This window comes from Trachypithecus francoisi, unplaced genomic scaffold (genome assembly GCF_009764315.1).
Source record: "Trachypithecus francoisi isolate TF-2019V2 unplaced genomic scaffold, Tfra_2.0 Contig00462_ERROPOS126671, whole genome shotgun sequence".
NCBI classification, from domain to species: domain Eukaryota; kingdom Metazoa; phylum Chordata; class Mammalia; order Primates; family Cercopithecidae; genus Trachypithecus; species Trachypithecus francoisi.
In genome coordinates, this window is record NW_022680658.1 from 1 (window position 1) to 126671 (window position 126671).

The following is a 126671-nucleotide window of genomic DNA, read 5'->3' on the forward strand; positions in this document are numbered from 1 at the left end:
TAGCCGGGCATGGTGACTCGTGCCTGTAATCCCAGTTACTCAGGAGGCTGAGAAAGGAGAATCACCTGAACCTGAGAGGCAGAGGTTGCAGTGAACCGCTGTTATGCCACTGCACTCCAGCCTGGGCAACAGAGCAAGACTCTGCCTAAAAAAGAAAAAGAAATATGCACAGGGAGAACTCTACATAAGGACTGGAGTTATACTGCCACCAGAAGCTAGAAGAGAGGCTTGAAACAGCTCCTGCCCCAGTTGCTTCAGAGGAAGTATGCCTCTGCCCTTAGATTTCTAGCCTCCAGAACAGTGAGACGATAAATTTCTGTTACTTAAGCCACTCAGCCTATATCACTCTGTGGCAGCAGCCTTAGCAAACAGATGTCATGAAGAAAATTCGCAGCTCAGGTTTACTGACTGCCTACCAGGTGCCGTTCTAAACACTCTACATCAAAAAACTCATTTAATCCTTATAAAGTCCCCTCCAGGATCTAGGTACTATCATTACACCTTTTTTTTTTTTTTCTTTTTTTTTGGAGACAGAATCTCGCTCTGTCACCCAGGCTGGAGCACAGTGGCGCGATCTCGGCTCACTGCAGGCTCTGCCTCCCAGGTTCACGCCATTCTCCTGCCTCAGCCTCCAGAGTAGCTGGGACTACAGGCGCCCGCCACCATGCCCAGCTAATTTTTTGTATTTTTAGTAGAGACAGGCTTTCACCATAGTGGCCAGGCTGGTCTCAAACTCCTGACCTCAGGCAATCCTCCCGCCTTGGCCTCCCAAAGTCCTGGGATTACACTTGTGAGCCACCACGCCCAGCCCTAAAGATCTTTTTTTTTCTTTTCATATATACACCAATGCAAATTGTTTTTTTCTCCTGTTTTTTTTCCCAAAAAACACAAAGTGTATCAAATCATACATACTGTTCTGCATGTCGCTTTTATCACTTAACTGTCTGCCTTGCAGATCTTTCCATATCATATTAAATTATGTTTTAATTCTCTTGTTTTGCTTGTCAAGAACAGTTTTTACTTAATTTCACCATAGTTCAGTCTAGCACACAAGGCACCCAGCAGCCCCTAAGAACTACCTGAGACAACTGATGATGGCTCCATGCCACACACTAAAGGCCCTGTATCTTTTCTCTCCTCCTCATTTTCATTTCACTTTTTTCTCCAACTCACTCAATTCTCCTTCCTTTCCCTATACCTCTCCCATCTCACCCACTCCTTGGCCCCTAACCCTGACAACTAGACCTAGCAACATCACTGACATTGCTTAGTCGTGGCTAGAAATATTCAGGCTTTAAAAAGGTACAGACCCCCAACATAGAGAAAAAGGGATAAATAATAATTTCCATGAGAACTTCTAATTAACGAGAGTGCCTTAAATTGAAGAGTTTTGGTCTGGAGTTATTCTTCCTTGTTACTTGCCTCCTCTCGCATTTTGATTTGTGAAGAGTGAGTAAGTATGACGCTATTTTCTATATGCATGGAAACAAGCACATACTCAGTCTAACATTTAAGCAATGCCTGACAGAACGACGGAGTTCATTCTACAATAAGATAATTGGAAACAAAATATAAAAGCTATATAAAATTAACATTTGGGCTCCAAAATATGCACTTTAATTAACCTATCATTTCTTTTTACTTAAATTAAGTAGCTCCAATCTGAAACTACATCTTAGAAATGTTTTAAGGCTATTCACCAATGAAAAAGAGGAAAGTTCCCTCTCCCTGCTTTTATTTTCCAGCCCACAAACTCTATGCTATCCTCCCCGCAAAAAGTACCTTTTTTTCTGACCAGACGAACACTGTAATTTTTAAGATTTCTAAATAATAAAAATAAGAAAACATTACCCCCCAAAAATTGGTTTACACTTAGAAGATGTTTCGCACTGAGCAAAGGATTGGTAAGGAGCATAAAACGAAGGCAGCCACGTAACTACGTTCTCAAGTAGTAACAGGTGGGAACTCACAGTATGGAGCTCATTTCCTTTCTCTAGTCCTGCCATGCCAGGGACTTCTGCTAGAACTTCTGAGGTTACTGTATTATAACTCAGGTTCAGAGACATTTAGAGGTAAAACCTTAACACTGGAAATATCTTTAAAAGTAGGGCTTTGTGTACCAAATACATTCGTTAAAACCTAGGAAACTATAAAATGAAATCCAATATATTGATCTCAATCCCCTTGCCTGCTTCCTAAGAAGGACAGAGGCCAGCAGGTCCTGGTGCTCAACACTTGCTAAGTCGATACGCTCTTACACAGGTCCTCCGATTCTTGACGGGTTCAGAACTTCTGGTTGCATTCCCCATGCAACCCCTCCAACTCTACAGGGAGAATGCTGGAAAAACTGTGTCACTTTGGCTTCCTGTATATTAATATAAGCACTCATTATCCAGCAATAGCAGCTGAAATGTAAATGAAGATGAGAACTCAGTCTACATGACCTAAGATTTCCCACAAGTCCAGATATTTAGGTTACGCAGACTGCATTATTGGCCGATTTCTCCTCTGCATTAATCTGGAAGTCCACAGAACAGATTAGCACACAACAATCTTTTTTTTTTTTTTTTTGAGACAGAGTCTCGCTCTGCCGCCCAGGCTGGAGTGCTATGGCCGGATCTCAGCTCACTGCAAGCTCCGCCTCCTGGGTTTAAGCCATTCTCCTGCCTCAGCCTCCCGAGTAGCTGGGACTACAGGCGCCCGTCACCGCGCCCGGCTAGTTTTTTGTATTTTTTAGTAGAGATGGGGTTTCACCGTGTTAGCCAGGATGGTCCCGATCTCCTGACCTCGTGATCCGCCCGTCTCGGCCTCCCAAAGTGCTGGGATCACAGGCTTGAGCCACTGCGCCCGGCCAGCACACAACAATCTTAACTAAGCTAGTATTCAACTCTGAAGGAAGGCGAAGCTGGTGGAGGGTTTCCAGGACTCCTTATCCTTCTCTGTCCTTCCTCCCATCCCCTCCTTATGTCTTTTTTGTTTTTTGTTTGTAAAATTTAAAAATATTTAATTTTTAAAATGTATTTTTAGTCACAAGAAAATCAAAGAAGCCACCCATTTAAGTCTTAAGCTCTGCCCTTTGCCTAGTCCTAATGGAGAGTTCTTTGGCCATCTATGTATAAGAGATTAGAGGAGCCAAAGAGACTGGAGAATCACCACATCAATGGGAGCTTTTTCATCTAAAGGTCATCTGTCCACACTGTCCAAATGAGGTTTACCCTGTGAAATAAACTTGGCATAAGTGCTACCTGTTGAGAAAAACAGTGTGAAATGTCACACAAAGGACTGGGGTGCAGCAGCAGGACTCTGAAAGAGTCATACGTGTAAACCAGCAGGTCTTAGAATGTTCTAATATACTATATTGCAGTTTCAGAGTAAACAAATGGTTAATGACACATCTTTTGTAACACATGAATCAGCTACTGATTTGCAACAGTGGGACACACCCTAGTACCTACGACTCTAAAGTACCTGTTTGAAAAGTGGACCTAGATGTCTGAATTGCCAACCTATCCTAAAATTGGAACAGAATTTTATAACTATGTAAGTTGCCATAATTTAAAGTTAAAAAGATCACTGCCTTTCATTATAATGGAAGTTAATTTGAGAACTTCATTAAAACCTTCACACCGATAATCAAAGAACAGTAGCAATGCAAAGTAAGGTATAGCCAATCAATCCTAGGAAGCAAACACAAGAGGCAAGAGAAATGGCAGGTAAAGGAACCGAAGAATAGCAAATTCAAGAATTACAATTCAAGAATTACAAGCATTACAAAGTTCTAAAGAAAAATGAATAAAATGAGGCTGGTAATGAAAAAATAACACATCTTACCTTAAGAGGCATCCAAATAGCATTCATAGTGTCAGGATATAAAGACAATACTCAGAAATGAGCAAGAAGTCTTAGTAATTCCCTCGGTTACCAAGTATGAGCAGGTAGGAAAATCTTTTGTTTCGATAAGGTATCTGAAAGAGAGGATTTTCATTTAGACTAAAAAATAATCAAGAAAATGCAAATAGTTTAAGCTACCTGGGCAGGGATTTTGAAGTACTATTTGCCTCATCGCACTAAAAAAGTATAGAAAATACAGTCCCCTTTAGAAAACGGCAAATGTGTGTGTGTCTCCATATATGTGTGTAGAAACACACGTTATATAAAAAGAGAAATAAATATGTAACACATATTTTAGATAATGTAAAATTGCTTATCAAACAGCCCAAATCCCAGAGACAATAAAGTTTCCAGGGTACCTCATAAACACTAAACGTGATTTGTTAACTAACCGTCTAAAAAAAGACCCTTGCCACATTTAATTATATTTAGTCAAGTAAAACCTCTCTAATCATCCCGACTGTCCCAAGATTATGCTTAAGTTTCAGAGTCAATTCCACATGAAAAGTAAAACCTATTCTTGACTGAAGTACTAGAAACAAATAAAATACCCTTCTTCCCCAGAGATCGTTAAAAGCAGACCGAGCAACTTAATTTTGAGGGTGGGAGGAAGGTAAATTTGCCTGGAGGCTGGAGGATGGACTAAATGACCTCTAGTAGGATCCTCGTTCAAGTCCTGGGCCTGAATACAATTCCAGCTTAACCAGTTACTGCTTCGCTTAAAATGGAGGCTTGTCCGCGTAGGGACAAAAATAACAGCACCCACTTCGTTAAAAACAAATGTCGAAAAGTACCCTTATTTAAATAAAAATAAAAAATAAACACCTCTGGAGTGGATGTGTTCTTGCTATGCCTTTGTCACTGAGGCTTCGAAGACTTGGCATCACTTTCCTTACTGCTCACCGGATTTTGGGGGAGGAGCGGGGGGCGGCAGTTTGACTCCTGACCCAAGTCTCAGGCAGGCTTCAAAGCCCCACCGGGGCCCGCGGAGAGGCGAGAGCCCGAGATCGCACCTCCCCCCACCGCGGACCCCAGTCCCAAACCTACCCCTCACCCCTCCGCAGTGGGGCGCCTCTTTCTGCCCCATTCCCAATGTTAGGGAGGGGAGAGCGCGGGGTGGGCTCAGGGCAGGGGCACCCGCGGCCGTTGACCGGCTCGCTTCAGGAGGGGCGCCCCGCGGGATGCGGCTTCCCTTCCTCCCCGCGTCGGTCCGTCCCACCTCGGCTCGGCCTGGCGCCGCGAGCTCCGCTCCGCGCCCCCGGCCGCGGCCCCGGCCCGCCCCCCGGGCAGCCAGGCCCCCCGGCCACTCGGTCGGCAGCCTGCGGCCCAGGCCTACGAGTGGGCGCTGGGCGGGGGTCCCCGTGCCCCACACACGCGTCCCTCTCCCCGAGCCCCGCCGCTTCCAGGGCCCTCGGCGGCGCCCGCTCCCCGGGCCCCGCTGCCCCCCGCCTCCCAGCCGGGCCGCTCCCTCGAGCTCGTCGTGTCGGGGCCGCCTCCTCTACCTCACCATCACCCCTGTCCACTCGTGCCCCCACCCCCAGGGGCACCAGTGCCAAAGACAGCTCCCCCAGCCCCGGACCTACCTGCACGGTTCAACCAAGCCTAGAAGTGGGGGGCGGGGAATCTTCCGCCCTCCTCTGGCGTTCATTGGCCCTTCAGGGGCATATCCTGAGCGCCATTGGCTGAGCGATGGTGTCCGTCAGAGAGATGGGGCGGGACAGAAGGGGGAGAGGGATGCTGGTGCCTCGGCGTCTCTGTCTCTGTGTATCTCGCTGTCTCTGTCTCTGTCTCGGCCCTTGGAAACGAGAGGCTTTTGGATGAGAGGACTAGAAGCGGGCCAGAGGTGGGAGGAATAGGAATAGGAATCCTGCCAGAGCGTCACGCCAGTTGGCCACTCTGAACCCCTTACCTAAGTCCCCTTTAGGTTCTCTTCTCCATCACCCCCAACCCCTGCCCCTCACCCCTCGAGGTTCCTTCATCCAGGAAGCGACTTGAAGAAAACTCCAGGCCGGAAGGCCATCGGGAGAGATGTTATATATGTATACAAAATATACACATATAAATATTTATATATAAACTCAACCAGATATCAGTGCACTAGGGCCTGGAAAGGAAAGGGCACACATCTCACAGACAGGGAAGGACTTGAGATAGAGCCGGCAGAAGAAGGAATCAAAAATCACTCTTAAGAGCTGGCAACAGTGGTTACCTCCTGGGAGGGGAACTGAGTGCCTAGGGAACCAGTGGGCGGAAGACATATATCTCGGCATATCCTTTGTATCCATTGATTTTTGCACCATTCATCAAGATTCCAATTTTTAAAAAATTGATTTAAAGGTTTAAATAAGGTCGCAAAACCAGGGGACAGATAAGATAGTTGGCCAGGAAAATTGGCACAACATGCAGATTTGGGGAGGAATCTTAGCTTTTAATATGTTCAGTTCCAGGTAACAGGGTTTTGTAAAACCCAGTGAAGGTGTCTCAGAGGCAACTGAAGTTACAGAACTTGAGAGAGGGTAGACAATCAGGACTAGAGACTATGTGGGGTCCTCCGCCTGAAGATAGTGGTCTATGACATGCTAAAGGATAAACTCCCAAAGCAGGGTAATAAGACACCCACAGTAAAAGGTAGGAGAACAAAAAAGAAGGTCAGTGAGGTAAAAGAAACAGAATATTAAAGAGGCATGAAAATTAAGGAAGGAAGGGTCTGTGGAAAATAGAATAATAAAACTATGAGAGGCCGGGCGCAGTGGCTCACGCCTGTAATCCCAGCACTTTGGGAGGCCGAGACGGGCGGATCACGAGGTCAGGAGATCGAGACCATCCTGACTAACATGGTGAAACCCTGTCTCTACTAAAAATACAAAAATTAGCCGGGCGCGGTGGCGGGCGCCTGTAGTCTCAGCTACACGGGAGGCTGAGGCAGGAGAATGGCACCCGGGAGGCGGAGCTTGCAGTGAGTGGAGATCGCGCCACCACACTCCAGCCTGGGCGACAGAGCGAGACTTCGTCTCAAAAAAAATAAATAAATATATAAATAAAAATAAAACTATGAGAGAGGCCGGGCGCGGTGGCTCATGCTTGTAATCTCAGCACTTTGGGAGGCCAAGGCAGGTGGATCACCTGAGGTCAGGAGTTCCAGACCAGCCTGGGCAGCATGATGAAACCCCATCTCTAATAGAAATGCAAAAAAAATTAACCAGGTGTGGTGGCACACCTCTGTAATCCCAGCTACTGGGAAGTCTGAAGTGGGAGAATTGCTTGAACTGGGAGGTGGAGGCTGCAGTGAGCCAAGATCGCGCCACTGCACTCCAGCCTGGACAAGAGAGCGAGACCCTGTTTCAAAAACATAAAAAATAGGCCGGGCGCGGTGGCTCAAGCCTGTAATCCCAGCACTTTGGGAGGCCGAGACGGGTGGATCACGAGGTCAGGAGATCGAGACCATCCTGGCTAACACGGTGAAACCCCGTCTCTACTAAAAAATACAAAAAATTAGCTGGGCGAGATGGCGGGCGCCTGTAGTCCCAGCTACTCTGGGGGCTGAGGCAGGAGAATGGCGTAAACCCGGGAGGCGGAGCTTGCAGTGAGCCGAGATCGTGCCACTGCACTCCAGCCTGGGTGACAGAGCGAGACTCCGTCTCAAAAAAAAATAAAAATAAAAATAAAAAATAAATAAAAAATAAAAACTATGACAGCCTCATAGGTCTTACCTCTTTAGGCTCTGGTAACCATGGGACAACAAGAATGAAAGCCAAGGCCGGGCAGGGTGGCTCACGCCTCTAATCCCAGCATTTTGGGAGGCCAAGGCAGGCAGATGACAAGGTCAGGAGATCAAGACCATCCTGGCCAACATGGTGAAACCACAGGCATGGTGGTGCATGTCTGTAATCCCAGCTACTCGGGAGGCTGAGGCAAGAGAATTGCTTGAACCAGGGAGTCAGAGGTTCCAGTGAGCTGAGATCAGGCCACCACACTCCAGCCTGGAGCACAGAGCAACACTCCGACTCAAAAAAAAAAAAAAAAAAGAAGAAAGAAAAAAAAGAAATATAACAAACATACACCGAAATTGAAAGAAAACCAACTATACTAAAATATGGTTTTCAAAATATTTTTATAAGTGTAATATAGCGATATATATACTTTTTATTAATGTATTAGATAATCTAATAGCAGGCCTAATGACCACTATAATTCTGAGGTCATAAATAAGCATAAGTATTATTTTATGATGCCTGCAACAACTATAATGTGGATTGATCTTAGACAATAGGCTGAGAAGTGACCAACTGTAGTATATGAAAATACCTGTGATGGGCTGGGTGCGGTGGATCACTCCTGTAATCCCAGCACTTTGGGAGCCGAGGAGGGTGGATCATGAGGTCACGAGATGGAGACCATCCTGGCTAACACGGTGAAACCCCGTCTCTACTAAAAATACAAAAAATTACCCAGGCGTGTTGGTGGGCGCCTGTAGTCCCAGCTACCCGAGGAGGCTGGGGCAGGAGAATGGGGTGAACCTGGGAGGCGGAGCTTGCAATGAGCCTAGATGGCACCACTGCACTCCAGCCTGGGGGACAGAGCGAGACTTCATCTCAAAAAAACAAAAACAAAAACAAAATACCTGTGATTTCTGTTCATGACAATGTCACAGGTAGTGCTGTTACTACTGTGCTTTGTTGTTTCCATTCATAAATGAAGGAAATGTCAATTTCCTGTTGAACTTTCACAAAAATAAAGGCAGGTTATTTTTTCTATTCCAAGTTCATGGGTTTCCTAGTCTGTGGACCACAGGTTAAGGAACCCTATCCTAGGCTGCGGCAGAAAGATGGTTTGAGCCTCAGAATTCCAAGCTGTAGTGAGCTATGACTGCAGCACTGCACTCCAGTGTGGGTGACAGGGGGAGACCTAAATAAACGACAACAACAACAAAAAGCGGGGAAGGAGAGAATTTTAAAAATTAAAGAAAAAAAAGAAGAAAGAAAAAAGAAACCCTGCCCTGAAGAAATCATCCTTCCCATCCTCCGCACATGGGCTGTGACTCTGCCTTTACCGCTCATCCCTATCTCTCTCTTCCCTTCAGCAAACTCCAAACACTCCACTTCTCAATCCTGCCTACACATGTCTGACATCCCTGGGACACAAAAAACAAGGAAATATGAGTGAGAATTGGAAGGAAGATACGTACATCTTGTCTTTCTTCAAAGTAAAAAAGAGAAAAGGCTGGGCTTATGCCTGTAATCCCACCACTTTGGCGGGCTGAGGCAGGCGGATCACTTGAGGCCAGGAGTTCAAGACCAGCCTGCGCAACTTGGCAAAACTCCGTCTCTACAACAAAATTAAAAATTAGCCAGGCCTGGGGGCTGGCGACTGTAATCTCAGCTACCAGGGAGGCTGAGGCACAAGAATCGCTTGAGCCCGGGAGGTGAAGGTTGCAGTGAGCCGAGACTGCCCCACTGCCCTCCAGCCTGGGTAATGGAGTAAGACTGTCTCAGAAAAAAAAAAAGAGAGAGAGAAAGGTTGAGGTATATTGAAGATCTAAGATGATGAGGAAAAGAAGCCCAGGATGGAGTATCATTGATTCCCAAGAAGGGAAACAAATTATAAAAAGAAAACCTTTGGCCGGGCACGATGGCTCACTCCTATAATCCTAGCACTTTGAGAGGCCAGGGCAGGTGGATCACGAGGTCAGGAGATCAAGACCATCCTGGTTAACACGGTGAAACCCTGTCTCTACTAAAAATACAAAAAAATTAGCCAGACGTGGTGGCAGGTGCCTGTAGTCCCAGCTACTCAGGAGGCTGAGGCAAGAGAATGGTGTGAACCCGGGAGGTAGAGCTTGCAGTGAGTCGAGATGGCGCCACTGCACTCCAGTCTGGGAGACACAGCGAGACTCCATCTCAAAAAAAAAAAACAAAAAAAAACAAAAAAATACAAAAATTAGCCAGTTGTGGTGGCACACACCTATAATCTCAGCTACATGGAAGGCTGAGGCAAGAGAATTGCTTGAACCCGGGAGGTGGAGGTTGCAGCGAGCCAAGATCGTGCCACTACACTCCAGCCTGAGTGACAGAGCAAGACTCTCTCTTGAAAAAAAAAGATTTTTTTTTTTTTTGGTAGAGATGGGGTTTCTGTGTCTCCCAGACTATACTCAAGCTCCCGGGCTCAAGCTGTTCTCCTGCCTCTGCCTTCAACCAGCCTCAATCCTCCAATTTTCTTATTTTGTCTATTTTTCAACACCTTTTAAATGCTACATTCTGGCCAACTGCAGTGGCTCATGCCTGTAATCCAGCACTTTGGAGACTGAGATATGAGATTGCTTGAGGCCAGGAGTTTGAGGCTTGCAGTGAGCTAGAATGGTGCCACGGCACAGTGGCTTGGGAGACAGAGCAAGACCTTGTCTCAAAAGAAAAAGAAAGAATTTCAATACTACATTCTAGGAGATTTCTTCAACCTTCAAATTTTCTTTTGAATTTTAAATTTTGGCTTTTTTTTTTTTTTTTTTTGACAGGTTCTCACTCTGTCACCCAGGTTGGAATGCAGTGGCTTAATCTCAGCTCACCACAACCTCCACCTCCTGGGTTCAAGTAATTCTCCTGCCTCAGCCTCCTGAGTAGCTGGGATTACAGGCATGGGCCACCATACCGGCTTATTTTTGTATTTTCAGTAGAGACAGGGTTTCACCATATTGGCCAGGCTGGTCTCGAACTCCTGGTCTCAAATGATCCACACGCCTCAGCCTCCGAAGGTGCTGAGATTACAGGTGTGAGCCACCACACCCAGCCTTGGCTATCATATTTCTAATTTACGATAGTTTTTCTTGTTTTCTTATTGTTCATTTTTTATAGCATCTTGTTCTTCTTTTTTTTTTTTTTTTAGATGGAGTTTCAATCTTGTTGCCCAGACTGGAATGCAATGGCGGGGATTACAGGCATGCGCCCGCTAATGTTGTATTTTTAGTAGAGACAGGGTTTCTCCATGTTGGTCAGGCTGGTCTCAAACTCCTGACCTCAGGTGATCCACCTGCCTCAGCCTCCCAAAGTGCTGGGATTACAAGCATGAGGCACCGAGCCCGGCCCATCCTGTTCGCAAATTATGGATATATATCTTCAGGTCTCGCTGAAGAAATAAAGAGGTGTATGTGTATATGTGTGTGTGTATTATTTTTATTTTTATTTTTTGAGACGGAGTCTCACTCTGCCGCCTAGGCTGGAGTGCAGTGGCGCGATCCTGGCTCACTGCAACCTCTGCTTCCCAGGTTCAACTGATCCTCCCACCTCAGTCTCCCGAGTAGCTGGGATTATAGGTGCCTGTCACCTTGCCCAGCTAATTTTTCTTTCTTTCCTTTTTATTTTTATTTTTATTTTTAGATAGAATCTCTGTAGCCCAGGCTGGAGTGCAGTGGTGTGATCTCGGCTCACTGCAAGCTCTACCTCCTGGGTTCAAGAGATTCTCCCGCCTCAGCCTCCCAAGTAGCTGGGATCACAGGCATGCGCCACCACACCCAGCTAATTTTTGTATTTTTAGTAGAGATGGGGTTTCACCATGTTGTCCAGGCTGATCTCAAACTCCTGACCTCAAATGATCCACCTTCCTCAGTCTGTAGCTAGGATTACAGGCATGCTACTACGGAGGCTGAGGCAGGGGAATGACTTGAACCGGGAGGTGGAGGTTGCAGTGAGCTGAGATCATGCCACTGCACTCCAGCCTGGTGACAGAGTAACAGAGCAAGACTCCATCTTTAAAAAAAGAATTTTCTACTTTTCAGTCTAACAAATGTTTTATGAACAAGGGCTTTGCTATGTTTTGAGTTAATTTTTGTAAGTAATATGAGGTGAGGGTTCAACGTCATTCTGTGTGTGTGGGTATCTAGTTGTCCCAGGACCATTGTTTGAAAAGATTTTTTTCTACACTTTCCCTCACTGAATTGTCTTGGCATATTTATTAAAAATCAGATGACTAGCAAAGACTTGGAATCAACCCAAATGTCCATCTGTGAAAGACTGGATTAAGAAAATGTGGCACATACACACCATGGAATACTATGCAGCCATAAAAAAGGATGAGTTTGCGTCCTTTGTAGGGACATGGATGCAGCTGGAAACCATCATTCTTAGCAAACTATCACAAGAAGAGAAAACCAAACACCGCATGTTCTCACTCATAGGTGGGAACTGAACAATGAGATCACTTGGACTCGGGAAGGGGAACATCACACACTGGGGCCTATCGTGGGGAGGGGGGAGGAGGGAGGGATTGCAATGGGGAGTTATACATGATATAAATGATGAATTGATGGGTGCTGACGAGTTGATGGGTGCAGCACACCAACATGGCATAAGTGTACATATGTGACAAACCTGCACGTTATGCACATGTACCCTAGAACTTAAAGTATAAAAAAAAAAAAAAAAGTAGCCATGTAGCTCTGCCACTTTCTAGCCATGTGCCTTTGGGCAAGTTATTTAATTTCCCCATGCCTCAGCTTCCCTATTTGTAAAATAGCCATAAAAGTGCATGACAGTATTGTTGAAAGACCTAGATGAATTAAGTTATGCATGTATCCAGCACAGGGTAAAACATTACATACTAGTGTTTGCTCCTTAGATTTGCCTCAGAAATCACCTCCTCCGGGAAGCTTTCCTTGATTCCTACTCTCCTTTCTACCAAACAAGATTGAATGTTCTCTTTTATAATCATCCACAATGTTAATTTATTTTAGTATTACCTGTTTAGATGTTTGTCTTTGCTATTACCCCCAAAAAACTCATAAAATAGAGACAGACATCTAAACACATAAGACTAAAACACGTGTATTTTTGAACACCTAACAGCTAGCATATTGGCTGCTACATAGTAGAACTCAAAAATAATTGCCGAATGAATGAATGAATGAAACGTTTACTTTATTATTGTTGTTATTATTGTATTGTTCTAACTAACCTTTACGGGTTACTTATTGTGTGCTAGGCACTGTTTTATGCACTTGATATGCATTCTATGATTTAACCTTCACGCAAATCCCGTAAGGTATGTATGATTAACCCCATTTCATGGATGAAGAAACAGATACAGAGATATTAAATAACATGTCCAGGGTCAATCACTAGTATCTATGTGAATATGAATTTAAACCAAGTAGTCTGATCCAGGAGTTCACATTCTTAGCTATTTTCTGTTGCAGCCTCCAAATGGATTTAAAGGGAAAATAAGAAATAAGGAAAGGAAGAAACAGGAATAAATGAGAGAAAGGGGGGAAAAAGAGAATAACTGGAGTACCACAGTCTTGATTGGCATCACCTGAAGCCTTATGGGATTGCCTTCACTGGCTTCCGGATTTATGTTAAATGTTTGACTTTTCAGAAAAGTCACTGCAAAAAATAGCCCTGTGAAATTTCCTTCTTCATTTGCTGTGAAAAATTACACCCATTATATTATTTGATTCTTTTCATATTATTCCCCACAACACACACACACACACACACAAACACACACATACAGAGTCACACACAGAGTTTGTTCCTAGTAAATCTGTTGTGTACCTGAAGGCACTGGCCTGCTTCCTTCTATCTGATCACCACGGTTGTCCACTTAATGGAACCACTTTGCATTGGCTGCTGTGAAACACACAGCCAGCCTTCATGCTTGGTCACAGAAATTGTATTATCCTCTGACTGGAATGTTAGTTTTTCTCTTTTGACCGTCTTTCCATCCTAAACTTTAATTCCTGTATAATTAATTGTATAATATTAGTATTTCTCTCTTCTGCCAGCAAAGTATAATTTTTTTAAAGAGTTGGGTGTCAATATACACATTGAGTTGACTATCTGTATGGGATAACCTCCACCCTTAATGATTAATGTCATTCTAGAATGGCATATTCAACCAACTCATGGTAACCATTTTAAGTAATAATAATTTAATGATATAATCTTTCGTAAATAAGGTTCAGAGGGGTTAGGACTTTGCCCCAAATCACAAAACTAATTAATGGCAAAGTCCAGGGACAAACAGAATTTTGAACTCTGTGTTGGTGCCCTGTTTTGCATATAATGACCATCAATATTGATCTTTCAAGGTAATATCAACAGAGATGGCAATGCCTCTCAAAACACATTAAAACATTAATTGTTGGAGATGAAGTGTTAGGTTTGACAGAGCGTATTATGACTAATTATAAGAAATTTATGCTCTTGTACAATCTAAAAGAGAAATGAAGAGACCTACAAAGGCTCACCCTAGAACTTTTGGTTGAATGACAAATCAGCACTCGTAATGTAAAGGAGCTATCCAAGGGCAAGGTGAGAAATCACCAAAAGAATTAGAGGTGGCCGGGTGCGGTGGCTCAAGCCTGTAATCCCAGCACTTTGGGAGGCCGAGACGCGCAGATCACAAGGTCAGGAGATCGAGATCATCCTGGCTAACATGGTGAAACCCCGTCTCTACTAAAAAAATACAAAAAAACTAGCCGGGCGAGGTGGTGGGCGCCTGTAGTCCCAGCTACTTGAGAGGCTGAGGCAGGAGAATGGCGTGAACCCGGGAGGCGGAGCTTGCAGTGAGCTGCGATCTGGCCACTGCACTCCAGCCTGGGCGACAGAGTGAGACTCCGACTCAAAAAAAAAAGAATTAGAGGTAATAGCATCCAGAACTGACATAAGGATGTGAATCGTACCCGTACCCAAAATCCAAAAGGAAATGATGTGATGTGATTTATATCACACTGGAGATATGACATCGGGGTACTAGGAAAGAAAAGGCTTCAGAAGGACAAAAAAATTAACCCTAAACACAGCCCTGGTCCAATCAAAGAAAACATAAAAGACCCAACAGAAAGAAACTGTTTTCAAGCAACTGAATAATACCACAGAATAAAGTCCACAAATATTTTTAAAAGGCAAACAAAACTAGAGAAACCAGAAAACAAGGTAAAATTCCCACTGGTTAAAAAGTCAATCAAAATTTATAAGACTTACATAGAAGCAGGAAATTACACCCCACAATGAAACAAAAAACAAACCAATTTTGAAATGAAACAGAAAATAGAATTAGCACACAAGTCCTTTAAAACAATTATGATGATATTTCATGTGATCAGAAGGCTAGAAGAAACAAACATATTAGGTAAAAATATGAAATATTTTTAAAATTTGAACTTCTGAAGATGAAAAATTACAAAGTCTAAGATGAAAAATACACTTTGAAATTTACAACACATGAAACCAAACTTACTAGCCTAAATGAAACACAGAAAAAAAAAAAAACACTAAAAAATGTAATACGTGATAATTTAAATAACTTCAAGAGGCCAAACATACTTGTAACCAGAGCCACAAAACAGGAGATAATATAGAAAAAAAAACTTTGGAAATCATGGTCAAAACCTTTCACCTGTTTGATGGAAATTACAAGCATATATAACATGGCACTCTATTAATCAACTATCAGTCACTAGAAACATGAAGAAAAGTGGCTGAGTGCAGTGGCTTATGCCTATAATCCCAGCACTTTAGGAGGCTGAGGTGGGAAAATCTCTTCAGGCCAGGAGTTTGAGACCAGTGTGGGCAACATTGCAGAACACCGTCTCTTAAAACAAATAAACAAACAAACAAACAAAAAAGCATACACACATGAAAAATGGCCTGGCCCTGTGGCTCACACCTGTAATCCCAGCACTTTGGGAGGCCGAGGCCAGCAGGTCACCTGAGGTCAGGAGTTCGAGACCAGCCTGACCAACATGGACAAACCCTGACTCTACTAAAAATACAAAATTAGATGGGCATGGTGGCGCATGCCTGTAATCCCAGCTACTTGGGAGACTGAGGCAGGAGAATTGCTTGAACCAGGGAGACGGAGATTGCGGTGAGCCGAGATTGTGCCACTGCACTCCAGCCTGGGCAACAAGAGCAAAACTCCATCTCAAAAAAAAAAAAAAAAAAAAACCACACACACAAAAATTAGCCACGGGTAGTGGCACACACCTGTGGTCCTTCCAGCTAAGGCAGGAGGAGGTTGAGGCCATAGTGAGCCGTGATTGTGACACTGCACTCCAGCCCAGGCGATAGAGTAAAAGCCCATCTCCAAAAAATAAGGTAAATCTTGACCAAAACGACTGAAATCAGATATTAAAATTCTAATGCAGCCAAAGAAAAAGATCGTATTACACACTACAAAATCAAAAGAAAGTTGAAATCATTATAATACTATCATGTAGACACAAATAAAAATTTTATCAGGAAAAAGAGCATCATTTTATATACATTAAGGGTTTAATTCATCAAGAACACACACAAATCCTAAACATTTATTTACCTATTAATAACAGGGCTTCAAAAATAAATGAAGCAAAAATGAAAGAACTGTAAGAAGAAATGAAAGAATCTACAATTATATTTTAAAATTTCAGCAAACCTCTCTATGTGATAGAACCAGGTCAGGCGTGGCGATTCACACCTGTTATCCCTGAACTTTGGGAGCCCGAGACAGGATTGCTTGAGCACAGGAGTTCAAGACCCACCTGAGCAACACAGGGAGATCCTGTCTCTACAGAAAGATTTTAAAAAACTAAGTGGGTGGGCCGGGCGTGTTGGCTGACACCTGTAATCCCAGCACTTTGGGAGCCTGAGGCAGGCGGATCACCTGAGGTCAGGAATTTGAGTCCAGCATGGCCAAAATGGTGAAACCCCGTCTCTACTAAAAATACAAAAATTAGCTGGGTGTCGTGGTGCACAACAGTAATCCTAGCTACTCAGGAAGCTGAGGTAGGAGAATCGCTTGAACCAGGAGGCGGAGGTTGCAGTGAGCAGAGGTCGTGCCATTGCACTCCAGCCTGGGCAACAGAGTGAGATTCCATCTCAAAAAAAAAAAAAAAAAAAAAAATTTGCTGGATGTGGTAGCATATGCCTATAAACCCAGCTACTGGGGAGGCTGAGGTGGGAAGATCACTTGAGCCTAGGGGGTGGAGGCTCAGTGAGCTATGATTGTGCATGTCACTGCACTCCAGCCTAGGTGACAGAGCGACATCACGTTCAAAGAAAAGGAATGATAAAAATAATAATAGGACCAGTAGACAGAGAATCAGTAAGGATACAGAAGCTTGAATAACACCATTAACCAAACTGACCTAACTATAGAATACTCTGCACAAACTACCAGAATACAAATTCTGTTTAAGTGCATTTGGAACACTTACCAAGATATACTATATTCGAACCAGAAAAACAACTCTTGGTAAATTTAAAAGGTTTCAAGTCTTAGCACGGGTTTTTTTCTTACCACTGTGTTATTGATTTAGAAATCAGTGAAAGAAAAAAAAAATCAATAGACAATCCCAATATTTGGAATCAAAACATACTTTTAAAATAACAAATGGGGCCGGGCGCGGTGGCTCAAGCCTGTAATCCCAGCACTTTGGGAGGCCGAGACGGGCGGATCACGAGGTCAGGAGATCAAGACCATCCTGGCTAACACGGTGAAACCCCGTCTCTACTAAAAAATACAAAAAAATTAGCCGGGCGAGGTGGCGAGCGCCTGTAGTCCCAGCTACTCGGGAGGCTGAGGCAGGAGAATGGCGTGAACCGGGAGGCGGAGCTTGCAGTGAGCCGAGATCGTGCCACTGCACTCCAGCCTGGGTGACAGAGCGAGACTCCGTCTCAAAAAAAAATAAAAATAAAAATAAAAATAAAAAATAAATAAAAATAAAAACTATGACAGCCTCATAGGTCTTACCTCTTTAGGCTCTGGTAACCATGGGACAACAAGAATGAAAGCCAAGGCCGGGCAGGGTGGCTCACGCCTCTAATCCCAGCATTTTGGGAGGCCAAGGCAGGCAGATGACAAGGTCAGGAGATCAAGACCATCCTGGCCAACATGGTGAAACCACAGGCATGGTGGTGCATGTCTGTAATCCCAGCTACTCGGGAGGCTGAGGCAAGAGAATTGCTTGAACCAGGGAGTCAGAGGTTCCAGTGAGCTGAGATCAGGCCACCACACTCCAGCCTGGAGCACAGAGCAACACTCCGACTCAAAAAAAAAAAAAAAAAAAAGAAAGAAAGAAAAAAAAGAAATATAACAAACATACACCGAAATTGAAAGAAAACCAACTATACTAAAATATGGTTTTCAAAATATTTTTATAAGTGTAATATAGCGATATATATACTTTTTATTAATGTATTAGATAATCTAATAGCAGGCCTAATGACCACTATAATTCTGAGGTCATAAATAAGCATAAGTATTATTTTATGATGCCTGCAACAACTATAATGTGGATTGATCTTAGACAATAGGCTGAGAAGTGACCAACTGTAGTATATGAAAATACCTGTGATGGGCTGGGTGCGGTGGATCACTCCTGTAATCCCAGCACTTTGGGAGGCCGAGGAGGGTGGATCATGAGGTCACGAGATGGAGACCATCCTGGCTAACACGGTGAAACCCCGTCTCTACTAAAAATACAAAAAATTACCCAGGCGTGTTGGTGGGCGCCTGTAGTCCCAGCTACCCGAGGAGGCTGGGGCAGGAGAATGGGGTGAACCTGGGAGGCGGAGCTTGCAATGAGCCTAGATGGCACCACTGCACTCCAGCCTGGGGGACAGAGCGAGACTTCATCTCAAAAAAACAAAAACAAAAACAAAATACCTGTGATTTCTGTTCATGACAATGTCACAGGTAGTGCTGTTACTACTGTGCTTTGTTGTTTCCATTCATAAATGAAGGAAATGTCAATTTCCTGTTGAACTTTCACAAAAATAAAGGCAGGTTATTTTTTCTATTCCAAGTTCATGGGTTTCCTAGTCTGTGGACCACAGGTTAAGGAACCCTATCCTAGGCTGCGGCAGGAAGATGGTTTGAGCCTCAGAATTCCAAGCTGTAGTGAGCTATGACTGCAGCACTGCACTCCAGTGTGGGTGACAGGGGGAGACCTAAATAAACGACAACAACAACAAAAAGCGGGGAAGGAGAGAATTTTAAAAATTAAAGAAAAAAAAGAAGAAAGAAAAAAAAGAAACCCTGCCCTGAAGAAATCATCCTTCCCATCCTCCGCACATGGGCTGTGACTCTGCCTTTACCGCTCATCCCTATCTCTCTCTTCCCTTCAGCAAACTCCAAACACTCCACTTCTCAATCCTGCCTACACATGTCTGACATCCCTGGGACACAAAAAACAAGGAAATATGAGTGAGAATTGGAAGGAAGATACGTACATCTTGTCTTTCTTCAAAGTAAAAAAGAGAAAAGGCTGGGCTTATGCCTGTAATCCCACCACTTTGGCGGGCTGAGGCAGGCGGATCACTTGAGGCCAGGAGTTCAAGACCAGCCTGCGCAACTTGGCAAAACTCCGTCTCTACAACAAAATTAAAAATTAGCCAGGCCTGGGGGCTGGCGACTGTAATCTCAGCTACCAGGGAGGCTGAGGCACAAGAATCGCTTGAGCCCGGGAGGTGAAGGTTGCAGTGAGCCGAGACTGCCCCACTGCCCTCCAGCTGGGTAATGGAGTAAGACTGTCTCAGAAAAAAAAAAAGAGAGAGAGAAAGGTTGAGGTATATTGAAGATCTAAGATGATGAGGAAAAGAAGCCCAGGATGGAGTATCATTGATTCCCAAGAAGGGAAACAAATTATAAAAAGAAAACCTTTGGCCGGGCACGATGGCTCACTCCTATAATCCTAGCACTTTGAGAGGCCAGGGCAGGTGGATCACGAGGTCAGGAGATCAAGACCATCCTGGTTAACACGGTGAAACCCTGTCTCTACTAAAAATACAAAAAAATTAGCCAGACGTGGTGGCAGGTGCCTGTAGTCCCAGCTACTCAGGAGGCTGAGGCAAGAGAATGGTGTGAACCCGGGAGGTAGAGCTTGCAGTGAGTCGAGATGGCGCCACTGCACTCCAGTCTGGGAGACACAGCGAGACTCCATCTCAAAAAAAAAAAAAAAAAAAAAAAAAACAAAAAAATACAAAAATTAGCCAGTTGTGGTGGCACACACCTATAATCTCAGCTACATGGAAGGCTGAGGCAAGAGAATTGCTTGAACCCGGGAGGTGGAGGTTGCAGCGAGCCAAGATCGTGCCACTACACTCCAGCCTGAGTGACAGAGCAAGACTCTCTCTTGAAAAAAAAAGATTTTTTTTTTTTTTTGGTAGAGATGGGGTTTCTGTGTCTCCCAGACTATACTCAAGCTCCCGGGCTCAAGCTGTTCTCCTGCCTCTGCCTTCAACCAGCCTCAATCCTCCAATTTTCTTATTTTGTCTATTTTTCAACACCTTTTAAATGCTACATTCTGGCCAACTGCAGTGGCTCATGCCTGTAATCCAGCACTTTGGGAGACTGAGATATGAGAATTGCTTGAGGCCAGGAGTTTGAGGCTTGCAGTGAGCTAGAATGGTGCCACGGCACAGTGGCTTGGGAGACAGAGCAAGACCTTGTCTCAAAAGAAAAAGAAAGAATTTCAATACTACATTCTAGGAGATTTCTTCAACCTTCAAATTTTCTTTTGAATTTTAAATTTTGGCTTTTTTTTTTTTTTTTTTTTGACAGGTTCTCACTCTGTCACCCAGGTTGGAATGCAGTGGCTTAATCTCAGCTCACCACAACCTCCACCTCCTGGGTTCAAGTAATTCTCCTGCCTCAGCCTCCTGAGTAGCTGGGATTACAGGCATGGGCCACCATACCCGGCTTATTTTTGTATTTTCAGTAGAGACAGGGTTTCACCATATTGGCCAGGCTGGTCTCGAACTCCTGGTCTCAAATGATCCACACGCCTCAGCCTCCGAAGGTGCTGAGATTACAGGTGTGAGCCACCACACCCAGCCTTGGCTATCATATTTCTAATTTACGATAGTTTTTCTTGTTTTCTTATTGTTCATTTTTTATAGCATCTTGTTCTTCTTTTTTTTTTTTTTTTAGATGGAGTTTCAATCTTGTTGCCCAGACTGGAATGCAATGGCGGGGATTACAGGCATGCGCCCGGCTAATGTTGTATTTTTAGTAGAGACAGGGTTTCTCCATGTTGGTCAGGCTGGTCTCAAACTCCTGACCTCAGGTGATCCACCTGCCTCAGCCTCCCAAAGTGCTGGGATTACAAGCATGAGGCACCGAGCCCGGCCCATCCTGTTCGCAAATTATGGATATATATCTTCAGGTCTCGCTGAAGAAATAAAGAGGTGTATGTGTATATGTGTGTGTGTATTATTTTTATTTTTATTTTTTGAGACGGAGTCTCACTCTGCCGCCTAGGCTGGAGTGCAGTGGCGCGATCCTGGCTCACTGCAACTCTGCTTCCCAGGTTCAACTGATCCTCCCACCTCAGTCTCCCGAGTAGCTGGGATTATAGGTGCCTGTCACCTTGCCCAGCTAATTTTTCTTTCTTTCCTTTTTATTTTTATTTTTATTTTTAGATAGAATCTCTGTAGCCCAGGCTGGAGTGCAGTGGTGTGATCTCGGCTCACTGCAAGCTCTACCTCCTGGGTTCAAGAGATTCTCCCGCCTCAGCCTCCCAAGTAGCTGGGATCACAGGCATGCGCCACCACACCCAGCTAATTTTTGTATTTTTAGTAGAGATGGGGTTTCACCATGTTGTCCAGGCTGATCTCAAACTCCTGACCTCAAATGATCCACCTTCCTCAGTCTGTAGCTAGGATTACAGGCATGCTACTACGGAGGCTGAGGCAGGGGAATGACTTGAACCCGGGAGGTGGAGGTTGCAGTGAGCTGAGATCATGCCACTGCACTCCAGCCTGGTGACAGAGTAACAGAGCAAGACTCCATCTTTAAAAAAAGAATTTTCTACTTTTCAGTCTAACAAATGTTTTATGAACAAGGGCTTTGCTATGTTTTGAGTTAATTTTTGTAAGTAATATGAGGTGAGGGTTCAACGTCATTCTGTTGTGTGTGGGTATCTAGTTGTCCCAGGACCATTGTTTGAAAAGATTTTTTTCTACACTTTCCCTCACTGAATTGTCTTGGCATATTTATTAAAAATCAGATGACTAGCAAAGACTTGGAATCAACCCAAATGTCCATCTGTGAAAGACTGGATTAAGAAAATGTGGCACATACACACCATGGAATACTATGCAGCCATAAAAAAGGATGAGTTTGCGTCCTTTGTAGGGACATGGATGCAGCTGGAAACCATCATTCTTAGCAAACTATCACAAGAAGAGAAAACCAAACACCGCATGTTCTCACTCATAGGTGGGAACTGAACAATGAGATCACTTGGACTCGGGAAGGGGAACATCACACACTGGGGCCTATCGTGGGGAGGGGGGAGGAGGGAGGGATTGCAATGGGGAGTTATACATGATATAAATGATGAATTGATGGGTGCTGACGAGTTGATGGGTGCAGCACACCAACATGGCATAAGTGTACATATGTGACAAACCTGCACGTTATGCACATGTACCCTAGAACTTAAAGTATAAAAAAAAAAAAAAAGTAGCCATGTAGCTCTGCCACTTTCTAGCCATGTGCCTTTGGGCAAGTTATTTAATTTCCCCATGCCTCAGCTTCCCTATTTGTAAAATAGCCATAAAAGTGCATGACAGTATTGTTGAAAGACCTAGATGAATTAAGTTATGCATGTATCCAGCACAGGGTAAAACATTACATACTAGTGTTTGCTCCTTAGATTTGCCTCAGAAATCACCTCCTCCGGGAAGCTTTCCTTGATTCCTACTCTCCTTTCTACCAAACAAGATTGAATGTTCTCTTTTATAATCATCCACAATGTTAATTTATTTTAGTATTACCTGTTTAGATGTTTGTCTTTGCTATTACCCCCAAAAAACTCATAAAATAGAGACAGACATCTAAACACATAAGACTAAAACACGTGTATTTTTGAACACCTAACAGCTAGCATATTGGCTGCTACATAGTAGAACTCAAAAATAATTGCCGAATGAATGAATGAATGAAACGTTTACTTTATTATTGTTGTTATTATTGTATTGTTCTAACTAACCTTTACGGGTTACTTATTGTGTGCTAGGCACTGTTTTATGCACTTGATATGCATTCTATGATTTAACCTTCACGCAAATCCCGTAAGGTATGTATGATTAACCCCATTTCATGGATGAAGAAACAGATACAGAGATATTAAATAACATGTCCAGGGTCAATCACTAGTATCTATGTGAATATGAATTTAAACCAAGTAGTCTGATCCAGGAGTTCACATTCTTAGCTATTTTCTGTTGCAGCCTCCAAATGGATTTAAAGGGAAAATAAGAAATAAGGAAAGGAAGAAACAGGAATAAATGAGAGAAAGGGGGGAAAAAGAGAATAACTGGAGTACCACAGTCTTGATTGGCATCACCTGAAGCCTTATGGGATTGCCTTCACTGGCTTCCGGATTTATGTTAAATGTTTGACTTTTCAGAAAAGTCACTGCAAAAAATAGCCCTGTGAAATTTCCTTCTTCATTTGCTGTGAAAAATTACACCCATTATATTATTTGATTCTTTTCATATTATTCCCCACAACACACACACACACACACAAACACACACATACAGAGTCACACACAGAGTTTGTTCCTAGTAAATCTGTTGTGTACCTGAAGGCACTGGCCTGCTTCCTTCTATCTGATCACCACGGTTGTCCACTTAATGGAACCACTTTGCATTGGCTGCTGTGAAACACACAGCCAGCCTTCATGCTTGGTCACAGAAATTGTATTATCCTCTGACTGGAATGTTAGTTTTTCTCTTTTGACCGTCTTTCCATCCTAAACTTTAATTCCTGTATAATTAATTGTATAATATTAGTATTTCTCTCTTCTGCCAGCAAAGTATAATTTTTTTAAAGAGTTGGGTGTCAATATACACATTGAGTTGACTATCTGTATGGGATAACCTCCACCCTTAATGATTAATGTCATTCTAGAATGGCATATTCAACCAACTCATGGTAACCATTTTAAGTAATAATAATTTAATGATATAATCTTTCGTAAATAAGGTTCAGAGGGGTTAGGACTTTGCCCCAAATCACAAAACTAATTAATGGCAAAGTCCAGGGACAAACAGAATTTTGAACTCTGTGTTGGTGCCCTGTTTTGCATATAATGACCATCAATATTGATCTTTCAAGGTAATATCAACAGAGATGGCAATGCCTCTCAAAACACATTAAAACATTAATTGTTGGAGATGAAGTGTTAGGTTTGACAGAGCGTATTATGACTAATTATAAGAAATTTATGCTCTTGTACAATCTAAAAGAGAAATGAAGAGACCTACAAAGGCTCACCCTAGAACTTTTGGTTGAATGACAAATCAGCACTCGTAATGTAAAGGAGCTATCCAAGGGCAAGGTGAGAAATCACCAAAAGAATTAGAGGTGGCCGGGTGCGGTGGCTCAAGCCTGTAATCCCAGCACTTTGGGAGGCCGAGACGCGCAGATCACAAGGTCAGGAGATCGAGATCATCCTGGCTAACATGGTGAAACCCCGTCTCTACTAAAAAAATACAAAAAAACTAGCCGGGCGAGGTGGTGGGCGCCTGTAGTCCCAGCTACTTGAGAGGCTGAGGCAGGAGAATGGCGTGAACCCGGGAGGCGGAGCTTGCAGTGAGCTGCGATCTGGCCACTGCACTCCAGCCTGGGCGACAGAGTGAGACTCCGACTCAAAAAAAAAGAATTAGAGGTAATAGCATCCAGAACTGACATAAGGATGTGAATCGTACCCGTACCCAAAATCCAAAAGGAAATGATGTGATGTGATTTATATCACACTGGAGATATGACATCGGGGTACTAGGAAAGAAAAGGCTTCAGAAGGACAAAAAAATTAACCCTAAACACAGCCCTGGTCCAATCAAAGAAAACATAAAAGACCCAACAGAAAGAAACTGTTTTCAAGCAACTGAATAATACCACAGAATAAAGTCCACAATATTTTTAAAAGGCAAACAAAACTAGAGAAACCAGAAAACAAGGTAAAATTCCCACTGGTTAAAAAGTCAATCAAAATTTATAAGACTTACATAGAAGCAGGAAATTACACCCCACAATGAAACAAAAAACAAACCAATTTTGAAATGAAACAGAAAATAGAATTAGCACACAAGTCCTTTAAAACAATTATGATGATATTTCATGTGATCAGAAGGCTAGAAGAAACAAACATATTAGGTAAAAATATGAAATATTTTTAAAATTTGAACTTCTGAAGATGAAAAATTACAAAGTCTAAGATGAAAAATACACTTTGAAATTTACAACACATGAAACCAAACTTACTAGCCTAAATGAAACACAGAAAAAAAAAAAAACACTAAAAAATGTAATACGTGATAATTTAAATAACTTCAAGAGGCCAAACATACTTGTAACCAGAGCCACAAAACAGGAGATAATATAGAAAAAAAAACTTTGGAAATCATGGTCAAAACCTTTCACCTGTTTGATGGAAATTACAAGCATATATAACATGGCACTCTATTAATCAACTATCAGTCACTAGAAACATGAAGAAAAGTGGCTGAGTGCAGTGGCTTATGCCTATAATCCCAGCACTTTAGGAGGCTGAGGTGGGAAAATCTCTTCAGGCCAGGAGTTTGAGACCAGTGTGGGCAACATTGCAGAACACCGTCTCTTAAAACAAATAAACAAACAAACAAACAAAAAAGCATACACACATGAAAAATGGCCTGGCCCAGTGACTCACACCTGTAATCCCAGCACTTTGGGAGGCGGAGGCGGGCAGGTCACCTGAGTTTGGGAGTTCGAGACCAGCCTGACCAACATGGACAAACCCCATCTCTACTAAAAATACAAAATTAGCTGGGCATGGTGGCACATGCCTGTAATCCCAGCCACTTGGGAAACTGAGGCAGGAGAATTGCTTGAACCCGGGAGGCAGAGATTGAGGTGAGCCGAGATTGTGCCACCACACTCCAGCCTGGGCAACAAGAGCAAAACTCCATCTCAAAAAAAAAAAAAAAGAACCACACATAAATTAGCCATGGGTAGTGGCACACACCTGTGGTCCTTGCAGCTACTCGGGAAGGCTAAGGCAGGAGAAGGTCAAGGCCATAGCGAGCCATGATCGTGCCGCTGCACTCCAGCCCAGGCAACAGAGTAAAAGCCCATCTCCAAAAAATAAGGTAAACCATGACCAAAACAACGAAAATCAGAAATTAAAATTCTAATGCGGCCAAAGAAAAAGATCTTATTACACACTACAAAATCAAAAGAAAGTTGAAATCATTATAATACTATCATGTAGACACAAATAAAAATTTTATCAGGAAAAAGAGCATCATTTTATATACATTAAGGGTTTAATTCATCAAGAACACACACAAATCCTAAACATTTATTTACCTATTAATAACAGGGCTTCAAAAATAAATGAAGCAAAAATGAAAGAACTGTAAGAAGAAATGAAAGAATCTACAATTATATTTTAAAATTTCAGCAAACCTCTCTATGTGATAGAACCAGGTCAGGCGTGGCGATTCACACCTGTTATCCCTGAACTTTGGGAGCCCGAGACAGGATTGCTTGAGCACAGGAGTTCAAGACCCACCTGAGCAACACAGGGAGATCCTGTCTCTACAGAAAGATTTTAAAAAACTAAGTGGGTGGGCCGGGCGTGTTGGCTGACACCTGTAATCCCAGCACTTTGGGAGCCTGAGGCAGGCGGATCACCTGAGGTCAGGAATTTGAGTCCAGCATGGCCAAAATGGTGAAACCCCGTCTCTACTAAAAATACAAAAATTAGCTGGGTGTCGTGGTGCACAACAGTAATCCTAGCTACTCAGGAAGCTGAGGTAGGAGAATCGCTTGAACCCAGGAGGCGGAGGTTGCAGTGAGCAGAGGTCGTGCCATTGCACTCCAGCCTGGGCAACAGAGTGAGATTCCATCTCAAAAAAAAAAAAAAAAAAAAAAAAAATTTGCTGGATGTGGTAGCATATACCTGTAGACCCAGCTACTGGGGAGGCTGAGGTGGGAGGATCACTTGAGCCCAGGAGGTGGAGGCTCAGTGAGCTATGATTGTGCATGTCACTGCACTCCAGCCTAGGTGACACAGCAACATCACGTTCAAAGAAAAGGAATGACAATAATAATAATAGGACCAGTAGACAGAAAATCAGGATACAGAAGCTTGAATAACACCATTAACCAAACTGACATAACTAACTATAGAACACTCTACACAAACTACCAGAATATACATTCTGTTCAAGTGCATTTGGAACATTTACCAACATATACCATATTCAAGCCAGAAAAACAACTCTTGGTAAATTTAAAAGGTTTCAACTCTTAGCACGGGTTTTTTTCTTACCACTGTGTTATTGATTTAGAAATCAGTGAAAGAAAAAAAAAATCAATAGACAATCCCAATATTTGGAATCAAAACATACTTTTAAAATAACAATGGGGCCGGGCGCGGTGGCTCAAGCCTGTAATCCCAGCACTTTGGGAGGCCGAGACGGGCGGATCACGAGGTCAGGAGATCAAGACCATCCTGGCTAACACGGTGAAACCCCGTCTCTACTAAAAAATACAAAAAAATTAGCCGGGCGAGGTGGCGAGCGCCTGTAGTCCCAGCTACTCGGGAGGCTGAGGCAGGAGAATGGCGTGAACCCGGGAGGCGGAGCTTGCAGTGAGCTGAGATCTGGCCACAGTACTCCAGCCTGGGCGGCAGAGCGAGACTCCGTCTCAAAAAAAAACACAAAAAAAACAAAAAAAAAACAAATGGGGACGGGAGCGGTGGTTCACGCCTGTAGTTCCAGCACTTTGGGAGGTCGAGGCAGGTGGATCACAAGGTCAGGAGTTCAAGACCAGTGTGGCCAAGATGAGGAAACCTCGTCTCTACTAAAAATACAAAAGTTAGCTGGGCATGGTAGCAGGCATCTGTAACCCTAGCTGCTCAGGAGGATGAGGCAGAGAATTGCTTGAACCCGGGAGGTGGCGATTGCAGTGAGCCAAGATCCCACGGCTGCACTCCAGCCTGAGCGACAGAGCAAGAATCTGTCTCAAAATATAAAATAAACAAATACATTAATTAAATAAAATAACCAACGGGTAAAAAAAAGACAAAAATATCAAGTATTTTTAAGACAAAGCAGTAATTGAAAGAGAAATTTATACAATTACATGACTATATTAGAAACGAAACAAATCAGTGACTTCATCTTTTCCTTAAGAAACTAGAAGAGCAAAAGAAAGATCGAGCAGAAGTCAATGAAACAGAAACAGAAAAATAGGGCACACTCGATGATATCAAAGGTTAGACTTACACTTCCGGAAGGATGGAATGGACATACTTTTCCCTATTCCTCCCACTAAGTGCAAATTTAAAAAGTGAATATTATAAACGAAACGAATATTCTCTGAAAGGTGGAGAGAAGGCGAATTAGTTTAGGATCACAAGACATAAGGCACAGTATAGCAGTAAATTCCCTGGGTATTCTTCTTGACTAATGTATCCTACTCCTGGAATGGAAGAAGTGAGTACATCAGGAACACCGATGGGCACAGACCAAAACAATCCCCAACAGGGCCGCGCGCGGTGGTTCACGCCTATAATCCCAGCACTTCGGGAGGCCGAGGCGGGTGGATCACCTGAGGTCAGGAGTTGGAGACCAGCCTGGCCAACATGGCGAAATCCCGTCTCCACTAAAAATAAAAATTAGCCAGGCGTGTTGGCCGGCGCCTATAATCCCAGCTACTCCGGAGGCTGAGGCACGAGAACCGCTTGAACTCGGGAGGCGGAGGTTGCAGTGAGCAGAGATCGCGCCGCTGCACTCCAGCCTGGGTGATAGAGAGAGACGGTCTCCAAAAAAAAAAGAAGCCCCAACAAAGGCCTTCTCTCTCCGGACCAAATGACCAGTAAAGTGGTATGTTCACCAGAAAGAACACTTTTGAAGAGCTGCTCTAATCCAGCATAACACCACAGAAAACCTAGCCCCACCCATACCAGCAATGATCGCATGGGGAATCTAGATATCCACCCTCATGAGACTGTCATGAAAACAACCCTAGATTTCCACCAGGTGGTGTCAGAGCAAATTAAGCAGGAGACTGGAACTTTCATTCCAAATGGCTAGTTAGTGAGCATCCCCTCCCCACCGTGTCAGTGGAGAAACGTGGGGAAGCCTGGGCTTCACCACCATCTGCCAATAATAAGGCATCCCTCCCTGTTCCCACTGGAGCGGTAGCAGAGAAGACCTAGGAGAGAGTCAGAACTTTCACCTACACACAGCAACAAATGAGGCCACATCCACCATGGAGATCAGGCAGGTGGGGGGCCACAACTCCCAACTCTGCAAAGAACTAAAAGGGAGGCTGGGCGCGGTGGCTCACGCCTGTAATTTCAGCACTTTGGGAGGCCGAGGCAGGGGGATCACGAGATCAGGCGATCAAGACCATCCTGGCTAACACAGTGAAACCCCATCTCTATGAAAAATACAAAGAAATTAGCTGGGCATGGCGGCGGGCGCCTGTAGTCCCAGCTACTGGAGAGGCTGAGGCAGGAGAATGGCGTGAACCCAGGAGGCGGAGCTTGCAGTGAGCGGAGATCGGGTCACTGCACTCCAGCCTGGGTGACAGAGCGAGACTCCGTCTCAAAAAAAATAAAAGGGAATTAAAGGGGAGTTTACCTCAAATGTCAACATAGACAAGGTAGAGAACCTGAACTTCATCCCCAACCTGGCTTAACAAGGTGGCACCAACACTCTGCTCCTGTTAGATCAGTGTAAGAGAACACTAGTTAAAACAGTTGTTTAAGCCACATAGTCTCATGACAACACAAAAATGTGCAGGTTTCAATCAAAAGTTATTTGTGATGCCAAAAAGATACCAAGAATTGGGAAGATTTCAAACTGAATGGAAAAAGGCAATAAACAAATGCAAACATTGATATATCTTATTTCTAATATCTCACAGATACATCAGAATTAACTGAAAAAAACCTTTTTTTGTTTGTTCGTGGTTGTTTTTTGTTTTTTGAGATGGAGTCTCACTCTGCTGCCCAAGCTGGAGTGCACTGGCATTATCTCAGCTCATCTCCCATTCTCCTGCCTCAGCCTCCTGAGTAGCAGGGATTACAGGTGCCGCCATCATGTCTGGCTAATTTTTGTGTTTTTAGTAGAGATGGGGTTTTGCCATGTTGGCCAGGCTGGCTTCAAACCCTGACCCCAGGTGACTAACCCATCTTGGCCTCCCCAAAAAAATGTTTCGGCCAGACGCGGTGGTTCATGCCTGTAATCCCATCACTTTGGGAGGCCGAGGTGGGTGAATTACCTCAGGTCAGGAGTTTGAGAACAGCCTGACCAACATGGACAGACTCCGTTTCTACTAAAATTAGCCGGTGTGGTGTCGCATGCCTGTAATCCCAGCTACTTAGGAGGCTGAGGCAGGAGAATCACTTGAACCTGGGAGGCAGAGGTTGCGGTGAGCCGAGATTGCGCCATTGCACTTCAGCCTGGGCAACAAGAGCAAAACTTTGTCTGAAAAAAAGAAGAAAAACAATTTCAGTGGAACAAATATCCAAAGAACATCAACGAACTAAAATAAACAGATATAAAACACAATAAAGAAAAATGGTTTTGGCATAGTGAATTGGGGTAGAAAAAAAAATACAACAAGAAAAATGGAATTCCAAAAATGTTCAAGTAACCCAAAAGAAAGCAGGAAAAAGAACAATCAAAAAACAAAAACTTAAATGAGGCATGGTGGCTGAGGCCTGTAATTCTAGCACTTTGGGAGGCCATGGTGGGTGAATCATCTAAGGCCGGGAATTCAAGACGAGCCTGGCCAACATGGTGAAACCCCATCTCTGCTACAAATATAAAAATTAGCTGGGCGTGGTGGCACATGCCTGTAATTCCAGCTACTTGTGAGACTGAGGCACAAGAACTGCTTGAACCCGGGAGGCAGAGGTTGCAATAGGCCAAGATTGAGCCACTACCCTCCAGCCTAGGCAAGAGTAAGACTTTGTCCCACTCCCCCCAAAAAAAGGGACTCTGACAACATCTGTAACCATGTAAATGACCCAAATATCTAAATACAGCAAATAAAAGACAAAAACTGGCCAGGTGCAGTGGCTCACGACTGTAATCCCAGCACTTTGGGAGGCCCAGGAGAGCAGATCCCTTGAGGTTCGTTATTCGAGACCAACCTGGCCAACATGGTGCAAACCTGTCTCTACTAAAAATACAAAAAAAAAAAATTTAGCCAGGCATGGTGGTAGGCACCTGTAATAGCTACTCTGGAGGCTGAGGCAGGAGAACCATTTGAACCCACTAGGTGGAGGTTGCAGTGAGCCAAGATCATACCACTGCACTCCACCCTGGGTGACAGAGCAATATTCCATCTCAAAAAAAAAGACAAAGATTGACAAACTGGATTTTAAAAACTAACCTAAAGCCAAACATGGTGGCTTATGCCTGTAATGCCAGCAATCTGGGAGGCCATGACAGGAGGGTCTCTTGAGCCCAGGAGTTCAAGACCAGGCTGGGCAACATAACAAGACCTCGTCCCTACAAATAATAAAAAAATTAGTCAGGAGTGATGGTGCGCATATGTGGTCCCAATTACTTGGGAGGCTGAGGTGGGGGAATTGTTTGAGCCCAGGAGGTCCAGGCTGCAGTAAACCACGATTGTGCCACTTCAGTCCAGCCTGAGTGACAGAGCAAGACCATGTCTCAAAAAAAAAAAAAAAAAAAAAAGGCCAGGTGCGGTGGCTCACACCTGTAATCCCAGCACTTTGGGAGGCTGAGGAAGGCAGATCACGAGGTCAAGTGTTCGAGACCAGCTGGGTCAACATAGTGAAACCCCATCTCTACTAAAAATATAAAAAAATAACCAGGCATGGTGGCGGGCGCCTGTAATCTCAGCTACTCAGGAGGCTGAGGCAGGATAATCACTTCAACCCGGGAGGCAGAGCCTGCAGTGAACCAAGATGATGCCATTGCACTCCAGCCCAGGTGACAGTGCAAGATTCCATCTCAAAAAAAAAAAAAAAAAAAAAGAAAAAAAGAAAAAGAAAGAAAAATAAATAAAACATAACCTCACACTATTTTGTGTACAAGAAATTTACTTCGAATATAACAATCTAAGCAGGTTGAAAGCAAAGAAAAAATTGAAAACGTATATGATGCACACATTAATTAAAGAAATGCTGGATGACAATATCAGAAACAGTATACTTCAGAGCAAAGAAAAAGTATTAGAGACTAAGAAGGAAATTATTTATTGAGAGAAGGGTCAATCCACCAAGAGGGCATAACATTCCTAAATGTGTATGCACCAGAAAATAAGACTACAAAATATGTGAAAGAAAACCTGATGGAACAGAATGGAGAAATGCATAAATCCACTATAGAGACTTCAATAGTTTCTATAGTTTGTGGTCTGGCTGGCCTCAGAAGTGAAGCTGCAGACCTTCAAAGTGAGTGTTATAGCTCATAGTGGACCCAGAATGAGCAGCAGCAGGATTTATTATAAAGAGCCAAATAACAAAGCTCCCACACTGCCAGAGAGCACCCAAGAGGATTGCCATTGCTGCCGCTGGCAGCCTGCTTTTATTCCTGTATCTGGCCCCACCCACATCCTGCTGATTGGTCTATTTTACAGAGAGCTGATGGACCATTTTGACAGAGTGCTGGTTGGTGCGTTCACAATCCTTTAGCTAGACACACAGTGCTAGACAGAAATGTTCTCCAGTAACGATTGTTGTATTTACAAACCCTGAGCTAGACAGAGTACTGATCAGTGTATTTACAAACCCTGAGCTAGACACAGAGTACTGACTGGTGCATTTACAATCCCTCAGCTAGACATAAAGGTTCTCCATGTCCCCACTAGACTCAGGAGCCCAGCTGGCTTCACCTAGTGGATCCTGCACTGGGGCTGCAAGCCGAGCGGCCCGCCATTCCCGCCATGCGCCTGCACTCCTCAGCCTTTGGGCGGTCCATGGGACCAAGCGGCACGGCGCAGCGGGCAACGCTCGTCTGGGAGGCTCCGGTCGCGCAGAAGCCCACGGAGGGGTGCGGGGAGGCTCGGGCATGGCAGCCAGCAGGTCCCGAGCCCCTCTGCCCCGTCGGGAGGCAGCTGAGGCCCGGCGAGAATTCAAGGGCAGCGCCCGGCCGTCCCGCACTGCGGGGACCTGGCGCGCCCTCTGCAGCTGTTGGCCCAGGTGCTAAGCCCCTCACTGCCCGGGGCCGGGTGCGGGGACAGCCAAGCCCACGCCCACAGGGAACTCACGCTGGCCCGCGAGCGCCGGGGTGCAGCCCCGGTTCCCGCCCGCACCTGTCCCTCCACACCTCCCTGCAAGCAGAGGGAGCCGGCTCTAGCCTCGGCCAGCCCAGAGAGTGTCTCCCACAGTGCAGTGGCAGGCTGAAGGGCTCTTCAAGCGCCACCAGAGTGGACGCCGAGGCCGAGGAGGCGCAGAGAGCGAGGGCTGCTAGCAGGTTGTCACCTCTCAGTCCCAGCTACTCGGGAGGCTGAGGCAGGAGAATGGCGTGAACCCGAGAGGCGGAGGTTGCAGTGAGCTGAGATTGCGCCATTGCACTCCAGCCTGAGGGACAAAGTGAGGCTCTGTCTCAAAAAAAAAAAAAAAAAAGAAAAGAAAAAAAAAAGAAAGAAAAAATAGGAAGCATGCTGAGAATGTGCGTTTAGAGGTGGTGTACATTTTCAGCATTATAAATGAATCGAGATGAGTAGCAATAGTTTTTTTGGTCCATAGATTTTTGGTATCTTAACTAGTTTTGGATCTCTTCCACTAAAGAGATTGCCTTTGGAACCTTGTTAGGAATGTAAGTACTGAAGGCAAACTGCCTGAGTTTGAATTTTGTTCTGTCCCTTGCACCCTGCCTGGGTTCAAATCCTAGCTCTGCTTAGTAAGTTCTTTTAAGGGGGTGATCTTTGAGCAAATGTCTTAGCTCCTGTTTTCCCAAGTAAATGGACACAATAGTTGCTACCTTGTAAAAGATTCACGTAATTGACCAGCATTTACCAAGTAGCATCAGTGTTTAGTTTTAGTCATTGGTGATTGTATAGTTGGACTGTGAGGCGGTGCTGGGGTGGGGGGTGTTGTGTGTGTGTGTGTGTAGCACTTAATTGCATGCGGAAAGGAAAAGATACTTTTGATGACCGAGAGGCAGCTTTTCTCTGCTTTTGTATCAAAAGGGAAGAAGGGAGTTTGGAGAGGAAAAGGAATTCTGTTCAATACTAAGCTCTCTTCTTCAAAATCAGAGGTACATAGAATGCGTAATAATTTATAGAATTTCTAGACTTCAACAATCTGATTTTTTAAAATTTATTTTTATTTTTTCAGGTCGAGACTGAGCTGGAGTTAATCTGTGGCGACATGCTGGACGTACTAGACAAACACCTCATTCCAGCAGCTAACACTGGTAAGTCCAAGGTTTTCTATTATGAAATATAGATTCTATACTAGAAAGGAAAATGTAAGATTAAAAGTTGGACTTTTTAGAATCATGACTTTCTTTTATGTAGGTTTCCAACTTTTATTTTAAGATAATTGTTTAATGTTAGAAGAATAGTTGATATTGGAATAAAAAGATGGTCAGGCTGTTACAAAAATGCATTAGCTGGCCGGGCGCAGTGGCTCACGCCTGTAATCCCAGCACTTTGAGAGGCTGAGGCCGGCGGATCACGAGGTCAGGAGATCAAGACCATCCTGGCTAACTCGGTGAAACCCCGTCTCTACTAAAAATACAAAAAAATCAGACGGGTGTGGTGGCGGGCGTCTGTAGTCCCAGCTACTCGGGAGGCTGAGGCAGGAGAATGACGTGAACCTGGGAGGCGGAACTTGCAGTGAGCAGAGATCGTGCCACTGTGCTCCAGCCTGGGTGACAGAGCAAGACTCCATCTCAAAAAAAAAAAAAAAAAAAAAAACCAAATGCATTAGCTTTTGTTTTACTTATTTATATTTTTTTGCTTCCATGAGACCTATCTCATTCTCCTCCCCAAACGGCCACACGTTGCACAGTGCTGGCTGAATGTTTCATGTAGAATCATGTTTTATTTTATGATTCATACACTTGTGGCATTTATTGGAACCACTTGCTTGTTTAATTCTAGTCTATCAAGTGATAATTTTGTTGATATTTAGAGGCTCCTCAGTTAATTTCTGTGGGATTTTTGGTTGTATTTATTAAGCAAAATAATAGGAAATATCTAAGAAAAAAAGAAACAAAGCCAATCATTCCTGACAGTGTTGAAAATTATTGAAGTACACTTGTTAGTTGTTAGTATAGAACCTACATTTCATAATAGAAAACTTGCCAGTGGTAGCTGCTGGAGTGAGGTGTTTGCCCAGTGCATCCAGAACATTGCCACAGATTAACTGTAGCTCAGTCTAAACCTGAAAAAATAAAAGCAAATTTTTAAAAATCAGATTGTTGAAGTCAAGAAATTCTGTAAATTATTACACAGTCTATGTACCTCTGATTTTGAGGCAGAGAGCTTAGTATTGAACAGAATTCGTATCCCTCTCCAAACTCCCTTCTTCCCTTTTGACACAAAAGCAGAGAAAAGCTGCCTCTCCGTTATCAAAAGTATCTTTTCCTTTCTGCATGCAATTAAGTGCTACACACACACACACACCCCCACCCCAACCCTTTCACAGTCCAAATACAGAATCACCAATGACTGAAACTGAACACTGATGCTACTTGGTAAATGCTGGTCAATTACATGAATCCTTCACAAGGTAGCAACTATTGTGTCCATTTACTTGGGAAAACAGGAGCTAAGACATTTGCTCAAAGATCACCCCCTTAAAAGAACTTACTAAGCAGAGCTAGGATTTGAACCCAGGCAGGGTGCAAGGGACAGAACAAAATTCAAACTCAGGCAGTTTGCCTTCAGTACTTACATTCCTAACAATGTTCAATAGGCAATCTCTTCAGTGGAAGAGATCCAAAAGTAGTTAAGATACCAAAAATCTATGGACCAAAGTAACTATTGCCATTCATTTCTATTCATTTATCATGCTGGTAATGTACACCACCTCTAAAGGCACATACCCAGTTTGCTTCTTTTTTTTTTTTGAGAGGGAGTCTCACTCTATTGCCCAGGCTGGAGTGCAGTGGCAGGACCTCGGCTCACTGCAAGCTCCACCTCCCGGGTTCACGCCATTCTCCTGCCTCAGCCTCCAGAATAGCTGGGACTACAGGCACCCGCCGCCATGCCCTGTTCATTTTTTGTTTTTTCAGTAGAGATGGGATTTCAATGTGTTAGCCAGGATCGTCTCAATATCCTGACCTCGTGGTCTTGGCCTTGGCCTCCCAAAGTAATGGGATTACAGGCATGAGCCACTACGGCCTGCCTTTGTTTTGTTTCCCCGTTTTTTTTTTTTTTTTTTTTTTTTTGAGATGGAGTCTTGCACTGTCGCCCAGGCTGGAGTGCAGTGGCACCATCCCCGATCACTGCAAGGTCTGCCTCCCTGGTTAAGGCTATTATCTTGCCTCAGCCTCTGTAGTAGTTGGGACTATAGGCGCCTGCCACCACGTCTGGCTAATTTTTTTTTTTTTTGTATTTTTAGTACAGACAGGGTTTCTTTTTTTTTTTTTTTTTTTTTTTTGAGACGGAGTCTCGCTCTGCCGCCCAGGCTGGAGTGCAGTGGCCGGATCTCAGCTCACTGCAAGCTCCGCCTCCCAGGTTCACGCCATTCTCCTGCCTCAGCCTCCCGAGTAGCTGGGACTACAGGTGCCCGCCACCTCGCCCGGCTAGTTTTTTTGTATTTTTTAGTAGAGACGGGGTTTCACCGTGTTAGCCAGGATGGTCTCGATCTCCTGACCTCGTGATCCGCCCATCTCGGCCTCCCAAAGTGCTGGGATTACAGGCTTGAGCCACCGCGCCCGGCCAGTACAGACAGGGTTTCACCGTGTTAGCCAGATGGTCTCAATCTCCTGACCTCATGATCTGCCTCCTTCTACCTCACAAACTGCTGGGATTACAGATGTGAGCCACCACGTCTGGCCTACTCATTGTTTTTTAAAAAGAACAGAACGTATCAGAGTGGGACACTGTCAGGGAAAGATTGATTTAATGAAGTATTTTCACATACTGTGTGTGTATATACATATACAAAATGTTTCTTATTGTAGGTTTTGCTGCAAAAACTTTGGTAGCCATTATTCTAGTGCAGCAGTTCTCAATTAGAGGTGATTTTGTCCTTCGGAGGACATTTGACAATGTTGAGAGGTACTTTTGACTGTCACAGCTTGGAGGGTGCTACTGGCATCTAGTGGGGTGCAGACTAGGATGCTGTAACCATTCTACTATGCACAGGACAGTCCCCACAACGAAGAATGATTCTGCCCAAACTATCAATAGCGCTGCTGTTGAGAAGCTGATTCTAGTGGAAGACACAGGCATGTTACACATGAAAGAGAACACGGAAGTGAATTGCAGGGCAGGTGGAAAGGGAGGTTGGTAGGGAGAGGGCAAGGTGGGGGAACCGCAGTTACTGACCCACCAGCTCTACTGGGTACTGTCCTGAGTGGGAAACTATTTGTATTATATGTATTTGTGTAAGGTATTATGTGAAATCTTTAAAATGGCACCGGAAGGGGTAGGTATTATCCCAACCTATGAATGCACAAGCTGCACCATGGCTAACATGGTGAAACCCTGTCTGTACTAAAAATAGGAAAAAAGGCCTGGCTCGGGGGCTCACACCTGTAATCCCAGCACTTTGGGAGGCTAAGGCAGGCAGATCACAAGGTCAGGAGATCGAGACCATGCTAGCTAATACGGTGAAACCCCATCTCTACTAAAAATACAAAAAACTTAGCCAGGCGTGGTGGCGGGCGCCTGTAGTCCCAGCTACTCAGGAGGCTGAGGCAGGAGAATGGTGTGAACCCAGGAGGCAGAGCTTGCAGTGAGCCGACATCATGCCACTGCACTTCAGCCTGGGCGACAAAGCGAGACTCCGTCTCAGAAAAAAAAACCAGGCCGGGTGCAGTGGCTCACGCCTGTAATCCCAGCACTTTGAGAGGCTGATGTGGATGGATCTCTTGAGGTCAGGAGTTCGAGACCAGCCTGGCCAACATGGTGAAACCCTGTCTCTACTGAAAATACAAAATAGCTGGGCGTGGTGGCATACACCTGCAATTCCAGCTACTCGGGAGGCTGAGTCAGGAGAATCACTTGAACCCAGGAGGCAGAGGTTGTAGTGAGCCAAGATCACACCACTGCATTCCAGCCTGGGCGACAGAGAGAGACTCTATCAAAAAAACAACAACAGCAAAAAAAAAAAAAAAAAAAAACTGTGATACTGGCATAAGGACAGACATATAGATCAATGGGGTGGAATAGAGGGCCCAGAAACAAACCCTCATGTCAGTGGTCAGTTGAGTTTTGAAAAGGGTGCGAAGACATGCCGGGCACAGTGGCTCACGCCAGTAATCCTAACAGCTTGGGAGGCTGAGGCAGGAGGATCACTTGTGGTCAGGAGTTTGAGCCAGCCTGGCCAACATGGCAAAACCTTGTCTTTACCAAAAATACAAAAATTATCCAGGCGTGGTGGTGCATGCCTGTAATGCTAGCTACTCGAGAAGCTGAGGCACGAGAATCACTTGAACCCGGAAGGCTGAGGTTGCAGTGAGCCGAGATCACTCCACTGTGATCCAGCCCGGGTGACAAAGTGAGACAAGAAAGAAAGAGAGAGAGAGAGAAAGAGAGAGAAGGAAGGAAGGAAAGAAGGAAGGAAACAGAGACAGAGAAAAGAAAGGAAAATGAGAGGTGCCAAGACCATGTAATGGGGAAAAAACAATCTTTTCAATAAACAGGCTGAGTCAGGAGAAACAGAGACAGAGACAGAGAAAAGAAAAGAAAAGAAAGAAAGGAAAGAGAGATATGCCAAGACCATTTAATGGGGAAAAAAATCTTTTCAATAAAGAGTGCTGAGAAAACTGAGTATATGTAAAAGAATGAAGTAGGATTCTTACCATATACCACATACAAATTTAACTCAAAATGGATCAAAAACATAAACTTGAAGTAAAATTATGAAACTCTTAGAAGAAAACAGGGGAAAACCTTGAAAACATGGGATTCAGCAGTGTTTTCTTGGATATAACATCCAAAACACAGGCAACAAAAGAAAATAGATAAATAGGCTGGGTGCGGTGGCTCACGTGTGTAATCCCAGCACTTTGGAAGGCTGAGGCAGGCGGATCATGAGGTCAGGAGATTGAGACCATCCTGGCTAACACGGTGAAACCCCGTCTCTACTAAAAATACAAAAAGTTAGCCAGGGGTGGTGGTGGGCGCCTGTAGTACCAGCTACTCGGGAGGCTGAGGCAGGAGAATGGCATGAACCCGGGAGGCAGAGCTTGCAGTGAGCTGAGATTGCACCCCTGCAGTCCAGCCTGGGCCACAGAGTGAGACTCCTTCTCAAAAAAAAAAAAAAAAAAAAAAAAAAAGATAAATTGATGGTCATCAGTTTAAGAACTTTCATCAAAGAACACCATGAAGAGAGTGAAAAGAGGCCAGGTGTGGTGGCTCATGCCTATAAATCCCAGCATTTTGGGATGCCAAGGTGGGAAGATCACTTGTGCCCAGGAGTTTGAGACTAGCCTGGGCAACACAGGGAGACCTCCATCTCTACAGAAAATTAAAAAATTAGCTGGGCATGGTGGCATCTGCCTGTAGTCCCAGCTACTTGGGAGGCTGAGGTGGGAGGACCACTTGATCTCAAGAGGTCGAGGCTGCAGTGAGCCGTGATAACACCACCGCACTCCAACATGGGTGAGAGTGAGACCCTATCTCAAAAGAAAAGACCAAAAAAAGTGTGAAAAGACAACTCACAGAATGGGAGAAAATATTTGCAAGTTGTATGTCTGATAAGGGATTAATATCCAGAACATAAAAAAAAACTCCGACAACTCAACAATTACAAAAACAAGGAAGTTGGCCGGGCGCGGTGGCTCAAGCCTGTAATCCCAGCACTTTGGGAGGCCGAGACGGGTGGATCACGAGGTCAGGAGATCGAGACCCTCCTGGCTAACACGGTGAAACCCCGTCTCTACTAAAAAATACAAAAAACTAGCCGGGCGAGGTGGCGGGCGCCTGTAGTCCCAGCTACTCGGGAGGCTGAGGCAGGAGAATGGCGTAAACCCGGGAGGCGGAGCTTGCAGTGAGCTGAGATCCGGCCACTGCACTCTAGCCTGGGCGGCAGAGTGAGACTCCGTCTCAAAAAAAAAAAAAAAAAAAAAAAAAAACAAGGAAGTCAATTCAAAAATGGGCAAAAGGCTTAGACATTTCCCCAGAGAAGACAGGCACACATGAGAAGAAACTCCACATCACTGATCACACCGGGGCGGTGGCTCATGGTGGAGGGAGGGTGGCTTGAATCCAGGAATTTGAGACCAGCTTGGGCAACATAGTGAGATCCCATCTTTACAAAAAGTAAAATAAAATTCAGCCAGGCATGGTGGTGCACACCTGTGGTCCCAGCTACTCTGGGTGGGGCGCTGAGGCAGGAGGGTCGCCTGAACCCAAGGAATTCAAGCTCGAAGTGAACTATGATTGCACCACTGCACTCCAGCCTGGGCAACAGAGCAAGATCTTGTCTCAAAGAAAAGAAAAAGAAAAAGCATGCAGTCTAAACTCAATTTTCATCCTTCTCTGTTCCCTACACATTTGCAAGATACCACACCATTATTCGCCATTAAACATGGCTATGGCTGCATAACTGTATAGCCTTCAGATGGCCATAGTGGAATTTATTCACCTTTTCTTGGTCATGTAGGTCATTTCTCTGTTTTTTTTTGTAAGTGTCTTGCTATTGGCTGTTTATTCGTCTTTGCTTTCTGAATCATTTCTGCTTCGGGTCCTGTGGCCCTGCTTTGGCTCCTGCCCCTTCTTTCCGTTGGCTGCCACCTCTCCCTCCTCCTTTCCCACTGGGCCAGGGACTTCCTGGGAAAGACACGTCTGGCTTTGTGTGCCTTGCCCATAGCCATGGTTTTACCATGTGATGTCACCACATCACTGACCTTTGACTTAAGGAGATGAGTCATAACTTGTGCTGTCATTTCTCTCCTGAGAAGCTAAACTAAGAGATACAGGAAATGTTCCTGAGCAGCCCTGGAGAGCCAAACTGAAAAGCCACTCACATTCGGGGCTGAGGCAACCGATTTTTTTTTTTTTTTTTTTTTTTTTTTGAGACAGGATTTCACTCCGTCGCCCAGGCTGGAGTAAAGTGGTGCTATCTCGGCTCACTGCAGCCTCAGCCCCCAGATTCAAGCGGTCCTCCTACCTCAGCCTCCTGAGTAGCTGGTACCACAGGTGGATGCCACCATGCCCGGCTAGTTTTTTGTATTTTTCATAGAGATGGGTTTTTGCTATGTTGCCCAGGCTGGTCTTGAACTCCTGGGCTCAACTGATCCACCTGCCTCAGTCTCCTCAAGTGCTGGGATCAAAGGTGTCCGCCACGGTGCCTGGAGGCTACCATTTTGGATCACCCATGTACTGATGGATCAGCCTAGAAAGCGTGTTATGACAGCCCAAGCGTCTGTTACAGATGACGCTTACAGACTACAGGCACCCGCCACCACGCCCGGCTAATTTTTTGTATTTTTAGTAGAGAAGGGGCTTCACCGTGTTAGCCAGGATGGTCTTGATCACCTGACCTTGTGATCCGCCCGCCTCGGCCTCCCAAAGTGCTGGGATTATAGATGTGAGCCACCGTGCCCAGCCATGGTTCCGTTTTTATGAGGTATCTACAAATGTGAAACTCACAGGAGCAGTGCATACAATAGTGGCTACCAGGGGCTGGAGGGTGGGCAAAATGAGGAGTTGTTCCATGGGTGTAAAGTTTCAGTTATGCTAGAGGAATACTTTCTAGAGATCTGCTGTACAACACAGGGCCTATGAATAACAATACTGTACATTTCAAAATCTGTTAAGTGGGTAGATCTCATGTTGTGTTGTTACCACACAAAACAAAACAAATAAAAAATAAAACCAAAACAAAAACAAATAAAACCAAAGGGACACAAGGAAACTTGGGGAGGTGTAGGGTCTGTCTATTCCCTCCATGTAGTGACAGTATCACGGGTGTTTGCAAATGTCCAGACTTACCAAATTGTACACATTAACCACGTGCAGTTCTGTGCATATCAATTATTCCTCAGTAAGATTGTTTTTTTTCTTTTCTTTTTTTTGAGACGGCATCTCGTTCTGTCTCCCAGGCTGGAGTGCAGTGGTGCCATCATAGCTCGCTGCAGCCTTGAATTCCCAGGCTCAAGTGATCCTCCCGCCTCAGCCTTCAGGGTACCTGGGACCACAGGCATATGCCACCACGTCCTGCTAATTTTTATTTTTTTATTTTTTGTAGAAATGCAACCTCAATATGTTGCCCAGGCTCTTCTTGAACTCCTGGGCTCGAATTATTCTTCTGTCTCGGCCTCTTAAAGTGCTGGGATTATAAGCGTCAGCTACCGCGCACGGCCCCTCTCCCTTTCTGTTCAGGATAAGCCAGTGGTCCCTGGGGTCCTTTCTCACCTGTATCCCAGGAGTCTTCTGGAGCTGAACCGAGGCTCTTGCACACACATCTGGGCTTGGACCCGACATCATCAGAACTGACTCTCTAGACACATGGCTTTGACTCCTTTCATAAAATGTACACGTCAGCAGCTTTCACCCATTTATTCAACAAATAGTCGTTAGCGGCCTCCTGTTCCCTCAGCTTTGGTTTAGGCCCTGGGGTTACTGGGGGTAATGGTGGGTGTGGCCCCTACTCTCAAGAAGGTTAATGGTGAGAGAAAGGAAGAAATAACTGCACGAGATGGTTTTGGTGATGAATGCCCTGAAGAACAGAAAGCAGGGAGATGTGGGAGTGCCTGGGGTTGGCGGGGCAGGCCTTACAGGGCAGTGGCACCTGGGTTGAGACCTGGAAGACAGATTGCATCAGAGCACCAAGCGGGGCTCTTTGTCACAAACAACAGGATCCCACTCTGGTTAACATAAGCAGAAAAGGAATGCACGGGAAAGGGTGTCAGGTGGTTCAGAGAATGGGCTGGAGGCCTGGAGAGTTGGGCCAGCACACAGGGGCTTCCTAAGGGAGTTGGCAGCCAGAACCTTCAGCAGAGTCATGCCGCCACCCTGCATCCTGGACGCCATTTGGGACTTGAAGGCCGGACCCTCTGGCAAGCCCCCAACAGAGGGACCTTCAACCTGGGCCTGCTGACCTGCCCTAGATTACAGGTTTGTCCTCTACTGGGCATCTTTTAGAACTGAAGATGGCTTCCAATCTCATGTACGGTGAAAGCCACAGTCTTTATAAAGTTCTACATGTAGCTGGTGCAGTGGTCCACGCCTGTAATCCCAGCACTCAGCACTTGGGGAGGCTGTGATGGGACTGCATGAGCCTAGGAATTCAAGACCAGCCTGGGCAATATAGCAAGACCCCATCTCTGCAAAATAAAAAATTAAAAGATTAACCAGGCATGATGGCACATGCCTAGTCTCAGCTACTCAGGAGGCTAAGGCAGGAGGTCAAGGCTGCAGTGAGTCATCATCATACCATTGCACTTCAGCCTGGGAGATACAATGAGAACCTGTCTCAAAAAAAAAAAAAACTTTCTACATGACTTGGGTCCGATCCTCTGCCTTCACCCCCTGTTCTTCCCTTGCCCCATCCTGCTCTGGCCACTTTGCTGTTCCTCAGTCATGCCAAGCATGGCTCTGCCTTCAGAACCTTTTCCCCAGGTGTCCCCATGGCTCCCTTCCGCCCCTCCTCCAAGTCTTAGCTCAACACTTACCTCGAGGCCTGCCTGACCTCCCTATTAAGCACAACCTCACCTGCCCACCTGGTTCCTTCATGCTCACATTTTTTTCTGCTGGTCACCTTCTAACATACCATTATTGTGTCTGCTATTCATGGATGATCTCACTGATGACTCTCTCGGGGGTCCAGGCGGGGGCTGACATTAGAGTCAATACTTCACAGCTGTTTGGTGAATGAGTCGGTAACAGCATGGCTGACTGGTCCTGGTGCAAAAAGTCTTGGAAGGCCTCAGTTTGAATCGTGCTTCTGTCATCGAATAGCTGTGTAATTCTACACAAGTGTTTTAACCTCTCTGGGCCTCAGTTTCCCCATCTGTAACTTGGGGGCCTACCTCAAATGGGTTCCTGGTGAAGAGTAACAAGACCGTATCCTAAGTTCCAGTTGCCTTTTCCTCTGTCTTTCCACCTTCCCTTCCAGCCCCTCCAAATCTCTTTTGTTAAGACAGGGTCTTACTCTGTCGCCCAGGCTGGAATGCCATGATCTGGGTTCACTGCAGCCTCTACCTCCCAGGCTCAAGTGAAACCCACCACAGCCTCCCAGAGTGCTGAGTGCTGGGATTACAGGCGTGAAACACTATACCAGCTACATGTAGAACTTTATAAAGACTGTGGCTTTCACCGTGCATGACATGGGGAGCCATCTTCAGTTCTGTAGCCGGGACTACGGGTGTGTGCCACCATGCCCGGCCAACTTGTTTTGTGTATTTTGTTTTTTTTTGTACAGATGGGGGTTTCTCATGTTGGCCAGGCTGGGCTCGAACTCCTGGTCACCAGCTATCCTCCCACCTTGACTTCCCAAAGTGCTGGGATTACAGGCGTGAGCCACCGCCCCTACCCCCTCGAAATCTGTTAAGACGAGAGTCTGGCCAAGGCAATGCAATCGAAATATGACGTTTCCATTTACTTTGGATTATATGTCATTATGAATATTAACAAGACTTAAAAAGGACACCTTCGGGTAGGTCAGACGAAGAGTATAAAAATTGCGTTCTGGGGCTGCAGTTTGAGGACGGTGTCTGCAGCCATCACATGGTAGCAAAATGGTGTTAAGCAGTGCGGCAGAGTCTGCATGGACCACAGTCAGAGTCCATGCATCGGAAGGTTCACGCAGTTTGAGAAGGAACAGGCAGGGCCGGGGCTGGGGGGCAAGCGGGCCAGGGTGCGGTTCCTCGCGCTTGCCATTAGAAGTGAGGAGTTTACCGCTTTAGGGCTGGAAGATGGGCCCTGGGAGATTGGAAAGTGCTGGCCTGGGGTGGAAACCCGGGCGGGGTTGGATGCGGCGCCTCTGGCGGCTCCTGGTTACTGACACCCGACTTTGGCATGACTTTTTTTTTTCTTTCCATCAAATTTCCTGTCTTTGTAGGCTGATGGACTAGAGGAAAGATGCCCGTTGAGGGTCAAAGGCGGAGCCTCTTTTGCAGCTTCTCAAAGCACCTTCTTTAACAGAGAGACAATCTGCACAGGGTCTAGAATGGTTCTGAAATCCTGGTGAAGGTTTCGAAACTTCCTGTGCGGGTCTCCTGCCCGAGTGCCCACGCTGCCCCTGGGGTGGCTGGCCAGTGAGCCCCGCCTGCCAGTCTGACTGTCCCCGCGTCAGCCTGGATCATCTGTCGGGACCAGCCCCATTTGCACAACCTGAGCTGTAGAGGGCCCTGGAGAGTTCGGGGTTCTTGTCCCAGCTGTGCCTGTGGAGGCCCGTTCCACCCACTGGGGCTCAGTTTCCCCATGTGCCTAATAAGGAAGTCATGCTAGGTGGGGCTTCCAGCCTCTTGCAGCTTTGCCATTCATCACTTCCGCGTCTTCAGAGAGGCTGCCAAGTCTCCTCTGAATGAGGTTCCCCAAAAAGCAAAGGTAAGAAAATACACAGAGCTTACCCAGACACCAGGCCCTTTACAAATAAACCGTTTCTTACCTTGGGCCCCCAGAAGGTCCTCATTCTAGCTTCGTGGAGAAAAGAGGAGCCTTTGCCTCAGCCCCCAGAGGCTGGGGTGGAGTGGCTGAATTTTGGGGCCAGGTTTGGCACCTCTGGGGAAGCCCAAAGTGACACGGATGGTTTCAAAGCCACCTAGAGCATAAGGTGTCAGGACAGTGACAAGACCCCAGGTCCCTATCACACACCAAAGCTCACTGAGCTTCCGCCTAGGGTCTCTGCTGAGTCTCTGACAGACCAGGAGAGAAGGAACTGGGGGTGCTGACCCCCAGAAAGTCAGAGAATGTGACAGTTGGAGGACCTGGGTTTGAGTCCTGGATCACCCCTTCCCCACCTTGGAAAACTACTCAGACTCTGGAAACCTGTTTCACTTGTAAGATGGGGACGACAATCAAACCCACCTTGCAGGGCTGTGAAGATGCCTTAAGACAAGTGCATGTAAAAGTCTTCACACACAAAGCCTTCCTAAAGATGGGGCGACAAGGTCTCATGAGCAGCAGGTGGCCAGGCAGCATGTGAGGGCTGGAGTCCTGTTTTTCCTGCAACCTGGGAAAGGGCTGATGGGCACTTGGTGGGTTTCGAATCATGACCCTGGACCTCAGGTGGTGGTGTGCTTTGTGTCTGCAGCAGAAGGTCCCAGCCTTGTACCTGTGAGTCCCACTATGGATGTTGAAGGGGTGGACAGCAGACGGGTGAGCCCCAGGCTGGCAGCTAGCAAGACCTCTCCCGTGTGAGCCCAGCACCCCAATTCCCCTGAAATGTGATGTCCAGTGCTCCAGGCTGGGGACTGTGGATCCTGGTTCCAGCTGTGTGAGGGCTGGAAGGCCCTGGGCAGGTCACCTGCTCTCTCTGGGCCTATTTCTTTTGTTTGTTTGTTTGTTTGTTTGTTTGAGATGGAGTCTGGCTCTGTCGCCCAGGCTGGAGTTCGGTGGCCGAATCTCAGCTCACTGCAAGCTCCACCTCCCAGGTTTACGCCATTCTCCTGCCTCCGCCTCCCAAGTAGCTGGGACTACAGGCGCCTGCCTCGTCGCCCGGCTAGTTTTTTGTATTCTTTAGTAGAGACGGGGTTTCACCGTATTAGCCAGGGTGGTCTCGATCTCCTGACCTTGTGATCCACCCGTCTCGGCCTCCCAAAGTGCTAGGATTACAGGCTTGAGCCACCGCGCCCGGCCAAGGGCCTATTTCTATCACATGCTGAAGAGCTGAGCACACTGGACTCTGTGGCTGTGCAACTCCTTGGTTCTCCATTTGTCCCTGAGGGCCCCTTAGTAGGCAGGGATAGTTTGAGGGCCTCAGGGCTGGGCCCCAAGACTCAGATGCTCTCAACCCCTTCCTGGAGTGCCTAACTCAGGGGAGCAGACAGGCCCAGCAGGCAGGGCCACTCTCTTGCTCAGCTCCTGGAGCTATGTTTTTTGTAGCCTGCTATTTTACTTAAGAATAGATACGAGCATTGACTATTCTAAAACATGACTTTCATGACTGTCCATTGTATCAATATATAATCACTTAACCAATTCTCTATTGAAATGGTGGTCTATACATAAAAGAAAATACCATTCAGCCCCCAAAAAGAAGGGAATATTCCATTTGCAACCACATGAATGAACCTGGAGGACATTATGCTAAGTGAAATAAGCCAGGCGTTTGTTTTCCAATTTCTGGTTGATTGACATATAACTCTTTGAATCTTATCTGGACATATGATGTGAGGCACAGATGGAATTTATGCCTTTCCAAGCCCTTAGCCAATCGTCCCTGCACCATTGATTTAATAATCAAGACATCTGGCTGGGAGTGGTGGCTCATGCCTGTAATCCCAGCCCTTTGGGAGGCCAAGGTGGGCGGATCACGAGGTCAGGAGATCGAGACCATGGTGAAACCCCGTCTCTACTAAAAAATACAAAAAAGGAGCCGGGCACGGTGGCGGGTGCCTGTAGTTCCAGCTACTCGGGAGACTGAGGCAGGAGAATGGTGTGACCCGGGAGGTGGAGCTTGCAGTGAGCTGAGATCCGGCCACTGCACTTCAGCCTGGGCGACAGAGCGAGACTCCGTCTCAAAATAATAATAATAATCATAAAATAATCAAGACATCCTCTCCCCACAGCTTTGAAATGCCTCGGTGCCCATGTACTTCATTCGTACATTCCTGTAGGTCTGTGTGTGGGCTCCCTTGTCTACTCATCCCACTGCTGTTCTATTCTCATGCTAGTCCCAAACCTCTGACTTTGTACCAGAAAGTTCAGTGACCGGATGACCAACCATGCAAGGCTGGTTCTCCTTTGGTTCCTCTACTAGATAGGGCTTGACACCCACTTTTGCTCGGGAATGTCAACTGCAGCCAGTTGTAACTGAACGTTTAGTATTGACACTGAAAACCAGCACCTTCTATTCAAGAGGGAAACACTGTTGCAATGATTGTGGAACTAGCTCTTCTTACTAACTAGAGTGCGATCCTTAAGAACACCCATCACCACAAATGTCCAAGACACTGGGAAATCTCAAGAACTCTGATGGCACCGACTTCCTGCAGTTCTGCAAAATGATCCCAAACTACTACTACTCTTTTGTTCTCGGAACTGCTTTTTGAGATTATTCTCTCTCCTCTCTCGGTGTCAAGTCGTCCGCAGTCACTTCTTGCCTCTAGCAGCTCTCCTTGTCATACTCTGTTCTGATCACCCATGGGTTGCAAACTCCAATAATTAAGTTTGGTGACAGTATTGGTGGCTGCTGTGTACTGACTGCCTCTTTGTGCCAGGCTCTGCTAGACAGTTTATTTAACCTCAAATCCTTACCACAACTCTGTTATGTAGCTATCATGATCCTTACATTTTGAGATGAGAATTTTTTAGCAGTGAATGATGATAGACTGTTTCTGAAACAAGGTGGATAGACATGTATCGGAAACTTGAGGAAGGATCCTCTGGGAAAAGCATCTCAGTAAAGCCCACAAGTCTCAGTGCACGGGAGAGAGAAGGGGAAATAAAAGTCAGGTTGCAAAGCATTATCAAGGAGTGGGGACGAAGAGGGAGTGGGAGTAGAGAAAGGCAGAGGGGTCTCTGGCGGAGCAAGATTTTGGAGAGGTAGAAAGGGAGTAGATGAAGAGTTGAAGTGGAGGCATTTGTTCAGAGGAAGGGGATATCTGTTCCTCTGAGTTATCATAAAAGGAGGAGAAGCTATATAAAGATGCAGAGAAATGTGGAGGTTGAGCAAAGCGGCTGGTCGCAGATGTTTCGTGGGAAAATAGAGAGAAGTCATTGAATAGAGCTGTTGAGCTCCTTATTGGGATGAAGCTCAGCTGCCCACAGCAGTAGCTGGCTTGAAATTGCACCCAGTATTGACTGCTTCTACTTCCCTACCTGACTTCTCTCTCCGCCAGTGTTTCCGGGGATCACCTCCCAAATAAGCTGCCTCCCTCCCTCCCTCCCTCCCTTCCTTCCTTTTTCTTTTTCTGACATAGTCTCATGCTGTTGCCTGGGCTGGAGTGCAAAGGCACAATCTTAGCTCACTGCAACCTCCACCTCCCAGGTTCAAGCAATTCTCCTAAAGCAAAACCAAAATTTTAAAAAAAAAGTTAGACCAGCTCGGTGGCTCACGCCTGTAATCCCAGAACTTTGTGAAGCCAAGGTGGGCAGATCATGGGGTCAGGAGATCGAGACCATCCTGGCTAACATGGTGAAACCCCATCTCTACAAAAAATACAAACAATTAGCCGGGCGCGGTGGTGGGCGCTTGTAGTTCCAGCTACTCAGGAGGCGGAGGCAGGAGAATGGTGTGAACCCAGGAGGCGGAGCTTTCAGTGAGCCGAGATCACACCACTGCACTCCAGCCTGGGGGACAGAGTGAGACTCCGTCTCAAAAAAAAAAAAAGGGGGGTCTGTCTTATTCACCTGTCTCCCTACCTAGCACTGGACCAGGCACATGGCAATCTCTCCCTAACATTCTGTTGAATGAATTGGGAAGGCATTAAATATCCCCATTTTACAGATCAGCAAACTGAGGCCTACAGAGGGAAAAATGACTCGCCCCAATGACACTGCTAGTCAGGGACAGGGCGGAATGGAATTAAGGATTTGGAGACTCTGTTGTCTGGTGCTGTTCCCTGCACTGCTCTGTTACTGTACAGTTACAGAAGCCGGATTCAGGAGAAATCAAAACACAAAGAGTCATTATTTTCAAGTTTGTTATTTTTTACTATGCTTGACTCTGGTCTGTGCAAACATGGTTTTCCTGATAATTCATGACCTGAGAGGAAAACCTTCACACAACTTTGCTCTCAAATGGGTCAGAAAGAGCAACTGGCACTTTGGGAGGCCAGGGCAGGTGGATCACTTGAGGTCAGGAGATCAAGACCAGCCTGGCCAACTTGGTGAAACCCCATCTCTACTAAAAATACAAAACATTAGCTGAGCATGGTAGTGGGTGCCTGTAATATCAGTTAGTCAGGAGGCTGAGGCAGGAGAATCACTTGGGCCCAGGAGGCAAAGGTTGCAGTAAGTCAAGATCGGCCCATTGCATTCCAGTCTGGCAACAGAGAGAGACTCTGTCTAAAAAAAAAGCAGAAGGAGGCTGGGCACGGTGGCTCACGCTTGTAATCCCAGCACTTTGCAAGGTCAAAGCAAGAGGATCACAAGGTCAGGAGATGGAGACTATCCTGGCTAACACGATGAAACCCCATCTCTACTAAAAATGCAAAAAATTAGCTGGGCGTGGTGGCAGGCACCTGTAGTCCCAGCTACTCGGGAGGCTGAGGCAGGAGAATGGTGTGAACCCGGGAGGCGGAGTTTGCAGTGAGCTGAGATCGCACCACTGCACTCCAGCCTGGGCGACAGAGCGAGACTCTGTGTCAAAAAACAAAACAAAACAGGAGCAACTGGGGCATTGCAGCTGAAAGCAGCCTCCGTGATCATCTAGTCCACCCAACCCACTGCCTCCTCAAGAGGGGTGGTGAGTCTTGCACAGTCACATGGGGGGCAGCTGAGCTGGACTCCCTTTATAGTGCTCCATTCATTCACAGGAAGTCAGGTGGCATCGGTGCAGGCTGAACAGCAGAACGGAGCCTGGGTATCCATAGGACAAATGCTCACGGAAGCCTCTGGCATGGCAGTCAAGCCCTGCAACCTCCAACAGGTCCCCACAGAGGCAGTGAAGCCCATGTGAGGAGGGAGGCAAAGCTCGGGGGCAGGACAGGTGGGCCTTGCCCCACGAGAAGGACCTTTCTTGTGCATGCTCTTTCCTGACTGCTGCTATGCCGTGCTCTTGACAGCTTTGTCAAGGGGAGGACAGTTACCACCCAAGTCTAGAGATTTATGGCTGAAGAAGGAACCAGGGATATCCCACCTTATTCATCCCTTTGAAAGTGGATTTTCAGGATTGATCTCTGGGCTGGGGCACTTTGCCTTATCTTCAGCAAGGACTGTCCCACCCAGTTCTCCTTTGCTGCTGACACCTGCTGGGCCCCGTGGCTGAAGAAATGAAACACGCTGAGCCTGAGACTGGGAAATGCAGGTAGATGTCCCCACGCGAGGGAGACGTGTGCGGGTCTCGCTGGTCCAGGTCGGGGGTTGAGCAGGCCCTGCTGCCTGCCCCCAGGGTTATTGCTGGGACTTGGGAGAGCACAGTTGGGCAGCTGGTAGGATTGCACCTGGTCACGGCTTCTACATAGGCCAGAGGGTATTCATTCACTCACCCCTTCATTCATCATATCCCCTAACACACGTATGCCAAAAAAGGAAAGAACCCATCACCTACCATGAGTCAGGCAGCTCCAGGCTGAGGATCCAGAGATGAGTGATATCCCAGCACTGGCCTTAAGGCACTCCTGGACTAGGGGCCAGTGAACACAGTTACAGTGCGGTGTGGTGAGGGTCTGGACAGAGGCTTGCTTGGGGCTCTGGACGAGGGTCCATCCCAGCCCACTAAGGGAGAGCAGTCAGGGAAGACTTCCTAGAGGAGGATGAAAGATGGGAACAGGCACTTTGGGAAGAGGGAATAGCCTGTCCCAAGGCGTGGAGGTGTGGATAGGCAGGCACACATGTAGTTCAGCGTGGCATGTGCAGCATGGGTCAGGGAGAGGAAGGAGGCAAGATGGGTGGCGGTGGACACAGGTCACTGAGATGCATGTGCATCCTGAGGAGCTTGGATTTTACTGTGGAGGCCACGGAGAGCCACAGAGGGGTTTCAAGGAGAATCCAGATCACACAATCAGATGTGCTGTCGTGAAGGCACTTGGGTGGCAGGTGATGAAGTGTGGATCAGAAGGAAGTGGGTGCTTGGCTGTGCATTGTTATCGCCTGGGGAGCTCTGGGAAGCACTGCTGCCTGGGTACCACCTCCAGAGGCACCCCTGAATGGACCGGGGTGTGGCCTCGGCGTCAGGAAGGGGAAACTCCCTCCCCTGTGCAGGCGAGGGCGAGCCAGTAAAGAGGGATCCCTGTTAGCAGGCACTGTAGCCTTCCAGGTATGAACTGAAGATGTGGTTTCCGTGCAGATGCAGGTGAGCAGATTCAGGAGGGAGAAACACAGCCCATACTTATGAGTTGGATGTGGATTCATAGAGAAAAGGAAAAAAAAAAAAAAGCAGTGGCAGGTCCTCAAAAGTTTACACACAGAGTAACCACATACATGATCCAGCAGCCCCACTCCCAGGTTCATGCCCAGGAGAAATGAAAGCATATGTCCACCCAAGAACATGGACACACATGTTCAGAGCAGCATTTCCTTTCCTTTCCTTTCCTTTCCTTTCCTTTTCTTCTTTTCTTGTCTTGTCTTGTCTTGTCTTTTCTTTTTTGAGTCAGGGGGACAGAGTCTGACTCTGTCGCCCAGGATGGAGTGCAGTGGTCTGATCGCGGCTCACTGCAACCTCAAGTGATTCTCCTGCCTCAGCCTCCCTAATAGCTGGGATTACAGGCACGCACCATCACGCCCAGCTAATTTTTGTGTTTCTAGTAGAGACAGGGTTTCACCATGTTGGCCAGGCTGGTCTCAAACTCCTGGCCTCAAGTGATCCGCCCACCTCATACCCCTTCTGGGATTGCAGGTGTGAGCCACTGCGCCCAGCCCAGAGCAGCATTTTTATAGTAGCCCCAAACTGGAAGTAACCCAAATGCCCGTCAACTGATACCTGGATAAACAGAATGCAGTGCCTCTATGCAATGGAATATTATTTGGCTATAATAATGAAATACTAACACAGGCAACAACATGGGTGAACCTGGAACACAGTGTGCTAAATCAAAGAAACCAGTGACAAATGTCGTATGATGCCATTGACATGAAATGTCCTGAACAGGAGAACCCGTGTCGTCAGCACATAGATGAGTGTTTGCCAGAGATGAGGAGAAATGGCGGGGGGCGGGTAGGGGGAGCTAGAGGGTGATATTTAAGGAATATGGGGTTTCTTTGAGGGTAGAGAAAATATTTGGGCCTGGCGCAATGGCTCATGCCTGTAATCCCAGCACTTTGGGAGGCCGAGGCAGGCGGATCGCCCGAGTTCAGGAGTTCGAGACCTGGCTAATATGGTGAAATCCTGTTTCTACTGAAAATACAAAAATTAGCTGGGTGTAGTTGCATGTGCCTGTAATCCCAGCTACTCAGGAGGCTGAGGCAGGAGAATCGCTTGAGCCTGGAAGGCGGAGGTTGCAGTGAGCCGAGATTACGCCAGTGCACTCCAGCCTGGGTGACAGAGCGAGAAGCTGTGAAAAAGAAAGAAAAAAAGAAAGAAAGAGAGAGAGAGAGAAAGAAAGAAAATATTCGGAGATTGTTGCAGTGATGGTTGCATAACTGTATGATATACCAAAACCCCTTGAATTGTACTTTTTAAATGGATGAATTCTATTTTATGTGAATTACATCTCAATAAAGCTGTGAAAGAGAGAGATAAGCTAGGTGCAGTGGTTCACACCTATAGTCCCAGCTACTTGGGAGGCTGAGGTGGGAAGATCGGCCGAGCCCAGGAGTTCAAGTCCAGCCTAGGCAACATAGTGAGAAGTGAGATTCCATCTCAAAAAATGAAAAAGACAGAGAAAGGGAAGACTCAAGCAAGTTTGGGTTCTGACACTTGGGTGTCAGCTAAATGGTGGTTACATAGATCAGTTACAAGATAGAGGTAAGATGAGCAAGTTGGGGACAGTATGATACTGACTTATTTACTCATTCAGCAAACATTTTTCGAGCACCAGGCAGTGGGAAATATCAGTGAACTAAACAAAAATATCCCTTTCCTGTGGCTCTCACGCTCTAGTGGGAAGAGAAAAATCATACAATAAATAAACCCATTTGTAAGGTGATCAGTGCAATGGAAAAACCTATAGCAAGCAAGAAGGATGGCATGCCGGGAAAGGCTGCAGCTTTAACAGGGGTGGGCAGGCATGGCCTTGCAGGGAAGCTGACATGTGAGCAGACACTTGAAGGCAGCAAGGGATGAACTTGGGTGACTGAGGGAAGACCATTCCAGGCAGAGGGAACGTCGGTGCAAGGCTCTGAGGCAGGCGTGTTGGAGGCACAGCGGGAGGCAGGGCAGGCAAACAAGGTGGGAAAGAGGAGAAGGGGTGGAGGAAAGGGAGAGAGGGCGATAAGAAGTCGAGGTTCAGCAGGTGGGGGAGCGGAACCCTGCAGGCCGTGTCCTCCACCCAGAGGGTGTGCATCTTACTCTGAGGGACGTGGGAGCCATGGGGGATTGTGAGCAGAGCGGTGCCATGGCCTGACCTACCAGGTAGAGTCTCCCTCTAGATCAGGATTTCTCAACCCGGCACTAGTGACACTGGGAGCAGGATCATTCCTTGTTACAGAGACTGTCCTATGCATTGTGGGATGTTCAGCAGCATCCCCTACCTCTGCCTACAAGACTCCACAAAGGACCCTCTGTCCTAGTTGTGACAAACAAAGATATCCCCAGACCCTGCCACATGTAACCTGGGGGGCAAAAGCACCCACATTTGAGAACCATGGTTCTAGGATATAAGAGTGTGTACACAGGCAGCTCAGGTTTCCACAGGCTGGATTTGAGGTGCCTGTGAGACCTGCGTGCTGAGATTCTTTTGAGCAGTCAGACAGGAGGGGTTGGAGCCCAGGAGAAAAGTCTGGGCAGCTTTGCTGTCTTCAGGCTCGGCGGCTGTTAGAAGGAATGTTGCAGAAAAAAAGAAAGCGATACGCAAAGAGTCTATTTCATTTCATTTAATTTTTTGAGCAAGGATTATGCTAAAGTCACCAGGCAAGAAACCAAGATGAGTCCACCTCACAAACACAGAAACTTCAGATCCAAGGCAGCTTGTAAGGTACAGAACGTTCTGGACTGTAGAAAAGAGAGGGTTATCCAACCTGATCAGGAGAGAAATGCCATTATCCACTGAAATATTTCTTGACTATCTCCTACATGCTAGTCAGTTTCACTCACATTGTCTCATTTAATCTTTGAAAAACTAAATAAAAGTGTGAAGTAAATATTTTCCCCTCCCTTCTTTTTAAAGATTAGAAAACAGGGGCTCAAAAGGACCCACATACTCAGACTCACCCTGTCAATGACAGAGCTGGAGTTTGAACACAGGTTGTTTAATGCCAAAGCCCAATAGTGGCTTCTGGAAGCTCCTAGAACGTGGGGCTGGAACTTCGCATTGAAGAGGTTGACAAGCAGAGTTGCAGGAAATGGGAGAGGGAAACATACCAGGCAAAGGGAACTGCTTGGGCATGGCTTCGGCAGAGAATGAGGTACACAGATTTGACGACAGGATGCTTTCTTGGAACACAGAGCTTGGTTCAGTAGAAAGAGCACGGGAAAGCCAGGATGTGGCCAGTTGAAAGGGAGGCGCTTTGACCACGTGGTGAGCCATTTTGCGTTTTACTCTGTTGGCATCAAGGAGACAAATGATGAGAACTCTGACTTCGGAAAAATGTTAAGGATCAATTTATCTTAAATATCACTTGTAGCTCTTAAGTCTGGGGGCCTGCTATTCCCCATCTTACCTAAAAGGCACAAACACACCTCTCCAAGTCAGGTATAAGACCTCCAACAATAGTTGCCTGGTCAAAAAATGCATCCTCAGAGTTGACTACTACTACAGTAAATCTGGGGCAGTTTCTGAAAACTTGTTTCCCTAAAAGTTTTCATCAAACTATATTCACTGACATGTAACGATAATCATCAACACTAAATCACATCCCAGGAGGTATCTGAGTGCAACCGTGAGGTGCTCCTTCATGTCTGAAGATGCATTTATAACAATCTGGAAAACAGTCTAGAAGATCTTCTTGGAAGTTAGACCTTCAACTTTATCTGAATTTTGATGATAAATCAAGAGCTCTTATTGTGCAGTTTCTGAGGTTCTTCAAAAGAGTGACAGTTTCTCTGTTTCCCCAGAAAAATACTACAATGTGTGGTGTGCGTGTGTGTGTGTGTGTAGGTGTACGTGCACATATGTGGGTGGGGGTGAATATGCCTATACGTGTGTGTGGATGGAGTAGGTATACATGCTGTGAGAGAGTGTGTGGATGCCGATGTATGAATGTGGGTAGGAGATTGTATGTGAGTGCATGTGAGTGTGTGTGTGGATGGAGTAGATATACATGCTGTGAGTGTGTGTGTGTGGAGTAGGTATACATGCTGTGAGTGTGTGTGTGTGGATGAAGTAGGCATACATGCTGTGAGTGTGTGTGTGTGGAGTGGGTATACATGCTGTGAGTGTGTGTGGATGGAGTGGGTATACATGCTGTGAGTGTGTGTGTGTGGATGGAGTGGGTATACATGGTGTGAGTGTGTGTGTGGATGGAGTGGGTATACATGCTGTGAGTGTGTGTGTGGGTGGAGTAGGTACACATGCTGTGAGTTTGTGTGTGGATGGAGTGGGTATACATGCTGTGAGTGTGTGTGTGTGGATGGAGTGGGTATACATGCTATGAGTGTGTGTGTGTGGATGGAGTGGGTATACATGCTGTGAGTGTGTTTGTGGAGTAGGTATACATGCTGTGAGTGTGTGTGGATGGAGTGGGTATACATGCTTGAGTGTGTGTGGAGTGGGTATACATGCTGTGAGTGTGTGTGTGGATGGAGTGGGTATACATGCTGTGAGTGTGTGTGTGGATGGAGTGGGTATACATGCTGTGAGTGTGTGTGGATGGAGTGGGTATACATGCTGTGAGTGTGTGTGGGTGGAGTGGGTATACATGCTGTGAGTGTGTGTGTGGATGGAGTGTGTATACATGCTGTGAGTGTGTGTGTGGATGGAGTGGGTGTACATGCTGTGAGTGTGTGTGTGGATGGAGTGGGTATACATGCTGTGAGTGTGTGTGTGGATGGAGTGGGTGTACATGCTGTGAGTGTGTGTGGATGGAGTAGGTATACATGCTGTGAGTGTGTGTGGATGGAGTGGGTATACATGCTGTGAGTGTGTTTGTGGAGTGGGTATACATGCTGTGAGTGTGTGTGTGGAGTGGGTATACATGCTGTGAGTGTGTGTGTGGATGGAGTGGGTGTACATGCTGTGAGTGTGTGTGTGGATGGAGTGGGTGTACATGCTGTGAGTGTGTGTGTGGATGGAGTGGGTATACATGCTGTGAGTGTGTGTGTGGATGGAGTGGGTATACACGCTGTGAGTGTGTGTGGATGGAGTAGGTATACATGCTGTGAGTGTGTGTGTGGATGGAGTGGGTATACATGCTGTGAGTGTGTGTGTGTGGATGGAGTGGGTATACATGCTGTGAGTGTGTGTGGATGGAGTGGGTATACATGCTTTGAGTGTGTGTGGAGTGGGTATACATGCTGTGAGTGTGTGTGTGGATGGAGTGGGTGTACATGCTGTGAGTGTGTTTGTGGAGTAGGTATACATGCTGTGAGTGTGTGTGTGGAGTGGGTATACATGCTGTGAGTGTGTGTGTGGATGGAGTGGGTATACATGCTGTGAGTGTGTGTGTGGATGGAGTGGGTATACATGCTGTGAGTGTGTGTGTGGATGGAGTGGGTATACATGCTGTGAGTGTGTGTGGGTGGAGTGGGTATACATGCTGTGAGTGTGTGTGTTGAGTGGGTATATTGCTGTGAGTGTGTGTGTGGATGGAGTGGGTATACATGCTGTGAGTGTGTGTGTGGATGGAGTGGGTATACATGCTGTGAGTGTGTGTGGATGGAGTGGGTATACATGCTGTGAGTGTGTGTGTGAATGGAGTGGGTATACATGCTGTGAGTGTGTGTGTGGATGGAGTGGGTATACATGCTGTGAGTGTGTGTGTGTGGGTGGAGTAGGTATACATGCTGTGAGTGTGTGTGTGGATGGAGTAGGTATACATGCTGTGAGTGTGTGTGTGGATGGAGTAGGTATACATGCTGTGAGTGTGTGTGTGGATGGAGTGGGTATACATGCTGTGAGTGTGTGTGTGGATGGAGTAGGTATACATGCTGTGAGTGTGTGTGTGGATAGAGTGGATATACATGCTGTGAGTGTGTGTGGATGCGGATATGTGAGTGTGGGTCGGAGATTGTATGTGAGTGCATGTGAGAGTGTGTGTGGATGGAGTAGGTATACATGCTGTGAGAGTGTGTGTGGATGGAGTAGGTATACATGCTGTGAGTGTGTGTGTGGATAGAGTGGGTATACATGCTGTGAGTGTGTGTGGATGCGGATATGTGAGTGTGGGTCGGAGATTGTATGTGAGTGCATGTGAGTGTGTGTGTGGATGGAGTAGGTATACATGCCTGTGTGTGGATGCAGATGTGTGAGTGTGGGTGGGAGAGTGTGTGTAAGTGCATGTGAGTGAGTGTGTGTGGTGAGTGTATGGAATGGGTTAGCCCATGCAAAGAGCATTTCGTAGCCTACTTGACAGCTTAGGAGCCACCTCCTGCAGGAAGCCTTCCTTGATCTGTCCTTTGTCCTACCCCTCGGCACCCAGATGACACCGGCTATGCAATTGCTTTATCCCTGGATGTCTGCCCCCGACTGATCTCATCCCCAAACACAGACACATGCAAGAATGTGACCCTCCCGTCCCAATACAACACTAGGACATTTTATTCCCTTTGTATTCCCAGTATCTGGTACATGGTAGGTCATAAGTAAATAATTGAATTAGATCTTGCGAAGGCCTCCAAATATCAGAATTGGTAAGCTCTAAAGTCTCTGTTTATTCTTGCAGATTCCTTCCCAGGTTTCAGCAGATCATAGAGAAAATCTTTCCAGCAAGTCCTAGTCTCAATGGGACAGTAAAGTGAAACAGGAACACCACCATCCCATACCCCTCCCCTTCAGTCAGTCCCTCCAAAATGAGCTGCCACTGCTGGGGGAACCAAAGCTAAGCTGCATTTTTTTGTTGTTGTTGTTTTGAAACAGAGTCTTGCTCTGTCACCCAGGCTGGAGTGCAGTGGCGCCATCTTGGCTCACTGCAAGCTCCGCCTCCCAGGTTCACGCCATTCTCCTGCCTCAGCCTCCAGAGTAGCTGGGACTACAGGCGCCCGTCATCACGCCTGGCTAATTTTTTTTTGTATTTTTAGTAGAGACGGGGTTTCACCATGTTAGCCAGGATGGTCTCGATCTCCTGACCTTGTGATCCACTCGCCTCAGCCTCCCAAAGTGCTGGGATTACAGGCGTGAGCCACCGTGCCTGGCCTGAACCAGTTTCTAACGAAGAAAAATGACTTGCCTTCTCAGAGCCTCACTTTCTTCATCTGTTAAGTTAGAGAGGAAAAGAAAATGTGGGATATATAAGTGTGCAAGGCCTGTCAGCAGCCAGAAGTGCAACAAATGTTGAATCCTTTCTCTGCTCAAAGGGCTGTGATGGAAATTAAAAAGCGCCTTCTCAGTAAGGCCCTCTGGGCACCCAATCTAAAATGTCAGGCCCCTCCCCCTTTTCTCCTTATTGCAGATCACTGTCTAACATTTGACTTCCTTATCTGGCTTATCATCTCTCCCTCGGTGAAGGGCCATGACATAAGGCCGAGAATCTGTGTCCGGATGGCTCGCTAATGTATCCGTGGTGCCTAGACCAGGCCTGGGACATGAATCTTTGTTGAGTGCCTGGACCGGCAGTGCTTTAGATATTATGCTATTGTGTTATCAGAATCCATTTCTTCCACACCTCTGAAGCCAGAATCATGCACACAGAGAGGGTTTAAAGCTGTTGAAAACTGGAGCCCTAGCAGCAAACAGCCCAGACTGAGGCTTTGGGGACAACAGGAGACAAAGGAATACTTGATGACTTCGTAGTGGGAGGCATTGGAGGATTAACATAGTCAAGAACTGCGAGGCAGTAAGAGGAGAGTCTTGGGCAGCCCTCAAATAGAATATTGTTCCTCCTCCTCTCTCCACCTCACCCCAGGTACAAGAGATGAATCCTGTTCCCTCATAAGCCAGCTGATTCCATGGCACAGCAGTTCATGCAGTCCCTGAAATTTATCCCAACCGCCTTCCTCATGCTCAGCTTCCAGGCTGCTCATTTCCTTGGCTTATTCACCCTGCGTCAGTTTCCAGTGTGGCCCAGTCTCCAGGATCAACACACTCAGTTTGGGATTCTCTATTCAAGCTCTGATCTTGATTTCATATTCGCCCTCTAGCGTCAGGCACTCAACACTTGGGTCAGGGGCACCCTGCAGTCTAAGCCCCTTTCCGGGGGAGAGTGGAAGAGAACGTGGGTTTAAGGTCATGTGGCTCTGGGTTCCGACCCTGAGTCCTTGAGTCACTAGGTTTTGCCATCTTGGTCACTTTACCTGACCTCAGCTTTCCTGTTTGTGAGATACAAAGAGAAATATTATACTGCAATCTTGTTGTGAGCAGTGATTCTCAAAGTTTGGTCTTTGGAACATCAATCCAATAAGATGGAAAAGGATTTGATCATCAAGTGAGTTTGGCAAATGCTCAATATCACATCCTCATCTTGGGAATTCTCAAATAACAAAAGAATGGGTTCCACTTTCGTTAACTCAGTTTTTCCAAGCACCAGAATCGTTTTTGCAAGGAATACCTGTTAGCATCCTGCAGAACCAATGTTCTGTGTAACCCACTGTGGGGAAAGCTGCTTGGGAAGATTAGAAATGCTCAACACCAGGCTCTCTGCTCAGCTCCTGGCACATGCATCATGGACACCAGGAAGCGTGAGCCCCTGTTGCATTTCTTCCTAATGTCAGGGATGTTTAGTCAAGCCTTTCTTCTACAAAAAAGCGTTTGAGGCTATTGAGACAAGTAATTTTCCCAAATATTTTTGTTGAGCCCTTTTCGTGAAAGAGAAATAACACAAACTGAAGTTAATGACATCTGTACTTTGAAGCCTCGCTCTGTCATCCAGGCTGGAGTGCAGTGACACGATCTTGGCTCACTGAAAGCACTGCCTCCGTGTTCAAGTGATTCTCCTGACTCAGCCTCCCAAGTAGCTGAGACTGCAGGCACCCCACCACCATGCCCAGTTAACTTTTATAATTTCTGAGCAGATATGGGTTTTTACCATTGTTGGCCTGGCTGGTCTTGAACTCCTTACCTCAAGTGATCCACCTGCCTTGGCCTCCCAGTGTGCTGGGATTACAGTTGTAAGCCACCATGCCCAGCCCACATCTGTACTTTTAAAGCTAAAATATGAGCACTCATGAGCCCAGCTATGAAGAACAGTCACTCTTGGATTTCTGGGAAGTGACTACTCAGACCTGCACCAACAGGAGTTAGTGAGGTTGGGTAACTTGCCCAAAGTAGCAGAGTCTCAGCTCTTTCTAGTGACAACACCATCCTACACACACAAATTAGGGTATGTCCCATCATGTAGGTTCCAGGGACATGAAATACCTTCATGTTTCATCCTTCTAAAAAAAGTCCAGCAATATGCATCCCAAAAGCCTTACAAAATCTTCCCATTTGGGAATGCCACTTCTGAAATTACTGTAAGGAAACCATCTAAAATAAAGACAGAGAGATGTGCATAAAGATATTCAGGCCAGGTGCCATGGCTCACACCTGTAATTCCAGTGCTTTGGGAGGACAAAGCAAGAAGATTGCTTGAGCTCAGCAGTTCGAGGCTGCAGTGAGCTAGGATCACATCACTGCACCCCGGCCCCAGCAACAGAGTGAGACCTGTCTGTTAAACAAACAAAAATATATTCATCACAACATGATAATAGGCAGAACCAGAAACAACCCAACATTTGGAGAATAGTTAAATGTCCAACAGCTAGAGAATGATTAAATCCATTATGAGGCTTCTGTACATTAAATATCTTACGGTCATTTAGAACCATGTTTATAAAGAATATTGAATGATATGGAACATGCTTATACTATGAGGTTAAGGAAATAAAACAGGCTACAAAAATAAAATATATGTATTATAATAACAGCTATGTTGGTGCACAGAGAGAAAAACATTTACCAATATATTAGGAGTGGTTATTTCTGAGTGCTGAGATGGTGAGCAATTTTTCATTCTACTCTATATATTTTTCTATATTTTCTTTTATTCTACATATTTTTCTGTATTTTCAAGTTTTATACAATGGTGATCAAGAAAAGGTAATTATTTATTTAAAAAGAAAAAAAAAGACCCATGAGTTATCAGAACCCAGTAGATCTAAATGGCATTACAAAGACTATTTTGTTCAGAGATATCTCCCCTATCTAAGCAGTGCCAGGTTAGGGAACGCTGCCCATCAACTTTTCCCAGATTCCAGGAACCATCTGTCCCACAGTGTCATATCTGTGTAGAACCTACAGTATTACTTAACATTTTCATAGAAATCAACTCGGTTTTTAAAATTTGAATACCTGTAATTTAAGAAAATTTTAAAATCACTCTAAATGGAAAAATAATGTCACTTGCCATTAAGGGAAAGTAATCACAAAAATAAATGCAATAAAACAAAACAATGTCATTAAATTCTAGAGTGGTAAACCTTCTGAGCTTGAGAGCTGTTTTTGCTCTGTTTAACAAAAGCAGGGGCTTAGGGAGAGTGTTTTCATGGAGGAGGGACAGATTTACAAGGGTTTGAGAGTGAACCTAGCCTAGCAACAGACCTCTCAAAGGATTCAGGAAGATTGAAAGACAATGAAAAATATTTTCTCACTAGAGATTTTGATTTGTTTTTAATGATTTGCCCATCTACCATCCAAACTGCCTAGGATACAGCAGCTGGGAAGAGTGCCATTCAACAAAGATTTGACCCCTCCCCATGAGTTGCTGAGAGTGGAGGTAACACAAGTTAGATAAATGTACTGGACTGAGTTCCTCCAGGACAGGAACTATTTCTTCGCAAGCTCAGTAGTCTCAGCACCCTGGACAGTGCCTGGCACGTGGACTTGTTTGTTGAATGAGTGAATGAATACTGGGTTGTGACAACCTTTTCCCCCAAAGTGGGGCAGGCGCCCTGAGTCACTCACATCACCCTTGGTTTTCAGCCCTCAGAGTACAGCTAGTGGAAGTTCACCAACAGCCCCACGTTCCTGGAGGTGCTGGAGGAGTTCCGGTCCCTGCAGGTGTCTGCTGGCTTCCTGGTCTCCCAGCTCCCCATTCTGAAGCCCAGGTTCTACTCCATCAGCTCCTCCCAGGATCACATGCTCATGGAGATCCACCTGACTGTGGCTGTGCTCATGTCCCACACCCAAGGAGAGCCTGGGGCAGAGGCTCTGGAGCAGTCACTCCGCTTCAGCTCCCTCATCAGTTCAAGGAGGGAGGGAACACCCACAGCCCAGAGTTGTCAACGGTAATAGGAGGTGTGTGGGAGAGATCTCTAGGAACCAGGCACTAAACCAAGCCTTTTGTGTGTATGTGATGAGTTACCATGTGGGGTAGGCACTGTGTGCATTTTACAGGTGGCACAGAAAGTCACACTGTTAGTAAGTGGAGAGCTGAGATTCGGACCTGGGTAGTCCAACTGCTGAGTCCAAGCCTTCACCACTCCACTGTCCCACTACTCTTGGGAAAATTTAATGAGATCAGACGTGGAGAGCACTCAACCCTTGGTGAGAATCCAGTGGTTCTTAGTCTTCCTGATCGTGCAGCCTGAATGCAGGGGAGATTCTGCACTGATTGCTCATTCGCTCACTGGGCTCATTCAGTGATGGTTTATTTCACACCTCCTCGTGCCTGGCACTGGGGCGGGTGTGGAAATACAACAGACATCAGCCCTGCCCTCAGGGAGCATCTAGAGCCAGTAGCGGAGAGATGGGCTTAGGAATAATTAGATAATTCTCATTGTGCAGAAGCCAAGAAGAAAGGTCAGGGTCACTGAGGGCAGCAAAGAGGGGGCGACGCTGCCATAGAGGGGGAGGCCAACATCTCATCTAGGTGGTCTCGGCTCCACCACTGGCCTCTGCCCACTGCTCTGCCCTCTGTAACTGATTGTTGCTTGGGAGGGCAAAACTGGGAGCTGCCCACACTTCCGAGCCCTCTGTCCTCTAGGAAGCACAAACACAGTTTCTAAAAACTGGCCAGAGACTGTTTGCCCTGCTAGAGAACAGCCACCCAGACCAGAGAGGAGAGGCCCACATGTCCTGTGAGAGCAAGATTCAATCCCGAGGAAAACCAGGGGGACCTCTGCAGTTGGTGGGAGGCCTCCTTCAAGTGCTGGGCCACTGTAAGGGGAACAGAACCCAGAGAGACCTCCTGGGTTTCTACAAGCCCAGGAGGGGCCACTGAGGAGGAAAGCGAGGCGCCAGAGCAGGCTGAAATGCGCAGAGCTCATCCACCACCCAGGGTTGCTGCCAGCAAGGGCCACACACAAGAGCGCACACAGCAGTGGCCACCCCGAGGGGTCACTTCATGCTGCTGTCAGTGGAGCTCAGAGGTGAGCTGCGGGTGTTCCTGGAGAAAGTCTTTGGAAGGAGCACTGGAGTAGGAGTCAGGGAACCTGAGCTGTCCACCTGATTCCACCAAGACCTGAGGGACCTTGGCCAAATCACTTTTCCTCTCCGGGACTCGGTTTCCGCATTGGCAGAAGGAGCAGCTTGCAGCCTCTCTAAGTCCCTTTCAACCTTCCTCAGCTCTGGGCTGTCAGAGGGTGGAGCTCAGAACCAGGAGGACAAACAGCTGCTCATTGAGTCCTGAGAGTGCCTGAGTGGGGGCGTCCAAGGAGGCCGTGGTGTGGGCGGAGCAGCTGGCACGGTTTGCGCATGGGCAGTGGGGAACGTTGGTCACTTTGTGTTATCTTTGCGGATGGCCAGGCTTCCGTGCACCATGGCGTCTGCAGCACATGGCTTAACAGCCTGAAGCCCCGAGACCAAGTGCCCTGCTTTATACGAAAGTAAGCACCCGTTCCGCTCTGTTCCCTGTGGGACCGCCGATCCCTGGGGTTCCGGGAGGAAAGGGGGAGATCTGGGGTTTAGGTGCTGTTTGGGATCCCTTGGCCCATAAAGAAGACACTGGGGTCACACCGCTGTGGCTGTCTCTAGCAGGGACAACGATGACAGCGGTGCTGGAGGGGCCCAGAGTCCAGTGAGCTTGGCCCTTTTTCAGAAGGACTTGGGGGAGGTGCTGGTGGCTGGACAGAGGTGAAGCAGCCTGCAGGATGTGGGAAATCAAATAGCAGCTGCTTGTCCTCTCCACCCGCTCACGACCGCCCCCCACAGGCCCAGCTCCCCAGCCATCCTGTGTGTGTGTGGGCCCGGGGTGTCTGAGGGCTGGCCCCCTCTTCTCCTGTCCTCTTCAGTGCCAGCGGCTTCCACCTCCCCGAGCACCCCTCCCATCCTTGCATCCTTGTCGGGCCTGGCACAGGCATCGCCCCCTTCCGCAGTTTCTGGCAGCAGCGGCTCCATGACTCCCAGCACAAGGGTAAGGCTGGAGGCTTCCCAGGTGGGAGGGGCACCAGGGGGCAGCGCCTGCCTGGGGGCAGAACCGCAGCCCCACAAACGGCTCCTAGACCTTTCTGGAGGGAAGGACTCCCAAGTTTGCCTCCCTGTGCGGGCCTCTGTGGGTGAGAACGGCCGCCTTCCCGTCTCAGGCATTGGAGCCAGGGCTCCTTCTCCCGGGAGTGGAGGTAACGGGAAAGTCCCTGCTTTTGACCTCTGATGGGCTGAGGGAATCCTGCATCTGTGCTTTGGGTTGTGTGACTATGGATGAGTGATCGGAATGTCCTGGGCCTCAGTTTCCTCATCTGTAAAGTAGGGACAGTGCTGTTAACTAACTGGGATACTTGTGGGAGTGAAGTGAGAATTCTAGTTCGGCTTGGAGCCTTTTCACCCTCTGGTGGCCAACATGATAACAACAGCTCGGGACTCCTGCAGGAGTGCGGGGGGAGGCCATGTGACCCTGGTGTTCCGGTGCCACTGCCCAGGTGAGGACCACTCTACCGGGAGGAGATGCTGGAGATTGCCCAGAAGGGGTGCTGCATGCGGTGAACACAGCCTACTCCCGCCTGCCTGGCAAGCTCAAGATAAATGGAGCCTCAAAACAGGTGAAGCATTACACACACAGGCTCCAGGATGAGCCCTGGGGTCCCCACAGGCCCTTCGCCTCCCTGAGCCTTCAGCTCCTGAGCTCTGAAATGCGGATACTTCACAACCATCAGGGTGATGCTGTGAAGAGCATTATGCTCTCTCTTCCAGCAGAAGCGACAAGCCCGGAGAGGTTCGGGACTAACCTAGGTCACACGCGGGTTAAGCCAAAGCCCAGCCTGCTGAAGGTCGTCAGCAGGCCCGCTGGGACACGCGACTGCCTGGGGAGAGGTGGTCCAGGCTGGCTACACTCAAACCCAGCAAAGCTAGAGGGCGGCCGATGCTTCCACCATGGCCCTCAGACAGGCTCTGCTGCCCCCAGGCCGCGTTGCCCCCTGAGCCTGGGGTGGTCAGAAGAGACTCTCAGCCCTCACACATTTGTCCCATCAGGGCACCTCCCGGGCCCAGTGCTCTGTGCCCAGTGCTGGGGCCAGTGGGCATCCTGTGTGGAGCCGGAGCAGAGAGTCCCTCACTGACTCCTGGATCTTCTCACTGGGGAGCCCGGGATCTGTACCCTGCAGGGACCTGATGGACAGTCTGCATTGAGAGGCTGACTTTTCTGGGGTGTAGGCAGAGCCCTGTGTGGGGGGACTGCCTCTATTAATGCCTCTTTGAAGCACGGCAAATTCAGAGACAGTCTGGGAGCCCCACTGGACGGTCAGCCCCTCGAGGGCAGGACTGTGTCCAGCAGTTATCTCTCTACTCCCAGCCCAGCCCCCGGGGAATCTATGCTCTTCCTCATCCTGAGCCTGGCCCCATGCAAAGTCCTGGCTGGGAGGGGACTCACTCCACAGCCCTTAGTGCCCTCTCCCCACCTCCCTGAGGCCAGCAGGCCTGCCTGCAATCCTAGTCGCCAGTGCCCAGGAACTGGACCCACTGTTTCCTCTGGTTTCAGGTCTATATTCAGGACATCCTGCAGCAGCAGCTGGCCAGCGAGGTGCTGTGTGCTCCACAAGGAGCCGGGAGACCTCTATGTTTGCGGGGATGTGTGCGCATGGCCTGGGATGTGGCCCACACCCTGAAGCAGCTGGTGGCTGCCAAGCTGAACTTGAATGAGGAGCAGGTCGAGGACTATTTCTTTCAGCTCAAGGTTTAATAATAGGGGGTGTGTGGGCTGAGGGTCCTGGCCAAGGGCACAGGCCACTGGAGCCAGGACCAGGGGTGGCCGGTAGACCCAGGGGAGTCAGGCCCAGAAAAGTTCTGGACCCCAAGAGAATCTTAGCAGTGGCTGAGATCTGAGCTGGGTGGGCTGTCAGAAGGCCCCGCTGCACATCCCGGACTGGTCGCAGCTTTGGGAAGTCGGGTGAATGGGTTCCATTTTGCCGTCTGTGGAATGGGGGCAGGAGGGTCTCCTTGGCCTCTCCCCAAACCCCCTTTCAGAAAGCATCTGTGTGGCCAAAGCAAGGCTGTGAACACAGGGGAGAGCAAGACTGCCCCCCGTCAGCCTCGTGTGAACCTCACACTTCTTATTTACACCCAGGCTGGCGTCTGCTCACCCTCATCCCTGCAGCAGGAAGGGCTTGCATTTCACTGATGAAGATAATAGTGATATTTATCAAGGGTTTCCACTGGGCCAAGTGCTTGCCAGGGATTTTCATGTGGCATTTCATTCAGTCCTGCCGAGGACTTTATGAGGGAAGCACCCTGTTTTACAGAGGGAAGGGGGCCTATGGGGTCCACAGCAGTGAGAGCCTAGAGTTCAGTCTGCCTCTCTCTGGTTCCAAAGCCTGTTATTGTCACTTCCATACTCTCCCTAAGACACATTCATACGTTCACCTACTATGTGTCAGGGATAGAGCAGTAAATGAAACGGACAAAAATTTTTTACATTCTTCTGGGGCTGACAAACCCAAAAGAAAGAGGTGTAGTGCTTCGGAGAAAAACAGCAGGAAACAGCCCAGGAAACGCTGGGGAGTGTAATTGTAAATAGGGTGGCCAGGGAAGGCAGAGCTGGAAGGCGGCGTCTGAGAATAAACCTGAGATAGCGAGGAGGAGCCCCGTGGACACTGAAGGAAACACTCGGGGCTGTTCTGGAGGGGGCAGCAGGGACAAAGGCCCGGGGGTGGGAGTTAAGCTGGCGTGCTGGAAGAACAGTGAGGAGATAACAGGCATTTCCCCAAATGGGTTGAATGGGTCGGTAGATATTTGGCATCAAAAAGGTTCCAAGGTCGAATAGCCTGGGACATGCTTAGTTAAGCCAAGGCAAGCACGTTGCTTTACTACAAGGTTTCTGGGAGGCTTCAACCTGCTGCTGTGCGTCGGGACCCTTCAAGGCTGGGAGGAAAGCAAGGACGTAGCGTTTCCCAAATGTATTTATCTCAGAGCTCACACTTCCTGGAGCATCTTGGGTCGGGGGTGAGCGCTGGACAGGACATGAGAATGCCAAGTAAAGCTTTGGAGATGGTTAGAAGGCCCGCTCCAGAGCAGGTGCTGAGTGGGGTTAGGCTCTAAACCAGATTCCAGCACAGTCTAAGTATGACAGTTGGGAAGACAGATGGCTCATGAAGGTCCATGTGACAGGGAAGCTGGGCAGCCCCAGGGGCTCATCCCAGCCTGGACTTCACACGTTGGTCTCTGTTTCCACCAAAAGAGCCAGAAGCGCTATCATGAAGATATCTTTGGTGCTGTATTTCCCTATGAGGCGAAGAAGGACGGGGCGGCAGAGCCTGGAGATGTCAGCCCTCTGACGGCCCACAGGAGGGGTTAAAGCTGCCAGCACAGAACTTAACCATGGAGCCAGCTCTGCATTATCTGAGGTCATGGGGCCTGGGGAGATGGAGGAAAGTGATATCCCCCAGCCTCACATCTTATTTTTTCACTTCGTTCCCCATCAAGGCCTTTACTTGACCTCCTACCAAGTAGCACCCTGGATTGATCAGAGCCTCCTCTCTCAAGCTGGGGCCTCCCTGGTCCCTTGGAGACGAAAGCTTCAATGACAGGCCTGGCAAGTGGGTGAAAGATGGAACCTGCTGCTGAGTGCACCACTTCGAGTGACCACCAGGAGGTGCTGTTGCACCGCTGTGTATTTAACTGCCCTGGGTACAATTGTTTAGGCCTCTGTTTAAAAAACTAACACCCTAGTCTGTTCCCAACGGCCACTTGGGCCTTCCCTGTATGATTCCTTGATGGAGATATTTATATGATGGAATTTTACTTTAATCACACTGTATGTGTGGCGGGGGGGGGGGGGTTAGGGGATGTTTTGTTGGGAATGCGGCCCTGAGTTATATAGAGTGGGGAGCTGGTGGGTGTCACAGCCTGGACAGATCCCCCACAGAAGGACACCCCAGGCAGGCCATGGCTCCTCTGAAATGGCTGCCAGCTGTGACAGCAGCAGATGGAGCTTCGTGCTGGTCCAAAGACCCGTGGTAGGGCGGAGGGCGCAGGCCTGCCTCCCACACAAAGAATCTGACATGGGGTCTGGCGAGAGTGGGAATCTCGTACGAGACCAGAGCTTCAGGGAAGGTCTTGAGGTTCTTCTTGGACACTGTCTTAGAAAGCGTTTTGCTCTAGGGCCACCTGTCTCATGCGACTTTGGCCAGTACGGATGTGGCCCCTGGGAAGGCAGGGTATCGAGGCAAGTGTGGGTCACAGCATCCTCGCCCGAGAGACTAGGGACCCTCCTGGGTTTGGAGACAGCCAGGGAAGGCTTCTCAAGAGACTGGGCCCGTTTCCCTCTCCTGGTGAGAACCAAGGAAGGAACTCAGCGGTGGCTGCTGAGGTCCTGGCAACATGTGGCTCCCAGCTGGGGTTTGGCCTGTGCATCCGGGGCTCCCTGGCCCGGGACCCTCCCTCTCCCCTCCTCCTTCTAGCAGCAGCATCTCAGGTGGCAGGAGAAGGTGCAGTGCCAACTTCAGGCTCCAGACGTGCCCTGCGTGACAGCTGTGCATCTCAGCAACACGGCCAGGAGTCCACTCCGGACCAGGGCTTCCCAGCTTTAATGTGCGTGCCTCGTCTGGAGTCCTGTGAAAACGGAGACTCTGATCTCGCAGGTTGGGCGGGGTGCAGGATGCTGCGTTTCCAACAAGCTCCTGGGTGCTGCTGGTGCCACTGCTCTGAGGACTACGCTGAGGCCTGAGGAACTGGATTCTTGCTGGGCTGAGCAGGATGTGTCGGCATCACATGGACGCAGAGCTGGGCTGCCTGGCAGTGGCCCAGTGGCTGACAGAACCCCACACATGGACACAGAACCACTTTTCCCATGCAAGCCTGAACCCCTAATGCCGGGGAGACCTACAGTGGAACACACAGCCAGACAGTGCTTCGGGTTGGCTTCTCCTGACACCCCTTCCCCAAGCCACCTCCTCCCACTGGGACGCCAGGTCTGAGGAGCCAGCTCTGGCCCTGCTGTGGCCCTCACAGGCTCTGCCCCAGCCCCTCTCCCATCTTGGGGGCATGGGGCTGTTTCCTGTTACCACCTTTCCTGTGTCCGAGACTCCTGCCCAAAAGGCTGGAGCCCCAGCCTGCTTTCTCCAACACCCTCTGGGAGGAGGTGTGAGGTCAGGACCCCCTGCCCAAAGGGAGTCCACGCTCTCCCGTCCCACTCCTCTCAGCAGCCCCCCCGCCCGATTCCACAGACTCCAAAATGCCTCCAAATGAATTAAAGAAGCCACGGTCAACCCACATGAATGTGCCAACAAGCATTTTCATTTCTTTATTTCAAGCACACTGGGAAAGGAGCCAGTCCCCTGAAGAGAACACTCCGGTCAGTTGGTGGAGGCCAGTGGATGCCATCAGGCCTGCTTTCCTGGAGGGGGTGAAGGGTTGGTGCAGGGTGCAAGGTGAGAGTGAAGTTAAAGGTCAGAGAGGAGGGGCTGAGGAGGCCACCTCCCACCAGGAGTGGACAGCTGGTGGCTTGGGACTGGGGTGGAGCCGCCTGGGGGATGGGAGGGGACTGAGCATGGGCCTTCATCTTCACTGCCCACTCCTCCCTCTCCCTGGCTGTGCCGGCCTCCTGGGATGGTAGGATTTGGACAGCTGGAGCCCCAGGTGCTGCCGCGGCTGAGGAAGGCAATCCCGGTCAGCTGCCTTCTCCGTTCCAGGGTAGCTGTAGCCAGAAGCAAGACCAGACAAGGACATGGCCTCTGCATTAAAGCCCAGATCCCAGGCAGGGTTGGAAAGGCTGGGCCTGGGACGTGGGGATGATGAGAAGACCCAGACTGCCCCCCACCCCAGCCCCGGCCCCAGGGCCAGGGAGCCGCCTATGTCTGCACATGGGTCAGCTGGATGTCGCCCCCCACTTCCAGTTTGTTGATGGCAGGCAGGTTCCTCAGGCGATGGTAATATTCAAACAGGTGCTGACCATCCACGGCCACCTTGAGGCAGTGCGCGTCACACAAGATCCACACCTGTGCAGAGATCATGCCGTTTGCACTACACTTGGGAAGTCCTCCACTCACACTGCAGCCTCCTGTGTCCCTCCCTCCTTCCCTCCCTCCCTCCTTCCCTCCTCAGACGTTAATAAGCCCCTCACCTGCGCTCCATCCCCACTGAGCGACGACGCTTCACTAAACAGGCTGTGCATGCTCCTTCCCTTGTACTGTTCCCTGGCCTACAATACTGTTCCCACCCCATCAGGGACAGGAGCGCTGGCCTGTGCTGTCTGCATCCCTCGGGCCCAGCACACAGGAGTGCTCCGGGCCTGGGCTCCTGCAGCATCAGCCTCCTAACTTGTCTTTTCCACCCCAATGCCTTCTCCATGAGGCAGTCAGGGTACAAATGTTAAAACCTCCTTCCCTTCGCAATAGCTAACACTCCTATCACACACGCCATGTGCCAGGCACTGTCCTACGCATGCTACAGATACTGTCTCATTCCATTCTTAAAACTCTAGGCGACTCATATGATTATCAACTCCATTTTGTAGATGAGGAAAGTGAAGCACAGAGTAGTTAAGTCACTTGCCTGAGGTCACACAGCTGTCCACAAATCAAAGAATGTTGCTCCCTGGCTTGAAACACTCCTGTGTGGCTTTTCACTGTGTTAATCCAAGCTCCTTTCCATGGCTGCAAAGCCCTACATCAGCCATTTTCAACTCTGATTGCAGAGTATAATCACTTAAGGCATATTTTAAAAATGCGAATGCCCAGCTGACCGCCTCGCTGGCCTGGGCTGGGCCCCAGCACTGATATTTCCTTTGTAAGCTCCCTGGGTGGTTTGAATGTGTAGTCAGGGCGGAGCACGCCCGCCTGCTGTTCCTGGACAGGCCACACCCGCGCCTCTGCACGTTGGCCCTCGCTGCCCCTCCCAGGCTCACTCTATCTCATCGCTCTGTCTTGCTTTGTGCATGGCACTGTCGTTATCTGTGACAATCTCTCCATGCTTTAGTTTCCTTGTTCCTTCGCCACCTAAACTGTAAACTCCCTGGAGGCAGGACCCGGTCTGCCTGCTTCATGACTGCGCCCCCAGCACGCGGGCTGCTTCCTGCACAAAGCGGGCGACAAGAAAATCATTGTTGAATTAATAAGTGAAGAAATGAAAAACACCTCCTTCTTGGATCTGATTTGACACTGGCTGTGTGACCGCAAGCAAGTAACCTGCACTTCTGAGTTTCTTTCCTCATCTGAAAAAGCAGATCCCAACACTTCCTTCATGCAGGAAAATAATGATAATAATAATAATTTCTTGGCCACCTTCTCTTCTTCTGGGTCCTCATCCCGGAGGCATCAGCCCCCATCCTGTTCAAGGCACCCCAGACCTCCTTTACCCCTCCCCCTGTACACCCATAGGAGCCTCTCCAAGTTCCAGACTGCGGTGCTTTACCGAGAAGCTCTGGCCTCGGACGAAGGGCATTTTTCGGGGCAGACTTCGCTCCTCAGACCCCCAAGAGTTGTTGATCTGGGTGTTGCGGACCACAGCGTTCTCATCAAAACGGGGGTTCAGGTGGAAGGCGATGTGGCTCCCAGAGCACAGGTTGATGTGGAACCTGGGGTGGGCGGCCCACCTGAACCTTTGTCCTCTGAGTTCTGAGCCCCATTTCCTCCCCGTCATCTGCAGCCTGCCCAAAGCCAGGGGAATGGCTGGAATGACCTTGAAGGGCTCTCTCTTCCCAGAGGTCACTGGAGCCCTTGGCTTACCTCTGAGCACTGGGCAGGACAGTGCCCGACAGGATGATGGACTTGGATGGATACAGCCCTCCCGGAATAGTGGTGACAAAAGGCATTGGCTGTGGGAAGGAGGGGGACAGAGGAGCCAGTGACAGCCAGGGCAGCCACCACACGGAAGGAGAAGACTGTACCAGTTCCCATGAATCTGGGCTGTCAGCTGAGAAGAAGCTCGTGATATCTTTACTTGGTTCCGTAAAAGCCAAAGGAAAACTTTCCAGTACTCCTCAAATTCATGGGCTTAGATTAGCGTCATGAAAGGAACTTTGGCCAAACACAACAAGACTCGTGGGGTGAAAAGGGAGGGCCATGCAATGTGCTCACATTGACATGACAGTTTTAAGGTTGAAAGCTCCTCTCCACATTCTTCTAATTCACTGGGATGCTTTGAAGCCCTTCAGCTTACCGAAGGACCGCTTTTCATTTTTCAAGGCCAGTGGATACCCCCGCAGCAGCTCTTCACCCCCAGCCTGCCCACCACAAACAGAACCTCTGCCCTCCCTGAGAAACCACTTACATAGGCAGAGTGGGGGTACATCACAGGTGGGAGGGCGGGAGTCTGTTGAAAAGAAACCAGGAAATTCAGTGGGAGAGCGCATGTGTGCACGAGCACTCACCCACGCGCACCCACGCATTCTAGAGGGGGCTCCACTGTGAGGCTGACCTCGTGAGGCTTTGGCCCTTGGACTCTCCCGTCCACCTCCCTTTTCATGTTAGCCTTCCTGGAACTTCCTGCCGTGTTCCCGGACCCCACCACGGTCACCTGCCCCTCAACCCCTCCACAGGCAGCCCCACTAATTCTAAGCCTCCCGCCTGATTTGCACCAGTAGGAGAACAGCTTAAGCCTTTGCTCAGTAGTGACACCCGGGGGACGCAGGATGCAGGGCCAGGAACCTCACATCCGGGTGCTGGGGCCACTGCACTCTCCACTTGGTGACAGGTGGACCAGTTTCCCTCCCAGTCTCTAGGGAACCTGCCTCTTCCACCACTGGATAAATCCTGCTTCTTGCAGAATCTCTGCTGTCCCAAGGGCGGCTTTAGCCACATGTCACCTGAGCCAAGGACTCAGCCCCTAGTGTCCCCATCCTCCTTGCTGAACCGCTTTCTTCCCAACTCTAGGGCTCTAGGGAGTTTAGTTCTTGGTGAAGGAGGACACTGTGCAGCTGTGAACTGGCCAGAACTTGTAGACTTACAGAGAACATCTGTCCATGGGTGCTCTGCACCGTGTGGATGACTGTCTGGATCTGGAAGAAAGAAACCAGGTCTCACCCAGGCTCTCCCGCGTGAAGACCACCAGCTCCCACCAGAGGGCGCCACAAGGCAGGCACCTCCAGGGGGTGTCATCAGCCCAGTGGCCCCACAGACCCCACAGAGGGTGAGTGCAGGTGTTTCTTCTCTCAAGGGGATGAGGGAGGGCAAAGGTTAGAACCCTGGAGAAGACAGATGGGAACGCTGGTGGCTCTGGCCCATCTTTCCTCTCAGGGAAACGTCTCTCAGCCTAGCCTCCCTTTGCAGGTGGGAGAAGGGAATGCGGGACACGGTCTTCCGTGGCTGCCCACGGGGTGGCAGCTCAGGTTGCTTCATCACGGCCAGCCAACCACATCCAACCCCCTACCTCGCCAGGCTGGGCAGACGGTCAAGGGCCTGGCCTCTGCCTTCCCCACTCCCAATGGGAGAGGCCCAATGCCTGGCCCTGCCTCCTCCATGAGCCCAGAAGAAGAGCCAAAATCAAGAGGATCCAAAAAGAAAACAAGAGACTTACAATGGGAGCCGGGTTGGCAGGCCACACGCCGGGAGGCTGGAGGGGTGAGGAGAGTCAGAATGGTGGTTATCACAGGCACCACAGAACGGGAAGAGACGATGGCAGAACTCCAGGGAGGCTCTTGTGCTCAGAAATGCCTCCCCAGACACACCCGCCTCCCTCTTGCTCCCAAGCAAGCCTTCCTGAGCCTGTGGCACCCAGATTTTTACCCCCAGGTGCCCAAGGCTTTGAGGTTGGGAGGTAGAGTATCCCCATTTGTTCCTCTCAAGAGAGAGAAGACTGGGTTTGATAGAGACCTCACTGCTTTCTGTAGCTCCCACAGCCAAGAGCATTACTTCCAGTGCCATATTTCACCCGAAAGGTGAGAAGTGGTATTTGTTGAAGGCCTACTGTGGGTCGATTCCTGGGCTTCAGTGCTTTCCAATGAGGGAAGCAGCCTCAGCTCCTGTGTCCCTCATGAGACAATGAGGCTCAGAAAGATTAAGCAACTTGCCCAAGCTCGCCCAGGTGGAAGGGATCAAATCCAAAACAGCAGCCAGTTCTGTCTGACTGTACCCAGCACACTTTCTATCCTCCCCAGTGCCAGGACCAGGGCCAAAGTTGGGCTGACCTGCGAAAGTTCCCTGGGGCTCAACCAGTCCTGAAGTCAGTGTGGCAGGAGGCAGGTGCCCTGTCTGTACTGTGATGGGCCATAGGAAGACTGTGGAGACAAAGCACCCCTCCTCCCAGTCCCCACTGCTTGAGTGGCCAGAGGAAGGGCTGCTCGCCTCCTTATCCTGGATCCTGCCCCACCCAGTAGACTGTTCTTGCCCTGGCTGGTATCCCATTCTCCCTGGCTGTGAGAACCACATTCCACATTCATTCATTCTCTGAGCCCCTACTGAGTGCCAGGCACTGTGCAAATGAATAAGCCATGGTCCTAGCCCTCTGGGGCCTCATGGGCATAGGGAGATGGGGTAGAGTGACAGGGACAGACACGCAAACACAGTTACAATGGGGTGCTGTGAACTGGCATGGCACAGATATGTACAGACTCCATGGGGACATGGCAGGAGCGTCCAACAATATTCTGGACAGGCAGGACTCCCTGAGGAGAGACACTTAGGCAGAGCATGGAAGGGCAATTAGGCGTGTGCTGGGGGCAGGCTGGCAGAGGGTGCTTCCGGGACCAGGGACAGCATGTGCAAAAACATGGTGGCCCGAGGGCCTCGTGTGAGCCGTGGAGGCTGTGTGAGCTTCGTGGGTTGGGGGTGAGGCAGGGAGGTTGACTGGAGCCAGACTCAGGAAGAATCTGTATGCCCTGCTGGGGAATTTGGGCTTTATTTGAAGGGCTTGGGGCTTTTAAGATTTTTAAGCAGGAAGAGGATGTGATCAGATTTGCTTATAAGAAGGTCAGTGTGGCAGTGGTTGGGTGTGGGGGGTGGGGAACTGTCGTCATGGTGAGGAATCCCAGAGGCCTGGGCCACGTTGGTGACTTTGGGAGGGAGATACATTGGTGCCTTGGAGAGACATAAAGAAGGGGGAGTGAAGAATCCAGGGTGACTCCCAGGTCCCCAGCTCTGGGTGCCCAGCGGACAGAAACAGGGAACTCTTGAGTGGGCAAGATGGTGCCTGTAGGCCCTGATGACCTGCTGGCTGGGGCCAGCCTCTCAGACCCTGGGTCCTTCCTGCTGTCTGCTCAGCCACCCAGGGCCTCTGTGTTGAACTCACTTTTTGTCTGCGCCCCCTGGGCCTGGGTGGGAAACAGACAGGCTGGGAGAAAGGCACCTTGGAGAAGGCAGGCTGAACAGGGACTGTGCGGGCGTTCTGTTAAAACAAAAGGCACCGGCCGGTGAGGAAAAGCATTAATAGAGCCAAGGAGAAGCTGAAAGGCAGAGGCAGGGGCAAGAGGGAGAGACCAGGCAGGCAGGGGGATGCGGCAAGGTGGTTAGGGCCATGCCAAGGCGGGAGGGGAAAGGGCCAGGCTCCGGTGAGCAGCGCAGAGGGGCAGTCTCCCTCCAGCTCTTCCGTTCCACCCGCAGGGGAGAGAGTCAGGGAAGGAGGGAATGAGAGATGAGGACCAAAGGGTGAGGAGCCCAGATTTGCTGAGGGCCTACTGCACATTTTGCTCATCCCAGGGAGCTCCCTCGAATGCTGAAAGGGTAGCAGCAGCTCCCATCCAGCTGCTGGTGCCCTGCGGGAATGTGGGCCCCACATACCCTCATCTTCCCATTTTTCATGTGGTATTGGTATCTCCTGATCTTCTTTAGTTTTATTTATTTTCTTTTGTTATTCAAACAAGAAGTTTTTAGAGATGGGGTCTTGCTGTGTTGCCCAGGCACAACTCAAATTCCTGGGCTCAAGTGATTCTCCCGCCTCAGCCTCTTGAGTAGCCAGGATTGCAGACCTCCACCACCGTACCTGGCTCTCCTGACCTTTCAGATGTTGGCAACACATTCAAAGTTTTTTAAAACACAGAGGTCAAACCTACCCTGGTGTGTGCCCAGGGGGCCACTGTGTGACCTCTGATATCTGTCTCCTCACTGAACCACACAACCACCCATGGGGGGCAGGCAGTGGCCCTGCTCATTCTACAGATGAGGAAACCGAGGCTGAGAGAGGCAAAGTCGCTTGTCTGAGATCCCACAGAGGATGAATGGCAGAGCTGGGAATCTGAACTGGATTCAGCTTGGTTCCTGAGCCTGGGCTCTTTCTAGAACAATATGGCCTCCTAACCAGGGTGGGAATCAAGGAGTGAGGAGAAAGGGGCAGCCGAGGAGTCTGGGAGACCAAGGCAGATGTTCTGGACAGAGACAGTGACACAGAAGGAGGGCAGAGTGACAGAGGAGAAGGGGCGGGCAGGCACTGGGACAGGGAAGCAGAGATTGTCTCCAGAGTCACCTGGGTAGGAGATTGGCTTGGGTCCACCCAGCAGGGCCTAGGCACAGCTACGCTGGGCCCTGCATCCCAGCCCCGGGGACCGGTGCCAGGTGGACAGTCTGACCTGGAAGCTGATGTAGGACAGCTGCACAGAGCCATCGACGGAGATGGTGTCCACACCGTGGAAGGGCACGCGGTGGAAGTACTGCACGAAGAGGCTCCCGTTCACCATCACCTGCCAGAGGAGAGCACGTGTTCCGGGGGAGGCGCCCCAGGCCGGGATGGGGACCTCCCCCTGCGCTCCTGGACCCTCCTTCTAGAAAATGAAGACCTGAGTCTGGGCCTCACTGTGGGGCCAGTTACAGGAACGTGTGTGACCCTAAGGGCATCAACCCGAGTCTCTACTGGGCTCCAGTGGTTGGGCTTTTCATTCTTCTGGTTGTTTACTGCAGTAGGTTTGTCTTTCCAGTCTTAGCTCACCTGGGGCTTCATTTATTTATTATTTATTTTCCTTCAACTTTTTTTTTTTTTTGAGACAGAATGTCACTCTGTCACTCAGGCTGGAGTGCAGTGGTTCAAGCAATTCTCCTGCCTCAGCCTCCCAAGTAGCTGGGATTACAGGTGCCCACCATCATGCCCAGCTAATTTTTGTATTTTTAGTAGAGACAGGGTTTCACCATGTTGGCCAGGCTGGTCTTGAACTCCTGACCTCAAGTGATCCATCCTCCTCAGGCTCCCAAAGTGCTTGGATTATAGGGGTGAGCTGCTGTGCCCAGCCCCTTCAACTTTTATTTTAAGTTCCAGGGCAGAAGTACAGGATGTGCGGGTTTGTTAACTAGGTAAACGGGTGCCATGGTGGTTTGCTGCACAGATCAACCCATCACCTTGGTATCAAGCCCAGCATCCATTAGCTAATCTTCCTGATGCTCTCCTTCCCTGACCAGGCCCCAGTGTGTGCTGTTTCCCCCCTTGTATTCATGTGTTCTCATCGTTCAGCTCCTACTTATAAATGAGAACATGCGGTGTTTGGTTTTCTGCTCCTACAATGGCTTCCAGCTCCATCCATGTTCCTGCAAGGGACATGATCTCATTCTTTTTTATGACCGCAGGGGTATTATTTATATATGCATAAAATACTCATGGGGAACAGAGGAGAGGTGACCTCAGGTTGCATACTGAGTGGATGGGAACATCCTTATCTCAGATAAGCATACTCAGACTGACTTACCCACGGGCTTCTCAAGCCCAGAGACCTACTCTCCTTCAAAGGTAATTTGCAATGTGCTTACAGAACTATACCCTTAATAGACCCTGGATAAAGGCTGGAACAATGTCGCTGAAAAATAAATATTACCAGCGACCTGGAGAGGAGGAATGGTGACAGCAGAGGAATGGAATGAGCTTGGAATTCAAAGACACACAACACCAAACAGCAACGTGGTGACTCCTCTAGTTCTTATTTTCAGAGTAAAAGAAGCAGCAGGCGCACCTGTAGATCCAGGTGAAGGTGCGGAAGGAGACTACGCAGCCATGGGTAACACCTTACAAGGAAATGGTCGTGTTATCTGTAGAGTGACATTCACTCTGGCTGAATGTCAATTAAAGTGATTACTTAAAGGCCATTCACATTCACCTGATAGGGCTGGGAGTCCTGTGGGTGAGAGGTGAGGAGGGGATTCTTGCTCACCTTGAAATCCGAGCTCTGCACCAGGAAACAGAGGTCAAAGGGCATCCCCTTCTGGAGGGGCATGTGCATCTTCCTCTCCTCGGGCCCCCATCTTCTTTTCTGCCTCGTGTTGCACACCACGTACCCTCCGTCTTCAAACCGAGGGTTGAAGTGGAAAGCAATGTCGTCTCCACTGAAGCCGGTCTGAAAGTCCACAGCAAACCTAGGCCCAGGGAAAGCAAACAGTCTTCTGTGGCATGGCCGAGGAGGGCCTTGGCGCCTCTGGCCTGCGTTTGTCTGGGATCTTGCATAGAACCTGCGTGGCAGAGACTGCTTGGTTGGCATCCTTTTTGTTTCTCTAATTTGGATCCAATGTGTTTTTGTGCAGTTATTGCATTTTGCCTTTACAGCATGACTTTCTAAAAATAAGTAGAAAATGGCTAAGGAAAAGCGCTGGCATGAGCAAACAAGAAGCATAGGTCTTGGAAAGTGATTACCGATTGGTACCAAAGATGGAAGTTGTTAAGCACACCTAGAAGACAGAGCCTTCCGTGCCAGTGGACACTTGTTGGAGGCCAGCACTTGCCTGACTAAGTGGGAAAGAAGAGAACAAATGTAAAGAGCATGTGAAATTGGGGCCAGGCACAGTGGCTCACGCTTGTAATCACCACACTTTGGGAGGCTGAGGCAGGCAGATCACTTGAGCCCAGGAGTGGAAGACCAGCCTGAGCAACACAGCGAAATCTCATCTCTACTTAAAAAATATGTATATAATATATATATTTTTAAAGTATTAAATATATATATTATATATATTTAATTAGCTAGGCATCATGATACATGCCTATAGTCCCAGCTGCTTGGGGGGCTGAGATGCGAGGATCTCTTGAGCCCAGAAATTCGAGGCTGCAGTGAGCTATGATCGTACCACTGCACTCCAGCCTGGGTGAAAGAAAAGAGTCTCTGTTTCAAAAGAAAACAATTAAATAATTAAATGAATAAATGGAGAAGATTGCATTAGAAATATCTCTGCATGTATTTTTCCTCTGGGGTCCTTCAGCTTCATCCCTGTAGTCCTTTGGAAATTCCTGCCCCAAGGAAGGGAGAGGCAGAAATCTCTTGAGAGGAGAGCGCCCTCTGAGGTAGGATCTGTCTCTATTCCACAGGATGGGAGTGGGAAGCCCTGAGGGACAGGGAGAGACGAAGGGGTGGAAGATCAGAGGCCTGGTCCTGCTTCCCCTGGTTGCAGGGTTCAGGGGGATCGGGGCCTCCCTGCCCGTGGCATCTCCTGGGGGCACTGCAGGCTCTCAGAGAAGTCCCACAGCAGGATGGCAATGGCAGAGGAGGTCACCAAGAATCTAGGTGGCCGAGCTGAGGTTGAGCTGGGATCTGCGAGGCCCAGAAGGTCTTAAGGAGAGGTCCCCTGGGACTGAGGCAGAGAGGCTTCCGAGAGAGAGCCATGAGACCAGAGGCTCTTCTGTGGGCCCCACAGACTTCAGCAGGCAGCCACCCGTGGTCTTCCACCAAGACAGGAGAGAGCTGCACACTCCTGTGCCCCCTGGTCAGGGTTCCTCAGCAGGGGTCAGCCAGGCCTGCTTGAGAGTCTAGAGCCCTCCCAGCCCCTGAGAAGCCATGTGAGCTCCTCTGTGTTCCCAGTCAGCCCATCTTGGGAGGGAGGAGGGAGTGGGAAACTGCCCTGATACAATGTTAGTATTTTGAATTGACTTAGTAGTTTCCAGAAAAGGCCTTGAAATCAAAAGAGACCAAATTACTTTGAATGTCAATTTTCAATATTTTCACGTTAGCAGAAGGAGAGCTTCAGAGTGGATGAGAGCAGTGATGGGAAATGGAGGAAGTTTGATTTTTGTAACTCTTAGTCACAGTGTGCAAGGTTCAACCCAGAACATAACCCTCCAACTCTGACCATCCCACTCCCTCCTTAGACCGCCAGCTCCCAGGGCCCCATTCATCCCGGAGTCCAGGTTAATGGCGCCCCTGGCTGCAGGTTGTGCCTGCGGAGTGGTGCCCAGCAGCATGGGTTAGGGACGCATTGGGCCTCCCCTGAGCCAGGCACGTGAGCTTGGATGTTGTTGCCTGAACTAACCCAGGCTCCCAGGCACAGTGGTTTACTAAGGGACGAGGCTGGAGTGAAACGTTTCCATCCATTACACACACACACCTGCTTCCACTGGAGCTGAGAACAGTCCCATTGACAGTGATCTGAAGTCCGTCCTGGAGACCTCCTTGGATAGTTCCAGAAAAGGGGACAGCCTGCAGGGAGAAGGTGTGGGGCCGTCAGTGAGGTGGCCGGCCTCCCGTTTTCTCCCCTCCAGCGCTAGTCAGTGGCCGGCCTCGGTGTGACAGCGCCATGCAAGGGGATGGGGTGCGGCTATGACCAGTATAGACGGAGTCTCAGCCGCAGGGGTTTTAGGGTCCTGTGTGGAGGCAGACACAAATCCAATTAGTTACTCAGACAGTCTAAGCTTGTGATAAGGAGAAGCCTGGCCCTGAGGGGACACGACAGGGAGCTGAGCTTGTGTGAGAGTCTGAGAGGCAGTGGAGGCTGCATCAGGAACGCACCAGGCTGAAGGCCTTCCTTCCAGGCAGGGAAGTAGCAGGCAGACGCCCTGGGCTGGTAAGGAACTAGGTAGTAATGGGGGCTGCTGGACCTCATGCCAAGCTCCCAGCAAAGTGCCCAGGGCCCTGGCTGGAGACTCAGAAGGCTCAAGGGAGCAAAGGGACCCATCAAGGGTCTGCAGGTTCCACCAAGAGGGTCACCTGAGAGGGACAAGAGGAAGGCATGTCCCTCTCCCCACCACCACCATATAACAATGGCCACCGTGACCTTTGCCCTCCTGGCCACCTTCAGCAGAGCCTCTTCCCAGATGCCCTCTGTAGCCGTGGGGCAGCCCCCTCCTCTGCTTCTGCCCCCAGGCTCCCCATTCCTTCCCTCAGGCCCTCAGCAGCCCCAAGCCCTAGTGTAGTTTGCCCACCCATCCCAGGCCCCACGGGCTACCACTTTGTCAAATTCTCTGTCCCGGGCTCTTTAAAGGAGCGATGGGCCGTGGTGAGGATGCATTGCTTCAGAGTCAGGTCTGAATCCTAGCTCTGCTGCTCATGACCTGAGTGGCCTTGGGAAGCCTACTTCACCTCTCTTTGCCTCAGTTTCCTCATCTGTAAAATAGGAAGGTGTTTCTCCTACTGCATATGACTGATGATTTCGTGAGAGAAAGCCTGTGGTAGAAGAGACTGGCACATAGGAGATGCTTCTCCACTGTCACCCACCTCCCACCTTGTTCTCTCTGAGCAAAATTCACAAACTGGTACTTCCAGTTTTCAAAGTTTATTCCGAAATGCCTCATATCCACTGTGGTTCTACAACTCGCATTAAAGCACAGTTCTATCTCCTAGCTAATTTTCACATTCTGCAAGTTTTTAATGTCTTCTCTAATATCTCCTTTAGGTCAATTTCCAACACAAATTAAATGCCTAAAGGAGCCAGGCAGGTGACGTGTTATGAGTCACACGGCCAGGTAAGGAGTGGTGGGGACTGTGGCAAAGTAGACGTCACACCCCTCGCCTGAAAAGTCAACATCTACTCAGCACTAACCAGTGATTACCATCTGGGCCCAGGATTGGTGGAGCTTCCAAAGTTTTAAGAGAAGACAGAAACCCGGATTTGTTTTTTTTTTTTTGGTAAAACTTTCTAATTTCTTGGGGGAAAATTTTTGTCAAAAAGGATTATGTAAAAGTTCCTGGCTGGGCACAGTGGCTCACATCCACAATCCCGAGGCAAAACAATCATTTGAGCCCAGGAGTTTGAGGCCAGCCTGGGCAACATAGTGGGACCCCCATCTCTACAAAAAATTAAAAAATTAGCCAGATGTGGTGGTGAACACCTTTAACCACAGTTACTTGGGAGGCTGAGGCAGGAGAATTGCTTGAGCCTGGGAGGTCGAGGCTGCAGTGAACCATGATTGCACCACTGCACTCCAGCCTGGGCAACAAAGGGAGACCCTGTCTCAAATGAAACCCCCAAAATTCCCATATTATAGAGATACACAGTGAAATATTTGCAGTGGAATGGTATCTCTGGATTCGCTTCCACATATCTAAGGGTGGGAAGGGAAGCAAGCGAGGGAGGGTATAGGATGAAGCAAGATAGGCCTGAGTTGATCGTTGTTGGAACAGAGTGACGGGTGTGTGTTGTTGATGGTACAATTCTCTCTGCATGTTTGAATTTCCTATAATAACAAGTTAAACGCTGTGCAGGCGAAACAGAAAACACCTGCCAGCCAAATTCAGCCTACTGGCCACTGCTTTCTGGTCTGCATTGTTGAGTTGTGTGACCACACAGAACCCTGGGAAACCCGTCCTAGCTCAGTGTACACACCTGGCACTGTGAAAGCCCCAGGAAATCTGGGATCTGATTCAGATAGACTCTGCTCCCCATGGATTTGAGGGTGGTGTCTTTCGTTGCCCCTCAGGTCAGGTCTGAACTCTGCCATTAAATACTTTAGTGACCTCAAGGAAATCACAGCTTCTCTGTGTCTCTGACTTCTCTTTCTTGTTCCTGTCTACACCAGCGGTGTGGGGGTAGGAGGGTCAGCCTGATTCAGTTATGGACCAGCATGGCCTAGGATCGGGAAGCTTGTTGTCCCTGAAACACATCTGTGGAACATTTTCCCCCTTGCCTGTTTGTGGAGGCCTCTGATTCTCTCCAGAGCCTTTCACACTATCATGAGATACAATGCTGAAAATACACACCCTCCTGGGAAGCATGCGGCTTCCGTTCAAGCGTATTCACACCACAGGGTCTAGAATTGAAGGCAGAGTGTGATGGACACGGGCTCGCAAGTACACACAAGGCTGAACTAAGGAAGCCAGGAGGCAGAAAGAGCAAGTACAGATCATGGGGGTGGCACAGGGCAGGCTAATCTCCAAGGCAACAAGTTCCCCAAAAAAGTTCTGTGAGGTTTCAAAATGTCTTCAATGGCACCCCCAAATTCTGAAAAACAAGACTTTTATTTCATTTTATTTTATTTTGAGATGGTTCTCACTCTGTTGCCCAGGCTGGAGTGCGGTGAGGGGTGTGATCGTGGTTCACTGCAGCCTCTGCCTCCTGTGCTCAAGTGATCCTCCCACCTCAGCCACCCAAATACCTGAGACCAAATAAGTACATGCCACCATGCCATGCCCCACTAATTTTCAAATTTTTGTGAAAAGAGTGGATCTCGATATGTTGCCAGGGCTGGTCTTGAACACCTGGGCTCAAGTGAACCTTCTGTCTTGGCCTCCCAAAGGGCCAGGATTTTCAGGCATGAACCACCATGCCTGGCCTGAAAAATGAGATTTTAAATTGAATATTATCCTACAAACAAGGTTATTCATTGCAGCATTATAACACAAAGGATTATAAAGCAAAGCACTGGAAAGAGCCTAAAAGCCTTCCAACAGGAAAAAGGTGAAATAAATTAGGGTATTTCCATATAATATAACAAGTTCTGTGTAGCCTTCAAAAGAAAAGAAAAAGAGGACAGAAAGGAAAAAGAAAAAGAGGAAAACTCTGAGCACCGATGTGGAATGATGCCATTTGTATAAAAAGTGGGTGGGGGAAGGCTATGGACTTGGATTTATTTATTTATAGATAAAATATCTCTGGAAGAATTTACAAGAAACTTGTAACACTGGGTATCAGTGGGCCACCCCCCAGAAACATCCTGATTCGAATCCCCGGAAACTGTGAATATGTTGTAGAAGGACCTTTGCAGATGTGATTACATTAATAATTTTGGCATGGGGAGATTGCCCTGATTTTACAGGTGGTCCCAATGTAATCACAAAGGTCCTATAAAAAGGAGCAGGAGGATCGAAGTCAGAGAGGAGATGTGACAACAGAAGCAAGAAGCTGGTTTTGGGTTTTTTTTTGTTTGTTTTGTGGTTTTTTTTTTTTTTTTTTGAGTCAGGATCTCATTCTGTTATGCAGGCTGGAGTGCAGTGGCATGGTCTCAGCTCACTGCAGCCTCCACTTCCCCAGGCTCACATGATCCTCCCACCTCAGCCTCCCAGGTAGCTGGGACTACGTAGGCAGCCTCATTCTGGACTCAGTGTCACTAGAGGGCACCGAAGCCCGACCCTCGCCTCTGCTGAGGTGGGCCCTGGCAGCTTCCCTGCCCTCAGCACCCTGCCTCTGTCCACCCTCCCCATTCTGCCTCCCCACCCAGGAAAGGCCCATCAGCCCACCTCTCCAGCCCCTTGGGAAGCTCTTTGCCAAGGCGGGGTGAGATCCTATGACAGGACCCGGCCGAGGACAGTGACCCCTGAAGGCTCCTGAGCTCCTGGGGCTTCCACTCCCATCTGGGGGCATTTGGCAACTGGCCTTCGCCTCCCTGAGCCTTGGATTTTTCATGATTGAAGGGGACTCATAAGCCTCACAGAGTTTCAGCAAGGCACCTGCAGCCCTCTGACCCCACACTGCAGGGACAGTCCTCGCCCCCTCTCACCTCTGAGACTGCCCCTCTGCAGATGCCCTCACATGCCCATGCCTGGTTAACTCTGCCTCACCCTTCAGAGCACAGACACCTCCTCAGGAGGCCTTCCCTGCTGCCCCCAGACTCCCAATAACACGAAACACTCCCAAAGCTCTGACAGTGTTCCAGGTACCGTTCAAACACACTAGATACACTACCTCCTTAATCCATAGCCCAACCCTGGGAGTGGGGGGCTCAAGTATTATTCCCACTTTACAGATATGGAAACTGAGGCCCAGAGACCACCAGCCAGTATATAACTGGACCCAGGGAGGCCATCTTCGCAGTAAGCACCCTTAACTACCATGCCCGTTAGTGTCCTTACTGTCCCAGAAGCGTGCTTGCTTCCCCTTTACATGAACCGTCCCGCTCTACACCTCTCCCCCTGAGCACACAGGACAGGGCGGGACAGCTCAGTCAACACTGTCAACCCCATGACTCGTGGGGATGAGCATCCCTCCAGGCATGAGCGAGCTCAGCGTGGCACAGGTGTGCCAGGATGACCTCCACTGACATTTCTGCCGTGCTTGTGTTCTCTTTGGCATGCCCCACCCCTATCTCCTGCCACCCAGGAGTTGCTTCCTCAGAGCCCCAGGGCTGTGTCCCCCTGGCTGAGGCAGCCCTGTGCCCATGGCCCTGGAACTCACTGGGCTCAGGTAGGGACCCTGGGAAGCGCTGAAGGCCATCTCTCCACCGCCTCTGTGGCCACCGCTGCCTTTCACACCTGCCAGGAAGTCCTTTGTAGAGGGAATGACTTGACACAGAAATAGAAACCAAAGCAACTTGGCTGTTATTCAACAGGGAGGAGCCAGCAGCAAGAGGAAGTGGGTCCAGAGAGAGCGAGGTAGGGTGCTGGGTGAACTGCAGTGACGCTCACAGAGGGAAGTGGGCACTCCCAGTCCCAGTGACCTTTCCCTCCTCCCTCTCCTGTGCTCAACCCAAGCCTGAAGCATATTTGGTTCACAGAGGTCTACAATGCTTGACCACACTGACATGACAGCGAGTTGCCAGATGACACTGCCCAGAAGTATGTGGCTGTGTGTCCTAAGCACGCTTGGCCACGGAGTCCAGAAAATACTGGGGCTGGGCGTTGCCTGTGCACAGGGTGCTGGTGGGGAAGGGCAGCTTCAACCCATTTTACATATAGAGAAGCTGAGGCTCAGAGTCTAAAGGGCATGCCCCAGGTCGCACAGCTAATTCGTGGTAGCCTGAGCTATATGAAGATTCTCAGACTCTTCAAAAAGTGTTTCTCCTCTTTAAATTTATATTATTCATGTAAAAACATAATGATGTAGAGGGGAATATTCTGCAAGAAAAACACCATAATAAAGATTTTTATTCTAGAGTATGGGGTGCCCAGGAGCTTCTGATCCTCCCTCTCAGTGAATCTCGCTTTCTTCTCCTTCTCTTCTCTATCTTTATTTTCTGCGCTTTAGGATGGGGAGAGAAGTCTTGGACATAATAGAACATTTCAAGTGACATGGGGCTGGAAAGGAACATATGGCATGAACTGCCTTTAATTGGCTTCAGCATCTAGTTAGGGGAAATAATTGGCCGAAGCAGAGAATAACAGGATAGGCTGCAGAGGGGGGAGGGAGCCATGAAATAAACTTACCTGAAGTTGACCAGGTCCCAGTGATGTGCTGGCGAGGAGGCCCAGAACTCAAGCTGGGGCTGGGCAGGTAAGGGCTGTACAGGCTCAAGGGGATGGCAGGTGCCCCAGGGCCATAAGTGAGTCTGCACCTCTCTTCCTTCCTGTGCTCTGCCTAGATGCACTAGAATTTGCAGACTAATTCCTTTGAGATGCTCCCATAGACTGAGGCCATGTGTGTCATCTGCACTCTCCATCTCCATTATGTTCTGGATTAAATAGAATTTGACCAATTTAAGGAGTAGACAATACGAGGGAGCAGAAAGGAGAGAAAGGGAGGGAGATTCTTTGCAATCCTCTCAGACACCATGGACACCAGGAACAATTTCATCATGCCACATCATTTGTAGGCAATCACCAATTGCTTGGGATATGGAACAACTGGAACTGTCATTCACAGCAGACTGGAGTGTAAAATAATCCAACTTAGAAAACCAGGCGGGCATGGTGGTTCATGCCTGTAATCCCAGCACTTTGGGAGGCTGAAGTGGGAGGATCACTTGAGTCCAGGAGGTTGATACCAGCCTGGTCAAGATAGGAAGACCCTGTCTATACATATAATTTAAAACACAAATTAGCCAGGTGTGGTGGTGCTCACCTGTAGTCCCAGCTATGTGGGAGGCTGAGGTGGGAGGCTCACTTGAGCCCAGGAGGTCAAGGCTGCAGTGAACCCTCATCACGCCACTGCACTCCAGCTTAGGTAAGACAGCAAGACTCTGTCTCAAAAAATAAAAAAATAAAAAGAAAGAAAAACTGCTTGGTGAGTTGTAATACAGTCAAATATCTACTTCTAGGTTCTGGCTTTTCTACTTCTAAAAAACTACCCAAGAGAAAGGAAAACACATTTGTCTGTTTTTAAAAGCTTTACTCATCGTAGCCCCAGGCTGGAAACAATGCAAATTGTTCACCAAAAGAGAAGGGAGAAATGAATTGTGGTTTTCACACAACAGAGTAGCCCTCAGTAATAAAAAGGAGCTGGGCCACAAGAAACAGCAATGGGCCTGGCAACTGAGCAGAAGAAACCAGATCCAAACAGACACATGCTGTGAAAATTCCATTCGATTCAAGTTGAACAACAGGCCACAATGGCGTCACCCTTGGGGGTCTCTGACTGGGAGGGTCACAGAGGAGTCTTTGAGAGGCTGGAAATGTTCTGGATCTGGTTCTGGGTGGTGGTCGCACAGGTATTTACATCCGTTAACAACAGGCTGAGGCTGGTGCAGTGACACCTGTAATTCAGCACATTGGGAGGCTGAGGCAGGAGGATTGCTTGAGCCCAGGAGTTTGAGACCAGCCTGGATTATTTTAGACTCAAGTCCGCTATGAATGACAGTTCCAGTTGTTCCATATCCCAACACCTTCTCTCTACTAAAAATAAAAAAAAATAGTGAGGCATGGTGCTGCACGTAGTCCCAGCTACAGGGAGGCTGAGGCAGGAGGATTGCTTAAGCCTGGGAGGTTGAGGCCACAGTGAGCTATGATGGCGCCACTGCACTGCAGGTTGAGTGACGAGCAAGATCCTGTCTCAAAACAAAACAAAACAAAACAAAACTCACACAGAATACCAGGATCTACATTTTACTCTACCTAGACAATATCTCCATAAAATACTGCTAAAAGAAAAACTCTCCCAGAGCCCAAGGAGACACAGGCCCAGCTCAGAGTTCCAGCAAATCAGCACCTTAGCATCAGCTTGAGCCTGGGAGGTGAGTCACAGGTAAGCAGCCCACTAGTGAGTCCAGCCCATAAAGGAGGGCCCTGTGCTCCACGCCCTGTCTGGAGGGGCCCCAGTCATACCCAAAGGCTGACGTGTTTTTAGACTAATCGACACAGTAGGGAGGCACTTCGAGGCACAGTGCCGGCACCCTTCACTCACCACAGTCCATTCCCAGTGGTTAGCTCTGGTCTTCATGAGACTAGAAGCAGCCCTCGAGAATATTCCTGCTCAGAGCTTTAGCATTTAAAGTCGCAGACCCTTCTCGGTGGCTCTCTGTTCTCTGCCCTGTAGACTGAGGGAGTCTGTCACCTCACACTCATTAGGATGCCTATGATTTAAAAAAAATCCAGAAAGCAACAACTGTTTGCTAGAATGTGAGTAAACTGGAACCCTGTGAAAACAGCGTGACTGTTCCTCAAAAACCTCATCATAGAATTACTGTATGATCCAGCAATTCCACTTCTGGGTATATTCCCCAAATAACCAAATGCAAGAACTCAAAGAGACATGTGAACACCCATATTTGTAGCAGCATCATCCACAACAGCCAAGAGGTGAAAGCAACACGTCTCCATCAACAGATGAGTGGTCAAAAAAACGTGGGCCAGATATATGATTCAGCCCTAAAAAGGACGGAAATTCTGGCACATGCCACAACATGGATGGTCCTTGAGAACATTAAGTGAAATAAAACAGTCATAAAAGAACAAGCACTGTAGGCCGGGTGTGGTGGCTCACGCCTGTAATCTTAGCACTTTGGGAGGCCAAGGTGGGAAAATCACCTGAAGTCAGGTGTTCAAGACCAGCCTGGCCAACATGGTGAAACCGCGTCTCTATTAAAAATGCGAAAAGTAGCCGGGCATTGTGACGCATGCCTGTAATCCTAGCTACTTGGGAGACTGAGGCAGGAGAATCACTTGAACCTGGGAGGCAGAGGTTGCAGTGAGCCAAGATCGTGCCACTACACTCCAGCTTGGGCAACAAAGTGAGACTCTGTCACACACACACACAAAAGAACAAGCACTGTATGATTTCACTTGTCTGAGATACCTAGAGTGGCCATAATCAACAGAAGAAAGTAGAATGGTGGCTATCGGCTGGTAGGAGGGGGAATGAAGACTTACCGTTTAAAGCGTATAGAGTTCTGGTTTCACAAGATGAAAAGAGTTTTGTGGATGGATGGTAGCGATAATTGTATAACAGCATGAATGTACTTAATACCACTAACTGTGTACCTAAAACTGGTTAATATGGTACATTTTATATTATGTGTGTTTTACTACAATTATTTTTTTCTTTTAGATGGAGTCTGTCACCCAGGCCAGAGTGTAGTAGTGCAATCTCAGCTCACTGAAACCTCCACGACCCCCACCCCTTCTCACCACCCTTGGGCTCAAACCATTCTCCCACCTCAGCCTTCTGAGTAGCTGTGACCACAGGCACATGCCACCACGTTTGGCTAATTTTTTGTACTTCTGATAGAGACAGGGTTTCGCCCTCTTGCCCAGGCTGGTTTCAAACTCCTGAGCTCAAGTGATCTGCCCACCTTGGCCTCTCAAAATGCTGGGATTTACAGGCATGAACCACTGCACCTGCCTGCACTTAAAATTTTTAAAAATGTGGCTGGGCATGGTGGCTCATGCCTGTAATTCCAGCACTTTGGGAGGCCGAGGCGGGCAGATCACCTGAGGTCAGGAGTTCAAGACCAGCCTGGCCAACATGGTGAAACCCAGTCTCTACTAAAAGTACAAAAATTAGCCAGGCGTGGTGGTAAGTGCCTGTAATCCCAGCTAGTCGGGAGACTGAGGCAGGAGAATCATTTGAACCCGGGAGGTGGAGGTTTCAGTGAGCCGAGATCACGCCATTGCACTCCTGCGTGGGGAACAAGAGCAAGACTTCGTCTCAATAAAAAGAAAAAAAATTTAAATGTAAGTATGATGGTCTCTATGAATCAGACTGAGAATCTACCACTGCCAGGTTTGTCCTGTTCCCCGCCACCCCACAGGGGCTTACCCCAGGCACTTCCTTCAGGGTGTTCAGGACAGGCTGGTCTCTCTGCTGGACATGTGCTACGATTTGAATGTAGTTTGTGCCAACCAAAACTCATGTTGAAATTTACTTGCCAATATGATGGTGTTTGGAGGCACCATCCAAACTTCCTCTGGGTGAGTTATCTAGAGAATGGATTAGCTCTCCTGAGAGTAGGTTGTTATAAAGTAGGTGAGCCTATTTCGTCCTTTCTCTCTGGCACACGCTTGCTTTCCCTTCTGCTTCTCTGCCATGTTAGGACACAGGTCAAAGGCCCTCACCAGAAGCTGACCAGATGAGCTGCCCAATCTTGGACTTCTCAGCCTCTAGAACTGTGAACCAAAATAAAGCTCTTTTCTTTGTAAATCACCCAGTCTCAGGGTGCATCCCTAAGGTATATCAGATAATTCTGGGTGACAGGACTTAGGAAGAACCTCATTATCAGCCTCTTAAGCCTGAGTGAAATGTCTTCATTTTAGACATTCTAATAGTTGTGTAGAGATGTCTCATTAATGGTTTTAATTTGCATTTCCTTAAAGAGTGATGATGTTGAACATCTATTCAGTTGGTTATTTATGCCTGTCTCTTCTTTTTTTTTGCATTGTCTGTTCCAACATGTTGCCCATTTATAAACTTAGATGGTTTTCTCATTATTTAGTTTTGAGAGTAATTTACATATTTTGGATGAAAGTACTTTTCTTTCTTTTTTTCTTTTTGTTGGTATTTAACAAGACTTGACAGATGCAAGCACTTTATCAGAAATCTGATTTTCATGTATTTTCTCTCAGCCTGTGACTATCTTTTCATTTTTTCAACAGTGTCTTTCAAAGACAGTTCTTAAATTTTTTTGAATGTGCCAAACACATTCATATTTATTTTCTTTTTCTTTAAAGTAAATAATAAATAGCACTTTATCAGTTTGCTAAACAAAAAAAATGACAGGCTGAGGTAAGAGTCTCCATCAGCCAAAGTTTATTGAGTCCAAGCTTGAGGAAGTGCCTAGGAAATACACAAGGCACAGAAAGTGTCTGTGGCAGGGATTCTCTGAAGAGGTTTTGAGGAGATTTAGTATTTATACATGTCCTTAAAAAGGGGAAGGCATGGCCAGGAGCGGTGGCTCAAGCCTGTAATCCCAGCACTTTGGGAGGCCGAGGCAGGCAGATCACCTGAGGTCGGGAGTTGGAGACCAGCCTGACCAACATGAAGAAACCTCGTGTCTGATAAAAATACAAAATTAGACGGGCGTGGTGGTGCATGCCTATAATCCCAGCTGCTCAGGAGGCTGAGGCAGGACAATCACTTGAACCCAGGAGGCAGAGGTTGCAGTAAGGCAAGATCACACCATTGCACTCCAGCCTGGGCAACAAGAGAGAAACTCTATCTCAAAAAAAAAAAAGGTGAGGGGGGTGGCATGGGGAAGGCATGTAGAATGAGGGGCAGGTAGGTAGTGAGACAGGGAATAGTTACAGTCTTGTGAGACTTTAGTTAGTACCCAGTAGTACTAACTGCATTTACATAAGATAAGGTGAACTTCTGAAGGAAAAAAAGGGAGTAAAGAAAGAATTAATTGCGCAGGTGTCTCCGGGTAGGTGGAATAATGATTAATCTCATCTTCACTTTGTTCTGCACCTGGAAAGATAAGCTTGGAATCAACATTATCTGTGTAGAAAGGAACAACGTTGGTTTTAGGAGCTAGATTTAGATTGTAGACCTAAAGTTACAATCAACATGCCCTCATTTTATGGGCAGATATACATCTTGAAAGTTTTTGAGGCAGTCAAAAATTTAAGTGTGACTGATTTGTGGGGCAGACATCTGGAGCTGCCTGAGGCATTTTGCATCCTGTGGGGGACTGGTTAATGCTCCGTGCTTTCACATAAGGCTGTGAAGTGGCAGCTTTGCACTTGGCAAAAGGATGGCAGTGTTGTGTGGCACAACCTCTAGGCTTAACTTTCTCTTTAGCATAAGGAGTTTGGGGATCTTGAGATTCTTTTTATTTTCCTTTATAAGTTTTACTCTTTTAAAACCTAAGCTTAACATTACATATTTAAACAACTGCCAAAACTTATAAGTTGCCAGCCAGCATTCATGCACAACTAGAAAACATGCTTAATTTATATTAAGCCAGAAATATATTACCATTAATATCTTTCAGCACTAAATACTGGAGAAAAAAGCAATTATTTCTGTAGAAGATTCATCCTGATAATGTAAATTTATCAGCAGGCTGACACCTTTGCATCACATTTCAAGCAAAATTGAAAATCAGATCCATTCTGGGGTTAGTGTATAATCCTGTACACTACCAAAGAATCCTAGCTGGACGGGTGCAGTGGCTTCCACCTGCATTCCCAGCACTTTGGGAAGCTGAGGCGGGAGGCTTCCGTGACAAACTCTGCCTGTTGAAAAAAACATAAACCGGGGATGGTGGCAAACTCACACCTGTGATCCCAACACTGTGGGAGGCTGATGCAGGAGGACTGATTGAGGCCAGGAGTTCGAGACCAGCATGGGCAACGTGGAGGAACCCTGTCTCTACAAAAAATACAAAAACTAGCTAGGCGTGGTGGTGCATGCCTGTAGTCCCAGCTACTTGGGAGGCCTAGGTGGGTGGGAAGATTTCTTGAGCCTGGGAGGTTGGGGCTGCAGTCAGCCGAGATCATGCCACAGCCTGGGTGACAAAGTGAGACCCTGTCTCAAATAAATAAATAAATAAATAAATCAGTCACAGCTTACTTTGGATTATGTTTAATTAAGAAAGGCAAAGTGCATACAGAGATTTAGAACTTTAAAGACAAAAAAAAAAAGTTTTATTATGTGATCCAAAGAATAAACTCAAAAGTCCATGACAAAGAGAAGTTCTAAACAATTGTTTGCAAATACTTTAGATTAGGTATAATTACAGTAAAAGTCAAGTTCATTTGAAATAACTAAAAAGAAAGTTTCTAGTTGGGCATGGTGGCTTACCACCTGTAATCCCAGCATTTAGGGATTTTCTTAACATAAAAGGCATACACAGGTTGATTATTAGCAAACTGTTCCTATTTTTAAATGACATGATTGCCCATATAAAAAATTTTAAGGAATCTAAAAACAAAAAACAGCTTCCAAAACTAGTGAGTTTAGAAGCGCACAGAATGCAACACAAATATATGAAAATCGATTGTATTTCTATATAGTAACAACAAACAAGTAGACACTAAAATTAAAACTACTATGTTGTTTATATAATCACTCGAAAAATTAAATACTTAGCTATAAATCTCACAAAACATGCACAGAACTTTTAAGCTGAAAACTACACAGTGCTGAGGAAAACAAATTCCTGGATCATCCTGCAGCCTGGAGGGGACGGCCTCGGCGGCCTGGCGGACTCTCACGGCCCTGGGACCTTCAGGGTGGAGCGTGAACAGGTTTCCGGGAAACATCTTCCATCAGCCAAACCGTCCCGCTACCTTATTGAAGAAGTCCCTCTTCCAGCTCTTCTGCCCACGTCTCTAAATCCCTCCTTGGCAAAGGCTCACTTGGGCTCCCGCACCAGCGTCATGCAGAGGACAATGAAGGGCAGCCGGGCGTCTGGGGGTGAATCCCGGAGCCCCGTCTGCACCCAGGCCCGCCTTTCTTGCACAGTGACCCTGCCCGAGGCTGCTTTCCACTAGCGGGACTGGAAACTGATCTGGATGAGAACACGTATGTGGAGGGAGGAGGCTTGGCTAGAAAGGAGAAAGAGCAAGAACACCTTTATGAAGCAGACAAGGGACAGTGATGAGGATTAGGGTTCAGTGCCGCAGGCTGCCCCCCAGCTGGCCCCCCAACCCAGGCCGTTCCCCACGCCTCCCTCTAGCGGAACTCTCATCAGCAGGACTGGGCAGCACAGGGCTTGGCCTAAAAAGAACAAATTGAAGTTATTCAGAGAGCTCAGGAAACCCCTCTCATAGGCATCAACTGGTTTCCAGGAAGAGAGAGGTTACTAGCTGACCCCACCACTGCAATCACTCTCTTTTGAGCTCTAAAGCAAATAGAAAAATCGCTGGGGTAGGGAAGAAGCATTTAGCATAGTGGTGCTCAGACTTTAGTAAGACAAGAATCTTCCAAGATATGGGTGTGTGGGGGTAGGGCTAGAAATGTGCATTCTCTTTTTCTTTCTTTGAGACAGGGTCTGGGTCTGTTGCTCAGGCTGGAGTGCAGTGGCTCAACACGGCTCACTGCAGCCTGGACCTCCCAGGCTCAAGTGATGCTCCCACCTCGGCCTCCCAAGTAGCTGGGACCAGCGACATGCACCACCATGCCCAGCTAATTTTTTACTTTTTTGTAGAGACAGAGTCTTGCTATGTTGCTCAGGCTGGTCTTAAACCCCTGGGATCAAGTGATCCTCCTACCTTGGCCTCTCAAAGTGCTCGGCTTATAAGTGTGAACCATGCCCAGCTGAAATCTGCATTTTCAACAAGCCTATCACACAGACTTTGGTTTTGTGGGCCCTAAAGATTACAAATATAGGGGGCATCTTTAAGAAAAATAATTTCTTTTTTTTTTTTTTGAAACAGAGGCTCGCTCTGTCACCCAGGCTGGAGAGCAGTGGCATGATCTCTGCTTACTGCAGCCTCCACCTCCAGGACTCCCACCTCAGCCTCCTGAATAGCTGGTACTGCAGGTGCACACCACCACACCCAACTAAGTTTTGTATTTTTTGTAGAGACAGGGTTTCCTCATGTTGTCCAGGCTGGTCTCAAACTCCTGAGCTCAAAAGATCCTCCCACTTTGGCCTGCCAAAGGCTTGGATTACAGGCATGAGCCACCATGCCTGGTCAAAAAATAATATCTTACTTTACAAAACTAGATGACCATCTGTGCGCATTGCTAGAGGGGCCCCATACAAGGGGAGGACGCTGCAGCCCACACCTCGTAGCCCTTTCCATGAGTCCACTTCTGAGCCAAGAGGATTTTAATGCAAGAAGAAAGAGCTTCTTTGAAGAAACAAAGACCAGTGCTTTAGTCACAGCACTTACTGAGTACCTGCTGGGTATCACGCCTTGAGCTTGGCTGTGGGGACCACAGACCAAGAGGGCATTGACCTTTCCCACCATACATCATTAGAGCTGGTGGTTATGAAAATTATTAAATACACTAACACGCTATGAAGGAAATGTAGTCAGTGTTCTGAGCGGAGAAAAGAGGAATGGCAGCTGAGTGAAATCAGGCAAGTTACTTTAAATCTCCAAGCCTCAGTTTCCTCATCTGTAAAATGGAGCTAATCACAGAACCTATTTCATAAGGTTGTTGTGAGGATTAAAAGAGCTAATGCTTGTGAGGCACTTAAGTCAGTGACCGGCACAGAGTGGGTGCTCTCTAAGTTATATCTGTAGTTTTACATATCATACCTGTGACTGGTGAGGCCAGGGTGGACTTCAGAGAGGGCGTGGGCCTTAGGTTTAGGACAGATGGTGCATTCCAGGGACCGCAGGGAGAAGGAGTCGAAGAGCATGCTCCTCTGTGTGTATGCACTTGAGTGTGCATGTGTGTGGGGTGTGTGTGTGCGTGTGTGGTTGTGTGTGTGTGGTGTGTGTGTGGTATGTGTGTGGTGGTGTGTGTGGTGTATGTGTGTGTTGTGTGTGTGTGTGGTTGTGTGTGCGTGGTGTGTGTGGTGTGTGTGTTTGGTGTGTGTGTGGTGTGTGGGGTGTATGTGGTGTGTGTGGTGTGTGTGTGGGGTGTGCGTAGGGTGCATGTGTGTGGGCTGTGTGTGTGGTGTGCGTGTTTGTGTCATGTGTGGGATGTATGTGGTGTGTGTGTGGTGTGTGGTGTGTGTGGTGTGTGTGTGTGTGGTGTGTGCTGTGTGTGTGTGTGTGTGGGTGGTGTGTGTGGTGTGTGGTGTGTGTGTGGTGTGTGGGTGGTGTGTGTGTGGTGTGTGTGTGGTGGTGTGGTGTGGTGTGTGGTGTGGTGTGTGGGTGGTGTGTGGTGGTGTGGTGTGGTGTGGTGTGGTGTGTGGTGTGTTGGTGTGTGTGGTGTGGTGTGTGGTGTGTGTGTGGTGTTGGTGTGTGTGGTGTTGTGTGGTGTGTGTGTGTGGGGTGTGTGTGGTGTGTGTGTGGTGTGTGGTGTGTGTGGTGTGTGTGGGGGGGGTGTGGTGTGTGGGGTGTGTGTGTGGTGTTGTGTGGTGTGGTGTTGTGTGTGTGTGGTGTTTGTGTGTGGTGTGTGGTGTCTGTGTTGTGTGTGCTGTGTGTGTGGGGTGTGTGTGTGGTGTGTGGTGTGTTTGTGTGGTGTGTGTTTATGTGTGTGTGGTGTCTGTGTTGTGTGTCTGTGCTGTGTGTGTGGGGTGTGTGTGGTGTGGTGTGTGGGGTGTGTGTGTGGTGCGTGGTGTGTGTGGTGTGTGTGTGGTGTGTGTGGTGTGTGTGTGTGTGGTGTGTTTATGTGTGTGTGGTGTGTGTGTGTGGTGTGTGTGTGGTGTGGTGTGTGTGGTGTGTGTGTGTATGGTGTGTGTGGTGTGTGTGTGTGTGGTGTGTGTATGTGTGGTGTGTGGTGTGTGTGTGGGGTGTGTGTGGTGTGTGTGGTGTGTGTGTGGGTGTGGTGTGTGTGTGGTGTGTGGTGTGTGGTGTGGTGTGTGGTGTGTGTGTGGGGGGTGTGTGGGGGGGGTGTGTGTGTGTGTGGTGTGTGTGGTGTAGTGTGTGTGTGGCGTGTGGTGTGTGTGTGGTTTGTGCATGTGTGTCCTCAGGGAGAGATTAGCACCTCCTTGTGATTGAACAGACATCAAGGAGGCACTTAGACACCAGCTGCTGGAGAAGCAGCAGGGTGCCAGTCTGGAGGCCTTGTGTTCCAGGCTAAGGAGCTTAGACACCGGGTGCTGGAGAAGCAGCAGGGGACTGGTCTGGAGGCCCTCGTGTTCCAGCAAAGGAGCTCAGACTTTCTCCTGAGTAGCGCGAAGCATCACTGAAGGGCTATAAGTGGAGGAATAAGAAAGCAGGTTTTGTGTGTCATGAAAATACTCAGGTGGTAAAGAGGAGGAGGGATTGGAGGAGGTAAGACAAACCGCAGGAGGCTGTCTGGGAGGCAGTGCAGACATCCAGCTGAGACTCACACTCAGCTCTGAACCTGGGCAGTGGCAGTGGGACAGAGACAGGCCAAGTAACTGGCCATTTGTGTTACGAAAAGTGCTGTTTCACAGCTTCCTACTACCCACAGTAAAGAACGGCAGCACGGCTGGATAAGGCGATGGTACAATATTAACTTCACAGAGATAGCAGGTCATCTGATATGAAACCACTCCCTGGCAGACGCCTGGTCTGTCTGGCAACCATGTGGGCACCGTAATCCCCATTTTTTTTTTTTTTTTTTTTTAGCCTGGGCAACAAGCAAGACCCTGTTTCAAAAAAAAAAAAAAAAGAAAAAAAAAAGAAAGAAAGAAAAGGAAAGAACAAATCCCATGCCTTCTTTGAAAAATAAATGTTATTTTTTAAAATCAAGATTTGAAGACATATCTTTGCAGAAATATTAGAACAGCAATCTGGGGTTAGTCAAAGGTATGTAATAAAAAATGTGAAGTACAGATCAATTTAAAGAAAAATATGAAATACATAGTGTTGATGGCACATGGACACAGAAACATTCAGAAATGTGCCATGTGGTTGGCTGAAATATTAGAAGCACCAGTTTAGTCATTCAACCTCATTTCAGTTTTTAGATGGCAATTCTGAAGCAGAGAGAGACTTTCTCAAGGGATCATTGTATAGTTGAGGATTACTTTTGGGAGCCCTGAACAGAAAACCCCCAAATGTAGAGGCTTGAACAAGATAGAAGTGTTTGTTTTTCTCTCATATGAAAAAGGCTGGTGGCGGCCCCACTGTTCCTGGGGACTCAGCTCCTTGTATTTTCTCCTGAATCACCCTTAGTTTGTTACTTCATGAACTAAAATGGCTGCTGGAGCATCAGCCATTGCATCCACATTCCAGGCAGCAGGAAGGAGAACAAGGGGAAGCGGCAAAGGGCACTTCTCCTCTCAGACAAGTTAGCTTGCTCCCTCTACGAAGCCTTCCTGGAGGTCCCACGCAATTCAACTTCATCCTATTTCCAGATCTTATTCACGTGGCTACTCATAACTGCAAGGGAGACTGAAAAGCAGTCTTATTAGGTATATTGTCACCCTAAACAAAATTGGGGTTCTGTTAGGAGCATATCCAGTTTAGTGGGTCCAGAAACCTTTGCAATTTCTCTTTAAGAAAATGTACAAAATTTTGAATACGAAGCCAGGTACTAAAGTAAATATTTATTTAGAAGAAACAAAGAAATCAAAACAGATTACAGATTCTTAAAAACTTGACAAGGCCGGGCGTGGTGGCTCAAGCCTGTAATCCCAGCACTTTGGGAGGCCGAGACGGGCGGATCACGAGGTCAGGAGATCGAGACCATCCTGGCTAATATGGTGAAACCCCGTCTCTACTAAAAAATACAAAAAACTAGCCGGGCGAGGTGGCAGGCGCCTGTAGTCCCAGCTACTCGGGAGGCTAAGGCAGGAGAATGGCGTAAACCCGGGAGGCGGAGCTTGCAGTGAGCTGAGATCCAGCCACTGCACTCCAGCCTGGGCGACAGAGTGAGACTCCGTCTCAAAAAAAAAAAAAAAAAAAAAAAAAAAACAAAAAACTTGACAAATACCTCCAACATCTTAAAATCCAGAAAGACAGCCGGGTGCAGTGGCTCACGCCTGTGATCTCAGCACATTGGGAGGCTGAGGTGGGTGGATCTCCTGAGGTCAGGAGTTTGAGACCAGCCTGGCCAACATGGTGAAATACCGTCTATACTAAAAATACAAAAATTAGCTGGGCCTGGTGGCGTATGCCTGTAATCCCAGCTACTTGGGAGGCTGAGGCAGGAAAATCACTTGAACCCGGGAGGTGGAGGTTGCAGTGAGCCGAGATCACGCCATTGCACTCCAGCCGGGGCAAAAAGAAAACTCCATCTCAAAAAAAAAAATTACCTAATATTTTAATACTCTCCTATTTCTTCAGCATACTCTTCGATTGCTCCTTCAAATGATGAAGATTTGGCCAGGCACGGTGGCTCAAGCCTGTAATCCCAGCACTTTGGGAGGCCGAGACGGGCGGATCATGAGGTCAGGAGACCATCCTGGCTAACACGGTGAAACCCCGTCTCTACTAAAAAAAATACAAAAAACACTAGCCGGGCGACGTGGCGGGCGCCTGTAGTCCCAGCTACTCTGGAGGCTGAGGCAGGAGAATGGCGTGAACCCGGGAGGCGGAGCTTGCAGTGAGGTGAGATCCGGCCACTGCACTCCAGTCTGGGCGGCAGAGCGAGACTCTGTCTCAAAAAAAAAAAAAAAAAAAAAAAAAAGATGAAGATTTAACTTTTTTTTTTTTTTAGACAGAGTCTTACTCTGTCGCCCAGGCAGTGGGCGTGCAGTGGCATGATCTCAGCTCATTGCAACCTCTGCCTCCCAGATTCAAGCAATTCACCTGCTTCAGCCTCCCGAATAGCTGGGATTACAGGCACACACCACCATGCCTGGCTAATTTTTTTATTTTAATTTTATTAATTAATTAATTTATTTATTTTGAGACAGAGTTTTGCTCTGTCCTGTCACCCAGGACAGAGTGCAGTGGCGTGATCTCAGCTCACTGCAACCTCTGCCTTCCAGGTGCAAGCAATTCTCCTGCCTCAGCTTCTCCCGAGTAGCTGGGACTACATGTACCCATCATCATGGCCCGCTAATTTTTGTATTTTTAGTAGAGATGGGGTTTCACCATGTTGACCAGGCTGGTCTCAAACTCCTGACCTCAGGTGATCTGTTCCCCTCAGCCTCCCAAAGTGCTGGGATTACAGGAGTGAGCCCCACTTCTGGCCCTAATTTTTGCATTTTTAATAGAAACAGGCTTTCACCATGGTGGCCAGTGTTGTACTGAACTCCTGACCTCAAGTGATCTGTCTCCCTCGGCCTCCCAAAGTGCTGGGATTACAGGCATAAGCCACCATGCCTGGCCAGGGTTTAACATATTTTCTATAAAGAAAATAGAATGACCATTCTGTCTTTCCATTGATCTGTTCATTCTCCATTGCCCACGTTCTTTGGGTGCCAGGCACCATGGGACACGTTTTCATGATGCTCCTTTAACCCTCCGGCCCTGCATCTTTGCATCTGGATCCAGGTGGGTTGGCGCAAAAGAGGAGTGTTCTAGAAGCCATTCCTAACAGCTGGGAATAACTGAGTCATTCATGGAAGTGGCTGTGAACCACACAGACATGTCCTGCTAAACCTACAATAAGTGTTGCCCAACTCAACTCCTTAGCAAGATCCCCAAAATGTACATGGCCTCTCCACCACCACCTGCCTCAAGAGGAAGTGTGCTGGAGGCAAAGTTGGAGTGCAGGAAGATGGTAGCGTCAGTCCATTTAAAACATTTTAACTTTTGCAAATATTAGAGAAGTCTGTGAGCATGTGAACACATTGCCCACTCAGAGAAGGGTCCTGAAGCTCAAGCTGTATCAGCTCCTCGATGAACCTGCCTCTGGGTTCAGCTCCTAGACCAGCTAGGAGGGACAAATGATGAGCTGGCAGGTAGGATGTTTGCCTCATGGAGGTCACACCTGGTCTGGTTGCAGCCTCTGGCCCCAGCCCATGTTATTCTTGTCGCTGGCCCACACTGGTCCTCCTCTTTCATCCTTCACACTGTGCGTTCAGAGAACCAAGCCCCCTTCATTCACTGGAAACACTCCCCAGGAAAGAAACCAGTGTCTACTGGACACCAGATCACTCTCTGCCTGGCACCTCTGCTGAAGCTCCCAACAGCCCTTGCTGGGTTGAAGAATGGACACATCTAAGAATCAGAGACATGCCCCACTGCATGTGTGGAGCAGTGGAACGAGGCTGAGGGTAATAGCAGCAGCCTGGCTCCCAAGTTTCTTGCCTCTCCCATACCCAGCAGCCCCCTCCCTCTGTTTTGGACTTAACCAAAGTGATGGCTGAGGCAGTTGTCAGAACAACCAGCCACCACAGTTAATCTGCTGAGCTGACACTCCTAGGGCTGATTATCTAGTTGGCGTTCTGGTTATTTACTGCTGCATAAATGTTCTTCTACAACTTAGTTGCTTAAAACAATGACAGGGTTTATTTGGCTTACAAATCTGCCAGTTGGGCAGGGCTAGGTGAAGACAGCTCATCTCTGCTCCACTTGGCATGAAGTCGGGTGGCCCGGAGGCTGGGGCTGGAATATCTGAAGGCTTCTTAACTCACAGGTCTACCACTTAATATTGGTTCTTGGCTAAGATCTTAGCTGGGCAATTGACGAGAACACCTGCAAGTGGCTTTTCCACATGGCTTGGGCTTCCCCACAATATGGTGGCTGGAGTTGAAGGGTGAGTATTCCCAGAGACAGCCGGGTGGGACTTACATCCCTTTAGAACCTTGCTCAGAAGTCATCCAGTGCCATTTCCACCACATTCTATTTGCTGAGGCAGTCACATGAGCACCACCCTGGCTCAAGGGGAGGGGAAAGAGACCTCACCTCTAGACAGGAGGCAGCAAGAGGTTGAAAGAGCACCTGGGACCAGAAATATTTGGAAAATTCAATGCCTGCCACAGATAATAAGTGCTGGACTCCTCTGGCACTGGGGTACAGAGAGAAGTGGACACAGTCCCAGCCTTATGCAACTCATATTCCAAAAGGTAAGATGGATATACAGCTGGGCTACATGGCATCAAGGAGGAAGTGCACAGAGATTTTTTATTTTTTTTTGAGACGGAGTCTTGCTCTGTCGCCCAGGCTGGAGTGCAATGGCGCCATCTCGGCTCACTGCAAGATCCCCCTCCAGGGTTCAAGTGATTCTCCTGCCTCAGCCTCCTGAGTAGCTGGGACTACAGGCACTCTCCACCATGCCCGGCTAATTTTTTGTATTTTTAGTAGAGACAAGGTTTCACCGTATTGGTAGGTTGATTACGAACTTCTGACTTCAGGTGATCCGCCTGCCTCGGCCTCCCAAAGTGCTGGGATTACAGGCTGCCCGGCCAAGATTTTGTGTTAAAGTGAGTGGAGTTGGTTATGTGCTGGACACCATTCTAGGTGCCTTACATTTAACTTTATGTCAGTTTTATGAACCAGGTACAAATAATAATCGCCATTCTACCTGGGAAGAAACAAAGCACAGAGAGGTGAAGCAACTTGTCCACAGTCACGCAGTGGTAAAGTACCAGAGCCAGGACTCACCCCAGGCAGTCCCGCAATGGAGTCTGTGCTGCTCACCATGACACCACCTCACCCCTCTTCTCAGATGCCCCCTCATGGGATGGACCTCCTTTCATGGACCTCAACACCTTTGCAGGGAACATGGGCCTGGGTGACTGCACTCTGTCCCTAGGGAGTGAGGAGGGTTCTGCCAGGTGGTTTCATTTCAATCACTGTTTTCTGTCCTTGGGGGGTGGGAAGCCCAGAATGGCACAGTTCAGCTCCTGGTCCTATCAACTCCCTCTCATCCAGCGCCGATTCCAGAGGGGTGGCTGGGAATGAGGGGTGGGGGCTGCTCTGCTGAATAGGAAGGAACACTGCGTCCATTCTCTTTGTATCTGGGGATCCCCAGAGAAGAATGTAACATGGTATAAAAGAGTGGAACGCCAGCTTCTAGGGGAGCCCCAGCGTCCAACAAGGGCATACACCTCGGGAGTCAGTCAGGCCTGGCCCCAATTCCAAGCTCTTTCACTTCCAGGCAGGATGACTCTGTGCAGGCTACTTCACTGCAGTAACCGGCAGTTTTCCCTTCTGTACGTGGGAGGGATATTTTCTCACATGACTTCCCTGGATCCTGCCACGTAGTAGGCAGTGACTGTCCCTCCCTTTGGCCAGGCCTCCTGGTGTGTGCCCAGACCCAGACCCTGTCCCCCAAGGAATCTGACCAACACACTGCAGTGTGGGCTTTCACCTCCCTTGTTTCTACGCACTCTACCACTAGTGATGTGACCTAAGATTATTTTATCATTTTGGCAACCATATCCCTCAGTGGTTCTCATCAACTGAAATCCTACAGTTCTTTCCACAGGTAGCAGCTGATTCTCAGTGTCCTCCTAGCGGCCATGATAAATGACCTGGCTGCAGTGATAGTTGTGCTATTACAGAAATAGGGAAAATCCCAGGCCACTTTCTCCATGCCTTGGGACTTGTTTCCTTCCACACTAAAGGCTTGCTCAATACCCCAGCAAAGGAGGGATGGGTAAGATTCAGAACCCAGGCCTCCCACACCCTCCCTCCGATGAGCTCTGTTCCTGAGGGGTATTGTCCAGCCATTGGCTCCAGGAAGAAAGATAGGAGACACTCAGTTCCTACTTGGTGATGAGAAGGTGACTGAGAAGGGTGTGTCTATTTCTTCAATGCGGCTCTGCCTCACAGCCTAGAAACTGAAATAACAACCAACAATTTTAAAGGTGGGATGTGGGTGGGAGGTGGCAATCTACATTCACATTGGAAACTAGAGTGTTGTCATGGGCCGTCCACATGCTACAAGCATTGAACGTGATGCGCTGCCAGAGCTCATGTGGGTTGGAAAGAAGGCACCACCAGGTCACTGCAATCAATGCATAGCTTCCCTTCTGGGAATGGACTTAGTGATCCTGGAAGGGAGGTGCAAATCCTGGCCGGATGAGGGCAGCCATCAGGCTTTGCACATTGACTTTATGTGCTAAGTGCTTCACATGCTTCATTTATTTAGTCATCACTACAACCATGCCAAATAGCAAGATTCCACTTCCCTTATCAACAAGGAGACGGACGTTCCAGGAGGTACAGGAACCCATAACAGGGCTGAGGGCTGACTTGGTGTTCCCCATGGACTCAGGGAACTGGGGAAAGGGGCGTTAGTGTTTAATGGGAGTTTCATTTGGAGATGAAAAGGTTCTGGAGATGGATGGTGGTGATGGTTGCATAACAACATGAATGTACTTAATGCTAGTAATTTGTACATTTCCAAATGGTTTAAATGATAACTTTTATATTCTGTATACTTTACCACATAAAAAAGGTGGGGAGAGGAAGGCAATCACTGCTAGGTTGCTGTGGTACCTCTGCAGGTGTATATAAAGGTATCAGGAAGAAAAAGCTAAAATACTCATAGTCTCTCATTGCTTTGCTCCAGAATCCACACACCTGCTCTGTCCTTGCAATGTACATAATTAAAAGAATGCAGGTGCTCAGGCTGATTGAATTGAGCTCACTTCCCTCTCAACTACTGTTATATTCCAGATGGGATAATGTGGTCAACCCAAAGTTCTGAGTCTGAAGCATAGCATGCTATGATTATGCCTGTGAATAGCCACTGCAGTCCAGTCTGGGGGACAGAAACAGACCCGCATCTCTTAAAAAAAACAGTGCGGCCAGACGTGGTGGCTCACACCTGTAATCCCAGCACTTTAGGAGGCCGAGGGGGGTGGATCATGAGGTCAGGAGTTCAAGACCAGCCTGGCCAATGTAGTGAAACCCCGTCTCTACTAAAAATACAAAAATTAGCCAGGCATGGTGGCAGGCACCTGTAATCCCAGCCACTCGGGAGGCTGAGGCCGGAGAATCGCTTGAACCCAGGAGGCGGAGATTGCAGTGAGCCACTGCACTCCAGCCAGGGCAACGACCAACGACGCAAGACTCCATCTCAAAAAAAAAAAAAAAGTGCAATCAACACTGGTGGAGAGGAGGTACTGGCACCAACCTGAGCCTTTCTTCTTTTTAAAAATTATTTATTTGTTTGTTTTAGAGACAGGTCACATTATGTTGCGCAGGCTGGTCTCAAACTCTGGGCTCAAGCGATCCTCCAACCTCAGTGTCCCAAAGTGCTGAGATTATAGGCTTGAGCCACCGCACCTGGTCTAGCCTTTCTTCTTGAGGTCATCAGAAGGGTTGAAAGACACTTGAAAATAACATCCTCACTGTGTGATGCCAGCGTATTTAATCCTGCATCTGTGAAGGTAAAGTGTTCTAGCAGAGAGGGTCCGGTTCTCACTGGGCAGCCCTGTTGAGGACAGCAGGAACTGCAGGGGCTGGGGCTGTCCAATGACCAAGAGAAGAACAATTAGACAGAGCAGACAGAGCTCAGAGCCCTGCATGTGCGCATGTTGTTTCCCATGTCCCTACCCGACTCTTGTTGCTTTTTGCTGCACTGTTGGGGAGACCTACTTTCTACTGAAGCTCACTGACGCCATGTCAGGCTCCCCTCATGGACTCTGGGCCTTGGGGAGGGCCACCGTGGTCTGTGGCAGGTCAGAGCATGTAACTAGAGCACACAGCGTGTGGCGGCTGAAAGCTGGTGGGTGAACACACAGTTGGTGCTTCCTGATGCTGGACATAGCAGCTTGGAGTCAGCTCCAGATGCCACCCAGTGACAGCGGGGCTGTCGGAACCTGCAGCTAGGTGGTCTGCAGCCAATTCCAGTCTGCAAACTTGTTTTGTTTGTCCTGTAAAGTGTTTTAAAAATGTAAGCCAACTTCTGAAAATTGGGAGATTTCACATAAAATTCCACACTTCTAGCATCTCTTTAAAAAAAAAAAAAGTTGATGTGGTGGCTCAGGCCTGTAATCCCAGCACTTTGGGAGGTCCAGGTGGGCAGATCACTTGAGGTCAGGAGTTCGAGACCAGCCTGGCCAACATGGTGAAACCTGGACTCTACCAAAAATACACAAATTAGCCGGGCTTGGTGGTGTACTCCGGTAATCCCAGCTACTTGGGAGGCTGAGGCAGGAGAATTGCTTGAACCCAGGAGGTGGAGGTTGCAGTGAGCTGAGATGACGCCTTTGCACTCCAGCCTTGGCAACAAGAACAAAACTCTGTCTCAAAACAAAACAAAACAAACAAACGAAAATCCAAAAACAAACCAAAGACAGAAGAATTACAATACACTTTTAAAATTTAATTTAATTTTCATGAAGACAGAATTGAATGATACAACTTACAAAGAATTTTTTAAGAGAACCTCTCTTTTATTTATTTATTTTTGAGATGGAGTCTCACTGTGTTGCCCAGGCAGGAGTGCAGTGGCATGATCTCAGTTCACTGCAACCTACGCCTCTGGATTCAAGAGATTCTCTTGCCTCAGCCTCCCGAGTAGCTGGGATTACAGCCACCCACCACCATGCCTGGCTAATTTTTTTTGTATTTTTAGTAGAGACGGGTTTTCATCATGTTGGCCAGGCTGGTCTCGAACTTCTGACCTCAGGTGATCTGTCCGCCTGAACCTCCCAAAGTGTTGGGATTATAGGTGCCAGCCACCACGCCCAGGCTACTTTTTCTGTTTTTGAATGTCATAGACATTCAAAGGTTGCCGGTGAGAGTCTGGTGTGAAGTGACTCAACAGGACATCTCAAGCCACAGTTCCTGACAGGATAGCGATGGTGCCGTGAGGGAGAGGTTGTGGTGTTATCTACATTTCTGTCAATGGGGGGAATCTGCTGTCAGCCCCACACCAGTGGGGAAGCTTCCCTCTCTACAAAAGGGAGTGAAGAAAAGAATATGCACATCCCAGAATGGCAGTCCCAGGAGAATTCCTGAGGCGAAGGCAGAAAGGGCCCACGGATCCGGAAACAGGGAGAAACAGGAAGCTGCACGGCAACCTCACCAAAGAGAGGCTCCCACTCCTCTCCCGTCCCCTCCCCACCTGTCTGGGCAGACCTCATCCCATCTCAGCATAAAGCTCCAACAGCTCTGACCACTCCTGCTCACCGTGACCCACTCTCCACACTGCAGCCACAGCGGTCTCTCTACTCATGAGTGCCTCCCTCTTCAACCTTCCAGACTCTCTCCTCCTTCATCGTTGTGGATGGAAACCAGGCAGGGCCAGACAGGGTCAGCTGCATGGGCCTACGATCTGTGCAGTCACAGAGGGCCCTGGTGCTAAGGGCTCCACACTTGTTAATGCTCTGCTATAACTGCCTTGACATCCCTCATGACACATGACCAAGAGATCCACATTTCCATTTTCAGTGGGCTCTGCAAAGTATGTAGTCAGTCCCGGTCCCCAGCCTCACCCACTGGAGATTAATCTTTAAGTCCAGGCTTCGAGGCTGAGGAATGTAAATGAAGTCACATTTCTGTTTAATAGCAAAATTACCAGACTTGAAACTCTCACCTCCTTAATCACAGTCTTCGGCCAGGCCCTGTTCCTGAGGGTGTCTGGGCCTTCTGGGCCTCCCGTTTGGGAGCCAACTCTGTTGCACAAACCTGCTGGCTTGGCGATGTGCCTCAGCCAGCCCGATGGAGCCAGGCTCTGGGCAGCAGACTCAGTGCAGTGCGCAGTCCTCCCCTTGAGCAGCTGGCATCCTATGCCACCTGGCTGAGGTGGGCCCCAAGTTTCTCTGTAGATGTTCTCTCCTGATAGCTAAGGCCAGTAGGCAAGGTTTGACAATTCTTTAGAAGGTTTAGAGAGAAGATTCTCATTTTTAGCTAAACGTGCTGAGCAGCTCCTATGTGCAAGGCACTGCTCTAAGCACTTTTAATGCGCATTCCAGGAACCTCACCATCACGCTATGAGGGAAGTACTATTAATGACAACTGCCTAGTTATTACAAGGAAACTGACGTTCAGGAAGATTAACTGCACCTCACTGGCCACTCCTTCTCGTCTTCCTGCTGGATTTACCTCATTGTCCAACCTCTAAGTACAGAGGCCCTGGGCAGGCCTCGATTGTCTCCTCCTTTCAGTCCACCCTCTCGCCCCTGTTGGTCTTCTGCAGCCTCACTCATCCACCTAATCTATCAAATGACTCTGAACTCCAGATTCCACCTGCCTCTCAGCATCTCTGCATGGATTTCTAACTGACAAGCTCAAACTCTGTGCGTCAGAACGGAGCTCCTGATCCCCCATCCCCAACTTCCTGCTCCTGTAGCCTTCCCCCATCTTAGACACTTGCTTGACCAAAACCACTGGAATCATTCTTAATTCTTCTCTACCCGAAATCTAATTCATTAGCAAATCCTGTCAGCTAGACTTTAAAAATATATGCACACACACAAAATTATATGCAGATGTTCCTTGACTTATGATGGGGTTACATCCTAACAAACCCATCGTAGGCTGAAAATATCAGGTTAAAAATACATTTAGGGCCGGGCGCGGTGGCTCAAGCCTGTAATCTCAGCACTTTGGGAGGCCGAGACGGGCGGATCACGAGGTCAGGAGATCGAGACCATCCTGGCTAACACGGTGAAACCCCGTCTCTACTAAAAAATACAAAAAACTAGCCGGGTGAGGTGGCCGGTGCCTGTAGTCCCAGCTACTCGGGAGGCTGAGGCAGGAGAATGGCGTAAACCCGGGAGGTGGAGCTTGCAGTGAGCTGAGATCCGGCCACTGCACTCCAGCCTGGGTGACAGAGCGAGACTCCGTCTCAAAAAAAAAAAAAAAAAAAATACATTTAGTACACAACCTATGAAGCATCATAGCTTAGCCTAGCCTCCTTTACGCATGCTCAGAACACATACATTAGCCTACAGTTGGGCCACATCATCTAACACATAGCTTATAATAAAGTGGTGAATATCTCACGTAATTTATGGACTACTATACTGAAAGTGAAAGACAGAATGGTTCTATGGGTACTTGGTATGATTTCTGCTGCATGTATATGGCTTTCCTACCATAGTAAAGTCAAAAAATTGCTAGGTTGAACCATTGTAAATCAGGAAGTGTCTGTATGTATAGATCTATAGATAGATCACAATAAAATTGATAAATTAGACTTCTTCAAAATTCAAAACTTTTGCACTTCCAAAGACATCATTAAGAGAGTGAAAATAGGCTGGGTGCGGTGGCTCACACCTGTAATCCCAGCACTTTGGGAGCCTGAGGTGGACAGATCTCTTGAGGCCAGGAATTTGAGACTAGCCATGGCCAATATGGCAAAACCCCATCTCTACTAAAAATTCAAAAATTAGCCAGGCATGGTGGCACACACCTATAATTCCAGCTACTCCAGAGGGTGAGGCGTGAGAATTGCTTGGACCCAGTAGGCGGAGGTTACAGTGAGATGAGATCATGCTACTGCACTCCAACCTAGATGACAGAGTAATATTTTGTCTCAAAAAATAAATAAATTAATTAACTGAAGAAAGAAGACTCCTAGGTGTCTGGCCTGGGCAACTGGGTGGATGGTGGCACTGTTTACTGAGAGGAAGATTAAAACAGGCGTAGGTTGGCAGGTGGCTAAAAGCCAGAGGTTGAGTTTTTGACGTGAGATGCCTATCAGATGAAGGTGCCAAGGAGGCAGTTGTATCCCCGAGTCTGTGCTTAGAGGGAGACCAAGCAGGAGAGAGGACATGGGAGGGGCACATGAAGATATTTTATACAGCCAGGAACATGGATGATGTCACAGGAGACAGTGTAGACAGAGAAGAGATGAGGAAGCAGGACCACCCTCATCAGGACTGAACCTGTGGGAATCCAGTTTTTCCTTATAAATGTAATTTTCTTTCTTTTCTTTTTGCTTTTCTTTCTTTCTTCTTCTCTGTTTGTTTCTTTCTTCTCTTTCCCTCCCCTCCCTTCCCTCTCTCCCTCCCTCCTCCCTCCCTCCCTCCCTTCTTTTTTTGTTTTTTGACAAGGTCTTGCTGTGTTGCCCAAATTGGAGTGCAGTGGCAAGTTCTCGGCTGACTGAAGCCTTGACTTCCCAGGCTCAAGTGATCCTCCCACCTCAGCCTCCCAAGTAGCTGGGACCATGGGCGCATGGCACCAGGCCTGAATTTTTTATTTTTTGTAGAGATCGGGTCTTGCTATGCGGCCCAGGCTGCTCTCCAACTCCTAGATGCAAGTGATCTTCCTGCTTTGGCCTCCAAAGTGCTAGGATTATAGGTGTGAGCCACTATGCTGGGCTTGCAAATATTTATTGAGTGAATGAGACATTCTTCAGCCCTGAGTAAAGTTGATGGCCTCCTAAGGGATTAGATTAGAAACTCCCACAGTCAGATGTGGGCAGAAGACGAGGACGCAGCCTCAGAGACTGAGAGGAGCTGCCAGTGAGGACAAAGAAAACCTGCTGCACCGGGATGAACCCCACACTCCTCGGCAGAGTGTGGGCTACCCTGGGCCATCTGCCTGCCGCCTTCCTCTCCACTCTCATCTCTTCCTGCTATCCTTTTTCCCTTTTTGGGCCAATTTTAGTATTTCCCCAAATGCATTCTATTGCTTCAGACCTTCACACATGCTGTCCCCTCTCTAGGATTACAAAAGTCATGTGAACTAATTATCAGTAAGTCAAACACAATGGAAACACACAACAGAGAGAGTAGAAGCTGGCCAGCACCCCTGCTCTCCATTAGCAAGCATTTGTGCTATGCGTTCGCAGATGTGTTTTCTGCGCATATTCTAATCCACTCGCTCTCACACACACGCACACCAGATTTTCCTCCCTGCCTCCAAAATGGGAAATACCTCCTTTACTGCATGCTTTCTCCTCTTAATACATTACAGACTCTTTCCACATACATAGAGAATACATACTTGCTTACGCTTATATTTCAGTACAAATGTACATGCAGTACATTTCAGTACACAGAGAGGTGCCTTGTTCTTTAAGGTAGATCTTTAGAGTTTGATTGTATGGATTAATCACAATGTATTTAAACAATCTGCATTAATGAAGCATTCCCCTCATCTTTTTCCTTTCTTTTTTTTTTTTTGGACAGGGGTCTTGCTCTGTTGCCCAGGCTGGAGTGCCGTGGCATGATCTCAACTCACTGTAACCTTCACCTCCCAGGTTCAAGTGATCCTCCCACCTAAGCCTCCTAAGTAGCTGGGATTACAGGTGCCCTCCACCATGCCTAGATATTTTTTTGTGTGCATGTATTTTTTTAATAGAGATGTATTTTTTTCACCATGTTGGTCAAGCTGGTCTCGAACTCCTGACCTGAACTGATCCACCTGCCTTGGCCTCCCAAAATGCTAGGATTACAGGTATGAGCCACTGCGCCTGGCCACACTTTCTTTCTTCTTCTTTTTTTTTTCGCTCTTCACATCCACTGTGGAGTTGTAACTGGAGGCACATTTCCACCCACAAAAGCTCCAGATGTTAAAACGTTTCTCAACATCAACTTAACACAGTGACGGCAACACCTCCCTCCCGCCCCTCCCAGTAGGGTTGGGATTGTGCTGTATTCCCTACTGGTTTACCCTTCCCCCCATAACGGGGAGCATTTTCCCTGGCTGCAGAGGCTCCCTCATAGTCTCCAAGACTGAAGGACCCCTAATTTGGGGACTGCAGCTGAAGTGTATTAGATTAAACACCATACAAAGCTGCAAGATGCTCTTTTAAGGGAAGAGGAAACTGGTCAGAGAAATGCCTCCGATTTTCATCGCCAATTTGATTTTAAATCCATGAAGGATCTTACAGAACACGTCTCTGAGATCATCTTTTGGGTTAATCCATGATGCAATAGCATCACAAAAAACATAAAATCTTGGATTAGGCCATTGGGAATCACACTGATCATGGTACAAATTCCACGGAATGCTGAATCCTTTTCCTCATTGTCTCTTATGTTTCTCAGAGAGGTGCACAAGGGTCTTGTAAACTGCTGTAGCATGGGGGCCACCTCTTGAGGACAAACATAACCAAGACGACCAATTGTTATTGCTGTGTTCTTTAACAGCGTCTTTGGTGTGTTGGGTCTGTTAATGATTTCTACAAGCTGGTGCAACAGCATAGGAATATAAGGCTGCATCTCTATATCCATTTGAATGGAGATTTCTTCAGATGCCCATGTGGCATTGTTGCAGACTGAAATGGATTCTGGAGTTAGCTTGGTTCTCAATATTGGCATGAAATCAGCTATACAAGGCTTAATATGCTGAAAGCAAGCTTTTGTGAGGTAATTTAACAGGGCAAAAGAACTCTGTCAAACTTCCGGCATTTTATCCTGCGTCCACTGATATATTAGTGTTAGGATGTTACTTCAGGCTACCAGCTGTTCAATGTTGCCTCCAAGTCCTTCAGCCAGGCCACTCAGTAAATCAAGAGCCACTGTCATAAAATCTTTATCTTATTTATATGAATATTGATCTGGTTGGGCATCGTTTAGCGTGGCTTGTGCAGGAGTCTTCTGTACTAGGTTTACACAACTCCGATACACAGGTTTGCAATATGGAAGGAAGCCAGACTGCAGCACTGTGGCAACTGAAGATAGGCACTCAAGTAAAGGGAAGAGATCATATCTTCATCCTTTAACATGTTCCATGTCTGGATCAGTGGAGGCATTAGCATCGAAAATATTCTGGTTTGTTTAAATGATGTTCTACTGAATCTGCTAATGTTCCTATGGCATCGTAAAGAATGAGCAGGTTCTTATGCTGGTATTTACTAAACGCAAAAACCAGGGTATCAAGTATATAAGCAAGGTAAGGAACAAGTTCTGTACAAGCCTCCACTTCTAGGGTAGCAAAGGCACTGCAGGCAGCTTCTTGTACTCTCTTGTTGCTGTCCAGGACGTGCTTTCACAATTCTGTCATTAATGGCTTTGGGTACATGTGTTTGGTGGCTGACTGACTACCCTGTGTGCATAGCGGCTAACAATCCAGCATGTTATAGAATGGACAAGAGCGTTTTTATCAGAGAGACACTGAATAAGGTGAGGAATAAGCTCAGGCAAGTATGGAATCATGCCCTGCATGCAACCTTCAGCAATTGCTCCTAAACCCAACATGCCTGATTCTTTAACAACCCATTCATGATGAAAAAGTAATTCTTTCAAAAGGCAAAACATATATGGCAACAGTTCATCATGACGCGTGTTTGCAAGAACATCTAGGGCAGCAGCAGAACATTTCCCTAGATTCTAGTCGGGAATTGTATCATCATCATCAATTTCATCATTATCATCGTCTTCCTCTTCAATTCCATCTTCATCAGGCTGCTGAGTCACTGTCCTTGATCGGTGAAAACGTGGCCATATATCCTGTTCACTATCAGGAATTGTTTCGTCGTCTTCAACATCACCCGTGGGTAGGATAATATCCGTATCTGAGTACTTCATGCTATTCACTAACACAGGAAGCAACTTGGGAAGAAGGCTTACGAATACATCTTTGCATATTGGTTGTTCAGCTAAAGTTAGCCAAAATTCACAGGCTTCTAAAGCCACGTTTTCATCTTGATCTTGAGTCCTCTGTAGCGTACCCTCAACTATCTTATGCATGTGAGGGAGCAGGCAAGCCATTCAAACTTCGAGCAACATCACGAGTGCTCGGCACACATTTTTCCATACCTCTGGTTCTCCATCACCAGCCAATGCAAAGAGATTCTCAATAAAAGAATCAATGTTCAACATCAGAGCTTCAGTCCTGATGATAAACTGATTGACACGTAAAACAGTGTGAGACTTTATTTTTGGACTACTGTGCTTGAAGAACTGTAAAAATTTGGAATCATGATGTTGATGATGACCATCAAGAGCATGTGTTTTTACACCCAAATTTCACAGTATAATTCCTTTCACACAATAGGCATTCAGTAAGCATTTGTTGAACAAAGTATATTTCCATAGTTATAGCTGGCAGTTAATAAATATTTGATGACTGAATTAAAAAGTGTAGTAAAACAAAGAATACATTGTAGGAAACAGAAGTGACAACCAATTAAATAGCTCAGGAAAAGAGGATAAAATGACACTAATTTCATTGAGATTTTAATATACGTTAATGCTGTGTGCATTAATGTAAAGTTATTTTCTATATATTACCTGGAGAAATGAAGATAATTTTTCAGAGGAACAGTAAGGTAACCACGAAAAAGGTGATGCAACTTAGGTGAAACTCATCGAAGGCATGTACTAACTTTATTACATGGTATCTTGCATTTACTGTATAGTTTGCTTAAAATCCTAAGAAGAAATGGTAATCTGGGTGAGGAAAAATTACAAGCTTTGCAGAACTGTCATTATAACTTCTACCTCAGAGAATGAGCTTTGGAATCATACAGAGTTAGTCCCGTGAAAGTTGAACAGGTGAAGTTCAAAGTTCAAAGACTGGAACTGGTGGTGAGTCTCAAAAGACACTGCCTCTTTCATCCACAGGATCATTTTTTGAAAGTGTATTTTACCTATACTATGAAGATTTATACTTATTTCATAATTCTCCACAATAGCACTATCTTTTGTCAGATAAACAAGCAAATCTATGATTAGAATTAGAATAAAAATGAGACAATGGACAAAATATTTTAGTTTAACCAGTTATTTCAACAAAACATCCATCCATTCAATGTAGTAAATGTTTCCACATAATTCTATTATCTTTGTAATAAAAGTTTAATAATTTCTCTGATTTAACAGATACTATGGGATGCATGTTCTTGAGCTTATATAGAAAACCCTGGAACGAGAAAGTAGTCCACTATTTTGGCACATAAGGGAAAAAAATATATATCTCTTTGAGTTGATTTTATTTTTTGATCAGGCAGAATCTCTTACTATCTTGAGTCTATCAACCTTATCCCTTCTTTAAGAAATATCTTCTGAAAGTGAGAAAAACTGTCTCTTCAACAGGCTTAACCATGTTTGAAGCAGTATCTCCAGTTACTACTATGAAAACGGAGAGGAAATTGCAGACTGTAATGGGAATTTTTATTGAATTACATCGTTCCTGAACTGGTAAAATATATTTAAAAATGAAAATAAGGAGTAACACTGCCAGTTAGTCAATACTTTAGAGACATACTTTTAAAATATCTATAAAACTGTATATGGTTCAGAAACTATTTTCATTTTACCAATATTATGCCTCTGTAGACCTTATAATAGAAATATTTGCAATGAAAGCTCACTTTGTATAGTATGGAACAATTAGACTTTTAAAATATTGTGTCTTAATGTCACTTTGCCTTGTCCCAGTGAGTGACTGGGATTACATTGTATACACAGTGCATACTCGAATAATGAATAATGAAATTTCCTGTCAATTTTCTTTAAAATTTTGGTGGGAACTGCAACTACAAAATAATTGTGTGCATAGTAGGTGATCTTTAAAATCATATTCCAAGACTGTTCTGCTTTTAGCAGAAACGTTTCACTTTTGATTAATACTCTTTCCTGCTTTCTGGTTCAGAACATTGCTTCCTAGAGTTACAAATTCAGTTTACAGAGTGCCTTCGACCTGCACTCCACTGGGTAAAAATAAAGTGTTAATCCAATGAAATCTGAGTTTCTGTTTCAGCATCTTCAGGTTATCATGGACACTGCAGGGGAGCTGTAAAGTTAAATTCGTGCGTGTGTGCACAAACTGCCAATAAAGAGAGTTAAAATAACATTTTATAAATCTTATTGTGTTTCCTCTAATCCAGCCCATAGGATAGTTTGGGATGAATTACACATAATGACGAGAGCTCAAGGGTTCAGCCCAAGTTCTTCATAAAATAAAACATTCTAAAGTCCTGTAGATTTATGTGCATTTGTGTAACCCTTTATGGTTATTACTTAGATTTTAGTAACATCAAAAACATCCTATACCTTTTCTCCTTCCCTTCTTCCCTTAATATTTCCTTGCCATATTCTATACTAGTGTTAAAAGAAACAATTAGAGCCGAAAGTGTGAGTTTATGAGTGATGGTCATCGATTCTGAGAAACACACCACTTTCATAGTCACAGAACACATGTGAAAAAATTGGAAGTTAGAAAACAGAATCAAGTTCTTTGTGTCTTCAGACCCGCTACCTGTATTCAGTGCTGTGACTCCTTCCTCACACATATGCCATGACTCCCTGCTCGGCCACCCATGCACAACCCTGCACACTGTACCCATGCACAAGCATGCACACTGTACCCATGCACAACCCTGCACACTGTACCCATGCCCAACCCTGCACACTGTACCCATGCACAGCCCTGCACACTGTGCAAAATTATTTCTCAGAGCTGGGTTAAGAAAAGCAATTGGAAAGACAGGAGTGGATGAGCTGTGGGAAATACTGTAGGATAGTTTTCAAAACTTAAAATGCATGATATGAATTTAAATTCTTCAGAAATACAAAATAATATCATATTTTTCCTATCTCTGATAAGCCATAAATAGAACAATATTTTTCAAAATCCTGAAGGGTCTCAACACCCTTGTGAAAAGTAGAAGTACAAAAAAGTAATGGTGCCAGTAAAACATATTGTTAAGAACATGAATTTGAGTCCTGGGTTTTTATGCTGATTCCTCAGGTGACTGGCTCCATGTCCTGGGAGAAGTCTCTTAAAAAATTTCTAAGTGATAATTACGCTCCTTACATCCAAGATGCAGAAACTGAAACAGAAACTTTAAGTCCAAGTTAGTGTGAGCCATAGCCAAGAATTGAATTCAGGTATATCTAAATACAAAAGTCAGGCTCTTTTAAATGATTGTGCCATGACTATTCTCTCCAATATTTTACATAATATTCTTCCCGCATGTAAAACCCTTAGTGTAGAGCCTCATGCATGTCAGACACAAGGTAAATGCGGTCTATTAAGGTTATGTTCAATGAAATTGGCTGGGCAAGGCAGTTTGGTTTGAGATGTGGAATAGCAGGGGATGGGGAGAAGGAAAGTTTGGCATTGGTTAATGTGAATAGACCTCCTTGTGCAAAATTCAAAAGATTAATTAGCCTGATGTAATGATTTTTGAAAATGCTTAGCCAAGCTGCCATTAATATGTCCAAGTATGTAGCTTCTCTGTATGTTTACATAATTTCACCTGAAAGATTAGCAATTATTATTCATGTACATAGACCGTATTTAGGTGCAAATGAGGTTTCCCTGATTTAGTAAGTGTCTAAGGGAATTATTGTTTTGGTGAATACAGGCCTGGGAGGCAGAGTCTTGGCAGCTGCAGCTGAAATAAAGGAGAGAATTTCAATCTCTCACAGCAGACTTGTGACAATGAAAAGAAAAGTACAACATGCTTTATGGATGAGGATTCAAATCACATTATGTTAAATTAGAGACTTCATGTAAAAAAAGCAGCTTTCTCTTGAGAAGGAGAAGAGCTTTATATGAAGCTGCAACCGATTTATTTCATCAGCACTTCTTACTGGTTACAAAGAATTTTGTTAACATCCCTAACTTCATCTGTGGTATGTCTGCTATGAATTTATAAAAACTTACACTTTCAAATTTTCTTATCTTACTTTGCTTCTGTTTTGCAGTTCTTTAGAATGCATCAATCACTTTAACATTGTTGCTGGGAGAATAACAAATCATGATGAGAATATCACAGTATTTTTAGAAGCACAATTTATAACTTTTTTTTACAATGAATGATTATGTATGATACAACCTAGTTAAATGAATGAGAATAGAGTCATTCAAAAGACCAATTAGTAAATTACATAACTAAATCACTTAAAGATTATTTATGTTTTCTTGGTTTCCTCCAAGGAGAAGATTGCCCAATTCATATTTCTTTCCGTTATCTCCACTGTTAACATTATGAAAACTCATACATAATTTTTATAACCTGGAAAAGAATGACAAACCTATAATATTTGTACCTTTTTAAAACTGTATTCTCAAATAAATGGTGTTTACTAACTTCTTAGCCTTTCTGGTTAAGAGGATTCTTACAAAGTTGAAAATGGTATAAGATTAGTGTAAGACATTTTTATTTTTATTTTTATTTTCTATTTTCCCTAAGTGTCAGCCAGTCTGAGAGATAAAGAGAAAGAGTACAAAAGAGAGAAATTTAAAGCTGGCTGTCTGGGGTAGACATTGCATGTCGGCAGGTTCCGTGATGTCCCCAAACTGTAAAACCAGCAAGTTTTTATTAGCAATTTTCAAAGGGGAGGGAGTGTATGAATAGGGTGTGGGTCACAGAGATCACATGCTTCAGGGGCAACAAAAGATCACAAGGCAGAAGGTCAGGGCGAGATCACAAGGTTAGGGTGAAACTAGAATCATGAATGAACTTCCATGTCCCGCTGTGCACACATTGTCATTGATAAACATCTTAACAGGGTTCAAGAGCAGAGAACCGATCTGAATAGAATTCGCCAGGCTGGAATTTCCTAATCCTAGCAAGCCTGGGGGCGCTGCAGGAGACTAGGGCGTGTTTCATCCCTGTCTACATCTGCATAAGGCAGACATTCCCAGGGTGGGCATTTTAGAGACCCCCCCCCCCCAGAATGTATTCTTTTCCCAGGGCTGTTAATTATTAATATTCCTTACTGGTGAAAGAATTCAGCAATATTTCTCTTACCTGTTTTTGGTAATAACAGAACTATGGCTCTGTTCCACCCGACTCCCAGGCAGTCAGACTTAAGGGTTATCTCCCTTGTTCCCTGTTCTTTTTTCAAGGTGCCCAGATTTCATATTGTTCAAACACACATGCTTTATGAATAATTTGTGCAGTTAATGCAATCATCACAGGGTCCTAAGGCAACATACATCCTCAGTTTATGAAGATTAAGGGATTAAGAGATTAAAGTAAAGACAGGCATAGGAAATTATGAGAGTATTGATTGGGAACGTGATAAATGTCCATGAAATCTTCACAATTTATGTTCTTCTGTCATGGCTTCAGCAGGTCCCTCTGTTTGGGGTCTCTGACTTCCCACAAAACCCTGTCTCTAATAAAAATACAAAAATTAGCTGGGCATGGTGGCAGATACCTGTAATCCCACCTACTCAGGAGGCTGAGGCAGGAGAATCACTTGAACCTGGGGGGTGGAAGTTGCAGTGAGCTGAGATCAAACCACTTCACTCCAGCCTGGGCAAAAGGGAAATACTCCATCTCAAAAAAAAAAAAAAAAAATTGCATTGGCCAGATTAATGGCTAACAATAGCACACACCTAAAGCCATGTTAATCTGCTCTAACAAAAATACCATTTATAACCCAGCAAGCACAACTGGGGCTACTCCCTGGATGAGTTTGCCACATCCTTTAGGAACTGAAATTCCTGCATTTCTAGCATTTCTACTTCACTTACGATGGACCATTGCATTCTGATTAAGGTGAGAATTAAGTGGGGAAAACATTACTCCTGCATTCATGACGTCTTCAAAGGTGGCTTTAATCTCTGCTGTGTTCCCTGGAGTGTAACACTGTCTTTTATTTACTCTCTTGGATGGAGGAGGAGGGAGTAGTTTCAGAGGTTCTACTTGGCCTTCTCCACTACGATAGCCCTAATTTTACAGTCTAAAGAAGAAATTATTGGGAGAAGCAATCTACTCTGGATTCTGAATATCCCTGCACATTCTTACTCATATGCTGGGAAGACAAGACCTTGACTTCTCTCTACTTAGGAGATTTCTCAGGGCTGTACACACAGCAATGAACCTTGAGAGATGAGCTAACATCTCATTCCAGGACAAAGAGTAGCCTTGCATACTGCTTATTAAAATAGTGGATTCCTGGCCAGGTGCAGTGGCTCATGCCTGTAATCTCAGCACTTTGGGAGGCTGAGGCGGGCGGATCATGAGGTAAGAGTTCGAAACCAGTCTGACTAACACGGTGAAACCCTGTCTCTACTAAAAATACAAAAATTAGCTGAGCGTGTTGGTGGGCGCCTGTAATCCCAACTATGAAAGAGGCTGAGGCAGGAGAATCCCTTGAACCTGGTAGGCGGAGGTTGCAGTGAGCCGCGATTGAGCCACTGCACTCCAGCCTGGGTGACAGAGCGAGACTCTGTCTCAAAAAAAAGGAAAAAAAGAGAAAAGAAATAGTGGATTCCCATAAAAAGAATGCAATCATGTCCTTTGCAGGGACATGGATGGAGCTGGAAACCGTTATTTTCAACAAACTAATGTGGGAACAGAAAACCAAACATAGCATGCTCTCATTTTTAAGTGGGAGTTGAATAATGAGAACACATGGAAACATGGTGGGGAACAACACACACTGGGGCCTGTTGGACGGGTTTCGGGGAGGGAGAGCATCAGGAAAAACATGGATGCTGGGTTTAATACCTAGGTGATAGGTTGATCTAGGCAGCAAACCACCATGGCACGCGTTTCCCTTTGTAACAAACCTGCACATCCTGCACATGTACCCTGGAACTTAAAATAAAAGTTGAAGGAAAAAAAATGGTGGATTCCCTAAACTCAGTGATTTTTCTCCTGCAACATAACCCACTTTATGTATAGGCATCAATCTGGATCCTCTGCATCGCCTCTATGGGAACTGGGGGCAAGGTGAACGGATGCAGACATGACGCTGATACTGCTTGCTGTGGTCTGATAAAGTCCTTTGTCTCTGACCCAAGAGTCTCATATTCAACCAGCAAACATGAAACAATAACAGACTAATGGCTTGTAAGGAGGGTAAAATCCTAGTCCCTGATGGCAATGATGGGGAGCAGAGGTGCTTCTTCCAACGCCTGAGTATTTCCATGTCATATTACACTGGCATCATACATCTGGAGACAGAAAATCAGGTGAGTCTTTGGACCCCCTGCGAACTAGACCTGGGTCAAAGGCTCCATTTATTACCTAGCCCCAATATACTCCCACTTTAACAGGGAGACCACAATGAAGCTTTGGGTCTCCAGGCATCAGTGTGAACTCAGGTCGTTTATCCAATAGTCCTCAAAAAGGCTGGGAATTACCCTTTCCTGAGGAAATGGCCATTGGTTTCTTTGGAGAAGGATTGGGGGAATCGCAATCATATACATTTGCTGTGGCACTTCTTCCTGGAAACCTGCTCTCTCCTTCAGTCAGGTTCTGGGTTCTGGGTTACTGGGGTGACTGCCCTCAAACTCCTAATCACCCATCTTTGATTTCTTCTGGTTGTGCAAATTGAACAATTGGCTTTTTGGCTGCTCCATCTATCTTCCCCTGGGAATACAATGTTCTTTTTTGTTTCCATCTGGCACTTTTATTGTTTCACTTTTTCTGTTTGATTCATTGGAGTGATTTGGGGGTGTGATTTGAACCATCACTCCAGTTTATGTCCTGATGGCATTCCAATTGCTCCACCATCACCTGATTCCATCACTGAATTTATTCTTTTATTGAATAGTACATCTTTTCCCCACTGATTTGAAATGGCATTTTTGTTAAATGCTAAAAATTATTGTTATTTTTTTTTTTTTTGAGATGAAGTCTCGCTCTGTCGCCAGGCTGGAGTGTAGTGATGTGATCTCAACTCACTGCAGCCTCCGCCTCCCGGGTTCAAGTGATTCTCCTACCTCAGCTTCCTGAGTAGCTGGGATTACAGGCACGTGCCACCACACCCTGCTAATTGTTGTATTTTTAGTAGAGATGGGGTTTCACCATGTTGGCCAGGAAGGTCTTGATCTCTTGACCTCGTGATCTGCCCACCTTGGCCTCCCAAAGTGCTGGAATTACAGGTGTGAGCCACCAGGCCTGGCCAAAAATTTATATTCTTATTAATTTTCTCCATAGCTCTCCTTGAATCAGATCCTCCCTGGTGTCACTCATTATGCTAATTGTGCCCAGCTTGCATCTGAGGGTTAAATGCTATCTCCTGGGATCCTACCCGTTACTCTCAGGGAGCCCAGTTCTGTGGCAGCATTTGCTACCATGAACACTGACCCATATGTAACAGCCACAGTGAGTTTCCCAACAATGCTAGTGCCCCTCAGTCAGTGTGTTCCTTACTGCTTTGTAAATAGAGTGCCCTCTAGACCCTCCCATGCCATAGTAGGCTGGCATTATGCAGAATATCCACTCTAATGTGCCCACCGCACTCAGCCTTTTGATCCCTTCCTCCACCATGGTCCATGATAGTTCTAGCATTTCTGCTTCACTGACAATGGACCATTGCTTTTTCCAAACTTTGAGAGGCAACCAAGCAGCTGAATAGCACCATCTCCTGGGATCTTCAATAGTTGTTAAATCTTGTATCATGGGCTATTGGTCTCATGTTGATAAACTCTGTTATACAACCTTATGCAGTGCTCCTTGATCCACCACCCTCAAGATACAGTGCCAGATGTACTTTCCTGGCCCCTGCTGGAATCTATGATCTAGGTCCTGCAGCTCCTTTGGTGTGTACTGGACCTGAACGTGATAGAGAACACAACCTTCTTCGGAACTTTGCTGCTCTTATAATGAAGGCCTGGTCGTGTTCCTCAGCCTTTTCTGCTCTCCCGTTGCAGGCGATGAGTCTCTTTATAGGCTGCCAAGGAGGGCCTCTGGTTGTCACACTTCAACTTACAGACGATTAATCACCCTCAGCCTTTCATGTCTTTCTGCAATGCAGCAAGAGCCAGAAGAAACAGCCATCCAATTCTCAATTCCTTATATTAATATAATTACTATTGCCCTTGAAACTCTCAAAATCCTCTCCAGTCTATTCTCTCCCATCAGTTTCCCATTCTAGTTCCCTGCTGCTGGGAGATTTTTTGTTGTTGTTTTGGTTTGGTTTGGTTTTCTTGTTTCTCTGAGACAGTCTTGCTCTGTTGTCCAGGCCGGAGTACAGTGGCACCATCTCGGCTCACTGCAACCTCTGCTTCCCAAGCTCAAGTGATCCACCTCAGCCTCCCGAGTAACTGAGTAGCTGGGACTACAGGTGTGTGCCACCATGTCTGGCTAATTTTTTTTTTTTTTTTTGAGACAGAGTTTTGCTCTTGTTGCCCAGACTGGAGTGCAGTGGCACGATCTTGGCTCACTGCAACCTCCACCTTCTGGTTTCAACCGATTCTCCTACCTCAGCCTCCCGAGCAGCTGGAATTACAGGCACGCGCCACCATAGCTGGCTAATTTTTGTATTTTTAGTAGAGACAGGGTTTCACTATGTTGGCCAGTCTGGTCTCAAACTCCCAACCTTGTGATCCACCTGCCTCGGCCTCCCAAAGTGCTGGGATTACAGGCATGAGCCACTGTGCCTGGCAATTTTTTTTTTTTTTTTTTGGTGGAGATGGGGTTTTGCTATGGTTCCCAGGCTGGTCTTGAACTCCTGAGCACAAGCAATCCACCCGCCTTGGCCGCCTAAAGTGCTGGGATTACAGGCCTTGGCTACTGTACCTGGCCGGAGGTTTTAATAATCACACCACAACCTCTTGCCATGGGTTTTATCAGGTGTTTATCATAAGCTGGCTGTTGGATGAAACAGCTCCATAATCCCATAATCTGCTTCTCGTGATAACTCCTGATACCAACTATCATAAATTAGCTTCCCTGGGAAACAGACTCTGAGACTGAAATTTACTCTGAGTCATGTAGGAAATTTATTTGGGAGTGTTTTAGGAACAGTGTTGCCAGATAAAATATAGCATGCCCAGTTAAGTTTGCATTTCAGATAAACAAAGAGTGCAATATTTGGGACATGTTTTTATTAAAAGTTATTATTTTTTATCTGAAATTCAAATTTCACTGGGCATTTGGTGTTTATATTTGCTGAATCTGGCAACTTCTGTCTAAAGAATAACACCTATGAGAAGTGAGGAAGGCAAGCTCGTGAAGGGGAGACGTTCAACTATGAAGCAGTGGGAAGAGAGGCTTCTGCTGAGTCTATGGCGAGGTCCATAGGTTGGAGAGCCCTTCAAAGCTGCCCTGGACCAGGCGCAGTAGCTCACACCTGCAATCCCAGCACTTTAGGAGGCCGAGGCGATAGAACACCTGATGTCAGAAGTCCAAGACCAGGCTGGCCAACATAGCGAAACCCCGTCTCTGCTAAAAATACTAAAATTAGCTGGGCATGGTGGTGGGCGCCCGTAGTACCAGCTACTCAGGAGGTTGACACAGGAGAATCACTTGAACCCAGGAGGTGGAGGTTGCAGTGAGATGAGATCACGCCACTGCACTCCAGTCTGGGCAACAGAGCAAGACTCTGTCTTGGAAAAAAAAAAAAGTTAAAATAAAAAAGATAATAATAATAAAGCTGCCCTGCCTTGAGGAAGGGGGGCTAGGACTTCATTTTCCCACATCAACCAGCCATTGGATGGAGGCTGCCTCACATCAGGGAACATGATATTGCTTGAGATAGCTCTCTTCTTAGAGAGGTGTTCAGCTGAGGGCTTTCATCTGCCAACAGCCCAAGCAGACTGGGGAATGACTGCCTCAGTGCCAATATGGGGAAATCCCGATCTGACCATTGCATCAATATACCTACTGAACCGGAATTTGCACTTTAACAACATCTCCACGTGATGTTTGTTCACATTAAAGTTTCAGGGCCAGGAGCAGTGGCTCAAGCCTGTAATCCCAGCACTTTGGGAGGCCGAGACGGGCGGATCACGAGGTCAGGAGATCGAGACCATCCTGGCTAACACGGTGAAACCCCGTCTCTACTAAAAAAATACAAAAAACTAGCCGGGCGACGTGGCGGGCGCCTGTAGTCCCAGCTACTCGGGAGGCTGAGGCAGGAGAATGGCGTAAACCCAGGAGGCGGAGCTTGCAGTGAGCTGAGATCCGGCCACTGCACTCCAGCCTGGGCAGCAGAGCCAGACTCCGTCTCAAAAAAAAAAAAAAAATACAAAACTTAGCCGGGCGTGGTGGCATGTACCTGTAATCCCAGCTACTAGAGACGCTGAGGCAGGAGAATCACTTGAACCCAGGAGGTGGAGGTTGCAGTAAGCCAAGAGCTTGCCAATGCACTCCAGCCGGGTGGCTAAGTGAGACTCTGTCTAAAAAAAAAATAATTCTAGAATTTGTAACGTCCTGTCGTCTCCACTACCACCATCATCATCACTGCTTCTGTCCTTGGCCTGCTAGAATTCATAATTAACAGAGCAGTCAGTGCTCCTTTAAAAAAATCTCTCTTCTGGGCTAGGCATGGTGGTTCATGCCTATATTTCCAGCATTCTGGGACTCTGAGGAAGGAGAATCACTGGAGACCAGAAGTTCAAGACCAGCCTGGGCAACATAGCAAGACCCCCCCGCCCCATCACCGCCACCCTGCATCTGTACAAAAAATAAAAAAATATTTAGCTGACTGTGGTGGCATGCACTTCAGTCCCAGCTACTCAGGAGTTGGAGGCTGGAGGATTGTTTAAGACTAGGAGTTCAAGGCTCTGTAGTGAACTATGATCACAGTACTGCACTCCAGCCTGGACAGAGACCCTGCCTCAAAGACCAAAAAAAGAAACAAAAACCCCTTCTGTGCTCAAAACCCCCCAATTGCTTCCCCTCAAGCAGGTTAAAACGAAAATCTTTGCAGTGGCCTACAAGTCCTCCCACATGACCTTCTGATCTCCTTTGCTTTTCTTTTTCCTTTTTTTTTTTTTTTTTTGAGACGGAGTTTCGCTCTTTTTGCCCAGGCTGGAGCGCAATGGCACAATCTCAGCTCACCGCAATCTCTGCCTCCTGGTTTCAAGCGATTATTCTACCTCAGCCTCCCAAGTAGCTAGGATTACAGGCATGCACCATCACACCTGGCTAATTTTTTATATTGTTGGTAGGGATGGGGTTTCTCCATGTTGGTCAGGCTGGTCTCGAACTCCTGATCTCAGGTAGTCCATCTGCCTTGGCCTCCCAAAGTGCTGGGATTAGAGGCATGAGCCAC

At 47.3% G+C, this 126671-nt stretch overlaps 1 protein-coding gene, 3 long non-coding RNA genes and 1 pseudogene across 4 annotated transcripts; 1 reads left to right on the forward strand and 4 right to left on the reverse strand.

Annotated features, from left to right (window-relative positions):
• Positions 1-32652: 32652 nt before the first annotated feature.
• Positions 32653-43301, reverse strand: LOC117084264. Its single transcript, XR_004437377.1, has 3 exons — positions 43167-43301; positions 41756-41760; positions 32653-32662 (listed from the first exon to the last, which is right to left on the reverse strand). It is a non-coding gene; the product is annotated as an uncharacterized LOC117084264 (long non-coding RNA).
• Positions 43302-65929: 22628 nt separating this feature from the next.
• On the forward strand, positions 65930-68627 carry LOC117084270. Its single transcript, XR_004437378.1, has 3 exons — positions 65930-65950; positions 66886-67080; positions 68581-68627. It is a non-coding gene; the product is annotated as an uncharacterized LOC117084270 (long non-coding RNA).
• A 2071-nt stretch (positions 68628-70698) lies between these two features.
• LOC117084266 (galectin-9B) lies at positions 70699-86701 on the reverse strand. The gene is made up of 11 exons (XM_033212843.1): positions 86558-86701; positions 81560-81651; positions 79402-79603; positions 77839-77949; positions 76566-76661; positions 74856-74891; positions 74287-74337; positions 73611-73652; positions 73067-73155; positions 72753-72915; positions 70699-71338 (listed from the first exon to the last, which is right to left on the reverse strand). The coding sequence occupies exons 1-11, from the start codon at positions 86594-86596 to the stop codon at positions 71192-71194; spliced, it is 1068 nt and encodes a 355-aa protein (XP_033068734.1). The 5' UTR covers positions 86597-86701; the 3' UTR covers positions 70699-71191.
• A 578-nt stretch (positions 86702-87279) lies between these two features.
• On the reverse strand, positions 87280-91392 carry LOC117084250. The gene is made up of 3 exons (XR_004437373.1): positions 91292-91392; positions 89438-89606; positions 87280-87770 (listed from the first exon to the last, which is right to left on the reverse strand). It is a non-coding gene; the product is annotated as an uncharacterized LOC117084250 (long non-coding RNA).
• A 21032-nt stretch (positions 91393-112424) lies between these two features.
• On the reverse strand, positions 112425-114665 carry LOC117084256 (annotated as a pseudogene).
• Positions 114666-126671: the final 12006 nt, after the last annotated feature.

Bases quoted from the DNA above. Each gene is read 5' to 3' on its own strand.
- LOC117084266 (XM_033212843.1), bottom strand. From the start codon at position 86,596: ATGGCCTTCAGCGCTTCCCAGGGTCCCTACCTGAGCCCA. The intron at 79,604-81,559 runs GTGTGTGTGTGT...CCCTGGGCCTAG, and splicing joins CTCAGCTCCAGTGGAAGCAG to GTTTGCTGTGGACTTTCAGA. The intron at 71,339-72,752 runs GTAAAGCACCGC...ATCTCTGCACAG, and splicing joins TCCGAGGCCAGAGCTTCTCG to GTGTGGATCTTGTGTGACGC.